Source organism: Rhinatrema bivittatum, chromosome 3, assembly GCF_901001135.1.
Source record: "Rhinatrema bivittatum chromosome 3, aRhiBiv1.1, whole genome shotgun sequence".
Taxonomy (NCBI): Eukaryota; Metazoa; Chordata; class Amphibia; order Gymnophiona; family Rhinatrematidae; genus Rhinatrema; species Rhinatrema bivittatum.
The window spans coordinates 467,508,987-467,653,165 of NC_042617.1; the positions used below are offsets into that span (position 1 = coordinate 467,508,987).

The 144,179-nt window shown below is 44.4% G+C and overlaps 1 protein-coding gene across 1 annotated transcript; it reads right to left on the reverse strand.

Annotated features, from left to right (window-relative positions):
- Nucleotides 1-8,071: 8,071 nt before the first annotated feature.
- On the reverse strand, nucleotides 8,072-92,517 carry LOC115088060 (cytosolic 5'-nucleotidase 1A-like). Its single transcript, XM_029595959.1, has 6 exons — nucleotides 92,231-92,517; nucleotides 91,977-92,144; nucleotides 66,291-66,420; nucleotides 39,449-39,571; nucleotides 30,310-30,494; nucleotides 8,072-9,647 (listed from the first exon to the last, which is right to left on the reverse strand). Exons 1-6 carry the CDS (start codon nucleotides 92,360-92,362, stop codon nucleotides 9,285-9,287), a joined length of 1,101 nt encoding a protein of 366 aa, XP_029451819.1. The 5' UTR covers nucleotides 92,363-92,517; the 3' UTR covers nucleotides 8,072-9,284.
- Between the last annotated feature and the right edge of the window lie 51,662 nt (nucleotides 92,518-144,179).

Sequence of the window (144,179 nt, forward strand, 5' to 3'; positions counted from 1 at the left end):
GGTCACAATGTCGGGCCTGGTTGGCCTAGACCAAGGCAAAGGTGTTGGGACTCAGCCTCAAGGTTGGATCCAGGTATCAGGTCTGAGCCTGGTCCGCAACCCTGGATTCCCAGGGCAGGTAAGTTGTTTTTATAGTTTCGGGGTCTCGGTCAAGGCCCCAGCATTGGGCTTGGATCTGGGCTGATATCCCGGCATTGCGTTCGGGCTAGGTTGCAGTTCGTGATTCTGGCCACAGCCTTTGCCTAGGTGAGGCCCTAACCTCGGGCCTAGGCCTAAACTGAGATTCTTGCTTTGAGTCTTGGCCTATTCCACAGGTGAAGCCCCGGCTTCAGGCTTGGGCCTAGACCTGATCGATCAATTTTGTTGTCAAAATTTCATTGGGTTTTCAATTGTTTTGCTTTGATAACGAAATGAAACAAAATAGGAATTTTCATCTAATTTCTTATTTTGTTTCTCCCAAATATCCATCCCTACAACCAAGAACTGCAGGCTATGAAAAAAAAATATATCAGGGACTACATTCAATATCCTCAACAGAAGGCATAATGGCAGAAGATAAGGTGTGTTTTTTATATCACCAGTGTGCCAAATATGATGGGTGCAATTGATTGCCCCCATATTGCTCTTATCCCTCCCAGCTGATCGAGAAATGGCATTCCACAATAGAAAGCAGTTCTACTCCTTGAATATTCAGGTGGGATGTGATGCACATTTGAAAACCTGGATTGTTGTTGCAAAGTTTCCCAGGCGCTTCCATGACTCATATCCTCTCCCTGTCAGCACTTGGTGGTAATTTCACAGAAGGGAAGACTGGTAAACGCTGGCTTCTGGTTAAGTCTAAAACAGCACAGCTGTATATTTTCAGCTCTTTGAATTCTCTGCAGGGAGAACAGTTCAGTCAACAGGGAACAGAAGCCACATGGAAGAGGGTGATACTGCACCTCGTACTTAGCAATGAGGAAAGTATTTGTGATCTCTTAGTGGTTGATCATTGGGAACGCAGTGATCATTAAATGGTTTGGTTCAGTATTAGAATGCAGATGGCAATGGTAAATTCAAAGGCAAGTTTCCTTAACTTCAGGAAAGCTGCTAAAATAGGGGAGTATCTCAAGGAGTTCTTAGCTGGATGGGAAAATCTATAGAAAGAAGAAGAGCAGTGGGCAAAACTAATAGGAGATATTGAAAAAGCAACTAACATTTTTGTTATGAAAGTAAATAAAGGTAAGAAGAAAATGAGGGCAATGTGGTTTTCTAAAGAAATAGCTGAAAACGTAAGGAGAAAAAGGTTACCGTTCATAAACTACAAGAAATCACAGAGAGAGGAACACAGTAGGGATGTGCAGGCATAACATTATGATTTGGGGGGGGGGGGTTTGTTTGTTTTGTTTATTTTTCTTATATTTTTTAGGTAGTCGTTAACATTTCATCTCTATTTGTTGTTCACCATTTTGATTGTGTGCACTAATTTTTTTTAAATGCACACTAAATACTGAATAGGAAAGAAACAAATTCACATCAGTAGAAGACAGGCAACAATATCTAGAAAAGCTAAGAAAGCTGGGAAGGTAGTCAGGAGACAAAGATACAAATAGAAGGAAAAACAATACATACTGTAAAGCGGCGGAACAAGACTTTTTTTTTAGATTCGTTAGTGATAGAAGAAAGTGCAAAACTGGCATTGTGAGACTCAGAGGTGAAGGGAAAGAATACACAGAGACTGACAAGGGAAAAAATGGAATTGCTTATTAAATATTTCTACTTGGTGTTCAGTGAGGAAGAGCAAAGAATAGAACCATAGAAAATGGACACAAATAGGATTGGAAGTAAGGTAAACCTCAAATGGTTTTCAGAAGACTGTGTTTTTTAGGCATTAGCTAAACTCAAAGTAGATAAAGTGATGAGGCCAGATGGGATTCATCCATTGGTATTAAGAAAATTTAGAGAAGTTTTAGCATTTCCACTGGTTGACCTTTTCAATGCATCTGTAACCCCAAATTGGAATTTATAAAATGAGTGTCTCTGATGCTAGTTTAGGAGCTACTTAGCAGGAACTGTGGGTTCCACAATTACAAAAATGGTCAAACAGATGCTGTAATGAACCTGGCTAGGAGGTAATGGCTTTATTGTCTCTTTCTGGATAGGGGAAATACTCCTTGTACCTCTGTGAATCATCTGCCTGCACCCCGATAGCCACAAGTCCTTCCCTCTTCTCTTCTTTTGACTGATAGGGCTGGATTTGCACCTATAGGAAGAGAGCCATATCAACACTCCTTTGAAGCTCTGCCAGCACATAGCCCTAAGTCAAGCAAGAGCAGCTTCCTTTTTGGCCTGGCTATTTGGTGCCCTAAGCCGGGGTAGGCAAATCCGGTCCTTGAAGGCCGAAAACCAGTTTGGTTTTCAGAATATCCCTAATGCACATGCATGAGAGAGATTTACATGCACTCTGCTCAGTTGTATGCAAATCTATTTCATGCATGTGCATCAGGGATATCCTGAAAACCCGACTGGTTTGCAATCCTCGAGGACTGGAATTGCCCATCTCTGTCCTAGGCAGTTGCCAATTTTGCCTATGCCCAAAACCGGGCCTGTTGTCAAACTCATATTTATGATCCCATGCCCTGGGATCAAGTAAGCAGTTTCACTCAAAAGGGTATCTTCAAAACAATATACACTTTTATTTTCATTTCTGGAGTTTCCAGCAGTCAATAGAATGTTAAATTAAAAAAAACCCCTACAGCAATAGATGAATTCACAGGAATCTCATAGCAAAGGTAAGAGGAACAGCAGTACCTCTCCCCCCTTCCCCCTGCCAGCACTTTGTAGTTTTTTCTGGTAAAGATTCTAGAAGCTTAGTTCCTAATGAGGGGGGTGGCACAATCATGGGGGGGGGGAGGGGAGGGGGGCGCGACTGGGTGGGGGCGACGTGACAAGGGGGAGGGGGTGGGCGCAAGGCAGAAGGTCCTAGGGCACTTAATCCTCTTGCACCGGCCCTGGAAATGTCAAACCATAAATGTGAAGATAGATATATAGAGAGAGAGAGAGATAGATATAGCTATAATTTTATTTAAAAGGCCTCCGTTGCTACAAATAAGACTGTCAGATTAACTTGTAAATTCCTGTTTTAGGTTCTGCCACATTTTGACCTAACTGAGATAGAATTTCCAAGTGTTCTGGCAGCCTGGACCCTCTGCTCTTGTTTATGTACACTGTTGACCTTATCATTTGTGAATCATTCCTTAAATATTCAAAATATGCATTCCTAGAGCCCCAGATCATAAAATCATGTTGCAAGCGGTATCATGGTACATTCTTTAAAAGTCAATGTTATGTTTATTTTTCCCTACTAATATAGCAACTCTTTTGTTTTGGAAGAACAGGGGTGCTGTATGTTGTTAATGAGTGTATATGCTGAAGCTAGGCTTAATGGATGCATGCAAATCGAAACAAAACAGTTTTCAGAAGCTGTGTGTCTTGGCCTCTTCTCTGTGGGGATAGTATAGTTATTTCCTTTTCCTTCTTTTCTTTGTAAATCCCAGGAGTAGAAAATAAACATTTGTGAAATCAGCAGTGTTACTCAGCACTTGCAATGCATTGAGCCACTTCAGTAGAAACCTCAGTACCAAAAGTATATTCGTATGATATTCTGGTTTTAGGCTTCAGAAGGGCAATTTTTAAAGCCATTTCCATTGGTAAAATAGTGCTTTACCTGCAGAAATGGGGCTTTTCTAAAATTGCCCTCTTTATGTGCGGGTAAAATTTCGAGCTCAGTGCCATTACGGATCGAATTTTACCGGCGGTGAATGGAGGCAATCTCAGGAGCGGGCATTGGGGAGGGGCTTATAAGCTTGCGCATACTGTTACATTTTCAAAATCAGGCATTCAACTTATCTTGGGAAACAGGTAGGCAGAAAGCTGTGCAGGTACTTTTTCTTTCGCAAATTTCGAAGGGAAAGCTGGTGCAAAGTCAGTTGGTAAAAAGCATCTCCTAAATGCACATCTGGGGGCAGTTTGAAAATTGCCCTCAAGATGTATCATTCCCTCTCATGTTCTCCCTATCTCTTTAAAGGAAAGGGTAATGGAGACCTGTGAAACACACGGAAATAATTTTAACACACAGGTATCTATCAAAATCTATAACTATTTCTGTTTTGGTAATGCCCCCATGCATTGGCTTATGTAAGCACCACCAAGAGAGTGCTGGCTGGACCTGCAGCATTGTGGGGAATCTGATGCACTCTGTGATTGATCCTGGCTCTTGTGTCATTCAGAGAAGAACAACACAGGCCACTACAAACATGAAAAAAAGAAATAATCCTTTGTTAAGCATTTCTGGAAAGATGGACCACAGAAGAAAAGAAGGGCCACTTTCAATAACAGCTGCACTCTGAATTTGCAACAGAGAAGAAGAGAAGGGTAATGTTTGTGGTGAATGTGACATGGTCCTAACATGTTAAGCATTGACACGGGCATGAACACTATAATTGTTGAAAATAATAAAGTAAGTATACCACCTATAACATCTCTAGATTGATGTGAACTAAAAAAACAACCTCTTATCATTATGCAGATGCATAATGGAAATGATAAAACAGACCATGCCCTCCACAAAACATTGCTTTGATTTGCCCAGAATAGGTTGGCTGGATGCATTCATAGCTGAGGGAAGACTTGCAGGTGTTTCACAAGATGAAGCATCACTGGAGGCATCCAACTAGGACTGCAATAAGGCCAGTGTAGACTAGCAAGGCAGACTTTAGTAAGTCATTTTATTTCCACATCATCATATTTACTGTATTAAAGATGAAAATGGCATCATATGTTAATTCTGAAATCTTTATTTTTCTGGTAGGTCTTGTTAAGAGTTTAGTAGTAGTGATGAGCGAGCAGGGGGAGAAGAGTTTACAAAGGCTCTCTTACTTTTTTCAGTTATATCTGTCTACTTACCCTTAATCTGTACCATCAAACTGCAGTCACCCAAAAAGGACCAAATCGTTACAGAGAAAATGACAGCAAACGGAAGTCTCATCTTATCTGCCCATTCCTGATGCAATACAGCAGAGCCCACCCAGTCTCACACCTAAGTATCCCAGTGCTTTATCACCTGCTTTCTTGAATTCTGTTAGTTTTTGCCTCCAGTCCACCACTATTCTATTTATCAACCACTTTTTCTGTGAAGAAATATTGCCAGGTTACTTTAGCTGAGATAGCCAAGTAAATTTATCTGGATAGCCAAGTAGAGTTACCTGGCTAAGTTGAAACCCTTCCCCTGGAACGCTTCTGTGCCACTGTTTTTATCCAGGTAAGTTTTAGCCAGGTAGTGATTTACCCAGGTAAAACTTATTCACTACAAGGGGTGTGAAATATTATTCTGAGTCCACCCTCTTTAATTTTATATCATGACTGCCTAGAACTTAATTTACTATTTATTTATTCTACTGCTGCTACTATTTATCATTTATAAAGTACTACTAGACATAAGCTGCACTGATAAGATACAAATAAGCGAGAATCCCTGCGTTATGGAGTTTGCAATCTAGTCAAGAAAACATCCCTTTGATTCTTGTTCATCATGAATGTGTATTTATTGTAGACACATGGGTAGGGATTAAAAGCAACCTCAAAAATATGAAATTTTAGACTGCATTGGAGTGTGGTAAGAGAGGGAGCATGATGCATTGACTCAGGGGTGGAGGGAGCAATATTCAGTGAATGGTGGAGGTTTCAAATTTCCCCTGCCCTGAAAGTCTCTGAGTTATCCAGCTAAGCAGTTAGCTACCTACATTTAGCCAGATAGATAATCCAGAGGAAGCACCACTTATCCAGCTAAGAGGGTCATTTATCAAATCGCATTAGGGCATTATCACCCACAATAAATACTGCATTGGAAATGCAAATTTTTCATTTGTATTTAAGTGGGAGGAGTTTGTGCCGAGTAAATGGAAATGAGGTTCAGTTAGCATAGCGTGCAATAGAGTAATACAAGAAAAACTACACCTTTTTCCTGTGCATTGTGCCTGCGTTAGCGGCTGAAAACATTTTTATCGTGGAGAGGGAGGGAGGGAGAGAGAGAGAGAAAGAGAGAGAGTCTCTGTGGAGGCACATTTATATCTGAACTTTTTATACTACTGTAAGAGGGGGCATTATGAACTTGGGGTGAGGTTTGTGGGGAGAGTTGAGTTTTGGGGGGCAGTTTTACATGTAGTCATACGTAGAACAGCAGTTACTATCAGTGTAGATTTTATGTGGTTTGAAGGGATGAAAGGTAAAAGAAGAGTAGATCTGTGCCATGTTCTCTCTACCTAGCTCGATGAACTCTCTACCTAGCTGCAATCAAGCTAGGTAGAGAGAACATGGAACAAATCTATTCTTGCACCTTTCATCACTCCAAATCACATTAAATCTTCACTGATGGTAAATGTGTTGTTCATACCTATGACTTTGCATGTAAAACTGCCCACAAAACCCAACTCATCCCGAGTTACTAGTGTCCCCTCTTACCGTGGTAAATAGTGAACTTTTTTGTGAGTTTCTGTAGAGGTGCTTGTTTCTCTCTCTCTCTCTCTTTCCAGTAGCAATGCAGCATGCAATGGAATTTTTAGCTTCCAATGTGAAAATAATGCAGGTGCAATAAATTTAATACATGTCCAGGCCTAAGTTAGCTGGTAAATAAATGCCACTATTCAGCATTAGCTGGCTAATTCTAGCCTGCCTTTATGTCTAATTTCCCAATAGCTGGCTTCAACCAGACACCGCAGGGATATGGTGCAGCAAAGTAGAAAGCACAGAGTTAGGAATTAGTGGTGGTGGAGAAGGGCACTTGCTCAGTGAACAGAATATCCCAAAAGTGAAGATAATGAGCAGTGACAGAGTAAATGCATTTAGAAGTGAATAAGAGAAGTGTGCATCTGAAAAGGTTTGCTTCGTGTGCATTAGTTCTGGCCTTTTGTCATTTTCCTCTATCATACATCTCCTCCACCTCTGTTTTCCTATATACTTAGTCCTTATGCTTCATTTACAGGACTTATCAAGACACAATTGTTTTACCAAGTGTGTGAAAACCATTGCACAAAAATAATCTGCCATGTAATCTTTATTATTGGGCTGTCAAAAAAATCTACAACATAAAAGAATACAGGAAATGGGGCACTACTGTTAAAGCACTGGACTGTGATCCAGGAATAATTTTGGGACATGAGTTAAAGACTCTTCTCTTTCCACTGACTCTCTGTGTGGCTTTCAAAAAGTCAGTTTATCAACCTATGCCTCTAGAACCCACTTTTGAAAAAGTGCTATAATATATGCTATTGAATTGTCCATAGGATTTACCTGTGTAAGTGCACTTTATAGGGTCGATTTTAAAAGACGCGCCAATTTGATAACATGCTCATGCTGCCGCACGCATGTTATAAAATACGATATCTACGCATGCATGTGCGGTTGGGTGTCAATCACGCGCGCAACGGGGTGGGGGATTTTTTAAAAATATGCACGGCAACGCAGGTAGGCCTTTCCCAGTTCCCTCCCAGTCCGCTCCAATTAAGGAGTGGACTGGGAGGGAACTTCCCTAACCCTAATCCTAACCCTATCCTTCCTTCCTCTTCCCCTCTCCTCTCCGACCCCTAAACTATCACTGTCCTTTTTTTTTTTTTGCTACTTACTGCTCCTCCAGAGCAGACGTAATCTCTGCGCGCCGGCCTGCTGCCAGCGTGCGCTTCCCCGAGACAGTGTTGAATGGCGCTGTCTTGGCCCGCCCCTTTCTTTGGGCCCGGCACTTTGGCGCGTAACAGGGGTTATGTGCATGGCCGGGCCCTTTGTAAAATGTGCACGGTGCACACAAGGCCCGACCACGTGCATAACCCCCCAATTTTATGCGCGCTGGGTTTTAAAATTTGGGCGTATGCTTTTGAAAATTGCTATGATAGTATGTTACATTTACATGCCTAAGTGCTGTGAAACCTATGTTTTTTCTTAATCTGATTTCCAAATCAGCAAATTGATCAAATAAAAGTTACCAATTTCCATAAGCTACACTGGTTACAAACATTCTAAATAAAAGCACCACAAAACAAAATTGATTTGCAAATTCTTTTATTTAGGTGGGAATATAGTTTAGAAAAATACTTTCCTAGGCAAGTATTTCTGTTGAAGATAAACACAAAGTCATATAAAACTAAAAAAAGAAATGTCCCTGAAGTAGCTCTTTGCTTCACACTAGTCATACAGTTCTTAAGAAACCACTTAAAATGGATCCCAATCCTATAAACTATACTATAGCACAGTGTTGGTATTCTGAAAATGGCTTGTAAACCTTTTTTTTAATACAGCACAACTTATTATAAATATCCATTTTATAAACCTTTCAAAGACATTTATTAGACATATTTCCAAAATATGGTATAGAAAACATAAGAAAAAGTAAACATAGAAGAAAGCCCACTAAAAAAGCATTTTTGTGTTTTAAAAAAATTGCTTATGCAACTGAAGTCAAACCTTAAATATGATCCTTTTAAAAGCTAAGAGTGACCACTCCTAACTGACACAATAGACTGATTCTATAACTCTATGAGCTGCAGCACAGTATGAGCCTGTTGTGGGTTTTTAAACTGCTCCAGTACTCCAAGGTCCTGATTTCTGGAGCAAAGATGTGCAGTCCGACCTACTTAATCAATATCGACTTGATTCAAACCTTAAGGGCCAGTTATCTCATGCCTAGAAAGGATTCATACATCATAAAAGGTTAAATGGATAGGGTGAGCTAGCCTTTTTTCAAAACCAGTTTACAAATCCACTCCATGTGGGATACCTGCTGCTTAAAACCTAGTCCAGGGATGGCCAGCTTTGGTCCTTGACAGATTCTTGTAGGTCTCCTTTCAGGATATCCACAATGAATATTCATGAGATATATTTGCATGCAACAACTATAGTTTCTGAGTAAATTACACATTTTGGTTATCCTGAAAGCCAACCCTGCCTGTGGCACATGAGTACCAAAGTTCAGTATATCAGGTTTAGTCATATGCACTTGTAGACTGCATTTTTATCTGGTTAATACCATTAAGACTATTGCATACTAAAAACTAGATACCTCTTTGGTAGTATTGTTTGACTTATCCACATAGTATGCATTTTCATGCCACTGGCTACACAAATCATGGATTAACCAAGACTGACCATTACTACTGAAAAGCTGGTACTGACCAAATCTGCTTTAGTGAGGTTGAACCCATGAAATCTGCTACAGCTAATGCAGTGGTAGGCTGGCCACTAAAAATGGGAAAGCAAGTTTATTTTGGCTGTGCATTTTCTTTAAGTGAGGATTTGCTGTGCTTCTGGGCTATCCCATAAGGCACATGAGCTGCAATGGTGCCCAGTTCCTGTGCACCTTCTATGTGAAACATCTGATCATCAAAGAAAATATGAGGGCGTATTTTCTGCAGCACTGGCCCTTTAGGTGCTCCTGCAAGAAAAAGTGCTTCATCAATCTCTAAACCCCAGCTGCGCAGTGTCTTCAGTGCTCGGGCTCCGGAACTTGCTGCACTTCTGGCCGTGACAAGGTAGGTCCTTATAGGACAATTTAAACGTTCATTCTTAGCATAGAATTTCCTCTGGAGTTTTCCGAGCGCTTCCAGAAAACATTTCAGTGGACCCTGTGGGTGAAGTGTAAGAGAAAATACTTAAAAATTCTTATAACTGTCAAAGCTTTCTTAACATGACACTCCAAAAACAAAGCAGCAAAAATTAGTTACTAAAATCAGAGCTAATTTGTCAAAGGTTTTAAGTTTTGCAGCTAATATTAACATGTTCACATTTCTGGATTAACATTTCACATTTTTAGATTAACAACATAATTCCATTTGGCACTGGATATAACTGTTGTGTTCTGCCATTAATCAGCTACATCTCAGTATTTCAAATCAATAGGAACTCTGCTAAAACATGTTACAAACCCAACAGATTTTCTAGGAAATAATAGAAACAACCACTCTGCTGTCATACAGCGTACAACTTGACCAATATTGTCTTGGGTCTTGTTTTGAAAAACTCCTTTTTAAATGTACATTGATGGTAGTCATTGATTGGAGAACTTATTTCATACTGCTGTGAATCAGAATGGTGTTCACTTTACATTGAAACTTGGTTGTTCAAAGTATTCATCCAACCTGTCAGCCCATCTTGTTTGACAAGAACAGAAAGCTTTTGTCCTCTGAGGAAAACAAACAACCTTCTGTGGTTTTCAACCATTTGACAACTGCACTTTGGTGAGCAATTTTACAGAGATCCTATCGGCCTCTGCCTGCCTCTCCCAGCAGGGTAAGAAAATTTCACTCAAACAAAAGTTTTTAAGGGTACTTGACAAGCAATGCTCAACACAGCAGAAACCTATTAAAGACATAACCTTGTGGCAGGCATAAAACAGTCAAGCATGCTTTATGAGACATATGGGTTTTATACAGGTTAAAATAGGATCCCTTTGATATCAACTCCTGCAATAGTCAAGGCCAATGGGCACTGGCACTTAGGGAGTGAAACAGACCAACCACAGCAAAACAGGAAGTCACATGAATTCCTCTTTAGAATCCTCATTGTTATCATTTTTCTATCTGAAAACTGGCTTAACATATTTTATACAATATACTGTATAGGTCATAAAGACTTAACCTATATTTTTCCTTCCTACTGGGTAACATAGCACCTTCTTAGATATCCTACTAAGAGAACCTGCTGGTCCTGAATGTTAGAGAGATCACAGAAAAGGAAGTGGATGTTACGAAAACACTTATTCTGTTACCCTCTTACAATCAGTACTAATGGGATATAGTAAGCAGAACCATATAGGGATTACCAGCAGCCCAGAGAACACAACAGAAAAGTCACATCTGCTGAAATCCACTTATCCACACTTTAGTACTTTGGAAAGAATGACTTGACCACTGCAGTGTGTGTTTCTTCTAGGGAAACATAGCCTCCACTGCATAAGACAGAGACTGCTTTAATGTAATGTTCTCTGAGAAGAGCAGGAGGAGTCTTAATGACCTTTTTGCTGGGCTCAGCAACCCAAAATGAATCTATTTGAAATAGATATAGTTGAAGTTGGTAACCTTTCAAGCTCATATAAACAAATTGTGTTGACTTTCTGAAAAAACTTTGTCTTTTCCATATCAAGCTTCAAAGCAATTTTAAGATCCAAAGAGTGTAGCTAAACCTTTTTTGGATGAGAGGAATTTGGTCATGGCAGGGGAAGAGCAACCTCTTGATTAATGGGAAAAGTGGAATTAACTTTTGGAACAAAACTAGGAAGTGTTCTCAGTAAAACCTTATCTAGAGAATACTATGAAGAAAGGTAACATGTAGGACAGTAATTTCAATTTGTTTTTAATTCTAGCTGAGCAACTGAAACCGCGAAAACCACATTAATGGTTACAAACTAAAATTGACTTAAAAGGTTCTAAAAGTGGCCTCAGTAAGACCTTTAGCTCCAAATTCAGACTCAAAGAAGGCAATGAATTAGAGATCTTAAAACATTTTCTCTTTCCCTTTCTTGTTTTTTGTTTATTGTTCTCTTTTCAGTTGTATAGGCTTTTATTTTTCTTGTATTGTTTTCTTTCACATTTGTACTGTATAGTAATATGATGCTCTCAAATGTATCTATTGTGCAATTTTCTCAATAAAGTTTCTGAATTAGAAATAAAAAATAAAAACAATTTTCTCTCAGAATTAAACAAGAAAGATGTGCCAGCAATTATACCTCTGATACTGCAGACATCAGTAACCTGTGCTCTCAGCATATTCATGCTCAAGCCTCAATATAGGCCTTGATAGAAAAATTAATACATGGTTGATGGAAGCCTTTGTTGCTTGTGTTTACTCTTACATCAGTGAGCAGAACGTTTCCAAATGTTATAGTAGGTCTCCTTAGTGAAAGCTTTCTTTGCACCTAACAGGCATGAAATCACTCAATCAGAATAACCCTTAGTCTTCATGGTTTTCATCTCAACTTTCAAGTCATCAGTTTCAGAGACTGGAAGTTTGGGTTATGAGATGTATCTGTCAGATCTGGCAAACTGAACAGTTATGTCACATGCAAATCTAAAAAATCTGGAAACCTCGACTTTCTTGGTCTTCAATTGCTTACTCAGACTTTTGTTAGTACTTGCCTTAGAATGATCCCTGGAAGAATATAATAGAATCATGATTATTTTATAAACTTGGAAGAGAGTACCCATGGCTATCACATGATTATTTCTAAAGCAATTAAAATATTGTGGGAGCTTTGGGGGTACTTGTTATGGGAGCTATTGGGGTTTTGCACAGTAGAGATTAATATGCAGGATACTATCTCTGTGTTTGAACATAGTAAGATTCCTGGATTTTGTATAGGGGGGCACCCTAGGTTGGGGGGGGAGGGGTGCTCTTTAGGTAGAGAGCAAGATCTGCATGATGCCTCTGCGGTACCTTGGTACTGCCTAACAAAAAAGGTCTATGTATCGTGTCTTGGAATGTATTTTGGCTTTCTTCACCTATTAAACAGCAAACAATTTTGAGAGTACTGAAGAGGCATCAGGTTGACATAGCTCTGGTTCAGGAAACATATCTTAATGATATTAAACAAAGTAAACTACATAAATGGTGGGTGGGTGAAGTATTTTGGGCTTCTTCAGGTTCTCATAAAGCAGGAGTGGCCATTTTATTGCACAAATCGCTGTCTTTTCAATACAGCGCTATGATTAGCAATCCCGGAGGTCACTATTTGATTCTTAAAGGGTCTTTACAAGGGAAACCAATCACTATGTGTAATGTTTATGCTCTGAACCAGTATGATCCCACATTTCTTCTCTCCCTTTGTAAGTTGTTAGGGGAAGCTTCCTCTGTTTCTTTGGTTTTGGGAGATGATTTTAATGGGGTCAATGATCCCCATTGGATAAGTCACACCCAGGTCTGACAGAAGTGGCCTTGAAACACAAACACATTCTCATGTTGTATAAAGAATTGGATTTATTAGATGTTTGGTGGGCAGACTGGGATTACACCCATGTTTCCCAAGCGCATACTTCTCAGTCTCGCCTAGATTATCTTCTGCTAGCGCCAACTATATTTCCTCAAGTGACGGCTGCAGAGATTGGTCCTCTGATGATTTCTGATCATGCCATGATCTGGGTGGACTTGCATTGGGGGAATCGTGGGCAGGGGCAGCGACCTTGGCGTTTTCCAGCATTTTTAGCCAAAGATAAATGTTTTCAAGAATTTTTGCAACAGCGCTGAGATGAGTTTCAGGAGTATAATAAGGAGCATATCATCACGCCCGCCCTGTTTTGGGAAAAGTAAAGCGGTGCTCCGGGGTGAGATTATAGCCTATATAGCCCATAGACATAAGGCTTTTGATGTCCAGTTATTAAAACTGGAAAGACAGGTGCATCGTGACCGGCAGCACCTGGGGGTGGACGCTCTGAACTAGCTAGGACAAATTATTTAACCTCTCTAACTGCCTTGAATTCCTTGCTTCAGCAGCACATGGTTAAATCTATGCTTTATTACAAATGTCAACTTTTTCAATATGGCAGTAAAATGGGGAAATTGTTAGCCAATCTGGTAAAATGTAAATTGGGGGCCAGATATATTGTGGCACTTTGGGATAAAACCTATAAAATTGTTAACTCGCAAGATGGGCTTTGTGGAATCTTTCTTGAATATTTTCAACAGCTTTATGCTCAGCAGCCGGGGGATGTGGCAGCCAGGTCCTGTTTCTTTCAAAGACTTTCCCTCCTGCAACTGAATTTATTTGAAATACTTATTTGGCCCCAATGGTTATATATCTTGCAAACCATTCCCTTATTGCTTCAGAAGAGAGATATTAAGCTACTTTATATGATGCTGTCTTGTTTTCTTTGGCATGGGAAATAGGTGCAGATTTCTATGGCTCATCTGGTGGGACCGTCCACCAGGGAGGAATGAGGGTCCCTGATTTAGAGGAATATGATATGGACTGTTTACACAGACATGTGAAAGACTGGCTATTTCATTCCTTGCACTTTACCCCACTGACCTGGAAAAAGAATTGATTAAGCTATTGCATCCCTCATATGTACACCATGCTTGGACGGCCTGTTTACCTTCCTCTATTTGTAGTAACTTAACTTTGGTATCATTGTGCAAGGCGTGGGCATATCTCTGTTCTAAATTGGGTCAGAACCTGCAGGAATCCATCTACTATCATATAAGGGGTAACTTAGATTTTCTTCCAGGCATGCAGTTCTTGTTTTTCTCTCAATGGGAGGAAAAGGGCATATGGGGCAGATTTTAAAAGTTACGTGCATGGCCTACATTTGTGCGCGATACCCGGCGCGCACAAATGTAGGCCCAATTTTATAACATGTGCGCACAGTCGCGCGCATGTTATAAAATCAGGGGTCGGCATGCGCAAGGGGGTGTACACTAGTGCACCTTGTGCGCGGCGAGCCCTCGGGAAGACCAGCTCGCTTTCCCCGTTCCCTCCGAGGCCGCTCTGATTTCGTCCCCCCACCTTCCCCTCCCTTCCCCTACCTGTCCCCCCCCCCCCCCCACCCCCGTACCTTTGTTGTGGAAGTTACGCCTGCCAGAGGCGATCCCCCGGCACAGCAGCAAAGGGCTGCTGTGCTGGAGTCCTCAGCCACGCCTCCCGGACCACCCAGCCATGCCCCCGGACCGTCGGCCCCACCCCGTCCCGCCCCCCTGTCCACCCATTCAGAAAAGCCCTGGGACATACGCGCATCCCGGGGCTTTATGCGTGCTGCCGAGCCTTTTGAAAATAGGCCCAGCGTGCGTAGGGCTTTGAAAATCTGCCCCATAGTCTCCTTATCCATGTGGTGGACCCAGGGGTGCCATGTTGCCTTACCAAGATTTGTCCATGTGATTTGCTCTTTCCTCTAAGTTCTTTTTTGCCTACCTTCAACTACGTCATTATGTACAATCTTTGCAGAAATCTCATTTCTGAGATGTTCTAATGGACTGGCTGGAGGAGTTTTTTTTAAAGTAGACAGACGGGATCAGATGGGGATTTCTCGTATTCAGAAATCCTTCCTTAGTTTAAAACCTGAGGTTTCAGGTGTAGCATTACATGATGTGAAAGGCAGAAATGTATTCCTTGTCTGATTTCCCCCTCCTTCATGCCATAAAGTGTATACCTGAGCTGACGGAGGATGCAACTTTATGGGAGATGCAATATAAATTTTTGTGTAGGGCATATTTACTTCCCTCCTGGCTGCATAGGGTGGACTATGTGAACTCTGAGCTGTGCAGTAAGTGCCATCCAGACAGGGACACCTTAGGACATTGTTTCTGGGCTTGTACTGTTATTCAAACTTTCTGGGGTAAGGTTCGAAGGTATCTATCTCTTTTGGTCGGTCAACCCGTGGTTTTTGCTTCTGAGACTGTTCTTTTCGATGTAGCCTTGTCTTTTCAGATATGGGGAAGGGATAAGTGTATTGATTTGGAAGGCATGTCCAATCGCAAAGAAGGTCATTTTGTCGCACTGGTGTGAGCAAGACCCTCCAAGTTTTTGACTATGGATGAATAAATTACATGCGCTAATGCAAATGGAAAATCAGACTACCACAGGTTTGTTTAAATGTAAATGTATGTTTATCAGTATTTGTCATCCTTATCTACAAAGATTATCCCCTAGGGCTAGAAGTGAGCTAATCAATTACCCCTGAATGTGTTGGTTTTGCTTAAAAGAAATCTTATCCTGCTTCTTTGCTTTTTTTTGTTCTATTCAGCAGATGGGATAGGGGGAGGGGGGGATGGGAGATGAGGATGGGGGATGGGGTGGTTTCCTGGGGAGGAATTTCTATATAAAAACTATATACTTGAACACATGACTGTACTCTGGTCTTTGTTTGACATACTTCAGAGTCATGTATGTCAAATGTTTGTGATGTTTTTACTTTTCAATAAACAGTTTCATATAAAATATTGTGGGAACTTTGTGCTGCAAGCTGTGGCCATCTGATCCATAACCGAGTTCCTCATTGTGAAAAACATCTGTTATTAACTTCCCTGGTTTCAGGGTTACTGTGTTTGAACTGTTTGTTTATATATTCAAGTATCCTGAAATTATATATTCAAGCATCTTTTCACTCTTTTTTGTGACAAAGATAACTGAAGCCCTGGTGTTGCATCAGCTTAATGAGTTTGCTGAGGAACATCATATTTTGGACCAATTTCAGAATGGTTTTCGAAAATCTTTGAGTACAGAGCTCCTTCTGTTTTTATCTATTGATACTTTTAGAAGAGACTTAGATGATGATCATGAATATCTGCTGGTGCTGCTTGATATCACAGTAGCTTTTGACACCTTGGATTATCAGATTCTCCTGAACCGACTGAGGGAAGTTGGTATTTCTGGTTCTGTCCTGAAATGGTTTAGATCTTATTTAGCAGGAAGATCTCAGCAAGTTCAGGTTCACTCTCACTGTTCTAGATGGCATAATATTCTTCAGGGGTGTCATAGGGCTCTGTTCTATCTCCCTTCCTTTTAATATTTATCTTGCTCCCATCTGCAAATTACTATCTGGTATTTGCAATGAGTACATATTGATGAAGACAACATACAATTTTTTATTAAACTATCGTCTTCCTGGGCTGAGTTCAGTGGAGGAGGACCGGAAGGCTCATCTGCATACTGCTCCCAGCATCCCCCAGGAGATGAGTCCAGAAGTCACCGCAAGCGATCCAGGGATTGACATCCACAGCCCCAGCTTCCAGAGGCCCCGCACCCTTTGCAGTAGAGGAGGACCGGAAGGCTCATTTGCATACTGCTCCCAGCATCCCCCGGGAGACGAGTCCAGAAGTCACTGCAAGCAATCCAGGGACTGACGTCCACAGCCCCAGCTTCCAGAGGCCCGCACCCTTTGCAGTAGAGGAGGACCGGAAGGCTCATCTGCATACTGCTCCCAGCATCCCCCGGGAGACGAGTCCAGAAGTCACTGCAAGCGATCCAGGGATTGACGTCCACAGCCCCAGCTTCCAGAGGCCCTGTATCCTCAAACTGAGTGAAGATTAATTTAACGGTGGTTAAAGAGGATTGGTAAGTATAGCTTTCAGAAATTTTTGGGCTTATAAAATTTTGGTGAAAGGTGAAATTAAGGGGATATATTCTTTAGAGTTTGTGTGTGCTGAGGAAATGAGCAAGCCAGAGATAGTTAATTCTACTGTCTGTCTTTCGCACCCACTCAACCCTTGATTTTTAGGCACGAGACACTTTCTCATTAAAAATCAATCAGGATCTTATCTAAATCATACTATTGTACCAGCCCTTATTGAAAGTTTAATCATTCCCTTGTAGGACATTAGCTGATTAATTAGTAAATTCACCTGTAAATTTAAACTACTCTCATTCCAACGTCCTTAATATCCTAAACTTAACTAGGAACTCAATAAAACTAAGATGAAGACAGCAGTCCAGCAGCAAGAGGGGAGCTTTCCAGTCTTTTGCATTGAATGTCACATGTATGATTTTTTACCCGCTGGTGAGAGATTGTATGTGTGCACTCGGTGCAAACAGCTTCTGGCTCTCAGAGAACGAATCCAATCTCTGGAGGCTAAAGTAGCAGACTTGGAGGAGCTGAGGGAGACAGAGAGGTACATTGATGAGACCTTCAGGGACATAGTAGCCAAGTCCCAAATCCAGTCTGGCAGACCCAGTGCTGCCTTGGATCAGAAAGGTCTCAGAGTAGGAGAACATCACCCTGGTGTAGCAGGAAGTGATCCTGTAACCTGATCTCCAGGTGATGTATTGTTCTCTTGCACTGAGGACAAGTCTCCCAGGGCTACTGCCCAGGAGGGAAGGGTTAGGCCGGCCATCATAGCTGGTGATTCGATTATTAGAAATGTAGATAGCAGGGTGGCTGGTGGATGTGAGGACTGCCTGGTAACTTGCCTGCCTGGTGCGAAGGTGGCAGACCTCACGCGTCACCTAGATAGGATTATAGACAGTGCTGGGGAGGAGCTGGCTGTCGTGGTACATGTGGGCACCAACGACATAGGAAAATGTGGGAGAGAGGTTCTGGAAGCCAAATTTAGGATTTTAGGTAGGAAGCTAAAATCCAGAATCTCCAGGGTGGCATTCTCTGAAATGCTTCCTGTTCCATGTGCAGGTCCCCAGAGGCAGGCAGAGCTCCAGAGTTTCAATGCGTGGATGAGACGATGGTGCAGGGAAGAGGGATTCAGCTTTATAAGGAACTGGGGAAACTTTTGGGGAAAGGGGAGACTTTTCCGAAGGATGGGCTCCACCTTAACCAGAGTGGAACCAAGCTATTGGCACTAAATTTCAAAAAGGAGATAGAGCAGCTTTTAAACTAGAACAAGGGGGAAAGCCGACAGTCACTCAGCAGTGCAAGGTTCGGAGAAATGTATCCTTGAAGGATACTAATGAAACAGGAAAGTTAGGGCATCCCAAGAGAGGTTCCATTAAAAGCAAACATAGTCCATATGCCTATATGTAAAAAATCACCAAAGCTAATGATTTCCGAATTATCCCAAACAACTGAAAAGCAGGTTGTTAAAACAAACAAAAAACACACTTTGAAATGTCTGTATGCCAATGCCAGAAGTCTAAGAAGTAAGATGGGAGAGTTAGAGTGTATGGCAGCAAATGATGAGATTGACATAATTGGCATCACAGAACCTTGGTGGAAGGAGGATAACCAATGGGACAGTGCTATATCAGGGTACAAATTATATCACAATGATAGGGAGGATCAACTTGGCGGGGGTGTGGCACTTTATGTCTGGGAGGGTATAGAGTCTAGAGGTGTGAATCGTGTAATCGATCGTCTTAACGATCGATTTTGGCTGGGGGGGAGGGAAATCTGATCGTAGAGTTTTTTTTTTTTCTAAAAATCATTAAAAATCGTAAATCGGGGGAGGGCGGGAAAACCGGCACACCAAAAAAACCCTAAAACCCACCCGAACCTTTAAAACAAATCTCCCACCCTCTAGAACCCCCCCAAAATGTTTTAAATTACCTGGGGTCCAGTGGTGGGGGGGGGGTCCCGATGTGATCTCCTCCCGCTCTCTGGCCACTGCTGCATTGACATAGTGAGGGCAAAGGTAGCGCCGGCGCCATTTTGAAGATTGGCAATACGGCCCGCGTGCAGGAGGTCGCTCCCGGACCCCCACTGGACTTTTGGCAAGTCTTGTGGGGGTCAGGAGGCCCCCCCAAGCTGGCCAAGAGTCCCTGGGGGTCCAGCAGGGGTCCGGGGGCGATCTCCCGCACGCGTGACGTCGGGAGCCAGGAAACAAAATGGCGCCGGCGCTACCTTTGCCCTGTCACATGATAAGGGCAAAGGGCCACCGGCGCCATTTCTCAACGCAGCGGTGGCCAGAGAGTGGGAGGAGATTGCGTCGGGACCCCCCCACTGGACCCCAGGTAATTTAAAACATTTTGGGGGGGTTCGGGAGGGTGGGGGATTTGTTTTAAAGGTTCAGGTGGGTTTTAGGGTTTTTTTGGTGTGCCTGTTTTCCCGCGCCCTATTTAACGATACAATACAAATGCCCCTGACGATAAATCGGGGGCATTTGTATTGTATCACGTATCTAATGATTTTGGACGATTTTAAAATTATCTGACGATAATTTTAATCGTTCAAAAACGATTCACATCTCTAATAGAGTCCAACAGGATAAAGATCATACAAGAGACTAAATGCTCAGTAGAATCTATGGGGTAGATTTTCAGAGCCCTGCTCGCCTAAATCCGCCCAAAACCGGGCGGATTTAGGCGAGCAGGGCCCTGCGCGCCGGGAAGCCTATTTTACATAGGCCTCCCGGCGCGCGCAGAGCCCCGGGACTCGCGTAAGTCCCGGGGTTCTCGGAGGGGGGCGTGTCGGGGGCGTGTCGGGGGGCGGGCCCGGTCGTCGCGGCGTTCCGGGGGCGTGTCGGCAGCGTTTTGGGGGCGGGTACGGGGCGTGGCTACGGCCCGGGGGCGTGGCCGCGCCCTCCGTACCCGCCCCCAGGTCGCGGCCCGGCGCGCAGCAGGCCCGCTGGCGCGCGGGGATTTACGTCTCCCTCCGGGAGGCGTAAATCCCCCGACAAAGGTAAGGGGGGGGTGTAGACAGGGCCGGGCGGGTGGGTTAGGTAGGGGAAGGGAGGGGAAGGTGAGGGGAGGGCAAAGGAAAGTTCCCTCCAAGGCCGCTCCGATTTCGGAGCGGCCTTGGAGGGAACGGGGGGAGGCAGTGCGGCTCGGCGCGCGCAGGCTATACAAAATCGATAGCCTTGCGCGCGCCGATCCAGGATTTTAGTGGATACGCGCGGCTCCGCGCGTATCTACTAAAATCCAGCGTACTTTTGCTTGAGTCTGATGCGCAAGCAAAAGTAGGCTGATCGCGCTTCTTTTAAAATCTACCCCTATATGGGTAGAAATCCCATGTGTGTTGGGTAAGAGTATAGTGATAGGAGTATACTACCGTCCACCTGGACAAAATGGTCAGACAGATGATGAAATGCTAAGAGAAATCAGGGAAGCTAACCAATTTGGCAGTGCAATAATAATGGGAGATTTCAATTACCCCAGTATTGACTGGGTAAATGTAACATCAGGACTTGCTAGAGACATAAAGTTCCTGGATGTAATAAATGATTGCTTCATGGAGCAATTGGTTCAGGAGCCAACAAGAGAGGGCACTATTTTAGGTTTAATTCTTAGTGGAATGCAGGATTTGGTGAGAGAGGTAATGGTGGTGGGGCCTCTTGGCAACAGTGATCATAACATGATCAAATTTAAACTAATAACTGGAAGGGGGACAATAAGTAAATCTGCAGCTCTAACACTAAACTTTCAAAAGGGAAACTTTGATAAAATGAGGAAAAGAGAAAAAAACTGAAAGGTGCGGCTGCAAAGGTTAAAAGTGTTCAACAGGCTTGGACATTGTTTAAAAATACAATCCTAGAAGCGCAGTCCATACATATTCCACACATTAAGAAAGGTGGAAGGAAGGCAAAACGATTACCGTCATGGTTAAAAGGTGAGGTGAAAGAGGCAATTTTAGCCAAAAAAAATCCTTCAGAAATTGGAAGAAGGATCCATCTGAAGAAAATAGGATAAAACATAAGCATTGTCAAGTTAAGTGTAAAACATTGATAAGACAGGCGAAGAGAGAATTTGAAATGAAGTTGGCCATAGAGGCAAAAACTCATAATAAAAACTTTTTAAAATATATCCAAAGCAAGAAACGTATGAGGGAGTCGGTTGGACCATTAGATGACCGAGGGATTAAAGGGGCTCTTAGGGAAGATAAGGCCATTGCAGAAAGACTAAATTAATTCTTTGCTTCCGTGTTTACTAATGAGGATGTTGGGAAGATACCAGTTCCGGAGATGGTTTTCAGGGGTGATGAGTCAGAAGAACTGAACAAAATCACTGTGAACCTGGAAGATGTAGCAGGCTAGATTGACAAACTAAAGAGTAGCAAATCACCTGGACTGGATGGTATGCATCCTAGGGTACTGAAGGAACTAAAAAATGAAATTAGTTAATATTTGTAACCTATCATTAAATTCATCTATTGTACTGAAGACCAGAGGGTGGCCAATGTAACCCCAATATTTAAAAAAGGATCCAGGGGCGATCCGGATAACTATAGACCAGTGAGCCTAACTTCAGTGCTGGGAAAAATAGTGGAAACTATTCTGAAGATCAAAATCATAGAGCATATAGAAAGACATGATTTAATGGAACCCAGTCAACACGGATTTACCCAAGGGAAGTCTTGTGTAACAAATCTGCTTCATTTTTTTGAAGGGGTTAATAAACATGCGGATAAAGGTGAACTGGTAGATGTAGTGTATTTGGATTTTCAGAAAGCGTTTGACAAAGTCCCTCATGAGAGGCTTCTATGAAAACTAAAAAGTCATGGGATAGGAGGCGATGTCCTTTCGTGGATTACAAATTGGTTAAAAGACAGGAAACAGACAGTAGGATTAAATGGTCAATTTTCTCAGTGGAAAAGGGTAAACAGTGGAGTGCCTCAGGGATCTGTACTTGGACCGGTGCTTTTCAATATATATATAAATGATCTGGAAAGGAATACGACGAGTGAGGTTATCAAATTTGCGGATGATACAAAATTATTCAGAGTAGTTAAATCACAAGCAGACTGTGATACATTACAGGAGGATCTTGCAAGACTGGAAGACTGGGCATGCAAATGGCAGATGAAATTTAATGTGGACAAGTGCAAGGTGTTACATATAGGGAAAAATAACCCTTGCTGTAGTTACACGATGTTAGGTTCCATATTAGGAAAAAGATCTAGGCATCATAGTGGATAATACTTTAAAATCATCGACTCAGTGTGCTGCAGCAGTCAAAAAAGCAAACAGAATGTTAGGAATTATTAGGAAGGGAATGGTTAATAAAACGGAAAATGTCATAATGCCTCTATATCACTCCATGGTGAGACCACACCTTGAATACTGTGTACAATTCTGGTCGCCGCATCTCAGAAAAGATATATGGAAACCGACTTGATTTGATATTTGTATCGAGAATGTCGGTATATAAAAATCCTAAATAAATAAATAAATATAGTTGCGTTGGAGAAGGTACAGAGAAGGGCAACCAAAATGATAAAGGGGATGGAACAGCTCCCCTATGAGGAAAGGCTGAAGAGGTTAGGGCTGTTCAGCTTGGAGAATAGACGGCTGAGGGGGGATATGATAGAGGTCTTTAAGATCATGAGAGGTCTCGAAAGAGTAGATGTGACTCGGTTATTTACACTTTCGAATAATAGAAGGACTAGGGGGTATTCCATGAAGTTAGCAAGTAGCACATTTAAGACTAATCGGAGAAAATTATTTTTCACTCAACGCACAATAGAGCTCTGGAATTTGTTGCCAGAGGATGTGGTTAGTGCAGTTAGTGTAGCTGGGTTCAAAAAAGGTTTGGATAAGTTCTTGGAGGAGAAGTCCATTAACAGCTATTAATCAAGTTTACTTAGGGAATAGCCACTGCTATTAATTGCATCAGTAGCATGGGATCTTCTTAGTGTTGGATAATTGCCAGGTTCTTGTGGCCTGGTTTAGCCTCTGTTGGAAACAGGATGCTGGGCTTGATGGACCCTTGGTCTGACCCAGCATGGCAATTTCTTATGTTCTTAATCAGTTTCAATTTGTATGAATGCTATTAAAGCATAGATGTCTCACAACAAACTGGCTCTCACTGTTTCCAAAACAGAATTGATTGTTTTGTCCAGAAAATCTAATATTTCTTACCAGCCATCTATGTTCATTGAAGGTGCTACACTTCCTGTAGCCCTCATGTGTGAAGAGTTTGTGGATTCTTATTGATGCCAACTTATCTTTTAACTCTCAAAATAATTCTGTTTTATGTGGATTAAAGCTTCTATTAGAGTCCTCCAATTTTTGGACAGTTGTTCAGGCCTTTTATCCTTCCATTATTGGATTACTGTAAATCTCTGTATAATGGTTTGCCTGACTATGCTTTAAAGTCTCTGCAAACATTGCAGAATGCTGCTGCATGCCTTATCTCTGGAAGAAATATTCAAGACCATATTTCTCTAGTTTTGGCAGAATTGCACTGGCTTCTATTTCCTATAGTGTAAAATATAAAATAGCCATGCTACTAAACAAACTGATTTCTCTGTCTTTCCTCCCATGGGTAAACGGGATGTTGCACTTGTATAACCCTCCACCTGCTTTGCACTCCTATAAAAGAGGCCTTCTTGATATACCTTCATTGCATGCTGCTTGAGTGGTGGAAACTCAGGAAAGAGCTTTTTCAGTTGTAGCCCCAATTTTTTAGAACACATTACCAGATAATCTGTGCTTTACTACCTGTACTAAGATGCTCAAAACAATGTTGAAAACATATCTATTTCGGCTGGCATTTTTCTAGCTGACAGTTTTAATTATGCTGCTGGTGCTGCAATTCTTGTTTTATGTTGTTCTAGTTGTCTGTTAATCTTTGATTTTATTTTAAGGGTATTTATTATTTTGTGGTATGTTGTTTTATGAACTTAATTCTTATGCTTTTATTTCAAGGGTTTTTATTTCCAAGCATTGTTGTTATTTACGGATTATATACGTATTTTAGGAAAGTTGCCTAGAGTCTGGCACTAGGAGACTAATAAATAAATATGTAAATAAAAATGTGAATTGCTGAGAGAATGACTAAGCTGGCCTGTGCTCAGGCCAATACCTTGAAAGTTTCTTGCAATATTTTGGTACTCTTTGTGCCCCTCCCTGTTCAAGTATCCAACTGTCTCCAGATTGTTTGACCTGAATCTCACAAGATTTTTTCAGATTAGGTCTTAGATTGCTGATAAGCCCAGGAACATGGCTCTCATTTCCAACAAGTTCTTGTGTAGGTATCTTTTCCTGGGACTAGGGTCCCTATGTACATTGATGTAGTTGTAGGGTAGCTCCTGAATTTATCAAATTGCATTCATAATAATTTATATCCACTGAGGAATAATCAGATTTTTTCCGTTTTCCACATTTTCTTTACATAATCACCAAATAGATTTTCTGATACTGCTGGGCAAAATAACCGGTAGCTATTTATAAAGTTTAGAAACAGTCCGACTGTGAGGGAGTTTATAGAAAACTCACTCAGACTACCTTAAAGGACCAGACACAGCAGTCTCACCCAGTCCTCCTTAAGCTCAAGACCTGCACCGATTCCTGGGTGGAGAAGCCTTGATTTATTAAGGCTTTTCTTCTTTTCTATGTCTATGAGAAAAGACCGTGATGAATCAGGCCTTAAACTGTGATACTGTACAGTGGTTAAATGACATATATGAAGTAGAAACCTTCTTCTTTAAGAAGAAACTCCCTGGGTTTCTGACAAGTGCACAAAAAAGCCCAGATCTATAACAAACATTGCCTTACTTCAATGGTGGAAAAACTGATGGCGACTTTTCTGAAGAAAAGGATAGTGGACTATGTAAGAACATAAGAACATAAGAAAATGCCATCTGGGTCAGACCAAGGGTCCATCAAGCCCAGCATCCTGTTTCCAAAAGTGGCCAATCCAGGCCATAAGAACCTGGCAAGTACCCAAAAACTAAGTCTATTCCATGTTACCATTGCTAATGGCAGTGGCTATTCTCTAAGTGAACTTAATAGCAGGTAATGGACTTCTCCTCCAAGAACTTATCCAATCTTTTTTTAAACACAGCTATACTAACTGCACTAACCACATCCTCTGGCAACAAATTCCAGAGTTTAATTGTGCGTTGAGTAAAAAAAGAACTTTCTCCAATTAGTTTTAAATGTGCCCCATGCTAACTTCATGGATTGCAGGATTCAAGGCATCATACTTTTACTACAGGCAGATGGTGTCAGACGAATCTCATTGATTTCTTTGGGTGACTAGAGAATTATATTAAGGACATGTGCTGGAAATGGTTTACTTGGATTTCAGCAAAGTTTTGGAAACTGTCCCACTTAGGAGGCTCATTAATAATCTGAGTAGCATGGGGGGTGGATACCAAGGTAATGACCTGGATTAGAAACTGATTTTGTGATAGATGACATAACATAATGATAAATGGGATTCACTCTGAGGAGAGAAAGGTGATAAGTGGAATGCCTCAGGGATCGTTCTTACAGCCAGTTCTCTTCGATATCTCTGTTAGCTATATTGCGAAGAAGTTGGAGGAAAACTTTTTCCTTTTCTTTAGATCAGCGGTCTCAACCGGTGTGTTGCGACACCCTAGTGTGTCGCCAAGCACCGGCTGCTGTGTCACGTCCTCGGGGTCTCTCCCGCTGCTCTTTCTTCCCTGCTGCCGTTGCCGCTGGGCTATCAACACGTTCAAGCCCAGTGGGAACGGCAGCAGTGCTAAAAAAAGCTGTGGCACTTGTGGCTGGGCCTTTTCTTCTTCCCGCACCTGCTCCCCCACCCCCCGTGACGCGGAACAGGAAGTGAAACGCGGTGCGTGGGAAGGAGAAAGAGCCGTGCCGCGTGATAAAGTAGCAGCGGCGGCTGCAGCATCGGCCCCCGAGCTATTGAAGCAGACGGTAATCGGGAAAGGAGAGAGCAGCATGAGCCTCCCGCGGCCGATGGGATTCTTCTTTCTTGGCTTGCGGGGGCTGGAGGAGGAGGCTGCTGCAGCTACCATTTGTGCTCGGGGAGGGGCGGGGAAGAGGAAGTGAGTGACAGAAAGAAGCAGCCAGCCTCCGTGTGATTGAGAGCATGTGTGTGAGTGAGAGAAACTGGTCAGAGAGCTGTTGTGTGTGTGTATATGTGAGAGACAATGAAAGTGACTGCTCAAGGAGATGACTGATGTGTATGTGAGAGTGTGAGACATTAGTCAGGGAGGTGACTGATGTGTGTGTGAGAGAGAGAAAAAGCATTGAAGTGGGTATGTGAGAAAGCATGGGTGTAAGAAGCCTGCTGTTGGGGGGGGGGATGTGTGTGAAAGAAAGCATGGGAGTGAGAAGCCTGATTATGTGAGAGAGCATTGGAGTGGAAGTCTGTTTGTGTGTGCATGCATGAGAGAGAGAGAGACTGGTTGGTAAGGTGACGGTGTGTGTGTGAGAGAAAGAGACTGGTGTGTGTGAATGTAAGAGAAAGAATGTGATTCAGGGAATGAGAAGCCTGTGCACGTGGAGAGCGAGCATGGAAATGAGAGAGAGACTGGTGTGTGTGTGTGTAACAGAGAAAGTGATTATGGGGATGAGAAGCCTGTGCATGTGAAGAGAGTGAGCATGGGAGTGAGAAATCTGGGTGTGTGTGAGACACAGCATGGGAGGGAGAAGCCTGATTATGTGAGAGAGAGAGCGTGGGAGTGAGAAGCCTGTGTGTGTGTGCATGCATGAGAGCAAGAGACTGGTTGGTAAGGTGACGGTGTGTATGAGAGAAAGAGACTGGTGTGTGTGAATATGAGAGAAAGAATGTGATTCAGGAAATGAGAAGCCTGTGCAGTGGAGAGCGAGCATGGAAATGAGAGAGAGACTGGTGTGTGTGTGTGTGTATGTATGTGTGTGTAACAGAGAGAAAGTGATTATGGGAATGAGAAGCCTGTGCATGTGAAGAGAGTGAGGATGGGAGTGAGAACCTGGGTGTGTGTGAGACACAGCATGGGAGGGAGAAGCCCATGGAAGTGGGAAGCCTGTGTATGTATGCATGAGAGAGATCAGGTGACTGGTGTGTGTGTGTGTGTGTGTGTGAGAAAGAAAGTGATTATGGGAATGAGAAGCCTGTGCATGTGGAGAGAACAAGCATGGGAGTGAGAGACTGGTGAGTGTGTGTGAGACAGAGAAAGTGATTATGAGAGTGAGAAGCCCGTATATGTAAGTAGAACACGGGAGTGGGAAGCCTGTGTGTGTGTATGGCATGAGAGAAACTGTTCAGGAAGGTGACTGGTGTGTGTGTCAAAGACTGTTTGGGAGATGATTGGTGTGTGAGAGACAGAAACTGGTCATGGCGGCATGACTGGTATGGTGTGTGTGTGTGAGAGACATGGGCATTAAGGAAGAGGACCATGAGTATAGAGCTTAGCCTCTACTGCTGCTTCTGCTGTGTGCTACGGCCTGCATGGAAGAGGAGTAGGAGAGCTGCTGGAGGGGGGTAAGAAAGGTGGCTTTTTAAGTTTATTTTTCTTGATTGACTGCCATTTTAATTATTTATTATGTGATGTGTCTGCTTTTTTTGAAATATTTTATTGGTGTTTGGAGAATTTTTAATAGTTTTTATGAGTTTTTAATTGTTGGATGTTATTCTGTTCATAGCTGTTTAGAACATTTATTCTGCTTATTAGTATAGTTTTACAATTATTTCTGTGTGGGGATCTATAGCTGCTTGCTAGCTCTGTTTTCCTAATAACCTAATAAGAGGTGTATTGGTTTTTAGGGCCTGATTTAATATTTATAGTGTTGCCATTTCATAGATAGGGGTGCTCCTGTTTGAGTGTATTCCATTATACAGGTGTAACTGTGTGCGGATTAGTTTATGTGCATTACTACAGATCCTGGGAGTATGTTAGGTCGGTTCTGTGTCTGTTACCGAGATGAGATATTTTACTAGCATGTAAGAGTTTTATCAGTCTTATTTGTTGTGTTTTCTCAAGAGGACATGCATTGGTGGTAAGCTGCTGTCTTTTCATAAGTAGGGCTATTGAGCCTGGAAGTAGAAGGAGTTTGAGTTGCTGTTACTGAGATGACACCAGAACCAGAATATCTTTTTTGTAGGGTGAATTGTATGGGGAATGTCATAATTCTGCTTTACATCCATTATTGTGGGTCGAGGGGTTCCCGTGGATGCAAACTGTACTTTTACATCTAGCCCCGTGACAATCATGGGTCAGTGTGTCACACATGTGAGAACCATCTGTCAGGTGTGTCCCGACAGAAAAAAGGTTGAGAACCACTGCTTTAGATAATACTAATACTAGCAACAGAGTAGACATCCCTAAAGGAGTAGATAGAATGAAAAGCGATCTAAGAAAGCTTGAGGTAGTCTAATACTTGGCAGTTAAGATTCAATGCCAAAAAGAGCAGAGTTATGCAGAAATCAACAGGAGCGATATGCAGGAGGTGGTGAAGAGCTGATGTTCAACGACCAGGAGAGGAACCTTGGCGCAATAATGTCTGATGATCTCAAGGTAAGAAAACAGTGCAATAAAGTGGTAGCTAACGCAAGGAGGTTTTAGATGAGCTGATATGCTCTTTGGGTAGCCAGTTTAGAAGGATCTTAAATAGATGTATTATGTAAATGTCCCTTATCATCCGGAAGACCCAACTGTTCAAAATTATAATGGGCCAACAGTTTGTGAAAAATCTCAACACCCTCTCCTCTCCAGGAGATCCTCTGGAATAGTAAGGAACACTTTCTATTTTTCTCTAGATCCAGTCAAAACCTCAACCCTGGTGCTGCCTGGTTGGCAGTTTGGAGCTTTGAGCATGTTTGGTCTCACTGGAGAGATACTATATTGTGCTGTCTCAGGTAACAGGACCTGTGGTAATGACTAGAGAACTAAGAGAAGAAAATGAATAAAGATTCTGGCCAAGGCCAGAAGGAAATAAATAGCATAAATACTGAAGAAAGTCAAGGAGCCTCCTGGAAACACCCTTAACTAGTACAGCAGGAGTGAGAGAAACTGTGGTGCTGTTGCAGTATTGAAAGACTTGCACATGCTCAGTAAAGTCTTTTTGAGGCCTATTGTCAAAGTGATTTATGCGGGTAAAAGGTATTTTACTTGCATAAATCAGCTGTTTGAAAACCGCCCACATTCACTGCGGTTAAGACTGGGTGTTTCTCTGCAGCATGCGTAATTTTATAACCGCATAAAGAGGATGCATTCCCAGGGACAAGTTTAGGACTAGGGAGGGAAAGTAAGCAAAATTCTACTCATACAGGAGGTGCAAGTTATCCATGTACATTGCCTTACTTATGTATGAATGCATTTAAATGTGATAAAAATATTAACTCTTATCTATGAGAACTGAATAGGGATGTGCACACAAAAAAAGTTCAGTTTGGTTTGCCCATTAGTTTTTGCCTTTCTTTTATCATTAGCTTATGTTATATTAGTAAATTATGTTTTATATGCATAAAATTCATTTTAATGCACATGAAAATCTTAAGTGCATAAACTACCAAAACAAATAAAAATGAATGCATATGTCCTAAACCTGGGTAATGCGTATTCAGGATTTATGATCAACTGGGAATAGGCATATTGTAAATACAGCTGAATAATTAACTATCTTAAGGCTAGTGGATCAATAGAGGAGTACATTTTTCTGCTATAATAAGATTATGAACATGTATTGCAAGATCTGGTATTAGCTAAACCGTGTTGCAATTAAGTTAGCATCCCTGGTTAAAATTCTGTCACCTATACCACACAAACTTAGGGGGTCATTTATCAAAGGCTTATTGCACGCGATATCATGCAAATTAGGGGGAGGGGAGGAGTCAGGGCGGGGAGGGGCGGAGTTGGTGGTGTCTTCGCTGCCGGCAATAATGTTACTAACATTATCGTCGGTAGTAGCGCGCCGAATAGCACCACCTTTCACGGTGGTGCTATTCGGTGCGAAAGCCAGCAGCCGGTGCTCTGCCGTGGTGCGAAGGCTGTGGGCTTTTGCAGGCCTGCCCCCCTTTCGTCCCCCCCCCCCGCCCCCCATTTTCGCAGGATTCATCATTCTGCGAAGAATGATGAATCCTGGCCTTAGATGTCTGTGTGGACCTCATATATCCTGGGAAATAGCAGAGTTTTCACTTGCTTGGCTATATTGAACTTCAGTATAGTAATGCAAATGCATATATAAATTCCTTTAGAATGTATTACATTGCAAGAACTTTGTTACCTGTGCAAGTGGCTTGTTCTCATACTTTTTCTCATGCTCAAAAAATTTATCTAAGCCATGCTGCTTTACAATTATCTCCGACTCATCCGAAAAAAGAACAGCATCACCATCAAATGCCACCCTTAGCTGCTGCTCAGAGAAATGGATCTCCTCTTTTGATGTAAACATGGTGGCAGCTGCAATTCCTGTAAACATATAAGCTCAGTTAGCTGGTTCTAATAGTCTCTAATTTTTCCCCTGACATACAGACCGATTCAGAAAGGATCGACGGAGAATGGGCGCTCCATGTTGAGCGTCCGCCCTCCCAACACATGCCCAGCCACCTCTCCTGGGTACGCAATCCTATATTTAAATGAGGGATCACACTAAAAGGAAGCGCTAGGGATGATTACGCACCCCTAGCGCCTCCTTGGCCCAGGAGAGATGGCTCTGTCAGCAGGTTCAGGAAATCAACACTCAGTTTTACAAGCGTCAGTTTTCCTGAACCCGCTGACAGCGATTGGTTAGGAAAATGGACGCCGGTAAAATTGAGCATCCGTTCTCCTAACTGGATCGGCCGGCACATTTAAATTTTTTTTTTTTTTTTTTACATTTTTGGTTCCTCTGACTTAATATTGCTAGGATATTAAGTCGGAAAGTGTACAGAAAAGCAGTATTTTCTGCTTTTCTGTACACTTTTTCAGCTGCTCATAAATTAACACCCGCACATTTTACTTTCAGAATCCCGGGTAACTAACTAATAGCCTCATCAACATGCATTTGCATGTGATGAGCGCTATTAGTTTTCAGGGGGTTTGGCTGCACGTTTTCGAGGTGCTAAATCCCTCTTAGTAAAAGGGGTAATAGACGTGCATTGAAAACACGCGGCCAAACCCATGTTAAACAGTGCACACAGCCGAGCGCACTTTACAGAATCGGCCCGTTTGTGTTAAAGAATATGTTTTAAATGTTCATGTTTATCTTGCTGAACAAATTTAAAAAATTAGATACAGAAACTTTATCTATTTTTGTTTGTAGTTAAATATTTCCCACTAAGTTACATAACATGCTTTTAATTATAGTACTTGATTTAAACATTTCTGGAAATGCAGTTGTATCCTATAAACTGCAACATTTTTAGATGCTCCTCTGCTAACTATACATGTGCATTACCATATGTCAAACGATAATGTCCCAAAATCAGCATCTCATGCCAGTGAAATATTTAGAAGGGGAATCTTCTAAAGGAACATTATTTAAAAATGTAACCTCAAAATATGACATTTTCTACAATCTAGAGAATACCATTTGAAGAATGTATCACAAAATCTCATAAGACATTTGGATGTCCAAAAGCCATTGGAGTAATTTTTAATGGAAAATGTAAATATAAATGCACTATAAGATTATAGCAATTTTCAAAAGCCCATTTTGAAAATTGCTACAATATATACTATTGAATTGTCAATAGGTTTTATAGAAACATATAGAAATGACGGCAGAAGAAGACCAAACGGTCCATCCAGTCTGCTCAGCAAGCTTTCACACTTTTTTTTTTCATATTTTTCTGTTACCTCTTGTTCCTTTAAATAATTTTTTGGTTCTATTTCCCTTCCACCCCCGCCATCGTAGATAGCAGTGCTGGAGCTGCATCTAAATGAAGTATCCAGCTAATTGGTTTGGGGAAGTAACCGCCGTAATAAGCAAGCTACTCCCACGCTTGTTTACCCAGCCTGTGCAATTCAGTCCTTGTTGGTTGTTTGAATATAAATCCTCTTTTCTTCATCCCCCCTGCCGTTGAAGCAGTGAGCTGTGCTGGATATGTATTCTAAGTGAAGTATCAGGCTTGATTTGGGGTAGTAACTGCCATAACAAGCAAGCTACACCCATGCTTATTTGTTTTACCCAGACTATGTAATTCAGTCCTAGTTGGTAGATGTCTGAATATAAAACATCTTTTCTTCATTCCCCCTGCCGTCGAAGCATAGAGCTATGCTGGATATGCATTGAAAGTGAAGTATCAGGCATTTTTGGTTTGGGGTAGTAACCGCAGTAACAAGCAAGCTACTCCCCTGCTTTTATGTGGATGCAAATCCTTTTTTCCACATTTCCTCTTGCCGTTTAAGCATAGAGCAATGTTGGAGTCGCATTAACTGTGTGTATGTTCATTGAATAAGGATATTCATCTCCAGGTAGTAGCCATCATTCCCACAAGCCACCCCATGCCTCGTCTCTTCATTCACTTCCTCTAGACTTTATGGATCAACAGTATTTATCCCATGCCCCTTTGAAATCCTTCACAGTTTTGGTCTTCACCACTTTCTCCGGAAGGGCGTTCCAGGCATCCACCACCCTCTCCATGAAGAAATACTTCCTGACATTGGTTCTGAGTCTTCCTCCCTGGAGTTTTAAATCGTGACCCCTGGTTCTGCTGATTTTTTTGCAATGGAAAAGGTTTGTCGTTGTCTTTGGATCGTTAAAACCTTTCAAGTATCTGAAAGTCTTTATCATATCACTCCTGCTGCTCCTTTCCTCCAGGCTGTACATATTTAGATTCTTCAATTTCTCCTCGTAAGTCATTTGATGAAGACCCTCCACCTTTTTGGTCGCCCTTCTCTGGACCGCCTCCATCCTGTCTCTGTCCCTTTGGAGATACGATCTCCAGAACTGAACACAGTACTCTGCATTATCTGCATTAAAAGGTGAGAAGAGATGCATGCACACAAAATAGCAAATGCACATGCAAACAGGTGCATTTTCAAAGGAGTTACTTGTGTAAATGTACATATTATCATAGCAATTTTCAAAAGCCTTTTACATGGATAAAGTAAATATTATGGACAATTCAATGGCATATATTGTAGCAATTTTCAAAAGCTCATTTAAATGGGCAAAGTGCATTCATACATGTAAATGCTTTTAAAAATCAGGCCTATATTGTGCATATTCGCAAAAGTACTATTTTATAAATCTTACACATACACACACAAGTACGGATGCACAAATAAATTTACTTGTGTAAAGAAAAGGGTCGGCTGGGGTGAGTCAGGAGCGTTTTGGGGCGGGGCCAGCATTTCCGTGCATAAGTTGTGATTTTATAAACTGCGAACACTGCACATATTCACTTCTGCTATAAGTCAGAATAAAACTCTTTATATTCAAATATTGACTGGATGAAGGGCCAGGGTAAACTGGGGGAAGTGCAGGCTGAATAACCAGAGGGATCTTGATGACCTAGAGATAGACTGGGCAAACTAGTGGACTAATTGGTAGCACTGGTTATCTTTCATGTGCACATGTTATAAAAGGTGCTGACTTGTGTGTGTAAACCTGAAAAGTGTTAAGGAAAATACTCGAATATCATTTCCTCATGCAAATGCTTAAAATTAGGAGTACACATATGTGCGAATAGGAATATTTTATATAATGTTTGCGCAATTGCGCGGACAATATAAAATTCATGTGCATGTGTGCTCCTGCCCACATGTGTACGTATATGGGCATGTACACGCTTGTTTTAAAATGACTCTCTAAAAGGTGAATTTTAAAAGTCCAGCGCACGCCAAAATCGAGAATTTATGTGCAGAAGTTGGGCCAGTGTGTGTTGAGTGGATTTTAAAAAACGCCCAGATACGTGCGTACATGCTGCTGCGCACCAATGAAAAGCTCAAAAAAGGGGCAAGGAGTGGGCATGGTCTAGGTGGGGCATGGGCATTCCTGATTTTAACTTGAAATTAGCATGTGAATTCTTACGCACACAGGCGCGCACCGTGATCCCCTGCCATAAATGTTGATTGTAAACCGGCATGTTATGTCCTATGAATGTCGGTATATTTTAAAAGCATTTAAATAAATAAATAAATAAATAAATAAATAAATAAATAAATAAAAATAAAAAATTATAGGCAGGTCAGCAGTGTTTTAAAGGTCAGGGCTAACAGGGGAGAAGGGAAGCTATTGAACTAGGGGATTTGGAAGTCCTAGTCCTTAACTGGGCGAACTGAGAAAACAGGTAATAGCGTTGGCGAGCTTGTCTTTTAATATCCTCCCACTTATGCGGTAAAAGTGCCATTTGCGTGCATAGGCATGCATCCACTTATAATTGCACACACGTGCATGCGGTCAGGCTATTTGATATAATGCACACGTATACGCGCGTGTTATAAAATTGACGCAACCCTGGGTGGGAGTTGACAAATATGCTTATTTCTTTCCTTTTTCAGTTTCACTATTTCTTCATTCTGTTTCCATTCTTGGTAACCTTATCTCATTTTAACTCACATTTGTTTCTTGCGGTTTGCGCAGTTTCCCTCAAGCTTTCTGGATGGCATATTTTATTTTGAGGACTCTCTCAATCTTGTGTATTTTAAAATACTGTAAATTTCTTGAAAAGTTATGCCACAAAAAAAAGTGTCATAAAAATGAGTGCTTTTATTGTAATGCAAAGAATACACAGATTTTTTTTTCTTAGTTATAATATAATTTGGCATCCTATTAGGAGGATTTAGAAATACTATAAAATGTAATCTTAACCTACAGTCACCATTTAACAGTCCAAATTTGTTACCACATGTAGAATTACTGTATATATAGAGAGGTTGATTTTCAAAATGTTATATGCAGGTATGTCCAGTCACTACCTTCAATTTACCAGGGCTAAAACTGAATTTCTTTTCTTTTCTCCAAACCGTCTTTCCTGTTTCCCTCTTTTTTGCCTCTGTGGATGGTTCTCTCATCCTCCCAGTTTCCTCGGCCCCTAAACTTGAGGTCATTTTTCATGCTTCCTTCTTCTTCTGTATACATATCCAAAACATTGGTAAAACTTGTCATTTGTTCCTCTATAATATTATTAAAATTTGTCCCTTCTGTATTGATGAAACCCAGACCACTTTTTGGGTTACTAATAGGTTCTGTAAAAGCCTACTGCCGTTAGGGAAATAATTTGGGGAGTAGCCATTCATGGACAGCCTTCCCACTGGCGGAGCTGTAATGGGTACCTTTGGTCCTGAGGTTTTATAGCAAAGCTTTGCAATAGACTCTGGGGGGGGCAATATTATTTGGAAGTCAGAGAGAGAGATTGTATTTTCCTAGGTTGTATTTTGGGCCTACCTGGAACCTTAGAAATCCTCCAAGACCCATCCAGCATAAGCCATATTTCTCCCCATGAGGTGCACACCTGGAGCCTCAGAAACTCTCCAAGATCCCTCCAGGATACTGCTGTATTCTCCCCACAAGGTGCACAGTGGCTGCTCTGGGACTATTTTGGGATTTTGAGCCTTGTTTGAGAGGAGCCCTTCTAGACCCTGGGCCTTTCCAAAGCCAGGGATTGGGGAACCCTGAGCTGAAGACACCAAGGGGCGGATTTTCAGACTCCGCGAATAGGCCTACTTTTGTTTGCGCTCCAGCCGCAAACAAAAGTAAGCTGGATTTTAGTAGATACGGGCGGAGCCGCGCGTATCTGCTAAAAACCTGGATCGGCGCGCGCAAGGCTATCGATTTTGTATAGCCGGCGTGCGCCGAGCCGCGCAGCCTACCCCCGTTCCCTCCAAGGCCGCTCCGAAATCGGAGCGGCCTTGGAGGGAATCCTCTAACGCCCTCCCCTCACCTTCCCCTCTCTTCCTCTACCTAACCCACCCGCCCGGCCCTGTCTACACCCCCCCTTACCTTTCTCCGGGGATTTACGCCTCCTGGAGGGAGAAGTAAATCCCCGCGCGCGAGCGGGCCTCTTGCGTGCCGGGCCGCGACCTGGGGGCGGGTACGGAGGGCGCGGCCACGCCCCCGGACCGCCCCCAAAACGCTGCCGACACGCCCCCGAAACGCCGCGACGACCGGGCCCGCCCCCGACACGCCCCCCTCGGAGAACCCCGGGACTTACGCGAGTCCCAGGGCTCTGCTCGCGCCGGTAGGCCTATGTAAAATAGGCTCACCGGCGCGCAGGGCCCTGCTCGCCTAAATCCGCCCAGTTTTGGGCGGATTTAGGCGAGCAGGGCTCTGAAAATCCGCCCCCAAGTGTTTAGGGAAAAACTGCCAAACAAAGGTGGGGAACTGTTGCTGCACAATTGTTTTCCAACATCTGGGAAGAAGTGTTTTCTGCCCATCTTCCTGCCCATCAAGGGGTCTGGCATTCCTACTACTAGATATTTCATCAGAAGATAAATCTCCTAACTGTGAGTAAAAGATCTACATTCAAGACAGGACACCCATCCAGCATCTACCAAAGCCCTGAGGGATAACAACATTAAAACTATGTGCCAAGATAGATTTGTATGCCATTGGGAGGGGTTTCCCAACCATCCAAGAGGGCCTAGCCCAGAGGGACCACTGAAGAATCTAATCCAGACGTGTGGATGGATTCCTGGTCTAATAACTAATGCACAGATAGAGGAGAAAAGATCTGTAATTCTGAGAGAAACTGCAGAGACTGTGGTGTGTGATTTACCATATTTAATTGTGCCATTCAACGAAACTATGACTCATACCTTAAGGAGGGGTTACATTGAGTATGCTACCAAAATGCTCATCCACTCTCTTAGGGGCCGATGCAATAAAGGGGCTTAGAAAGCGGGCGCTGAACAGTCAGCGCCCGCTCTCTTAACACGCACATGGTGCCCTAAAGGGGGGGGGTTGCGGCTGCCTATCTGCCAGTAATGAAAACAGCCCCCAAGTTTATCAGCAGCCATTTTCATTACTGGGAGACGGCTGGCTATGAAAACCGACGCCGAGTTTACCGGCGTCGGCCTTCATAACTTGGCGGTCTGCCGAGTTATTTTATTTTTTTTACTTTAAAAAAGAAGTACAGAAAAGCTGTATTTTCTGCTTTTCTGTACTTCTTTTCAATGTGTTCAGCTATTAACGCCTGCTCCAGGCAGGCATTAATATCTGTGCGATAAATAGGCATCTGAGACACACATTTATCTTTTTGCATTGGGAGTGAGTAAGTAATAGGCTCATTCACTCCGCATTAGTTGCGCACTAAATAGGCGCAATTCCCCTTACTGCATTAGGGTTGATTAGCACCTGGCTATTTTACCTACTTCTAATTGCTCGTTAAGAGTGCGCTTGGCAAATTGCATCGGCCCCTTTGTACCTCCCACTTTGAGTACTGAAAAGTTCTTCATGGGCCTCACACTGAATAATCTTTCTCCACTGCAATCTATTCACAATTTGGTTTCATGACTTATTTTCCTTCAACATTGCTATGACCATGTAGCCCTCATCTTCTCAAGTCACTACATTGGCTCCCCATCTGGTTCTGCAAACATTTAAAGCTCCTCTTACTCAAATTTATTCGCTCTGCAGATCCTCATTACCTATCTTCTCTTCTCTCTCCCAACACCTTTCCTCATAAATTCTGTTCAAACAATCGCAAGACTTAGTGAGATGTCTTTTTGCAAGAGGATATCCCTATAGGCTTATAAAAAAGTTGTACAAAAGTGTTTCTAATGCCCATGGGTCCCCACTGTTGGGAGGCAGAGCAGACCAGGAGATGGAGGTCGACTGGATCTTTGCCAATACCAGCCCTTGGGTGCCGGAGCCGGCTGGTCTTAAGCGAGCCTCCAGCAGATAACTCCCGGTGGATGTTGTAGCAGGTAGCCAGGAACCAGCAAAGGGGTCGGTTGGACCGAGGCAGGTCCAGACAAGGCAGGGATCCAGAGGCCCAGGGGGCAAGGACGGGCCAGGAACAAGAATAGGTGACACCCGGCAGCAGAAGGCTGAAGTCTGACAAGGCCAAGTCCAAGGAGATTCAAAGGCGTGGTCTGGAACAGGCTGCAGTTGGGGCAGGCGGCAGAACTGAGCGAGGTACAGCGAAGCAAGGGTCAAAGCCAATAATCAGTCCTGAGCATAATCCAACAGAGCAAGGGTCAAAGCCAGTAATCAGTCAGAGCGTAGTCCAACGAATCAAGGGTCAAAGCCAGTAATCGATCCTGAGTGTAGTCCAATGAAGCAAGGGTCAGAGCCAGTAATAAATCCTGAGCGTAGTTCCAACGAAGCAAGGATCAAAGCCAGTAGTCAGTCCTGAGCATGGTCCAGAAGTAGCGAGGGTCAAAGCCAGTAACAGTCCAAGGCAAGGCTAGGTAGGAACCAGGAATGGAGTCAGGAACAGAAACCAGGAACGAAGTCAAGAACAGGAACCAAGAATGAGGACGAGTAATGAAGCACACGACTAGCGTGGAGACCTGTTGCCAAGGCAAGGAACGAGTGGCGGGCCCTGCCTTAAGTAGCAGGGCCCGATGACATCATCATCCGGGGCCGCAGGCTAGCTTCCCACTGCGGCCCCTTTAAAGGCCGGCAAGGTGCACGCGCACGTGCCTAGAGAGAGGCAGGATGCTGGACGGCAGCATCTCCCCGCAGCACACATGGGGAGATCTGCCGGGAGCTGGAGAGGTCCGCAGAGGAGCCAGGAACTCCCGAGGAGGCAACGAAGGTGCGGGAGCGCAGGCGGCTGCACCCCAGCCACAAGTGAGGACGGGCCAGGTCCGGGAGCTGGGCGCCGGAGGTGAGTAGGCCCGGTCGTGGGCCTGCTGTGGGCGGGACACGCAACAAGAAGGACTAGGGAGCACGCCATGAAGTTAGCAGTTAGCTCATTTAAAACAAATCAAAGAAAATTCTTTTTCACTCATCACATAGTTAAGCTCTGGAATTCCTTGAAGATGACGTGGTTGCAGAAGTTAGTGTAAATGGGTTTAAAAAAGGTTTGGATAAGTTCCTAGAGGAAAAATCCATAAACTGCTATTAATTAATAATCAATAGTAGCCTGAGATTTATTTAATGTTTGGGTACTTGCCAGGTACTTGTGACTTGGATTGGCCACTATTGGAAACAGAATACTGGGCTTGATGGACCCTTGGTCTGACCCAGTATGGCAATTTTTATGTTCTGCTCTTATGTCAATAGGTTTTATCTATGTTAAGTGCTACAATAGTCCATTAAATATACATGCTTAACTGCTTTGAAAGTTCACCTGAAAGAATGCATATTTAAAAAAAATATTTCTATTGCAGGAGGTATATAAATGTGAAATAGTTAGTAATGTAATGTAACACTGTCATTTGCAGACCTGTATGGATTGATCTAATGTTTTGTAACAGCAAAAGTATGTCTACTGTAAATTTCTTAAATATATTTAGAAGATAGTAATGAAGGCTGAGACAGTCCTTACCTGATTCTATTGCTTCCTGTACTTTTTCTGAATCCGCAGAGAGGTACAAGTTGGTTAGATAGGCTTTAAGATAGCCGATAGGGCTTTTGCCTCCAGTCATACAGAAGCGTTCAATATTTAAACCTGAATCAGAGAAGAAAACTCAGTTATAGCAATATACTGAATATATTTCTAGGATAATATAATATAAAACAAGGGGGCCAATGCAAAAAAATGCGCCGAAAGTGGGCACTGAGTGTTCAGCACCCACTTTCCTAACGCGAACCCAGGAACCTCTCCCAGAGGCGGCCATGCAATATTTAAATTAGGGCTCGCACTGCCAAAGAGGCGCTAGGGTCAATTGCATGCACCTTGCACTTCCTTGCAGGTGTCCAGGAGAGGTCAGCTGCCCATGGTTTAAGAAAACTGATGCTGAATTTATCAGCATCCATTTTCTTAACCGACGCACAGCCATGGGTTAGGGAAACAGATGCTGGTTAATTAGGAATCTGTTTCCCTAACCTGACTGCCGGCACTCTTTTTTTTCCCCAAACATTTTTTAAAAATCTTTTAAGCTTTTCGTTCCTTTGACTTAATATCGCCATGATATTAAGTTGGAGGATGTACAAAAAAGCAGTATTTTCTGCTTTTCTGTACAACTTTTTGGGGTGCTCAGAAATTAACGCCTGCCCAGAGCAGCCATTAATTTCAGAGCGTAAAAATGTGCAGACTGGACGCACTTTTTTTTGCATGTGGGGTGACTAAGTAATAGCCTCATGAACATGCATTTACATGTGCTGAGTGTATTAATTTTGCGGCACGTTGGACGCACGTTGTGGATGCGCTAATCCCCTTATAGCATAACGGCCTGTGGACTTGTGTCCAAAACGCACGTCCGACCGCGGGTTAAATAGTGCGCTTGGCTGAGTGCACTGTTTTGCATTGGCTCCAAGATGTTTACTCTTATATAAAGTTAGTTTTGCATCAATCAAACTAACAGGGTACAGAATTTCATTTCTGTTGTAATGCAATCTAATGGTCAGTATGTGGCATAAAATTGGGTGTCACCTGTACCTTATGGCTCTCAACCATATGAAAATGTGACAGATATTATTCCAGTAATATCAGAAAAATATCCATGGAATAGTAATAGAGATTTCTGAAGGGCTTCTATTAAAAAATATCATTCATATGAATTGGCTCGTGACAGTACCCTATAAAAGACCTAGGTTTGATTCTTGGGCTCTGCTTCTGCTCACTTGGTCAGCCAGGACTGGGGATCCTGCAGAGGCAATCTCTGATGTAAGGAGTTTCAGCCACCACACAATAATCACTATCACTGCAATGGCTGGAGCAGGTGGGGGCTTACAAAATTCAGAAAAGATCCCAGATAGTTGAGAGAGAAAAACTCATGGTGCCGTAGCCAACTAAAGACCAGTTCCAAGTGAGCTGGAAGATATGGTTCATCTCAGCCACTTCTTTTCACAGACTGTAGGCCTCCTTCCTATTAATTGCAAAATATAATTAATAGGGAGTTGGGGAGAGAGATGGGAAGTATACAAATCACTGCTGATGTGTTTTAATAACAAAGATTTTATATATGGATATAGTAGCTCCATTAAAACCCTGTACTATTGGAACTAAATATTCTGCTCCCTGGTTTACTACAGATATATAGGCATTGAAAAAAGAGAAACGTTAGGAGGAAGACCTACCATGCTCCCCTGTGCTTCCTGGATTACCACTGCACCAGAGGCCCCCAGCTGTGAATGACCCCATGGGAGGAGCTAACTCTGTGCATAAGAAGCGGCACCCCTACAGCTGGTGTGGAGGAGGGGGACCTACCATTCTACCTTGCGATTCCTGGATTACTGCTGCACCAGAGGCCCCCAGCCGTGAGCAACGCTTGTGGGAGGAGCCAACTCCGGGTATAGGAAGCGGCGCCTGCAGCACACTGCACACCAAAGGAGCGCACCCCTGGGCGCTACTTTCTTTTTCTTTTGCATTTTCGCATGGTATTTGTATTTTCACACTTCAGTGAAGCTCTGCACTGTTCTCCTCTTCGGAATTCTGGTCAAGAGAAGAGGCCGGGTCATTATTCAGGCCCAGGGCCTAGCTTTGCCCAGTTAACTATTCCTTATGTTTTTTCTACTATGGAGCAGCCTCAGTCGGGTGTGTCACTCATTGTAGACTCAGCACCTGGTCAGCCTGAGCTGGAAACCACCTTGAGTCCCGTTGATCGTCCACCACCTCCTTTATTGTCAGCTATGAGGAATAGCGATGGTTCTACATCTGATGTTGGAGTTAGTTCTCAGTCCTTGATGTCTTCTCAACAGCATCCTGAGGATTCCTGGAAATCTTGTTTTATAAAACTTGCCGTAATAACTCTTGAGGATGAATGGAAAACGATCACATTTTTAGAGAAAACTGTAAAAAGACTGGATGACTTTAACATTTCTGCTGACTTCGTTAAAGGTCAACTTGCAGTTGTTCAATTTACTACTATTGAGCATGATGTTAAAACTGAAGCTTTGGAGCTTCAGAATTCATATTTTCAGGATTGTAAAATTACTGTTGTTAAAGTTAGTGCTTTGATTCATAGGCATTTGAAATGTTTGAGGATAGATCTTGGATACTTAATCTGCATATTCTTAATTTTTCTCAGACTCCCCTTATCTCTCCCACTGAGCTGATGAAGAAATATTTAAAGGAAGGGTTTGTTCTCTCTGAGGACTCTTTTCCATCTTTCCTTAAAGCTTATTATTTACTCTTCAGGGCAAAGGATGACTCTGGAAGAAGAGAATCTCTCTCTCTTCTATTAATAGTCTTAACATTACAAATTTTTTGGAACAGTCCTCTGAAGAGATTAAGGAAAGGGCTACCTTACCGGTGTTATGTTCTTCTGAACTGTAAAACAATTTAATTTTTTGGTTATTTTTTTAGCAATCATAATTATTTCTTTATGGGCCATTAAGTATGGATCTTCTCTGATGTATGCAAGCAAACTCAAGCTAGAAGGAAAGTGTTTCTTCAATTCAGAGTTATTATTCTAAAGTTGGAGGGTTCTTTTTCTCTTTGATATCCAGCTAATGCAAAGTTCTTCTTTGTGGTCAAAATTATATCTTTTATGAACCTTGCCAGTTGAAAGATGTTAGATAATAGAACTGTATACCCTCCTACTTCTACTCCCTGAGCTATTTGGTTAGTAGATGAATTTTAAACTGATAGTAGCTTTTTTGTTGCGCAGGAGGTGGACCCTTGGGCAGAGGTGGGGTTGATGCTATCCGTAGGGGAGGCCCTACGGGTCTCCACCATAGGTAGGTGGAGCTGGCTGACTGACAGAGGCTGGCTGGAGCTTCGCCAATACCAGCCCTCGTTCCCCGCGGGTTGAGCCCTTGGGTGCCGGGGCTGGCTGGAGTTAGGTGGGCCTCCATCCGAGGTCTTTTGGGAGATGATAAGGAAGTCAGCTAGGGGCCAGCAATAGTGGAAATCGAGAATCTGTACTGGACGAGGCGGAGTCCCGGAGACCCGGGCACCAAAAGAAACGAGAGTCAGACAGGGGGCGCTCGGGTAAAAGCAGGCTGAAGCCTGAAAGGCCATGTCCAGGGTTGAGACTGTAGAGGCGTTGTAGAACAGGCTGAAGTCAGGGCAGGCGGCAAGCAAGGAGCAGTGGCAAGGCAAGGCAGAGGTCTGGTCCAGGAGATTATCAGTAGCGTGGTCAGGCAAAGAAGAGGTCAGGACTAGGAGATGATCAGTAGCATAGTCAGGCAAAGCAGAGGTCAGAACTAGGAGATGATCAGTAGCATAGTCAGGCAAAGCAGAGGTCAGGACTAGGAGATGATCAGTAGCGTGGTCAGGCAAAGGAAAGGTCGGGTCCAGGAGAAGATGAATGACGAGGTCAGGCAAAGCAGAGGTCGGGTCCAGGAGAAGATGAATGGCATGGTCAGACAAAGCAGAGGTCGGGTCCAGGAGAAGATGAATGGCGTGGTCAGGCAAAGCAGAGGTCGGGTCCAGCAGAAGATCAGTCCGTAAATCTAGTAGAGTAAGACAAAGCACAGGAACTAGTAGTAAACGAAACCAGGATCAGGAACAAGGAAGGAACAGGAACCAGGAACACGAGGCAACGAAGTACACATCCAGGGTGGAGACCTGTTGCAAAGGCGACTAACAGGAGCTGGGCCCGGCCTTATATACCAGAGCCCAGTTACATCATCATCCGGGGCCGCAGGTTGGATTCCCGCCGTGGCTCCTTTAAAAGGAAAAGAGATGCGTGCGCGCCTAGGGAGGAGTGCGGGACGGCGGCGTCTCTCCGTGGACCACACAGGGAGGCCTGCCGCGGAACACAGATGTCTGCCGTGGAGACAGGAGCACTGGGGATGGCTCAAGGTCGGAGATGGTGGCCCACCGCCACGAGGGACGTGGAGCCAGACGCTGGAACAGGCAGAAGAGGGTAAGAGGTCCTGGCTGTGGGCTTGCCATGGCCAGCACACGCAACATTTTTGAACTGTGTTTTCTTGTTTTATTCTTTTCGTTTGTATTTGCCTTTTGGTCCTCCTTCGACTTAATTTGTGAATTTATGCTGTATAATTTCCAAATGTTGCTTTCCATTACAATAATGTGTCAGACAGTAATCACATATTTTCTGTAAAGCATGAACGCTTGGATTTCAATTTTGGAAAATTATAAATAATGAGTTAAAAAAAATAAAAGAAGGGAAAGGTTGACTTGAAAGGAAATGCCAGAATACACAATTGGAATCAGATAAAGTATTGTATAAGGTGTATTTGAAAATATAATATGAGGAAATTCTAACAGCTAAAAAGGCATATTATTCTAATAGGATATTTCATGCTTCAAATTTGTCATGAGAATTGTTTAAAATTGTTAATAGCTTTTTTGATATCATCTTTGGAAACTAAAAGCTTAACAGGAACTATAACTGTGAGAAACATTTTTTTTAACGGAAAAATTGGTTGCTATTAAATCTAAGATTGTTACCACACTGGAAGGAGATCTGAAAGCAGTATCAGATTCCGCACAAATTAGGTTATGAAGTGAATTTCAATTTGTGTCTGAGGAAGACTTGAGAACTGTTTTACAAGGTTTAAATCCTACTGCTTCAAATTTTGATCCATGTCCATCACACTTGATTAAAGGATTAGGAGTAGAAGTGGCGAGTTGGTTGACATTGATTGTGAATACTTCCCTAAGGGCTAATGTTATGCTGGTTAGGATGAAGGAAACTGTAATAAGGCCATTACTGAACACATCTTTGTTGGATTTGGAGGATTTGACTAATTATAGACCAATATCAAATCTTCCATTTTTATTCAAAGTGATTGTGTTTGTGGACTCTGTATATTATTTAGACCACTATTAAGCAGGTTTTAGACATAATCATAATACTGAGATAGTAATAATGGCTTTTATGAATGATATGTGAAAACAATTAGATGGGCGTTTGTTGGCATTATTAATTTTATTATACCTTGGTGCAACATTTGACACAGTTGATTACAGCATCCTGTTAGAAAGGTTAGGAGACCTGAGACTAATAAGTACAGTTCTTAAGTAATATAATTCATTTTTAGAAGAACAGTCGGAGAGTTATTTTAGGGGAGTTTATGTCATCACCATGTAAAATTGATTGTGGTGTCCCACAAGGATCCAGCTTATCTCCATTGCTATTTATTCTATATATGAAACCATTTGCTGATTTATTGAATTTATGTTTTTAATTTTTACATTTATGAGGATGACATTCAACTTTTTATCCCACTAAATCTGGAGGTAAATGATCAAGAAAACTGGATTAACAAGGGTTTAGATTTGATCCATTGCAGGATGTCATAAAGGCCTAGATTATTCATTTTGCAATATTACATCACAAGAAGGTTTGTGGGGTGGGGTGGGTTCTGGGAGGCAATTTTAAATGAACAGTCATACATACAAAGTCAAGCTAGGTAGAGAGAACAAGGTACAAATCTACTCTTCTTTCACCCTTCATCCCTCCAAATCACATTAAATCTTCACTGATGGTAACTGTGCTGTTTGTATGTATGACTGTGCATGTTAAACTGCCCCCTAAGACCCAACTCACCCCACAAACCTCACCCCAAGGTTATAATGCCCCCTTTCTCAGTGGCATAAAAAGTTCAAAAATCAGTGGGCCTCCATGAGCGCTCTCTTTCTCTCTATCCCCCTCTCAAAATGGGATTTGCAATAAATCCTGTTTTGGCCGTAACGCACAGCTATTGCAGGCATAATGCCCTGAATAAAAGGTGTAGTTATTTCTGATGTTAAATCCCGCGATAGTGTGTGTTATGTTATTACACGCAATGTTAACCAGACCTCATTTCCATTTACTCCTCCCACTTGATAAAATTTTCAAATTTGCATACGCAAATGCGTTATGGCATTATCGTGAGCGTTAGGGCCCTAACACCTGCGATAATATAGTAACATAGTAATGACGGCAGAAAAAGACCAAAATGGTCCATCCAGTCTGCCCAGCAAGCTTCCAAGGCAGTAAATGCCACTCTGTGCAAATTACCCTGACGTTTCTGTTAAGGGTAATAACTGCCATTCTGTGCAGGTTACTCCCATGATTGTGTTAAGGGTAGTAACTGCCACTCCGTGCAGGCTACCCCCAAGCTTTTTCATTCATTCTGTCCTCTAGCCTTTAGGGATCCACAGTGCTTATGCCATGCCCCTTGGAATCCTTCACAGTATTAGTCTTCACCACTTCCTCCAGAAGGGCATTCCATAACTGGAATATAGTTATACTGGGCTACAAATTATTGAGGATCTACTATCTTCCTGGTAAAGAAATCATCAAACAACAAGAAGAACGGGATAACACTGTATTTGATAATCTTACAGACTTCTTGGAGAAATCCTTTGAGGCTAAGATTGAAGCTAGAGCAACTTTGTTTGTGACTTTTATTCAGGCCTCCGACAAGGATAATATATTAAGATTATCCTTCAGAAAACAACAACATTTGTTTTATGGTTTTCAGGTGAGAGTGTTTCTTGACATTACTAAAAAGACACAAGAAAAAAGGAAACTTTTTCTTCTAATGAAAAATGAGATGCTCTCTCATGGAGCCAAATTTTTCTTGAGATTTCCCTGTAGATGCGTTCTGATACATCAAAATGATAGATATATTTTTTCAGATCCTCAACAACTACGTCTATACCTGGACTTACACTCTTAATTGTCCCCATGAGGCGCTGGGCAATGGAATAAATTGTTGCACGACAAGATGAAACTGCCAATTCTTTTTTTTGTTTTCTTATGAACCGCTTTTTATATGGTTCTCCCCTTATTCCTATAATATGTAACTAATCATGTTTTTCCTATGCCTAGATTTGGAGATAATACTACTCTTGTTCCATTTGAACTAATTTAATTTGTTATGTTTAGATTTGGAGAAAATATTACTCCGTTTATGTATTTCTAGTTTTTTTCCTCATAAATACTGTTGTCATTGTATTGATAATGAAAATCTAATAAAAATAAAATTAAAAAAAAAATTATTGAGGAAGAGCTGGGTAGGAAGGAAGGGAGAAGGTGTGGCATTATATATAAAAAACAATATTAAAGTAATAGCATTGCTGGGCTTATGAGGTAAAGAGGAGGCACTGTGGGTTAATCTGGAAAAAGGGAATGGAACATTTATTTATATTGGTATAATATATAGATCTCCATCACAGATAGAAGAAATGAATAGAGATTTAATGGAGGATATTCACAAAATTGCTATGAAAGGGGAGGTGCTATTACTAGGTGATTTCAATCTGCTGAATACTAATTAGGATATCCCAGTTACAATGTCTTCTAGAAGGAGGGAGATTCAGGTTTTTCTTCAAGGAAAACTGTTCTGTCAGTTAGTAACAGAACTGACAGAGGAGGGGTTATACTGGACCTACTATTTACCAGCAGGGACAGTATCTCTCATGTTGTAGTGGATGATCATCTGGGATCCAGTGAACACTGGATGATGTGGCCAGGGCAGTCGAAAGCACTAGGCGAGTTAGGCCTGGGTGCCGACTATTAGTGGACGCCGCTGCCATTGCCGCTCGTGAACTAATGAGGCAGGGTAAGGCAGCTGCTTCAGGCAAAAAGTGCCCCTTCAAAATTCTGCCCAGCCTCTACCTCACCCTGCCTTCTCCCCATTGCGCCACCCTCCCGACCTCCCCAAGACTCATGAAAAACCCTGGTGGGGCTTTTTGTAAAGCATTTTGATAAATGACCCCCAAAATTTGCTTTTCTTAAAACCCTGTAATTTTTGATGAGGAATTGTCGATGATTGCTTAAAAATGAGTCAGAGATATGAAAGGGGATGTATAATAATCCTTCCAGCACTTTGAAGGATTCACCCATTTCTATCTAGAGTTGCTTTAGAATTAGTTATGCAAGCATTCATTATATCTAGAATTAACTACTATAATAGATTTTTGTTAGGCTTCCCTAAGAACCAAATAAATTCTGCCATATATTTCAGCTTGTTCAAAAGACTGTAGTTTGGGTTATTAAGGGAGTGAGGAAATTTGTATCTAGAACCCGTTTTGAGGGACTTGTCATAGTTACCTGTCCAGATGAGCATTCAATTTAAGGTATTAATTTTATTTTTTTCACATTTTACATAATCTTGCCCCTAAATAGTTGAGATCTTAAATATCAAAATATGTGCCAAATCATCATCTATGCTCTGGACTGGAGGGTGTATTTGCAGTGTACTCAGTAAAGAGGGCCCAATTGACTCGTACAAGGAATAGTGTCTTTTTTTTTAGGGGCCAACTTTATGGAAAGAACTTCCAAGAGAATTACATTTTGCTTTGACTCTTGGTTTAAACAACTATTAAAACTTACTTGTTTTTACAAGTTTATTCAGTTTAAATTTAGTATGAGATTTCTAGTGACACTGTACTTAAAAGAAGGGAAGTTAGGTGTTGTGGGTGGATGTGGTATTATGCTTTTGTTTTTATCTGGGGATTTGATTTAGGTTTTTTAATTAATGATGGGATGGGTGGGGAATTGTTTTTATTGTAAGGTTTCTTTGGAAACTATTTTTTTGTAAGTCACCTCAGATGTAATTTATGGTAAAGAGGTGGATAAATAAATATGAAGATGATATATTAACTGACAAAATAGCAGGGGGCAGGCAACAGCATCTCATGTTTACCATCAGCATTTTCTCAATCATCTATTGGGGCTTGAGTCACTCTGAAGCAAGGGACTCAGTGCGTGTTGGAAACTGGCTCTAAGGCTGTCAGACTCACTTGAGATTCAAACTTTTGGTGCCATATATTGTTCGAGGTGGTTATATGCTGATTATCTGGCTATAGCTATGCCCCATCCCAGAGAGACTCGACTACATGGTAAGAACAAGATCAGTAAGCTTCTTTATTATTTCCCAGGATGCCCTCTGCTGCCCCATAACCTTAAAAAACAACTTTAATAACATGCCTTTAACTGAATTTTATACATTCAACATTGTACACATATCATAAATTGTAAATAACATTATTAATTTCAACAGTACCTTTCAATCAAAGAAAATCTCAACTTTACAATTCTTGCACTTTGGTAACATGGGCATATACAGTCACTTGTGAGTGAATGGCCATACTCATGGGCATTTGCTTTCATTGCATGACAAATTATAATGGGTAGTGAGCAGAAAAAGCTAAGTTGTTATCCCTACTCATTTACAGTTGGGTAAGCAGAGCAGCAGAGGGAATACTGAGAGCAAGGGTAAGTAAGTCCAGATTTTTATTTCTGAGCTCTAAGGACGAGGCTGCTTTTCATCTCAACTGAAAGTGTCCAGTTAGTGAGAAATCTGTGTGTGTACAAATTAGGCTTTCAAATTGCCTGTGGTATGTACATCTGTACTGTGTCATCCTACTTAAACTGCTTTAAATGCTCCTTTCATCTTCTGAGTGAAAATGGAATGCAGAGCTCTGGGTGTGTTCTCTCTGAAGCTGATGTCATCAGGAAATTATTACTGGGCCATGACTTCTCTATTGTCCCATAGCATCCAGAAGGAGCATATCCTGAGCTTCAGATTCCATTTCTTCTGTATAGTAACTGAGCATGTACAACATAATTGTTTCCAGTAGACGGAGCAGTTAAGAGTTGACAGTGACAGAGCCTTTGGGAGCTACTGGGATGCTGTTGCTGGTTTTGGTCTTAATAGCAAGTTGGCTGGAAAGAGTTACTTGAGTTCTCTCTGAATCTCCTTTCTGTGTATATCTTCTTGGAAGGTATGTGCTTTTATGGGAATTTTATTGACTTTTTTTTTTTCATCTTGGTCCTCACATACCTTTCCCTAACACAAGTTTGAAATGCATTTCATTTAAAATCTAAAGTCAACAGAATAGATCAGTTTGAAACCCTAAGGAGATGCAGAATGTATGTATTGCACTAGAATTTTACCACACTATTGTTCTATGCCTTAAGAATGCCACAAGGTAAAAATCCTGAATATCTTGATTATGGTATATTATATTGTAGGGATGTGAATCGTGTCCTCGATCGTCTTAACGATCGATTTCGGCTGGGAGGGGGAGGGAATCGTATTGTTGCCGTTTTGGGGGGGTAAAATATCGTGAAAAATCGTGAAAAATCGTGAAAAATCGAAAAATCGCAAAACCGGCACATTAAAACCCCCTAAAACCCACCCCCGACCCTTTAAATTAAATCCCCCACCCTCCCGAACCCCCCCCAAATGACTTAAATAACCTGCGGGTCCAGCGGCGGTCCGGAACGGCAGCGGTCCGGAACGGGCTCCTGCTCCTGAATCTTGTTGTCTTCAGCCGGCGCCATTTTCCAAAATGGCGCCGAAAAATGGCGGCGGCCATAGACGAACACGATTGGACGGCAGGAGGTCCTTCCGGACCCCCGCTGGACTTTTGGCAAGTCTCGTGGGGGTCAGGAGGCCCCCCACAAGCTGGCCAAAAGTTCCTGGAGGTCCAGCGGGGGTCAGGGAGCGATTTCCCGCCGCGAATCGTTTTCGTACGGAAAATGGCGCCGGCCATACGCGTATGGCCGCCGCCATTTTTCGGCGCCATTTTGGAAAATGGCGCCGGCTGAAGACAACAAGATTCAGGAGCAGGAGCCCGTTCCGGACCGCTGCCGTTCCGGACCGCCGCTGGACCCGCAGGTTATTTAAGTCATTTGGGGGGGGTTCGGGAGGGTGGGGGATTTAATTTAAAGGGTCGGGGGTGGGTTTTAGGGGGTTTTAGTGTGCCAGCTCACGATTCTAACGATTTATAACGATAAATCGTTAGAATCTCTATTGTATTGTGTTCCATAACGGTTTAAGACGATATTAAAATTATCGGACGATAATTTTAATCGTCCTAAAACGATTCACATCCCTATTATATTGTACTCAATAAAATCTTTGCATGATTACATTTCCTGGGGTGAGAAGTTTGTATTCTAGGCTTTCCTTTTTCCATGTCCTGAGCAAAACTCATCTGTAGCTGTGTGAATTTTTTTTTGATGAGTGTGAGTAGTGGCATGTAAAGCCAGCATAGTGAGCATGGGTTAGGATGTGATAATGGGGTACATTTTAAAAAACAGCGCGCGCACGTACTTTTGTTCACGCACCAGGCACAAACAAAAGTACGCTGGATTTTATAAGATACGTGCGTAGCCGTGCGTATCTTATAAAATCCGGGGTCGGCGCACGCAAGGGGGTGCATATTTGTGCAACTTGCGCACTGCCTGTTCCCTCCGGCCCGCGTTCCCTCCGGCCCGCGATCCCTCCGGCCGCGATCCCGGGCACAGCAGCAAATGGCCGCTGTGCCTGGAGGCTCCGGCCACACCCCACCCTGCCCCCAGACCTCCCACGCCCCACCCCTTTTTTAGAGCCCCGGGATATACATGCATCCCGGGGCTTGTGCGCGTCGCCAGGCCTATGCAAAATAGGCTCGGCGCACGCAGGAGCGGGTTTTCGCGGTTACGCACGTAATATACGCCTGTAACCCTTTTAAAATCCGCCCCTAAGTGCACTTTACTTGAGTAAATGGCTTTTGAAAATTGTTACGATAGTATGTTACATTTATGCATGTAACTCCTTTGAAAATTTCCTCCTTAGGATTTAGGGTAGCCCAGGCTTCTCAGTTTTTCCCTGGACAGGTTTGTGTAAGATGAGAGACAGCAGTGATTTGTAGTGCATCAGGGTGAAGTTGACCAGTGAATGTCTTGAAAGAAGTCCCAGTCCAGATGAAAATGCTTAAAAGTTTTGCAGCTTTGCCAAGGAAATTGGAGGAAACCCCCAGTAAATCTGAAAGCTGCAGGTTTCCCTATGAATATCACTTCCCACGGTGTCACTCAGCAGGAAACTAATTCCTGGATACAACATGTTAGGCCACAGAAGAGGAAGTAATGTTCTAGTAAGGAAGCTAATTTGAAGTACTTGTGCAGTACTTCAAATTACAGAAAAGACAGAAACACACAGGCCAATATTCAAAGCCACTTAGCTGGATAACTCACATAGTTAAATGGCAAAATTTAAATATCCATTGCTCATTATCTGGCTAAAGTTTAGCTTACTAAGTAAGGGGTATTTTGGGGGCATTCTATGGCAAGGTTGAGCTAGTAGAATAACTAAACTTATTCAGCTAACTCAAGAAGTGGATGATAGCAAGTTTAAAGTTATTTAGCTACGTGTGGCCAGATAATATTAGCCTTATCTGGCTATATTCCAAAAAATATAGCTGATTAAGGCTATATTCAAAACAATATAGCTGGTTAAGTGGTGCTGCTGATTTAAAAATTAAAATAAAAAGCTCACAGGCCAAGTGACCCAGTCACTGCCCCCCGCCCAAGCTCAAAAGCATGGGCCATGCTGGCTCGAGCCTTCAGCACCCCACCCAATCTCCTCTAATACAACTTAAACTTCCAAAAGTTGGATAGAACAAGGATCGGCCTCCCCCCTCGTACCCTGGTTCACTATAAATTAAATAAAATATAATCTACCTTATAAATGGGCTCTGACCGACGGCCCACAAATGCGCAGTAGAGAGCAGGTCTACCGCGCATGCGCGGGCGAGCACATCGGTCAGAACGGAGCGTGCCCGAAAAAAAAAATGGCGATGGGTACTTAGGAGCAGGAGCGGCGGCGGCTAGGAGCAGGAGCGGGAGGAGCAGTAGCGGTGGCGGCGGCGATTCGCGCGAGGGAGGGAGGGACACCCCCCGTCTTAACGGCTAGTATAAATATAAATTAAAAGAAAATATCCCTACAGGACAATTTCTTAGATTAAGAAAGTTATGCTCCTCAACTACAGAACACATGTTGAAAGCTGCGCGCGCATGTTAGAAAATCTGGCGTAGATTTGTGCGCGCGCAAGGGGTGCACACTTGTGCACCTTGTGTGCGCCGAGACCTAGGGGAGCCCCAATGGCTTTCCCCATTCCCTTCGCTCCCACCTTCCCCTTCCTTCCCCTATCTATCCCGCCCCCTAGCCCTACCTAAATCCCCCCTACCTTTGTTGTCTTAGTTATGCCTGCCTCTGGCTGGCGTAACTTGCGCACGCCAGCCAGCTGCCGGCGTGTGATTCTCTGGCATGGCCACCGTGCCAGAGGCCTCAGTCCCGCCCCCGGACCAGCGCCCAGCCCACGCCCCGCCCCTTTTTCAAAGATGTTAGAAAATCTGGCCCAGAATGTCTGGGTGCATAACTAAGAAAACATTTGGTGACTGAGTTAAGTCTCACAAGTCTGGCTTGCCAAAACCTTTTACTCTCATTGGTATAAAAATTGTGGTGTGCTAGAAATTTTTGTTTGGTGAGCTCTGAGTATTTTTGTATAAGAAAAAGAAGGCCAGAAACACACAGTAACCTTCATTAGCAGGAAGCTAATGCCCAGAGAGAGATGGTAGTCCATGATCGATAAATAGACCTTAGCATTAAGTGGGTGTTAGAGGCTTTTCAATATTACCTTCTGGAGCATAGAGCTATGCATTCAGGAGAAACAAAATATGAAATAACAACACAATTTCCTATTTTGATTCATTTCATTCTCAAAATGAAACAATTGAAAATCCAATGAAATTTTATTGGTTTTCATGTTTTGTTTTGAAAACAAACAAAAAAATCATCGTTGGGCCTAGGCCCAGGTCCGACTTAGGAGCCGCAGCCTAGGCATGAGCATGAAACCATGGCCTCGGCTGAGACTCACAAAATGTTGCTGGCGCCGGGAAATTTCCTGCTTCCATTTGCCTGATCCTTTGGGGATCCAATGTCATAGCCCAGATGCAGGCTGGAAGCAGGCGTAACTTTGCGCGCACCGGTCCGGCTGCCGCGCTCCATGTTCCGGTCCGGGGGCTGGTCCAGGGGCTGCTGTCATGCCCCTGGGCCGGAACCACACCCCCGGACACGCCCCCGAAATGCCACGTCACTCCCGGGATGCCCCCCGACACGCCCCTCCATGCAAGCCCCGGTATCTTACGCGTGTACCCCTTTGAAAATCTACCCCAAAGCTATCACCACACAATTTGACCAAACATTTACTAGGGAATCTTAACATGAAACTTGTACCCAGAAAGTCCCTCCTTCTCTCTTGGGTGGCTCAAGAGAAATCAGGGCAAATCTGAACTCCAGAACCTATGAAAAGAACATTAATATTTTTAAAGAAACTTTTCATAATGAAACTGAGATTGGATTTCAAAAAGAAAGAAACCAATAAAGTAGCTCTTTCAGAAATTTCTAAATTTGAAGTCTCTAAGAAAGTGGTAAGATCTAAAATCTCCCAGAAGGCAAGAAATAGATTTTATTTAAAGCTGGAACTGTTTCTGAAGAAATCTTCAAAACTTCCAAGAAGTACACCTTAAAGTTACTCTAGTGGGTTCACTAACCACCCTAGGAAAATTGAGAAATCTTAAGTTTAAATGATGTGATCTATTCTCCAAGAATTTCACCCTCCTCTGGAAACTACCTCGCTCTTTAATTATCACAGTCTGAACAGATTTTAAGGAGGACACATCTTGCTCTAATGAGAAAAATCTCTGCTGGGAGAAATTTTACAAAGTTTCACAAGCAGTAATTTGTGTCTCTAGGCAATTAGAAACAACATCAACTTTTGTGGAACAGTTAACACAAGCCAGACCATAAGGTCATTGTAATCAATGGAGGCTTGGGAGGAATCAAAATTGCCATGGAGGGTCAAACAAGACTCACTACCAAACTCCTCAGATGACTCAGGCAGAACCATAGATGACAAACAATGACAACCATAACAGACCTGGCAGCTCCCTTCAATCTAGCGTTCACTATGACATCTTCAGCTAGTGGCACTGCCACCTCCTGGGTAAGGTCACACTGTGTTAGCAGTAGACAAACTTTGAGGAGGTTGAGGGAAACCTTTTCTCCAGCTGAATGTAGCTCTCCTCCACTAGAACTGTCAATGGGGATTCCCCCTTCCAAGATCACAGGAGCCTTGAACTCAGGAATGAAACACTGTTCAGAAGGCAAAGCATGCTCCAAAGGGTAAGCCCAAACTTTGCTCTTCTATTTAGGAGGCATAATGTAAAAGGAAATCTTTCAAGCAGACAAAGGTAACCAACAGCTGGTCCGTGGTTGATTCATGCCACCATCTTGTCCCCTATATGATTGTCAACTAGGGGTGTGCATTCGTTGCCTACGAATTGGGAATCCGCAAAGTATAGGGCCCTATTTGTTGTATTTGTGGGGAAGCAAAACGTATCGCGATTCCCCACGAATACAATGAATCTTTGCCAAATTATTCAGCCGCCTAAAGGAGCCAATTTAAACAAACCCCCCACCCTCCTGACCCCCCAAGACTTACCAAAACTCCCTGGTGGTCCAGCGGGGGGTCCGGGAGACATCCCCTGCACTCACACTGTCAGCTGCCGGTTTCAAAATGGCGCTGATAGCCTTTGACCTACTATGTCACAGGGGCTACCGGTGCCATTGGTCAGCCCCTGTCACATGGCCATCGGCGCCATCTTGTGCTCCAACCATGTGACAGGGGCTGACCAATGGCACCGGTAGCCCCTGTGACATAGTAAGGGCAAAGGATATCGGCGCCATTTTGATTACTGGCAGCCGACGGGCCGAGTGCAGGAGATCGCTCCTGGACCCCTGCTGGACCACCAGGGAGTTTTGGTAAGGCTTGGGGGGGTCAGGAAAGTGGGGGGTTGTAGATAATTTAATTTTAGTGGGGAAATGAATGGGAATTAATGTATAAACGTATCGGGGGGCCCCCTTGCCGAATGCAACGTATCTGCCCCCCGACGAATACGAATCCTGAATGCAACGTATGGCGTCCCTCTGCACATCCCTATTGTCAACTTTACATTCTAATCCCTCAGCAGTATCACTCACAAAGATATTGAAAAGAACCGGTCCAGAGCCAATTCTTGAGGAACAACAGTTATCACTCTTCACTCTTCAGTGTAGGTTCCAGTTACCATTGCTTGCTGATTTCTGAGGCCTAAACTTGTTGTATCCAGGATGAGGTGGGGGAGGGAAGGTTACAATGGATGGCTAATGTGGGCTAACTTATAGTAATCAAGGAAGTAAGAAGGGGAGGTGGAGGCTGGTCCCATAACCCTTCAACTTTAGGTATCTAAATTGTGTTAGAGGAGTTGGTTGGGGGGGGGGGGGGGGCTGAAAGCTCATCTGGTAGGTGAAGGTATGATAACAGAGACAAGGATGAGATGCATTCAGGGAGAGTGAAGATGGCTGGATAAGAGGAAGAAAATTTTGAAGCTCAAGAGAAGTGGGCAGAGAAGAAAGCAGAATGGCAGGTGAGGGAAAGAATGAAGAACATGTGTGTGGGATTGTGAGCTTAGCTCCTGAAACAGCATGTCAGGGGTTAACTCTAACTTCCCTTTTCCCGGGCATACCCTGGAAGCAGCAGGATTGTGTAAGCTTCAGCCTGCCACTAACTGAGACAGGAAATCTGTCTGACAAAACACTTGCATCAGACATGCCTGCACCAGGAATAGATCTCAAACTGTAGCAGCCCCGAAACTGCTCTCTGCCTACTTCCTCTTGCACTAAGTCAGCTAGTTCAACACATCTTAAACTGCTTCAATGTCCAGTCTTATAACTTTTCCCCTCCCGGCCTGCCAGCTTACGCGTAGTCAGCATAAAGGCCAGGAAGGACATTTATGGTATGACGCTGTAACTTCCAATGAATGATGTATGTATTTGCAAGGACCCAATGATGTTGTGACAAATCTTCATGCCATGCTATGCTATGGAATTACGTACAATAAAAGGGGCCCCAGGGAAGGAGGAGGAGAGGTGACCTTCCCGGGGACACGCTTCACCACGAATCCTGTCTGATGTGTCTTCCTTGATGCAACACATGTGTTGCGGTCTCCACCACTTCCCCCTTGCTAGCTGTGTTCAGGGCTCACCTCCGAGGCCGGGAACGCCGCCTCCGTGGCTCTGCTGAGCATTCAGGGCGCCCGCCATTGCTGGGCCGTCTCGCTGCCGCCCCGCGTGCACGCGAGGACGCGCGTTATGGACGTATGCGCACCGGAAGCCTGACCCCGCCTGAGCCAGTCACGCCACGCCCCAAGCCCGATATAACCGGCGTCCCTCAGTCCTCTCATTGCCTTGCAACGAGGGTCGCTACAGTGTGTAGTTCTTAGTTGCACTTCCATTGTTCTGCCTCAGCTACCGACCTCTGCTTGTTCCTGACTGCTTCTACCTGCCGCCAGCCACCGACCTCTGCTTGTTCCTGACTCTGCTTCTGCCTGCCACCAGCCACCGACCCCTGCTCGTTCCTGACTCGACCGCTGCCTGCCTCAGTCCACGGCTTCTCTGCCGCAGCTGCTACGCTCCTGTCCTCCGGACAGTGCCTCCTGCAGGCCTGGACTGGAACTACTGCTAGACTGTCTTGGGTCCTGATACCTTCTACTTCCTGCCAGGCTCTGGCCTACTCGCTGCTGGCTCCCATCTTGCACCCTGCAAGTTCCAGTCAAGACATTACTGACTCTGATCCTGCTTCCGCTTGCTCTGTGCTCCCTGGCCTATTGGCTCTTGCTACTGGACTCTGTGCTTTCCCTTGCCCGGGCCTTCCTAGAGAGACTATCACTGTGCAGAAGTCCCAAGGGACAGGGACCCTACGGGCTCCTCCTGGGGGGTCCTGGTTCCCGGGTGAAGAGCTTAGCTGCACTCCCAAGTCCCAAGGTTCTGGGACCCTACGGGCTCCTCCTGGGGGGTTCCCAGTTCCCGGGTGAAGACCCCTACGTGTGTCTCCTAAGTCCCAAGGCTCCAGGACCCTACGGGCTCCTCCTGGGGGGTTCCTGGTTCCTGGGCGAAGACCTGTGCTTGTGGCTCCGCCTCCCAAGCTACTCTACCCAGGGTGGTTCGGCTCAAGGGTTCACTCTCGAACCGCAGTTCCCAGACTGCAACAGATTGCAAGGCCATGGACTCGGCGGAGTCCCCCAGCTTGCAGGCGATCCCTGGGATGGCGCACCACCTGCAACAGCAGCAACTCTGCATTGACACACTTGCTGCCACCGTGGATCAACTGGCCTCCCGCCTAGAGGCTTCTACTCGCCAAAGGTCACCTGTATCTGGCACCGCACCCAATACCCAGTTGCCAGCTCCCAGCAGGTATGCGGGAGACAGTAAGACCTGCCGCGGGTTCCTGAACCAATGCCAAGTACGGTTCACCTTGTTACCCCACCAGTTTCCCACAGAGGCAAGTAAAGTGGCATACATTTTTTCTCTACTGGATGGCAGGGCCCTAGAATGGCATCACCTTTGTGGGAACGCTCAGACCCTCTGCTACAGGACCTCCAGGAGTTCCTCCTCCAGTTCCGTCTGGCGTTCGATGACCCTGCGCGGCGGTCTACAGCCACCTCCGAGCTTCTGCATCTCTGACAGGGCACACGCCCTGTGGCTGAGTACATCATCCACTTCAGGACTTTGGCTATGGAGCTGGATTGGCAAGATGACTGTTTAAAAGGAATTTTTCTTGAGGGTCTGGCTGGCCGGATTAAAGATGAACTGGCGGGGCGAGAGATTCCTAAGGAGTTAAACGACCTAATGGATATTGCAGGCAAGGTCGACCGCCGGCTCCAACAGCGTGATAGAGACTCGGTCTAGTAGCAGGAGTCAGTCATGTGTCTCCTGCAGGCCTTCTCAGCAGAGGCGTTCCCCTGCAGTTAACTCAACCCCCGAGCCCATGCAGCTGGGCAGGTCACCACTTACTTCAGACGAAAGGAGCCGTCGACGCTCGTTAGGCCTCTGCCAATACTGCGGTGGTAAAGGACACTACCTGTCGTCTTGCACCGAGCGTCCGGGAAACGGTCGTGCCTAGGTTATACCGAGGAGCTACACCTAGGCGCTACCGGTTCCGCTCCTCTTTGCACTCTGCCAGTAACCCTCAAGTACCCCGGTGGGGAGGTCCAGATCCGGGCCTTTATTGATTCAGGGGCCGAGGGGAACTTCATTGTGGCAGACCTGGTGAGCCAATTGGGTTTGCCCACCGAGCGTAAGAACCCCCCCTTACGCATTTCCTCTATACGAGGGACTTTGTTAGCTGGACATATCTCCTGCTCTACGAAGCCCGTAACCCTACAGATGGGGCTATTCCACACTGAGGAGATTTCTCTACTCGTCCTGGAGAGAGCCGTGCATCCCTTAGTGTTGGGACTGCCCTGGCTTCGCCAACACTCACCCGTCATCAAATGGGATGACTTCCAGTTAGTTAGTTGGGGTCCTGCCTGCTTTGACCGGTGCTTGAAACTTCCTCATCCTCCCAGCACTCTGCATCTCTGCTCCACGCCCCTTTTGCCCAAAGCCTATCAAGGATATCAGGACGTCTTTTCCAAAGAGATGGCAGAGATTCTTTCGGAACATAGGCCCTTCGACTGTCCCATTGATCTGGTTCCTGGCTCTACGCCGCCTCGCGGCCGGGTATATCCCCTCTCTCTCCCAGAGACCTAAGCGATGTCACAATACATCTCGGAGAACCTAGCCAAAGGATTCATTCGTCCGTCCCGCTCCCCGGCAGGAGCGGGGTTCTTCTTTGTGGGCAAGAAGGATGGGTCACTACGACCATGCATTGACTACCGTGGTCTCAACGCTATTACTAAGCGGAACCGCTACCCGCTGCGACTCATCCCTGAACTATTGGACCGTCTTCAAGGTGCCCGCATCTTTACCAAGCTGGACCTGAGAGGGGCTTATAACCTCGTACGCATCCAACCGGGAGACGAATGGAAGATGGCGTTCAACACACGTGATGGGCATTACGAATATCTCGTAATGCCCTTTGGACTTTGTAATGCCCCCGCCGTCTTCCAGCACCTCATGAATGAGGTCCTCCGAGAGATGCTTCACTCCCATGTGATTGTCTATTTGGACGACGTCCTTATTTTCTGTAAAGATTTGAACTCCCACTGTCAACATGTCTGTCAGGTCCTTCAGGCGCTTCGAGAGAATCACCTATTCGCTAAGCTGGAGAAGTGTGTGTTTGAGGCGGACTCTCTACCCTTCTTGGGATATATTATATCTGCTACCGGTTTTCGCATGGACCCGGAGAAGGTAGCCGCCATTACTAAATGGCCTCAACCCTCAGGTCTTAAAGCCCTCCAGCGCTTCCTGGGGTTTGCGAACTTTTACAGACATTTTATTCCCAGATACTCTCACCGTGTGGCTCCCCTTACCGCCTTGACCCGGAAAGGGGCGGATGTCAAGTATTGGCCTGAGACGGCCATCAAGGCCTTCTCTGATCTCAAGGAAGCCTTTCTCTCAGAGGTCTGTCTCCGCCACCCAGATCCGGCGCGGCCATTCATCGTGGAGGTCGATGCGTCCAGCATCGCTGTAGGAGCTGTTCTCAGCCAGCACTCTGACTCTGGGCAACTCGTTCCGTGCTCATATAACTCCCGGAAGTTCTCACCCGCAGAGATCAATTATTCCATAGGGGATAAGGAGCTGCTGGCAATCAAGCTCGCCCTCGAAGAATGGCGGCAGTGGCTCGAGGGCTCCTTACATACAACCACCGTTTACACGGATCATAAAACCCTGGAGTTTCTGACTCAGGCTCAATGACTGAACCCCCGTCAGGCACGATGGGCCCTGTTTTTCAGTCGATTTGATTTCATCGTGCAATATTGTCCAGCGGCTAAGAACATCCGGGCTGACGCCCTGTCTCGGGCCACCTGTGCCGAAGAGGAGGTTGACTCTCCGCAGTTCATACTGGATCCCTCCAAGATTCGGCTCTCTGCTCTGACCACCGTCTCGCAGGACCGCACAGCGCTCTCTCGCCGGGACCGGCTGACAGCACTACGATGGGCCCATGATTCCTTGTTTGGAGGACATGCCGGACGTGACAGGACGTTGGAACTGATTAACCGGTACTACTGGTGGCCTACCATTCGGCGTGATGTCGCCTCTTATGTGGCTTCTTGCCCCACCTGCGCTCGCCAGAAGCCCAGCCCTGGTTCTCCTTTTGGCCTGTTACACCCGCTTCCGGTCCCGACCGAGCCGTGGACCCATATAGCCACGGACTTTATCGTGGACCTGCCTCCCTCTCAAGGACATACGGTTGTATGGGTCACGGTTGACCGTTTTTCCAAGATGGTCCACATGGTTCCGCTACCCAAGCTTCCCACTGCACCAGAATTGGCCCTCCTGTTCACCCAACACATGTTCAGGCTCCATGGCCTTCCACAGGACATAGTTTCTGACAGAGGTTCACAATTTGTGGCTCGCTACTGGAGAGCCCTCTGCAAGTGTTTCCAAGTGAAGCTTAGCTTTTCTACGGCATTCCATCCACAAAGCAACGGACAGACTGAAAGAATGAACCGGACACTTAAGGCTTATCTAAGGGCCTTCATTAATGAAAGACAGGATAACTGGGCCGAGCTTATCCCCTGGGCTGAATTTGCCTATAACAACCAAGTTCATGCTGCCACGGGCAAATCTCCATTCCATCTCGTATATGGAAAACCCCTACGACCACAACTTCCGCTAGAGGCCCCCAGTGCCTCTCCCGCTGCTCAGGTTACAGCCCAGCAACTCCAGGCCTTGTGGCATGCAACCCGAAAACAGATCCTACAGGCCAATGCCAGGGCCAAATGGACGGCCGATCGCCATCGTCGACCCGCACCAGTATTCCAGCCAGGAGACAAAGTCTGGCTCAGCACCCGAAACTTGCACCTCCGTCTACCTTCACGACGATTCGCACCGAAGTTCTGCGGTCCCGAGTGGCTGAGCGAATTGGGCTGGTATCTTACCGACTTCGGTTACCCTCTTCGTTTAAGGTACACAATGTCTTCCATGCCTCCTTACTCAAACCAGTGGTTCTTTCCCGGTATCATCCTGCACCTCCGGATCCTGTTACCACCACCTCCGGATCCTGTTACCACCACCAACGTACCAGGTACGGGACGTCTTGGACATTCGATTTCATAATCGCCGATGGGAGTACTTGCTAGCATGCGAAGGATGTGGTGACGAGGATAACACCTGGGAACCCAGCCGGAATATCTTGAATAAGGATCTCCTGCGTCAGTTTCACCAAGATCATCCTGAAAAACCCGGTCCTCTCAAGAGGGGCCGTAAAGGGGGGGGTACTGTTGCGGTCTCCACCGCTTCCCCCTTGCTAGCTGTGTTCAGGGCTCACCTCCGAGGCCGGGAACGCCACCTCTGCGGCTCTGCTGAGCATTCAGGGCACCCGCCATTGCTGGGCCATCTCGCTGCCGCCCCGCGCGCACGCGGGGACGCGCGTTATGGACGTACGCGCACCGGAAGCCTGACCCCGCCTGAGCCAGTCACGCCACGCCCCAAGCCCGATATAACCGGCGTCCCTCAGTCCTCTCATTGCCTTGCAACGAGGGTCGCTACAGTGTGTAGTTCTTAGTTGCACTTCCGTTGTTCTGCCTCAGCTACCGACCTCTGCTTGTTCCTGACTCTGCTTCTGCCTGCCGCCAGCCACCGACCTCTGCTCGTTCCTGACTCTGCTTCTGCCTGCCGCCAGCCACCGACCTCTGCTCGTTCCTGACTCTGCTTCTGCCTGCCGCCAGCCACCGACCCCTGCTCGTTCCTGACTCGACTGCTGCCTGCCTCAGTCCACGGCTTCTCTGCCGCAGCTGCTACGCTCCTGTCCTCCGGACAGTGCCTCCTGCAGGCCTGGACTGGAACTACTGCCAGACTGTCTTGGGTCCTGATACCTTCTACTTCCTGCCAGGCTCTGGCCTACTTGCTGCTGGCTCCCATCTTGCACCCTGCAAGTTCCAGTCAAGACATTACTGACTCTGATCCTGCTTCCGCTTGCACTGTGCTCCCTGGCCTATTGGCTCTTGCTACTGGACTCTGTGCTTTCCCTTGCCCGGGCCTTCCTAGAGAGACTATCACTGTGCAGAAGTCCCAAGGGACTGGGACCCTACGGGCTCCTCCTGGGGGGTCCTGGTTCCCGGGTGAAGAGCTTAGCTGCACTCCCAAGTCCCAAGGTTCTGGGACCCTACGGGCTCCTCCTGGGGTGTTCCCAGTTCCCGGGTGAAGACCCCTATGTGTGTCTCCTAAGTCCCAAGGCTCCAGGACCCTACGGGCTCCTCCTGGGGGGTTCCTGGTTCCTGGGTGAAGACCTGTGCTTGTGGCTCCGCCTCCCGAGCTACTCTGCCCAGGGTTGTTCGGCTCAAGGGTCCACTCTCGAACCGCAGCTCCCAGACTGCAACAACATGTGGACAGTAGACTTGATATTAGTAGAAGGAATGGCCTCCAGAACTGAACACAGTATTCAGGATGGGATCTTACTAGCAAACTATATAATTTATTTATTTTATTTATTTTGAATTCTTATATACCGACATTCCTGTAAAGTATACAGATCATACCGGTTTACAGTGTAACAGAACTGTCGCGGGGGCGATTACATGGAACATAAAACATTAGAACATCGGAAAACATTGAACGTAGCACATTAGAGTATCAGAACATTAGGAACATTTGGAACAGCTGAAAACATTATAAACTGAATGCAGGCTAGACTATAAGACATCCATGCCGTAAGATAGAGTAAAAGACATTAGACTAGATGCTTGGATTCAGGGGAGTAGCAGGGGGAGTAAAGGGAAGTGACAGTAGAGTGAGGGATAAGTCGGGCGGCAATGATCAAAAGGTGGGAATGAGTGGGTGGCAGTAGCAGAGGAAAAAGGCATCCCGATGAGGCCTAGGGGACTGTGTCGAGAGTGAGGTGTGATCACTTTATCCTCGCACCTTGGACCATGTCGTTCGAGAGGCATCAAAGTGAGCTTGAGTTTCGGGGAAAGCCTGCATGAAGAGCCACGTCTTTAGGTATTTCTTGAAGGTTTGGTGACTAGGTTCTTGCCGTAGATCTGGCGGAAGCGTATTCCATAGGGTAGGCCCTGCTGTTGATAGTGCACGTTTTCTTAGTGATGATTTGGCAGGGGGGGGCATACAGGGAGCCTTTGTAAGCTTTCCTGACTGGTCTGTCTGAAGTGTGTAAACGGAATTGATTACTGAGCTTGAGAGGGGCGATATTGTGGATGTCCTTGTGGATCATCATGAGAACTTTGAAGGAAATCCTGAATTTGACAGGTAACCAGTGAAGTGACTGAAGTATGGGAGTGATATGGTTTCTTTTATTTGAGTTGGTGAGAATCCTGGCGGATTCTCACCAACTCAATATTACATCTTTTCTCCTGCAGACGATAACTCTACTTATGCATCCAAGCATACTGTTAGCTTTCCACAAGTTGTTTTATTACATTGACTGCTCACCTTCAGGTTATTTGAGGTGATTACTGTAGAACTCTTTCATGTTTAATAGTTTCCAATTCTTGATCTAATTGATAGCTAATGGATTTTTGCATCCTAAATGCATGATTTTATACATGAAGATGGTTTTTCAAACCCTTGACCATACTTTCCAGTTTTCTCAAGATGCTTTTCATTTTTTTCACCCCTTCTTGCATGTCTACTCTGTTACAGTTTTTTGTATCGCCTGCTGAAAAGCATGTTTCCCTCAAAGATATTGAAAAGAGCCGGTCCAAGCATTTAACCCTATGGTACCTCACAGGTTATTTTGCTTTCACCATAGTGAACTCCATTTACCACCACTCTCTGTGCCTTGCCACAAATATGTTTCTTACTCAATTTACAGCTTTTGGCCTACTCCCACATGAGATATACATTTTTTAGGAAAATTGCCCCCTATAAATTGTTTCCTCATTTCCATAAAATTTCCATACATTTCCTTTAGAACATTTTAATATGAAAATGTTCTTGATGCTCTAAATATATTTGTGATCTAATTGGGTATGCTATTTGACCTATATTTTTATAAAACAGCCACATTATATTAAGTTCCCAAGCTGTATCTTCAAGGTTTTCAAGTAGCCAAGTAATTGAACTTAAATATTTCATTAGGGAAGAAAATCAATAAAGACATTGCACATAAGTTAGCTGGCAAATACATACATACGTTACACCAGTTTTCAAAGCAGTCCGCTTTGAAAAATATCCCAGCAAAACTACATGCACACAATTACACCTGCTATTTATTGTGCATAGTTTTGCAAAAAGAATTTACCTGCATATATTTTAAAAAGTATGCATATAAGATCTAACTCCACCCTGACTCCACCCTCTGGAATGCTTCTCCCTTGTGGGTGTAAAAGTATGCACATTTAGGAGGTAATTTTCAAATGGATTTATGCAAGTAAATAGACTTTACCTGTGTAAATGAACTTTTGAAAATCGCTACATTTACATGCAACTCCTTTGAAAATTCACTTTGCAGTGCGCATGCATATAGTTTTATGCATATCAGTCGTGCAATTTTCTAAAGGGCCATTTCGGTGAGTAAAACAATATTTAACTACTTAAGTCCCTTTAAAAATTACCCTCCCTATGTATTTCAAGTTCTTTAAAAAGTCTCAACATATTGCCTGATGGGCTAGCGATACACACAGCCACTCAAGGTCCCAATATTTGGTCTGTTGGTAATCCACTTACAAATACTTAGTTAAGATGTTTCTAGCATTTTTCCATATATTAATAAAAGTTGATGCCAAAGACTAAGGGGAGAATTTATCAAACTTTTGTCCAGTTGCTCTGGTTTTTCATTCACATTTTCCCAATAAAATATGCTGGAATATTTACATTGATAAAGTATTCTTTGGTGCAAAATGTAATAAATCTGGCCTTAAGGGTTGTAAGGCAGCAAAAAAAAAGAAGCATAAAACATGTCTACAAAATGTTGTACTTTTACTGACCCAATGCACAGATAATTTTGGTAACCTTGAAGAACAAAAAAAATGGCAGCCCTATTTCAAAAGAACCAAGAGTGAGGCAACTGTGATGAAAGCCTTACAGAAGACCACCCTAGGATAGACTGGAATGCTACAATCTCCCCCTCCCTACTCCCCGACAGCTGACCTCCAACATTCAAGCAAATCTTTTATTCATAATGTTTACAGAACTTTTTTCCCTAATAACTTTAACATGTTTAATTGGCAAGAGAGGTTTTTGATCATTTCTCACGTGCTGAGAACACTGCACATAATCCTTCCATTAGACAGGCCTGTGATGAGAAGTTTAAAGAAGTGGGGGAAAATAGACATTTTCAAGATCCTTGCCTAAAATGCAAGATTCACACTTGACAAGTTAAGGCTACAGCTTTGTGACCAATTCTGTTTCAGAAGTTAGTTAAAAGTTTGAAAAAATGTGTGCCGTCGCCCTTGCTCTGACATTAGCAAATAAACATTTTCTGTATGAGAGCAGTTGTCGGCATCAAAGAAGCTGGATTAACAGAGTCAAAAGAGAATAAAGGAGTTTGGGGAGGCATCTTTGCACCATAGCAGCAAATCTGCACACAACGTATTATTTATTTCACTTACCATAGTGATTGATGGTGTTTATTAGACGTACACCGACCTGAGCATGGTTATTAGTCATCAGCACAATGTCAAATAGTTCTTCACTGTCAGGGTACAGATTGCGTAGCTTGGAATTGACCTCTTCTATAGCCTGCAAGTTACAGGTACAAACATGCATCAACAAACTGTGCTTCTTTAAGGGACAGGAAAAGACAATCGTATTTATTTATTTATTTTTATTTTCTGCCTTTCAAGCTCTTCATAATGGATTACATTCAGGTACTGTAAGTATTTCCCTGTCCCCAGAGAACTTTACTATCAAATACTGTGCAGCAGACCCAAGCCATGAACAAAAAGTATTGCTTACTTCTAACAAGTGTTTTCTGAAGAAAGCAGTGTGTCAGTCACATAAGTGAGGCACATGACTATGCGTGGTGCCGAACGAACAGAATCTCTCTCTGGAAAGGAAAAAGTCTAATTACTAAGCTTTGAAAGAGATGTAATAATGTCCAAAGGGGAAGGTAGATGAATCTGTGTGAGTGGTGAACTGCTGTCCTCAAAGAAATACCTATTACAGGTAAGCAACTTCACTTTCTCTGAAGACAAGCAGGTTCACCAAGTAATACAAGTGAGACTATCTAGCTAAGGGTTGTTTTCAGCAAAAAAAAGAAAGAAAGAAAGAAAAAGGCCAACAAGAAATTACCAACAGTTGGCATCTATTTTTGTTCGGAAAACACCTTTTTAGTTTTTAAGTGTAGTCGGAGCCCGGTTGGCTGCACTCGGGTATTACGTTGCTGGGGTTCATCTGGCAGCGGGAGAAACTTAACTTCCTGGGCCCTTGAAGTAAACATGGTCCGTGGTCACTAACAGCCCTTCTGCTCTCACTGTGCTTCTGAATTGGTGGCAAAGGTGATGCTGGAGGGGCCGAAAGAATAATAAAAAATAATAAACACCCAAACACTCTCTGTCCTTTCTTACTGATCCTATGTCTAAGAGTAAAAGAAAATCTTTGAATCCAACTGGGTGTTCAAAACAAAATTTTACTTCAGTTTATAAAGCAAAATCCAAACTAGGATGGTGAATATCAAAAATAGCATGAGGAAAATAAGTGTCAAAAACACCATAATCCCTGTATCTATGCCTCTCTTTCTTGTAGCTCTTTGCTCCCTTGCACCATCATCCATATCAAGTAGTTCTTCTGCTCTTATAGTAGGATATCCCTGTTGTAACTCCAACATCAAACTGGAGAAAATCCCCTAAATCCAAAAATTTCTCAGATATCAAGACCACTCTAGCCACTCCTTATGGAATGTACAAAAATCTCAGCTTTCTTCACCTCTTGCTTTAGTCCTTCAGCAGAGGCAGCAAAATATCCACATCCAGTGCATCCAGATACCAGGGGGAATTCCTTCTGTAGAAATTGGTTCCAACATAAGTCTCAAAATAGCAATCATCTTCTAAAATCCAAATCTGTTCCTTTTGTCTCCTCTACAACCAAGCAGAGAAATCTTCTCTACTCCTGGTGAGTCCACCTGGGGATGGCAAAAGACCCAAATCACATGCTAGAAGGAAATTTATAGTCCCCTTAACTCCTCCTACAAAAAGGTGGGGAATAGCGCAAAGGAAGATCCCCAAAAATTGTCCACCCCCTACTATGCTAGAAAAATTAGAGCAATAGCTTGCTTAGTGACAGGCAAAGTCAGGTCATATAAGCAAGGAAGATAACCCAAAATCTAAGAGGGGTGATAGTGGTAGGCTCTCATTGGTATCCCTCAATGAGACCATGGTAAATGGACAGTCCAAACCTACTACCCTGCTATGAAGCCATATCCAAACAGTAATGGGATATGAATATGTGGACTGAACTACATATCAAAGGCTTGCAAATCTTTTCAATAATGGTAAACCTTAGATGGAAGACTGATGCCATCATGATTCTAATATTATAGGTCTTGACATACCCTTTAAAGTTTAGGCCTGCCTGGGCATAACAGAAAAAGATGCAATTTGCTACCCAATTATAAATGGCACACTTTGTCAGCACATTCCAGGGCTTATTGGAATCTGAAAAGAAATGTTGAGTGGACTTTCTATAGGCTTCAGTGCAATCTAGGTAGGAGACACTTCTCTTGCAATTCAGAGAATAAGGAGCCTTTCCACTTTTATGGCAATGTGGCTCAGGCAAAAACGTTGGCAGGGCAATTCACTGACAAAGGTAGAAGAAACTTAGTATATGTACAAGGCACCACTCTATTATGGTGAAATCTAGTATATGATGGATAAGTCACTAAAACCTACAGTTCACTGATTATGCAGGCTGAAAGTGACTATCACCAAAAATGTGGGGAAATGTGGAAAATGTGGAAAAGAGGATTTGCATTCAGACAGCAACCAACAAGGACTGAACTACACAGTCTGGGTAAACAAATAAGCGTGGGGGTAGCTTGCTTATTGCGGTGGTTACTACCCTAAACCAATTAAGCCTGATACTTCACTTTGAATGCATATACAGCGTTGCTCTCTGCTTCAACGGCAGAGAGAAATGTGGAAAAAAAAGATTTACATTCAGACAACATCCAACAAGGCATTGATCTGTGCAGTCTAGGTAAACAAGCATCGGGGTAACTTGCCTGATGCGGCGGTTACTACCCTTAACCATTAAGCCTTATGCTCACCTTTGATGTAACTCCAACATTACTCTCTGCATCAATGGCAGGGGGTGGCAGGAAATTTGAATCAAACAGTTACCAACAAGGGCCCTGAACTTGGTGGTCAGTGAAACAGCTAAGTATGGGAAAATAAGTGTGGGAGCTTGCTGGGCAGACTGGATAGGCCGATTGGTTTTTTTCTGCTGTCATTTCTATGTTTCTATGTTTCCAGATCAGGTACATGAGCTCACAAGAGTGAAGTGGCACGAAGGAGTCTTTCATTAGCTGAGTGACAACCAAATTGATATTCACATAACAATGCAGGAATACTGGTGGAGGCTTCCACTGAATCAAGATCTGCATGACTCAGCTAGAGACTGTACAGAAATAGGGTTCCCTTCTACATTATGGGGATATGCACCTATTGCAGAGGTGAATTCTAATGCAGCTGGTTTTGAGGCTAGAAAGATATTGCAGAAGATAATCAAGCAGTTTGTAGGACAAGACAAAAATTCTGACTCTCAACAGATGGCAAACCCCCTCCATTTAAAACCATAAGACTGCTTGGTGAACTCATTTCAAGAATTAGACACCTTCAAGAAAAACCAAGGGATCATATCACATGTTCTTCAACCTCTATACTATGAGGGTATGAAACTGAATATTGGGTGTGGAGCAGTGCTTCCTGGTTCTGCATGATCAGAGCTGAAGAAGTCCCCAACTTGACTCGTTTCATCATAGATAATCCCAAAATTGTAGAAATAAAATCTGCTTCAGTCAAAGGAAAGATATAAGGATCATAGTTCCCTGGTCCATTCTGAGTTTTATAAAGGTCTTGGCCTCATTAATATGGAAATATAAATGTACAGTTGATATGTTCCTCATTGAAGGCTTGTTGTCGAGACATGCAATGCACAACTAGAGGTGCCTCAATCCGCTGTCTCGTAATAGAACTAGGATGTTTTCCATCATCCTCGTTCTCAAAACCCTTCTGGTTTTTCCAACATAAATAGGAGGATAAGTGCACTAGAAAATATAAACCACCAAGTAATCACTGCTAGTGGTGTTGTTGATATTTTATGGTGCACTTGCTATTTCGGGGAAAACCAGAAGGCTTTTGAGAACGAGGACGATAGAACATTGTAGTTCTATTACGAGAGAGTGGATTGAGGCACCTCTAGTTGTGCATTGCATGACTCGACAAAATTCATTTGCTAATTTCAGTATTCATCAATGAAATGAGACAGTATTATCTACTGGTTTGCCTTGTGATTTCCTGCTGTAGCAGAAGACTTATGCGTACGTGTTCTGTGCAACTGCAAACAGGTTCAACTTGGATGTGCTTCACGTAAGGAAGATCCTGTTTGCCAAATCCCATTCCAAACACCAGTTGTAAGGGTCCAGATGGTCACTGAGTCTGTCCTTTTCTTGCTAAATGACCCAGGTTCACATCTTGAGAGTTTCCCAAAAGAGGACAGAACCTGTTTCTCTCTGCTTGTTCAGGTAGAACATAACCACCTGTGTGTTTAGGCAACTGTGCTGGCCATGGGTTTCCTGAGAGTTTTAAGAGTGTTCAGAAATGCCCATAGGAGAGTGATGAGAGGGGCCCTGAAGCCTTACTGGGGTACTGACTGCCGTATTAGGCCCCAACAGAGGTGTTCCGGTTTCGCCCCTGTGTGATGTCATCAGTCAGCGACTTCTAAAGTGAGCTTTAAAGCGGACCTTTAGCGGTGCGTGCTGCCGGTGCATCGCCAAAGCCGTGCACGCCTAAGGGGCATGCGGCTTTGTTTTAACTTTTTCTTGCACAGACTTAATGGATGGACTCTCCTTTAAATAATATATTTTGAGCTACACTCCCTTATCTTTCATTCTCCATGATAAGAAAAATCCAAGTAATTGAGTAGACCCACTGTTAAAGATTTAGGGTCCTAAGTTTCCTTTTAAAAGTTGTATTTCAATAATTGTAATGCCTCACACAGCCAGGAAAAGATGGCAAAAGAACATGCTTGCTCTGGAGCCATTCTAGATCCCATTTTGACTGGCCCAATGGACTCTCATGTTATTAGAGCTGGGCAACAATCGGTGCTTGAGCCACATGGGGGAGGTACTCTTGCCTCTGAGCAGAGTCTCTCCCCGGGCACTGACATCTTACTCTCACCAATATTGAGGGAAGTGCCGGCAAATCCAGCATCGTAGAGAAGCCCAGAGGAGGAAGTGGCCACATTGTCTACTGAAGTTGCAGACAAAGGGTATGGTCAGCCAGGGAACACAACCCCGAGAGATCCCATCGATGTCACCGCTCAAAAGAGTAGTGGTGAAAGTGCAGGCAGCATAGCCTTGGGAGAGCATGGGTTATCCATGCAAAAGATTTCTACTCCTATAAAAACAGTTTCTGACTTTCAAATGATTAAACCTAATAATGTAACATTAGATTCACTTTGAGAGGCCATAGAGGGATTGGGAAAGTATATTTTAGGGCAAATTGCCCCTTACTCTGAGAAATTACAAGATCATGAAGATCGTATTCAAACTTTGGAAAAAACAACAACTAGCTTGACTCATCAGAATCTTGAAAATAAGAATTATGTGGAGTCTAGTAAAATATACAAGATATTTAGTTAAAGATAATCTGAATTTATAGGTTAAATTAGAGAATATAGAAAACACCTTAAAAGGGAGAAATTTGCGTTTTGTAAATTTCCCACAATTACCTCTTATATCCCCCAAGGAGATGTATAAAAGATATTTAAGAGAAATTTTGAAAGTACCAGAAGAGAATATTCCACCAGTTACTAGGGTATTTTATATACCTTATAAAGATCAGAAAAATGGTAAAGTTAGAGATGTGAGCGGAGAGGTTAAGGGAGATCAAGGAGAAACAGTTTCAGGTTAAACATCTCTGAAATGCTTGAGACATCTGATTCAATGTTGACTAAACCAGCGACCATGATAGTTATGTTTACATTAGAGCCTGACAGGGATTGGGTCCTAAATTTATTCTTTAAAAATAGAATGCAGAATAAGGATTTTTCTCGATGTCTCAAAGACCACCCAAAAGAAAAGAAAGCAATTTCTACTTCTTAGGCCCTTAGCTTTACAACTGGGGGTAACATTTCAATTAAAATTTCCTTGTTGGTGCTTGGTCTCCTATAAAGATACCAAATTTTTGTTCTTTATACCCTCTCAACTAGCCCAATTCTTAGATAAAAAGAAAGAAGAAAAAGAATAGGATAGTGATAAAAGAGATATCTAGAGTTTGGTATATAAACACCTCCATTACAAGGTATGTTTCCCCCTAGATTAAAGAAGGCTTAGCCAATAGTAAATTAATAATCTCTAAATACTATACTATATTACATTATATAATTTAATTTGGATTTTCCTTTTCTTTTAGGACTTAATTTGAAATTGTTGATCTGTTTTTCTTATTATGTTAAGATAAGTTGTATAATTCCTCTTTATTGTGATCACAGATTTCAAATTTCTAAATCAAGTGAAGATTTTCTTGATTGTAAAATTGAATAATGAATAAATAAAAAATTAAAAAAAAAGAAATGCCCATAACTCCAGAAGTTTGATGTGCAACCTCTTTTAATGGAGGTACCAGGTGTCCTGGATGCAAAACTAAGTACGTGGGCTCTCCAATCTAGGTTAGAAGCATGTGTTGTTAAGACAATTTGGTGAGGAGGGATTTGGAAGGGTAAACACCAGGTCAAAATGGAGTGGGAGAGTCACCAAATAAGAGTCTCTGAGGTCTTCTGTGACACAAATGCTTTCTTGAAGACCCTGAGTGACTTGGTTCCACTGGGACTTTATGGTCCACCGGGTTTGTCTCATGTGGAGACATGCTATGGGAGTAATATAAACTACAGAAACCATAAAGCTCAACATTCTCAGCATGGACTAAGTTAATGTCTGCTGAATCTGAATTACTCCTTCCACTGTGGCCACTATATTGTTGGAGAGAAGATTGAGTCATGTCTACAAATTCCTACTTAGAAGTCAGAGTTTGATTGGATTTCAGGTAACTGATGATGAAACCTAGTCACTGCGGCACGTGGATGGTGCTCTGCATGTATTTGTTGATTCCTGCCTGAGAAGTATTTTAACCAGCCAATTGTGACAAATACAGATATACATGAACTCCTCAGTTTGTAGAGAAATGCCACAATGACAATAAAAATAATTTTGTACTATGCACAGTGCTAAGGCTAGGCCAAAAAGTGATATGTGATATCGAAGGTAATGTTTCCCTACCCTAAATCTGAGATACTTTCTGTGACTGAGATATATCTCTATGAAGTGTATGCCTTATTTAGGTCTGGAAAACATAGCCAGTCTTGTTTAAAAGGGGAGTTATGTTGTCAAGGGTAACCATCTTGAACCTTTCCCTCTTTAGGAGTTTCTTCAAGGCCCTTAAGTCTAATATGGAATGGAATCTTTCTGTATTTTTGGGGACTGGGAAATAGTTAAAATCTCTGCCTTCTCTCCTGTGGTAGTAGATTTACAACTTGAGTAGGACCTGGTACTGAGTAAGCTTTAATGCTCTTTTGGATAGGTCATTTATGGGTATTCCCACTAGATGTAATCTATAGCCTCCCTTCTCAAACCAGCCACCCAGCTGTCTGAAATTACAATGAGACAATAGTTTGCAGAAAACAACTTCCCTCTCTCATAAGAGTCTTCCAGAATAGAGACCGGGATTCTGGCTGTCTCCTCAGAATCTAATTAAAAACCCATCCCTGTGGCTGAATTGTAGTGTGGGGTTTGGAGCTCCTTTGGTTGTGATGGAGAGGCCTTGAGAAATGTTCAAGATGAAAAGGTCCTAGAAAGAGTTTTGAGGGGAAAGAATGCTGTTTAGGCTGTCCACTGTGAAACTTTCAAGGTGCGGAGGATAGCTCAAAGATGGCAATAAATAGGGTTTGAAGCATAGTCTTTCATGAGCTTCACAGCATTCTTGACCTTATCATTGAAGAAATTTCAATCCCTGCAAAGCTGATCTGCAATCAAGTCCTGATCATCATCATCAGGCTTGTAACATGAGCATCTGTAGGCATGAATAGCCACGGAAAAGTCTTTTAATGTTGTTTTGAAATCATGATAGGCCATTCAGACTTTTCACTCTCTTAACCTGTTTCTATCAGGTGATGGATCTCTGTCAATTTCTCTTGAAGGAGAAACTTGAAGAATTCAAGGATCTCTCCTAGGATTCCATACATGTACTACATCAAGTAGATTCAGTAAGAAGCTATCCAGGACTGGAGGAGTATAGCGCTCTGTTGATGCTATCCTCCAAAGAGGTCCTGAGTCTGAGACTCATGTGCAGTTGACACCAAAGTGTGGGTTTTGATGACTTGGTTCTTTTTAGGACAAATATGAATACCACACTCTGGTGTGGTAACTGGGGCTAGTCAAATTCATCAGCTGCCTGTAGATGATCCTTTAAGTCCACCATTTTAGCAATGGGAAGCACAGTATGAAGTTTCTCCCACATCCTATTCCATACAACCTGGAAGAGAGGGTGGTTGAATATCGACACCAATTATTTAAGGGAATCCAAGCATTTGAGAAGTTCAAAAAGTAAAATGTGGGTTCATTTGAAGAAAGTCAATGTAGGAAAGGTCTTCAGATGGGCATTTATTTCTGGCCTGTGGCAGAAAACATCCTGAAAGCAGGTTAGTTGAGTACTCCTCTGATAGGTATCCAATGTCCTAAGATTCCTCAGAGTCCAACTTAAGAGAACTTTAGTGTATTCAGGCTGGCAGCAGCTTCAGGGACAGTCAAGGAACACAAGAATGATTGACTAACTTAATGCTTGTGCAATTATTTATTTCCAGTGCTTCACAGTTACATATATCAAAATAATAGCTCACACTGCATCTAGCATAAAGCTCAAGTAGACATACTATTTACAGATGTGCCACGAGTTCCTACCAGCTCCCTTGGGGCTTCTTCAAGCTCTTTAGGCCTGGGCTCTTATGTTCTCTACACAAAGGTAAAAAAAAAGAGAGCATCTCAAAGGACCTATTTCTGGATTGTTCCAGTCTCTATGGATTCCCCTTTTTTTGTTTGGGCTGGGGGTCAACGCTTCAGAGCATTATTTTTAAGTTTGTGCACGTCCACCTCTGGCATTGGCTCCATCACCAGGCAAATGTCCATATGTTCACTTTGGCCATAACGATAGTCCTTTGCCAAGTTTCCTTTCTCTCCACAGTTAAAATATGTGGATGAGATTGGTGACTGGAAACTGAGTATGGAAGCTGAGACCCCTGTCTTGGAGTTTCATTACTGAGGTCTTCTATCCTCTGTATCATGCCACAGCATTGCTATGGGTTGTCTTTCTAAGTCCCTTATGCTAGCAGGCATTTACTGTGCCAGGTGGAAGGCTTCCACCACTTCAGGGCTCTCTCCAGTGTGAGCCTGGTGTGTTGGTAGACCCAATTCCACATGGGCCAGTCCAGCCCATCTAGAAACTGCTCCAAGAGTATTTAGTGAGCCACTTCCAGTCCTGACCTCTCCTCCAGCTGAAGCCATTTCCATCTGATAGCTTTCAAACAATGGAAGAGGTTTGTGTGGTTCTCCATGTATTGTAGGGCTGCTCATCGGAACTGCTGCTGGTTGTATTCTGGGGAGTATTTAGCTCTCTGTAGTACAGTAGTCTTTATGTGCTCGTAGGAAGTCCTCCCATCTGGATTGCCTGCCTGGAATGCCACTTGACACCTGCAGGTGAGCAAATTAGCCAAGTAAGTTGTCCAGCTGGTTTCTGGCCAGGCCAACAGATGGGCAGTCTGTTCAAAGTTTTTCAGGAAAAACTCTAGGTCCTCTCCTCCATTCATCTTAAACAGAACATGCAAAGGTGAAGGTGCCTGAGGTATTCTGGACATAGCCGCTTGCAGGGTCTCAACTAGCTGAATTAAGACTGCACTTTGTTGGATTCATTGGTTTTGTAGCTGCTGCTGCTTATCTATTTGGGTTTGTATAAAATTTTGCTGCTGTTGCTGTCCTGTGGCCAGGACCTGTACTACTTGCTCCATTTTATTTCCCTTTGGGGCAAGCTCCCCAAACAGATATCTCACACGAGGCAGAGAAAACAAAAAAAACACCTGCTAGCCTGTCAGGCCCTAACTTACTACTTGACCCCTAATGGCCCAGGCATGGATAGCCCCCTTGGCCTGATGTAGTAGAATTTCAGAAGACCCTAGGAAAAACTCTTCAAGCAGTATTTTTGTCTCTGGGAGGCTGTGGATTTTTACTTGTGCTTCCCGCTTAAGCAAAAAAAAAAAAAAAAAATCCCCAAACTGACACCATGTGAGGCATATTCAGGGTGGCAGCGACTTCAGGATAGTCAAGGAACACTACAAGGATTAACTAACTTAATGCTAGTGCAATTATTTATGTATAGTGCTTCAAAGGTTCATAAATCAAAATAATAGCTGACCTTGCGTCAGGCATAAATCTCAAGCAATTCAAAATTAAAGGGCTACTATCCTCACTCAATACAATCATACATACACACTATATGAGGATTAATTATTACTTAACATTTCATCTGTTTATTTTTTCTTTTCAAACATTATAATGTTAAACATAAGACGCTCCTCACAACGGGACTTACTCGTTTTACTATCCGTTGCCGGTTCCTTCCCCACAACACAAAACTTTCGGCGCACTTGCGCTCAATATGTATTCATCACCAAAACCTCCCCCCATTTTCAACATCTTCACTATTCCCATTTCAAAAAAATTTTTTTCAAACATTATAATGTTAAACATAAGACGCTCATCACAACGGGACTTACTCGTTTTACTGTCCGTGACCGGTTCCTTCCCCACAGCACAAAACTTTCGGCGCACATGTGCTCAGTGTGTGTTCACCACCACTTCCTGGTTTTTAAACCTCCCCCTGTCTTCAGCGTCTCACCAATCAGAGAAAGCTTTCAAAATTCAACCAATTAGAAAGTTTTTTTGAAGAGCCTCTTTGAGCGCCAGTGCGCCGATCACAAGAGATTGGTTGAATTTTGAAAGCTTTCTCTGATTGGTGAGACGCTGAAGACAGGGGGAGGTTTAAAAACCAGGAAGTGGTGGTGAACACACACTGAGCGCATGTGCGCCGAATGTTTTGTGCTGTGGGGAAGGAACCGGTCACGGACAGTAAAACGAGTAAGTCCCGTTGTGATGAGCATCTTATGTTTAACATTATAATGTTTGAAAAAAAAAAATAAACTGATGAAATGTTAAGTAATAATTAATCCTAATATAGTGTGTATGTATAAATCTCAAGCAGACATACTACTTATGGATGTACTGCGAGGTCCTACCAGCTTCCCTGGGGCCTCCTCAAGGTCTCTAGGCCTGGGCTCTTATGGCAGGGTGAAGTTCCCCTTCACCCAGAATCCCTTGCGACCTTCTGCCTTAAGGAAACCTGGTTAAATATCTGAACCAGACTCCTTAAGGAACAATGAGGGAGTTGTCGATATATTCTGTCACAAGAATATTGGTTCATTAGTAGCCTGAAAACACATTGATCCTGGGGCCAAAGATCACATTAGCCTACCACTTGTCTCCTTGGACTTCAAGACGGAGAGTGGTTAAGGGATAGGTGAGGCTTCCCCGTGTCAGCATCAAAGGGAATCCATCAATAGGAAGTGTTCCAAATTTTAACATTCTGGTAATTTATCATGTGTATAACAACTATTATATACAGACATAACACTATTAATATGATCATATACCAGTCTTTTTTGTGATTTTCTTGTACAGTTAAAAAATTAATTTTTCAGATAGCTCATCATAAATACTGTTCAAAAGACTTCCAGTCATGCTCTGAGGAAGCAAGCAGCACCTCTATCGAGGTGCCAACTGACCTGAGCTGCTTATTATAATCCTGCATGAAATATTATGCTGCCATTTATAAGATGTCACAATCTAAAGAAGGTTCAAAGCATTCTATACCATCTCTCTTTTAGACCATGCAAATAAAGCTAAAAAAAAACTCAGTAAGAAGACCAGCGGTAACATATCGGTCTCCTCTGTCTCAGAAGAGGAGACAAGGAACAAAGAGCTTGATACTATCAATAATTTAAATTCTATACACTAGCTGATGGACATGTTTGCTGACAAAATAACTAAAAAGCTTGACACATGGCTTGGTATTATCGTGGAGAAACTGGCTCAACTCGTTACAACAGTGGAAGAGAACACTGCGCTGCTTGAGGAGCAGGAATCCAGATCTTGCAACTTCTAGTAGTCCTAAGATGGAAAAACTTGAATATAACTGTGGTTCAATTCTTGAGAAGATTGACAACTTTGAAAATAGGTCACATCACTGCAATATAAGGGTACTGACTGGGTTCCTGAAAAAGTGGAAGGCAGTGACATAGTGAAATTCTCTTCAAAATGTCTGCTGGACATTTTGAACATTAGCTGAACTAAAGACATACTCAAAGTAGATTGAGCACAAAGAGCTCTCGCATCTGACCCAAAACAGGGTGGATGACCTCGAGCAATTATAATAAAGCTTCACAATTTTAGCGATAAACAAAAAATTTTGAATGCTGCATGGGTGTTGAAAGAGAAACAGATAAGTATGAGAGAAAAAATGTGTGAAGCTTGCTGGGCAGACTGGATGGGCCATTTGGTCTTCTTCTGCCGTCATTTCTATGTTTCTATGTTTCTATGTTTCTGTGAAAGACATATACTTCCAAGGCTTTTTCAGCAGATTTGCAACAGTTAGATGATGACTCCCTTCCCTTTTATGGACAGATTTAATGGATATTGGGAACACTTTTTTTTATCTGTAGTGAGCCCTGCAGCATTTAAATGGACTGAATAGTGATATGGATGCTATGGTCAAAGACATATCTATTATATACTGGGGTATCTTGCTGTCAAAATATGGGGATAGTACGCCACATACTATAATAGATAAGTGGAATGAAGACCTGGGATGTAACCTAGGTGCAATCAAGTGGAAGGGAATATGGAAGGCAGCCCATAAGGTTTCCATCTGTGATAAATGGGTAGAACTGATGGTCAAATTATTACATAGAACTTATCGCATTACTGTTTTCTTATCTAAAATGTTCCCTACACTGGACACGGATTGCTGGAGAAGATGTGGAGAACAGGGTACATACATACACTTGTGGTGGCATTGTCAGGGGGTTCTTCATTTGTGGAGGGAAGTGACCCAAGAGATTTCAGATATTAGTGACTCACCAGTTCACATGATACTGCTGCTGGGGTTGCTCAGTAGATGGGATGGATCTTTGGTCTCACCTAGTCATAAGTTGCTGGTCATTCAACTACTTCTGACTGCATGATTTGCAATAGCTACTTTCTGGAGGTCTAACTTTTGTTTAGATTACTGGAGCACTCAATGTAAAAATATTGCTGATATTGAGAAGTTACATTATGTATTAAAGAGGGAAAGTTTCAGGTTTGATTGTATATGGGGATGTTTCAAACATTTTATGGTTTACACTGGCTTAGTGGAATAAGTCTTGGGGCACTTCCTGTGTTTTTAGTGCCCTCTTGATATTTGTAAGTGCTTTTACAAATAGTCAAGTTGTGTTTGTATGATAATGTCAGAGCATGAATTGTACCGATGATATTTGCACATGACTGTGTTATTTCTACTAAATTTTATAAAGAGATTTAAAAAACTGTACATACTTTACATAATAAACTCATTCTTTAAGCAGCTTATCAAACATGTAGTTCAAAACTAATGTCAACTTTCAAAAAAGCTCCCAAGGTAGGACACATAAAGCAATAGGCACTTTACATCATCGGTAGTGTATAACGGTGAGGGTCACTTAGCTTAAAGGCTTCTAGCTGACTCATGGACTTTCTTCTGCCACATTATAACAAAGCAAAATCAAATGAAGAAGTTTTCCTCTTGATAGGAGACAGTCCAAAGAGATGAAAAATTTGTCAGGGCAGCATCGAGGCAATAGCTTCATCAAAGAAAAGCAAACCAGTTCAGAGAAAAATAAAATCAAACTATGACAAAATCGAGATATGGTGGGTTGACAGAAAAGACAGAATAAGACAATTTGTCTTCAGATGCATTATAGGGAATCAGCACTAGAAAGACATGTCCAACAAAGAAGAACTAAGGGGAGTTGAAAAGCTGTTGCAATGCAGGAACTATCACACATGAACAAAGGCTTTTGCTTTTCTGGAAAGTTCTGGAAGATTCTGTTCATTTGGTACTGAGCACAGTCACACAATCCACTTATATGACTCAGTGAATCTGCTTGTCTGAAGAGAAAATCAACTATGTATGCATTGAATTAGTTAAACCTACTGAGTTAATAATTATTTTTGTTGGCTTCCAACAGTTACCAAGTCTGCTGCAACATGCTGTGTATGGAATGCAGAATTGAAGAATTAATATTTTATTTTCACAAGCAAACTTCATATTGCACTGTCACTAATAGTTTTAATGTGATACATAGGACAGTATTTTCCAATCCCAACCTGAAGGTACACCTAACTATACTGAATTTGCACAAAATATATTTGCACATATTGGAAATCCAATGAATGCAGATCTATCTCATGCATATTCATTGTGGCTATCCAGAAAGCCAAACTGGTTAGGTATGCCTCTAAGACTGGGTTGGAAAACACTAATCTATGGAATGCTGATACCAAAGAGTTATATACGGCCTTATCTAGATAAATAGGAGGTCACATTATTCAACTTTTGAAAAATAATATAATGTTTGAGCTTGGCTAGTAAAATATGATAGAAGGTCTATAGTTAACCACATGTCTGGGGAAGAAGCATACTTCTGAGCTAACTCTAATCCATTACAGACATGTTGAATCCGTCCTAGTTCTTAAGGGATTTGTAGTCCTGCATATTGTATTAAGAAAGTAGAATGTTGTTATAATTCTATCAGATGACAGCTGAAAAACCAAAGCTGGCTCAAAATGTTCCTAATGGATCTAGAGTGTGAGAAGAAGAATGAGTTGTGGGAAACTATAGAGGGAAACATCGATGGGTATATTATAAATTGACTGTCAAAACAGCTATGTATAAAAAAAATAAAACCAATACAAATACAACTAACTACGACACCTAACTAGTAAGAGGCATAAAGTGACTGCCAAAGTTGGTGGTGCAATCAAACCAAAACATACCCAGAATAGGGCAATTTATTTATTGGTGGTGCAACCAAACCAAAACATACCCAGAATAGGTCAATTTATTTATTTTGGGGGATTATCAAAGGGCCCTGAGGTCTTCCCCAAGCCCCAGGAACTGTTTCTGGGGGGAAGCCTTGGAGAAGCACTGGGAAAGCCCGAAGGAAGCCTTGGGTCAGATTCTGGGAATCCCTAAGGAAGCCTCTCGTTGGGTCAAGAGAAGCTTCAGGTAAGCCCCATGTTGGGCACCAGGGAGGTTAGTGATGCACAGAACACATCTTTTCTTAATTTTTGGTGGTTGTGCACTACTATGCACAATAGATGGTACACCCCTCAACTAGTAAATATTTTAACAGGAGAAATATCCACATTTCAAAGTACATAATTAAAACGTATACAACAGTATGAATATATGGCTACCAGGAACTACTCAGGTGTTATTTATTTATTTATATACCGGTTTTTATATACAGTCATTCAGGGTCACCATCACATTATAGTGGCAATAGGGGAATTTATTATTGGGCTTCTAATTCTGTTCAATCTTGTTTAGTTTTTCAGGTTTCTTGTGCCACTTGGTACTTAAGAGAGGTCACAGTCAGTACCAAAAGTCATGCAACTGTCTAGTGCACAGTACAAAAAGGGTTAGGCTAGTACAGTGCATTCTTTGTAATGAACAGATTGCCAGAAGTCTTGACTGCTGTTTGAACTCTTACTTGCTACAACTACTGTACTGCTATTTATCATTCCTATAGCTCTACTAGATACATGCACTGTACATACTGCAAGACACAGATTCTTCCTAATGGAGCTTAAAATTTAGTCAGGACACATAGGCAAGCAAGTAAGAAGTTTCAGGAAATGTATTATAGTAAACATAGTTAAAATTGGCAAGGCTGTGGTACATGAAAAATACAAGACCTTAAGACAACATAGGGAAGTACAATTAACTAACTAAAGAATTTAAGGATATCAGAACAGCTCTAACAATGAACAGATATAAGGGGAGACAGGACTGGCATGTGAAAGGCCTTGCTGAAATTCAAGTGCAGTATGTCTAGCGCTCTCCCTGAATCCAACTCTCTAGTTGTATGAGAAAAATAGTTGTAAACGTACAGAATCTGCAAACACAAGATCCATTCTTATCAATAACAAAATGCTGGTAATTTAGTGATGTGGTACTGCTGAATAGCAATATCTCAAGTGACACAAACAATGACAGAGAAAGCATTACTTCTCAGTTTATCAAAAACATAACTTGCATTTTACCTCTGAGTTTATCTTGAATCCCTAGGGGCCTAATGATGTAACAACATTAAAGGAAAATTCTTGTGCTTAAAAATCAAGGTAGCTTACTACATAGCAAACTAAATATAGCCCCACTGGCTGAACAATACATTTTTCAGCAGAGGTAAATCTTGTCAGATGAATCTGATAATTTCTTTGATTGAACGACTAGAAAGTTGGATTCAGGGAGAGCGCTAGACGTACTGCACTTGAATTTCAGCAAGGCCTTTCACATGGTTCCACATATCAGACTCTGATATGGATTCTAGAGTGACTGAATAGGTTAGAAACTAGCTGAGTGGGAGGCGACAAAGGGTAGTGGTAAATAGAGTTTATCTGAGGTTGTTACTAGTGGTGTGCCTAAGGGATTGGTCCTTGGACTGGTTCTTTTCAACAATTTTGTGAGCACCATAATGGAAGGGTTGTCTTGGAAAGGTTTTTCTTTTTGCCGATGATACCAAAATCTGTAACAGAGTGGACAGACAGGAGAGATCTAATGAAGCTCAAGGAATAGTCTTTGCTCTGGCAGCTAAGATTTTCTCAGGTCAATCCAGTAACGAGTGGTAGGGAGAGCTGCGTTAGTGCCCGGCGCACCCGCGGTTGCCGCACGCACAGTCCAGCTAACCTAACGCTCGATCCTGTATGTAAATAGCTTGCAAATACAAGCTGCGTCTAAGAAGCGTCCGTGAAGCGTTAGGCCCGTGCAACCCATTTTACTGTATAGAACACTATACAGCACCTATACAGTAACCTGGGTGCGTGGGCCTAACGCTTCACGGACACGCTGGTATCTGTCATTTCAAATGGCATTTCAAATGGCATTTGAAATGACAGGTACCAGGAAGTGGACAGTTCTCCTACGCTCACCTGCCCTGGCCGCGTCAATGGATGCTGGTCTCCGGGGCAGTCCCAGTCCTCTCCCCCCTCCTCCCGAAGCAACGAAAGCGGAAAAAATCTAAAAAGCGAAAAGCGAAAGAAAAAAAAAAAAGTAGCAACGAAGTGGACGGTCGGGCTTGCCAGTCCTCTCTCCCCTCCTCCCGAAGCAAGGCTGCTTTACTTTACTTTACTGGATTGACCTGACACGCTTTGAAGCTTTCCCGTATTTTTTCTTCCCCTCCCTCCACTTTCTTCCAGCACTTTGCCTGTTTTCTTTTGAGGGACTCTCGTTTTCACCACATCAATTCCCTGCTCCCCCCAGCAGCTAAGGCCTCCTCCCTCCTCACAGTCCCATGTGTAAAGCAACGACTAACTTTTTTTTTCGCAGCCGCTCGAGATTGCCCATAGCATCCATCTTCGCCTCCGGGAGGCAGGGGAGCCGCTGTCCGTCTTTGGAGGAGGGCTGCGAAAAAGTCAGTCGTTGCTTTACACTGCCAGTCCTCTCTCCCCTCCTCCCGAAGCAAGGCTGCTTTTCGCGCCTTGCTCCGGGAGGAGGGGAGAGAGGACTGGCAATCTCGAGTGGCTGCGAAAAAAAAAGTTAGTCGTTGCTTTACACATGGGACTGTGAGGAGGGAGGAGGCCTTAGCTGCTGGGGGGAGCAGGGAACTGATGTGGTGAAAACGAGAGTCCCCCAAAAGAAAACAGGCAAAGTGCTGGAAGAAAGTGGAGGGAGGGGAAGAAAAAATACGGGAAAGCTTCAAAGCATGTCAGGTCAATCCAGTAAAGTAAAGTAAAGCAGCCTTGCTTCGGGAGGAGGGGAGAGAGGACTGGCAAGCCCGACCGTCCACTTCGTTGCTACTTTTTTTTTTTTTCGCTTTTCACTTTTTAGATTTTTTCCGCTTTCATTGCTTTGGGAGGAGGGGGGAGAGGACTGGGGCTGCCCCGGAGACCAGCATCCATTGACCTGGCCAGGGCAGGTGAGCGGGGGCTGGGGGAAAGTTTGCCGCCTACCCTTACCCCTACCTCTAACGCAGGGGTAAGGGTAGGCGGTAAGTTAGCAGGTTAAATGCGCGGCAAAACGGCAGGGTAAAAAAGCGATAGTTGGGGCGCGCGTTACTGGATGGTAGGGAATAGCTAATTCCCGGGGATTTAAGGACGCGGTAAGAGTAGGTTAAAGGGGATTGTGAATTGCAGGAAGGGCTAACGCGACCGGAAAGTGAGTAGAAAGCGGGTTAGGAGCGGGGTAAACGCGGCCGCACTTTACTGGATTGACCTGAATGCTAGAAAATGCAGAGTAATACATTTAAGATGCAAAAACCCAAGGGAAAGGTACAGTATTGGAAGTGAAATTCTTCTTCTAAGTACAAAAGAATCTTAACAGAGATAAACACTGTGGATCCCTAAAAGGCTAGAGGATGGGAATAAATAAAAAACTAAATTGGCACGGAGCGATGCTTTCTATCCTTAGAGAAACATGGGGGTAACCTGAACGCAGCGGCAGTTACTACCTTGGGAAGCTTGCTGGGCAGACTAGATGGACCATTTTGGCCTTTTTCTGCCATCATTATTACTATGTTACTATGTTAAGGTGGGAGAGGAATGGTCAGCAGAAAAAGAGAGGTAATATTGCCTCTGTATAGGTCCCAGGTGAGGTCACTTGGAATATTGTGTACAGTTCTGGAGACCGCACCTTCAAAAGGATATAAACAGGATGGAGTCAGTCCAGAGGGTGGCTACTAAAATGGTTAGTTGTCTTCATTCTAAAGCATATGGGGATAAGCTTAAAGGTCTAAACATTTATTTTATTTTTATTTTACAGGTTCTTATATACTGCCCATATTGGGTTCCATACTGGATGATTTACAGTATCAAAATAAAAGCAAGCAATACACAAAAACAAGAACAGTTTAGCAACACAAGACAAGGCAATAAAATATAGCAACAGACAGCATGCAATGAGAAAAGCAGGAGGGTTGGCAAAACATACAAAACCAGCAGTATACCCTAGAGGAAAGACAAGATGGGAAGATATGATAGAGACATTCAAATACTGCAAAGGTTTCCATGCACAGGAGGTGAGCCTTCTTCAATGGAAAGGAGACTCTAGAACGAGGCATCATGAGATGAGGTTGATGGATGTGTAGAAGAGGTTGGTGGATGTGTAGAAGAGCCTCCTAGTAGAAGTGATGGAGCCAAAAACAGTATCTGAATTTAAGAAAGCATGGGATAAATAGAGGATCTCTAAGGAAGTGATAAGAATTATAATGCTAAATTAATTGGACGGGTGGGCAGACTGGATGGGCCATAGGGTCTTTTTCTGCTGTCATGTTTCTTAGAGATGTGATTCGATTGAACCTTTTGATTTGGCCTTCGTTATTGGCCCGCCGCAGGAAATTTCGTTTTCCCATGGTTCAGGCCAATTTTATTTCGGCTGCCCCCAAAACGAAGCACAAAATCCACCCCAACCCTTCAAATTGAATTACAACAGAGGGTAGTAAAAAAAAACAAAAAACCCCAAACCCATCCCAACCCTTCAAACTTAATTAATTGCAAGACCCCCCCACCCTCCAGACACCCCCAAAACTTGCTGAAATTCCCTGATGGTCCAGTAGGGATCCCAGGAGCGACCTCCAGCTCTCGGGCCATCGGCTGCCAGTAATCAAAATGGCACCGATGGCCCTTTGCCCTTACCATGTGACAGGGGCTATCGGTGTCATTGGCTGGCCTCTGTCACATGGTAGGAGCAATGGACGGCAGGCGCCATCTTAAAAAATGTTGCGAGGCATCCATTGCTCCTACCATGTGACAGGGGCCAACCAATGGCACCGATAGCCCCTGTCACATGGTAAGGGCAAAGGGCCATCGGCGCCATTTTGATTACTGGCAGCTGACAGCCCGAGAGGAGGAGATCGCTTCCGGGACCCCCACTGGACCACCAGGGAATTTTGGCAAGTTTTGGGGGGTTGCAATTAATTAAATTTGAAGGGTTGGGGTGGGTTTAGGGGTTTGTTTTTTTAATGTGCCCTTTCTCCCCCCCAAAAAACAATAAGAAAACCACCACATGAAATGTCGTGGGTTTTCTTATCGTTTTGTCGCCCCCCCCCCAAAACGCAACGAAATAGGAAATATCATCTCTATTCCCTATTTTGTCGCAAATGAATGCACATCCCTAATGTTTCTATGTTACTCTTTAACTTATTTTTTTGCATTCACAGTACTCTGTACCCTGTCAACATATGAGTAATAGCAAAACCAAAACACTGGATACCCCCTTCCCTCTAGCAGTTCATGTTATTACTGCTTTTCCCATGGCATCTCACAAGTCTTGGCTGGGCCAGAAACAAGGTTAAAGGGTTATTGTTTGGTATCTTTAGTGGCGATTATGAATAATGGGCAAAAGGAAAGAAAAAGGGAGGAAGGAAAGAGATGGGGGGGGGGGTGGGGACAGGAGATCAATGCAGTTTGAAACTGGTTTTATAGTAAAATGAAGGAGCAGGTCTTAGCTTATTTTTAGGCAATCTGTGATCCACTGCTATATCTCTGAACTAACCTCCTCTCTTACCTGTAATAAAAAAAGGCTGCAAGTTGTATTCACTGATGCTAAATAAACTGATTCATACAAGGAGGGGTGACACAGCTTTCTTGCACAACACTTTATTACCTATATGCCTTTTGAACTTCAGAATTATTATGGAATGTGGTAGATTGCAGTACATGTACTTCACGCATATCCAGCATAGCTCTCTGCTTCAATGGCAGGGGAGAAGAAAAACTGATACTTCACGCATATCCAGCATAGCGCTCTGCTTCAACGGCAGGAGAGAAGAAAAACTGATACTTCACGCATATCCAGCATAGCTCCCTGCTTCAACGGCAGGGGAGAAGAAAAACAACCAATAAGGGCTGTATAACATAGTCTGGGTAAAACAAATAAGCATGGGTGTAGCTTGCTTATTGCGGCGGTTACTACCCCTACTACCCCTAACTAATCAAGCTTGATATTTCACTTGGATGCAGCTCCATCACTGCTCTCTACATTAATGGTGGGGCTGGAAGGGAAATAGAACCAAGAGCTAAGAGAAACAGATAAGTATGAGAGAAAAAATGTGTGAAGCTTGCTGGGCAGACTGGATGGGCCGTTTGGTCTTCTTCTGCCGTCATTTCTATGTTTCTATGTTTCTATGTTTCTCCTCAAGGAGTGCCACAAGTAGTAAAACTGAATGCTATATAAAAAGTGACAAAAACAAAAATGCTAATTTATCCAAAATAATATGTCTCTGCATTGGGTTCATATACTTTATATGGCACACATTGTTCCAAAGGCTGGAAAGATGATCGTTTCATGAAGAGTTTTCTCATCCTTGACGTGCTAGCTTTACCCCTTATACAGTAAGGGGTAATAGCATGTCGAAAACGCGTGGCCAACCCCCCGAAACTAATACTACCTGCAACATGCAAATGCATGTTGATGGGCCTATTAGACATTCCCACGCAATACAGAAAGCAAAATGTGCAGCGAAGCCGCACATTTTAATTTCAAAAATTAACGCCTGCCCAAAGGCAGGTGCTATTTTCGGCCGGCACCAGGGAAGTGTACAGAAAAGCAGAAAAAACTGCTTTTCTGTACACCCTCTGACTTAATATCATAGCGATATTAAGTCGGAGGCCCCAAAAATAAAAATAATTTAAAATCTGCCTGGAGCCTGTGGGTCGGAAGACAGATGCTCAATTATGCCAGCGTCCGTTTTTCGAACTCGTGGATGTCAGCGGGCTCGAGAACCGACACCGGAAAAATTGGGCATCGGCTGTCAAACTCGCTGATAGCCGCCGCTTCTGGCCCTCATTTGAATATTTTTTTTACTAAATTGCGTGCCCAGAAGAGTGGCCTGTGTGCGTGTCGGGAGAGCGGGCGCTTGCCCGCTCGCCCGCTCTCCTTTCTGTATCGGCCTGACAGATTGTAAGCCCTCCGGGGATAGGGAAATACCTACAGTACCTGAATGTAATCCACTTTGAAGCGCTGAACAAAAGTGTGAAAAGTGGAATATATAAATAAATAAATAAATAGATAAACCACTAAGCATTCAAAAAGAGAGAAAGCCATTTTTTTTTTATCAATCCATCCAAAGGAAGAGACCTAAAAGGAAAAGGTAATAATAAAGCTTACTGGTGAAAGTGGGGTTGGGTAGGAGGGGATTGGCTAAAATCTTAAACAATTTCTTTTGCTCAGCATATACAGTATGAGGAAAATGTGGTGTGCCTAAGTCATGAGATAGAAGAATGATGATGAAAGGATCACAAACCCATTTACAGAGGAGGATGTACTTAAAGTACTTACACATAAGAATACAAGAACATAAGATATGCCATACTGGGTCAGACCAAGGGTCAATCAAACCCAGTATCCTGTCTCTAACAGTGGCCAATCCAGGCCATAGGAACCTGGCAAGTACCCAAACATTAGACAGATCACAAGCTACTATCGCTTTTTAATTACTGTCATAGCAGTTTATGGATTTTTCCTCCAGGAACTTATCCAAACCTTTTTGAAACCCAGTTACACTAACTGCTGAAAGCAGAAGAGAACATGGGACCCCCAAAATGCTGAAAGAGCTCAACCCACACAGTTCTGTTCAACTTATCTTTGTGGATGGGAAAAGGCCCACGGAACTAGAAAAGAGTGGATGTAGTCTTGCTACACAAGTGGGAACCAAGAACAGAGTCGGGCAGCTACAGACTTGTCAATTGTTATATATTGTTCTTGTTCTCTTGATATTTTTCCATACAAGATGTTTTCTTGTTATTGTTAAACCATAGAACCTAGTCTTTCAATGTGCTACCAGTTCCTAAGAGAGAAAATAATGGGAAATGTGTTCCTGCAGATAAAAAAAAAAGCATTAAAAGTAATTATAAGTTACAGGAAAGTAGTTTTCAGAATTTCACAAATAATAACTCAGAAATGAAATGCTTACTTGAACAAGGGTGGATATTATTCCTAGACCCATGGATATATATTTTTTTTTTTTTTACTTTAGAGGGTGCATAATGGATAGAGTTTTCACCAAGTTTCCAAAATTCTTTGCTTCACTGTACAATTTTGTGCTTTGTATATTATTTTCTTACAACACGGAGCTTATAAAAAAGTCTATTTTGATACCACTATATAATGTAAAAATAAGAAGCATAATTCTTATTGGAACTGCATTACACTGTAAACCGATGTGATATGCCAGATTCAACAGTGGTTTATAAAAACAAATAAATAAAAATAAAAAAATATATCATTACCTATATGGTTTTTAAATTTAGAAAACTTAAAGGATTCCTAATAAGAGAGTTATTCCATTTCAATTTGGGTAAATAGAAGTTGCAGAGTGTTGGATTTTTCTCCCCGTGTGGGGGACTGCAGAGGTGGAGCCCCCAGACTATAAAACCCAATGCTACCATTTCAAGGTGTGGATTTTGAGTTAGCCTTTTTAAGCAACAGGAGTGGAGGAGTAGAATAGTGGTTAGAGCAGTGGGCTATGAACCAGACGACCAAGGTTTGAGACCTGCTGTTGCTCCTTGGGCAAGTCATTTTACCCTCCATTGCCTCAGGTACAAACTTAGGGCCTTATTTTCCAAACCTATCGCACGCGGTAAGGGACGTTTCGCATGCGAAATGTCCCTTTTCGCGTGCGATACCAAAATGGGGGCGGAGTCGGCCCCGGAAGAGGAGGAGTCGGGGCGTCATCGGGGCCGACTCCGCGATGACAGCGCGCACAGCGAAAAGGTAAGTGCCTTTTCGCTGCCTATTTCGCTCCCAATAGCTACACCTCCTATGGTGGCACTATTGGGTGTGAAACCGGCAGCGATCCCTTAGACTGTAGGCCCTTAGACTGTAAGCCCTCTGGGGATAGGGAAATACCTACAGTACCTGAATGTAAACCACTTTGAAGCGCTGAAAAAGTGTGAAAAGCAGAATATATATATAAAAAAAATCTAAATCTGTGGCTGCTCCTGTTTGTGGTAGTTTTCTGGGGGAAAGGATTCTTGGGCTTCTAGGATTGAAGCCTGGGGATGCCTTTTTCCCTTTTTCAAGATTGTCATTGTTGCCCTTTTGAGTTTGGGTGAAGGAAGTTTTCCACCCTTCCCTCCTTCCCATTGGGTTTTCCTGTTTTCAAGACTTTTATTTTTGCTACCTACCTGAGTGCCCTAGATACCAGGGACTCAGGGTAGTAACATTCTGTGAAGTTAGGAGTCCCTCACAGCAAGATTTCCTATAGGGAAATGAATCTTCATTCCTGGGGGGAAAGGAGACATAAGGAGTGCAGAGAAGACAAGTGGTACTAATCTGCTGATTAGCCAAGAGCATATCATCAAGATATTGAAGAAAGGTGCATGGAGGTACCCTCCCATGTACCAACTGGGAAGTAAGGAGAAGGAATAAGAACGTTTAACAAACTAACCCTTTAATTGGAAAGGATCAGAAACTAAAGAAGAAAAGCTGTACATGGACTCTAAAGAGTAAGAACTTGTAACTGAACATTTTCATCAATTTTCCATCTTTAATCAGTACACTTTAAGTTGGAAACCATTGCTTTCAGTATGATTATTAGTGCTGGGCACACAAGAAACTTTAATATTGAATTAATTATGGAACAATGCTTAGGCCCAGGAAATAATATACCCCCAACCCCCAACAAGGAATCTTGCACTTTCAGAGACGCTTAACACCAGGAGAGGAAAGTTACACACTTAAGCCCATAATTTTTAATTGTGTAAAATAAATTTAAGGATGTATTGATTTATATTTTATTGTTTTAATTCTGTTTTGTAACATAAATTACTTTGAGAATTTTGTTGTAATCCACCTAGAATGCATTTTCATTATAGGCAGAATATAAATAGTTTTAATAAATAATAAAATAGATTTGAGGTGTAGTCTTTGGGGTCCTGTATGCTAGGTCAGGGGTTAGATAAATATAATATTGGCAAAGCATGAGATAAATCACATGCTTACAATATAAGGTGCATCTGTCCCCAGAAGTTTACAATTTAGGTTTCAACATCAGTGGTGAAGAAATAAACATGTGACCTGTTTGACAGCTCTGTGCCTACTCTAACGTGTTGTCTTATAATGCCAGAAATGAAAACACTTGTAGATTTTTCCAGAATGAAATGCAAACTTGCTAATCACTTGCTTATGGCAAGCCTAGTATAACCCACACCCAGATCCAAGTTGCTTGTGGAATTCTGCATCACCATACTACCCTACCTAGCTCATTAAAATAAAGGTTTCAAATTTCAGTACCTAATAGGGCAAAAATGAGGAGATGCCTTTGTCACAATGCCATAAACACACAGCTCCCACAGCACCACTCCCTGAAATAACATTTCCTGGGGCCGGATAGTGTCACGGAGGCTCCTCCCTTTGGCTTTCAGAGACTGAACTTCAACTTCAGCAGACGCTGGAGGGTGCGCCCCCTTGGTATGAGGGGCATCCCAGTCAGAAAAGGGGGGGGGGGGGGGAGGAAAGACACCTCCCTGCCATCCCGAAGGATGCCGCACTGCCCGATCCTCGCCTCCGGGTCTGAGCCAAAGGGGGGAAAGCGCGTCAGCGCACCCTTCCCCTCCGCGCCCCATCATTCTCGCTGTTGCAAGGGAAGCGTCCTGTCAGTCATGAAGGCGAAGGGCGAAACCACCCATGTTAAGGGCCCAGAAAGTACCCGGGAAACCCCTGGCGTCCCCTCCTTTTTTTTACCTTCACGAAATGGAAAGCCGGCCCGGGCTTGAAGGGCTCGCTCTCGTGCTGCTCCTGGTACTTCACGTACTCCTCCACACCCTTCTCCTCGTACAGCCGCCGCTCCTCCACCATGTTAAAGAGCGCACGCGAGGACACGGCGATGGTCACGGCGTTCTGCGGCTTGGGCTGCAAAACACAGACACGCACATGTACTCAGTGCTGTACGGCACCTCCGCGCTTTCCTCTGCGCTCTCGCTAGATTAAACACTCACGGGTCGGGGTCTGGTGGTGCAGCCCAGGCTGTCGTAGAGGGCTTTGGCTTCCTGCCAGGTGATCTCGGCCTCCTCGGCGTGTAGCTTGCTGGCGGAGCCCGGGCAGTGCAACGACTCCTGGCTGCTGTACATCGTGACGGCGCCGCCGGTGCCCTGGCAGAGAGAGGAGGCAGAGGGAGAGGGTGTCAGTGCCTGCCGCTGCGCGCACTCGCCTTGGGATGTGCTGCTCTGTCACCCTCTCGTTTACGGAAGCGGCAGGAGATCTGTACACACTACAGGGCGGTGCTGGGGCTGCACCCACAACGCTGCCAGGAGAAGCTCTTCTTGCTAACGCTTCCCTCACCCCCACGCCCAGGTACAGAAACCGAAAGGGACGCGCAGCAGAGACCCAAGTCTGGCCTGAGCGACCTGCTGTACCCACAGTGCCTGGCATTTCTTTGCTGGTCCCTCGGTTGTCTCCCTGTAACCGTGAACACCTATGCCTTGGCACATCCTCATTCCTCCATTGATTGCTTTCTAATGCACATGATCCATCAATCGATTTTTAGATATGAGTTTAAAATGTACTGGGAGGTTAGCGCACTGCAAGATCATTCTACTTTTGAAATCAGTTGGGGCAAAAGATGAACAGAGTGGTTTCTGTTTTGCAATTTTCGCAACAGCTTACAGCCCCGTTGTCTAATTGTACCTCCTAGATTAGGGAGATTTCCAAAGTTTGCTAGTTAATTTCCGGAGTGGAGGCCTGACCTCCCATGAGCCCAGAAGGCAAATTTGAAACTGTAAGATTTTCCTGCTCTTACTGTAGCTATAAATTAAAGGCTTTTACAATTTTCAAGTTCTTGCACATCGATGTTGAAAGACACCCAGTCAACACGTTATAAAATCAGGTTCTTCAAGGGTTGCCTATGTGAAGCAGAGTGATGAAAAGCTGATTTTAAACATCAATTTGCATGAACTTGTAAATAGTCTATAATATTTAAAGATGCATTTAATGGACTCACTGGGAACATTTGAAAACTTTGATAGATATTTTATGGAGGCATGCTACATAAATTATATGTAATAGAACTAACAATGAAGAAGTGAGCTACAGTGCATATATATATATATTTTTTTTTTTATTTGCAAACTTAACATGCATATAATATTTTAGGTGACCCTACTTATAGTTCTTAAGTCATGGGCACAAAGACTCCTATCATCCATGCACTTTTTATTATACAAAGAATGAAAAAAATGTAAGCAACTAAACAGTACATAAGAGCAGTTTCTGTGCAGAAATAAAGAAAGGATCAAATCCCAGAGCATTAATGGAGTAAACTGAATTACTGTACTCCAAGGACTCAAATGCAAAACTCAGCTTTCTGCAGCAGCCCTAGAAGAGATTCTGTAGTCAGGCTTCAGAATAATGTGCCAAAATTCTAAAGTCATGTGGCAGATCTGTGGTTTGTTTTTCTAATTAAATACTGAAAAAGGTATTATTGAAGTTTTTTGTTGATAATCTTATCACTGAGAGCTTGACTCATCCAAAATAAATATGGCTTTTGGAGGACAAATAAACAGACTATATTTTCTTGTGCAAAATTTCAATGGTTGTAAAACCAGATTTTCAGTTAACATTTGTGGGTTTAAAAAAATGCATCTGTGCATCAAGAAAAGAAATTCATCCCACTAATGCTCTCGCCTCCACCCATGGGCCTGTCTCCTAAGAGTGATTTATGGAGATATACACACCATTTATTTGCTTCTGGGCACCCTCAAACAGGTATAACTCCAGCTCAGACAGCTGCCACTCCCATACATTTCAATAAGCACTTTTTTAACATATTGAAAATGTTTTTTTTTGTTTTGTGAAAACAATATATTAAAACATGATGTGAAAAATCTATCGAAAAGTTAGAATTCTAAAAAAAAATGAATTCAGTTCTCTAATTTTAACAAGTTTTGAAAGCTTGGTATAGAAAGCTCACAGGGCCATTGCTGCTTTTCCATAGTTGGTTAATGGCATTCACCTTTTAGAAAGTGCTTGTACTCAATCCTAAAAGGGTTGTCCTCTATTTCTCTATTTACAATATCTTTCTCTGATATTTCTGTCTTGTCCTTTATACAAATCCCAGGCTCTGTGTAACAATGTATTATTTATACCACAATCACTGACTCAACATACTTTATAATTTGATACAATTGGATATTACTGCACTTACATCTGGCATACTTGATTGCAGTAGATATTGTCATGGAACTATGTAATTTTACTGCTGCTGTAATCTGCATTCTTGCTCTTATTTAGGATACTCAGACAAACTGTAACTATTTGGTTAATGCAACCTTACACACATCATATTATCCATAGATGTCATGACACATGATGCATCTGTTTAAGCTCTTATTCACACCACTCTCATGTATACTACTGCATACTTTCATTAAGCTGTACACACCTTTTTATAGGTTGGCCCCAAAGAAATGAAAACCATGCACATATATTACAAAATATTTATTTACAGTCAACTGACTTTTTAATTGCTACACTAAGGTACAAATCTGTGGAATGTTCAAACTATCTGTTTCATGCAGTCCCAGTTGTAGCAATTATGGGCATACCCTCTCTAGCACCCCATACTGTAATGGATGGGATGTTAAAAGGCCTTTCCTCCAGAGGAGCAATATACTGTGTGGCTGAAAAGAAAAAAATCATTATTACAACAATGTCCTTAAGCTGTACAATTTTGAGTATTCTTCTCACAGAGCAAAACTACCTGCAAGAATATGCAATAATTTATTTATTTATTTATTAACTTTTTATTTACCGACATTCGTGAAACACATCATGCCGGTTTACAAAGAACTCAGATGGGAAATACAATAAAACAATATAACATTAATAACAGAAACAAAACAAAATACAAAATGAACCAAAGGAGCAATAACAAAAGGGGGAGGGAGAGGTGGGGGAGGATAGGCAGGGGGGGCAGGGCATGGGGAGGGAGGGAGGGTAGGGGTAGGGGGTGTGTGGGAAAGGGGGGATGGGGAGCGGGAGGGGAAAAGGCATAGCTAGATGAAGTATAAAACAAAGATAAAATAGAATAGAGGGAGACTATGTACAGTTGAGGTATGTACAGGTACTATTAACTTAAGTAGTACTACGGAAGTGTTGGAAAACCGGCCGTATTAATTGGGCGACGGTATTCACTAGGATATAGTTTATTTAATGGGAAACTGGAGGTGTAAAGGGGAAAGAGGAGTACTAGGGGAGATGGTGGCGGCCGGGTGGCCCAGGGATCTAAGGATGGCTAATAATGACATGTGCATGCTCAATGTAGGATGTATGATTTTAAAAAGCACATCAACAGATAAACTTCATAAACAGAGGCCAGTCAACTATGCACAGACTGTAAAAAAAAAAAAAAAAAAATTACAAACAGTCCAATGCTTAAATCTAAACAAAATTCAAAATAGGGAGATCACTTCTAAAGAAAACACATAGATACCATAATCTGTAATTTGAAAAAAGTGCACTATATTGCACTTCAAAACACAGTTCAATACACACAATATGTTCTAACAAACATTAATCAAAACATGACTTAGACAACAAAATAAGAATTAGTCTAGGGAAAGGAATGAAATTGCTAATACAGTTTAGATAGCACAATCAAAGTACATACGGCAAAATTCTCCTGGTGTGGAGATAGCAACTATTCCAACACACAAGCACATGCAGAGAGATAGACAAACACACACACACACACAGAGTCATGCAAGCACTCTCCAGGAGCAAGGCTATGTAAAAAAAAAACAAGTTCTGACTGTGTATGTGGCTAACAAAAATGGAATCTGCTGCAAGGCTGCATGGGAGTTGGCATCTTTCTCTGCAATGTCTGCATAAGAAAAATGCTTTATACACAGAAGAACAATGAAGGCCTGTGTACCTGCAAAACCAGAACATGCTAGGCATCTATGTGATAGGTTTTTTGCCTAGCTCCCCAAACCTACCAATCAGTGTTTGTGAATTTATCAGACAGATGTTTGCTTCAAAAGTCTGGCCTAGCATAACACAGACCTGCTATTTTGGAGAAAAACAAACAAAATACTGGCAGTGTTGAACCAATCAGATTGTCTATCTGGAAATTAATTACTCTGCAGTAATGAATTAAGAAATGCAGATGAATCCCTATTTAAATAGGAAAGGTAAGACTAGTTTTGCTTTGGCCACATGTAACATCTTCAAGGACCCTCACATCTCCTCTGAATTCCTAGACTCTATTAGCGTGAAATGCTGCAGTTCTTTGAAGAGAGCTACAGTCAGTCCCCCTTAAGTGCTAGGCTGACATCGAATGCAGAGCTGGCTAATCCAGCTACCTTGACAGACATGACAGAGCACAGCAGACAAAACTTTCTCAGCAGCCTTATGAGCCAAACATAAGGTGGATATTTATGTTCCTGTAGGTTTAGTCAAAATAACATTGGTAACCTTTAAGTGCAAGCTACAGTTGATTTGAAATGAAAGTGCCTCACTGGTTTTATAACAAAATAGTTTCTATTTGTAATACTTTCCGAATCTGTGATCCTTGTAACATCTGATAAGTAATAAGTTTATAGCAGTGGCCCCTAGATTCATCAAAATGCTATATCAGAAATAGCACTCACAATAAAAAATGGTGTGGTTAGGTAAATAGCATACGCAGCATTGTGTCACTGCACACGGTGTTGCATCAATGTGTCATATGTTGTGTCACTGCATGGCACTTTGCATCAGCTGTGGCGCATCATTTTACATGGCTAGTGTAAATTAGTGCATGGTGCATTATTTTTTTCAGTTTATATATCCAAGCTTCCTGTAGCTGCTTCTTTGAAGGTGTGTCAGGAGTTTAGAGAGAGGAGGTAGGTAGGAGTTGGTGGCTAGTTGGAGGTTCTTTATAGTGATTACTGAGTGAATTGTCTTGCTTTCTGTTGCCATCTGTTTCTGTTTGCCTTGGCTTTTGTCTTTTTGTTGGAGTGAAAGTTTTTGTTTGTCCAATTTGTCTTTTGGTGTTGAGGAGTGGTGTTGGAGGAGTGAGGAAGAGTGGAGGAGGAGGGGAGGTATGGTGGAGGAGAGGTGGTGGATAAGTGTAGAGGAGTATGTGTGGAGGAGTGAGGAGGAGGGGATATGTGGTGTGGAAGAGTGTGGAGGAGTGTTGGATGAGTGCTATTTGTGGTGAACAGGAGTGAGGAGGATGGAGCGTGAGAGGTAGGAGAGAGGAGAGCAGAGGCAAGAGGAGGGGAGGAGGGAGGAGAGTAGGTGGGACGACAAGAGCAGGAGTGCTAGGAGAAGGAGGACTAGGAGTAGGGACAGGAGTAGACATAGGAAGGAGGGAAGGGACAGGAGGAGGCAGGAGGGGGAAGGGGCTAGGTAGGCAAGGATGGAAGGGGGAGGACGGCAGGCTGGCGATAGAGAGTGCAAAGAAGAAGGAAGTTGGCAGGGAAGGGACAGGAGGGGGAGGAAGGGAGTGGAGAGGGGAGGGGACTAAGAGTGAATAAAGGGAGGACACCTTTCTGGAAGGGGAATTGACACCCTCTTCTGGCAGCTGGGCAGCAAGATGTCCTCATCCCAGGGCTATCAAGTTCAGCATCCAGGATAATGACTTGGTCATTGCAGGGGTCCTGGAGCATTATGCCATGCTGTTTGGCAACTGGGCGGGCAAGACCTCAAAGGCAGCTGAGGGCCAGATCTGGTACAACATAGTCCAGGGAATCTCCAGGCACAGCGGAGTCCAATGAATGGGGAGCAGGTGGCCCAGAGGTACCAGGACATCAAGGCGCAGCTGAAAGACAAGGTGGCGACCAGAAATTATAAGGTGAACCAGAGGAGGAGCTCTTGTCCCATTATCCTGACCCCCATGGAGGAGCACCTCATGCAAAGGCTGGGACCAGATGTCTTCAAGGGCATGGCTGAACGGTTGGACACCATGTGAGCCAGAGCCGGTAAGTTCACCTCACCTGTAAATCAGCAGGCAGCAAAGGGTGAACACATTGTTCGGCATAAGATGCTCACACTGCTAAGAATTAAAGTGCACCTCTGATTCTAAATGAAAAAAGGATACTAGCTGCCATTGGTACTTATGTCTTATGTTTTGTTTCCACAGCTCTCACCCACAAAGCAGCCAATCCCAGCCAGCAAGCCCCAGGGACCAGCAGTGCAGCACCCCTTTTGCACAGGCCCTTCCTCATGGAAACTAGGGATGTGCATTTGTTTTGAACATATGCGCAATCCGCAACAGATACGTCCCTTTTTGTTGCATTTGTGGGTCCACAAAATGAATGGCGAACCCCTACGAATGCAACATATCATTACTGAATTTTTTGTGCATCTTAGGGACCGAATATAAAAAAAACTAACTAAAACCCTCACCCTCCTGACCCCCCAAGACTTGCCAAAAGTCCCTGGTGGTCCAGCGGGGGTCCGGGAGCGATCTCCTGCACTTGGGCCGTCGGCTGCCAGTATTCAAATGGCGCCGATAGACTTTGACCTTACTATGTCACAGGGGCTACCATGCCATTGGTCGGCCCCTGTCACATGGTAGGCACAATAGACTGCCCACGATGGCGCCTGCCAAACACTTAGCTAACTCCTATTTATATGGGCCTGTATGTAAGATGGACAGCTGCCCAACACAGTATATTGTGTATATGTAGAGCTTTGTGGTATTAAGGGGAAGTTAGAGTCATCATCACACAAGACTTGGTCCCTTCACTTGTATCATGACTCAAAAGCTATCTGTACCCAACCATTTGTACCTTTCACAGTAAATCAGATATGATGTCTACTTGCTGATAGTTGGAACAGAGTGTCAGCTGCTGTGTGACAACTAGGGAGGAGGAGTGAGGAATTAGTGTCTTATCGAGAATGTCCACAGGCAAAAAGCAGAGGGCCTAGAGGGCTGCAGCCAGGGCTGGTGGAAACACTAGGCAAACTAGGCCTGGGCCTAGGGCACTGACCATTAGGGGGCATGAACCATCTGGGTCCGTGAGCAACGGCGCCAAAGAGAAGTGGAGATTCGGCAATCTCCAATCCTCTTTGCCACTGCGGCACCCATACACCTGTCCCCACATGGCTCACTCCCCCTAATGGGGGTGGAGGTTTGACTGGGGGGGGGGGAGCCGTAACTGGGTGGGGGCAGCAAGATGAGGGATGGGGTGGGCACAAGGCAGAAGGTGTCTAGGGCGCCTAATCCCCTTGCACTGGGCTCTGGCTGCAGCTACCTGTTTGGGACCAGGCAGCATTCCACAGATTGGTTGGCACCCCTTTACTGGCATGGCTTAGGAATTTGAATAAATCATGTAAGGTAAGGATGACCTTACAGGTAGTATCCAGATCCCAAAGGCAGCTCACTACTGAGATGGCAGTCAGTCTGTGGAAGTCTGCCTGGTCCCAAACAGCAGCTGTAGCCTTCTGGATCCTCTGCTCGTCACGTGTGGACATTCTCAATAAGAAACTACTCCCTCAATCCTTCTCCCTAGTTGTCACACAGCAGCTAACACTCTGTTCCAACAGTCACCAAGTACACAGCAGTGTCAAAGGGAAAGGTTGGTTAGTGTATAAGTGAAGTGCCGAAAGTGCTAAGCAAAACCTGTCCCTAGGTTCTACAGCAGATATGGGCACACCACCTCTGTGTATGTACAGGAAAGCTATAGACCTACATATGGTAGAAAGAAGGAAGCCTTACCCTGCCAGCTTATACAGAGGACAGACTGAATGTCCAATGATGCAGCCTGGGGTGGCAGCTTCTATGTCTACTGTGTATGATATGATCAACAGAGAGGAACCTAAGAAGACCATATATTTATAAATGATCTGGAAAGAAATACGACGAGTGAGATAATCAAATTTGCAGATGACACAAAATTGTTCAGAGTAGTTAAATCACAAGCAGATTGTGATAAATTGCAGGAAGACCTTGTGAGACTGGAAAATTGGGCATCCAAATGGCAGATGAAATTTAATGTGGATAAGTGCAAGTTGATGCATATAGGGAAAAATAACCCATGCTATAACAATGTTGGGTTCCATATTAGGTGCTACAACCCAAGAAAGAGATCTAGGTGTCATAGTGGATAACACATTGAAATCATCGGTACAGTGTGCTGCGGCAGTCAAAAAAGCAAACAGAATGTTGGGAATTATTAGAAAGGGAATGGTGAATAAAACGGAAAATGTCATAATGCCTCTGTATCGCTCCATGGTGAGACCGCACCTTGAATACTGTGTACAATTCTGGTCGTCGCATTTCAAAAAAGATATAATTGCGATGGACAAGGTACAGAGAAGGGCTACCAAAATGATAAGGGGAATGGAACAGCTCCCCTATGAGGAAAGACTAAAGAGGTTAGGACTGTTCAGCTTGGAGAAGAGACGGCTGAGGGGGGGATATGATAGAGGTGTTTAAAATCATGAGAGGTCTAGAACGGGTAGATGTGAATCGGTTATTTACTCTTTCGGATAATAGAAAGACTAGGGGGCACTCCATGAAGTTAGCATGGGGCACATTTAAAACTAATCGGAGAAAGTTCTTTTTTACTCAACGCACAATTAAACTCTGGAATTTGTTGCCAGAGGATGTGGTTAGTGCAGTTAGTATAGCTGTGTTTAAAAAAGGATTGGATAAGTTCTTGAAGGAGAAGTCCATTACCTGCTATTAAGTTCACTTAGAGAATAGCCACTGCCATTAGCAATGGTAACATGGACTAGACTTAGTTTTTGGGTAATTGCCAGGTTCTTATGGCCTGGATTGGCCACTGTTGGAAACAGGATGCTGGGCTTGCTGGACCCTTGGTCTGACCCAGTATGGCATTTTCTTATGTTCTTATGTTCTTACCAGTGACTGGAAAAATAGATTCTCAATTAGGACTGCTGCCAGGACTTGGGCACCTGCTTACCAAACCAACCAACCCCCCCCCCCCCCCCCCACCACCACCACCACACACACACAGACACACACAGACACACACACTCACCCCCTACACCGGGCATCTCACTACATGCTGCCCCTAAATCCTCATCCAAACCATTCATCTGAATCAGTCCAACATTGATGCCATTAGGTGGTCCTTGCCACGCCACGTTCCTGCCTTCCCAGCATACCCACATTCAGTGGAGAGCTTCTTAACATCCACTTCTTCCCTCCCTAAAGTGGGGAGCCTCCGTGACAGCTTAAGCTCTGGGTAACCTGCTCACCCCCAAATAACTGGACTATTAGGCCCACTCCAAGTACTAGGTGGAGAAGCCTCCATGGCAGGGGTTGCATGGTGTGCCTTACAGGCAAATGTAAACTAATAGGCACACTTGTAAGACTACATATTTGATATGTTACACTGTCAAGTTTCACATCTCCACCCCCTTTCAATGCTAGATATAAACAGTGAGCAGACTAGGGGAAATTGTTTAGTACAAGGCCTGAGGCCATGCATACTTTAGCCCATACGGTGTGGAAGCACTCAATACCTGCTGCTCAAAAGCAGGGTGTACAAAATTAATGCACAAACACTGCCTGATCTGGGGTATGGATTACTGTGGTAAGGAAGGGACCTCCTAGTGCAATAGCACCCTCAGAGACATAGATTGACAGAGGGTAACACAGCAAATCACTTACCGAGTCGCACATTGACACACTTATCTTTTGAGTACGGACTACCTGCAACACTTTGTGCCCCTACACATGGGCAATGCAAATGTTCCAGGAATGCTGGTCATCAAACAACATTGATATGTGTGGCAGCTTGTCCATAACTGCTAATGAGGTATTGCTGGTCCTTCCTCAGCAATGATTATTTATACCTGGCCATATATAACACATCTGTCAGAGGCATATATGACACCTACTTTGTCTGAGATACTGACATGGGCCCCTAGGTGGCACTAAATGTGTGTTTGGCAAGAGCACAATACAGAAAGTCCATCAGTCATCATGCCAACCATGAGACCTCTGGGAGCAGTAGGCCTAAACATTCAGCACTGTGTACCGTGTACTATGGAGGCAGCTTCTGGGCTCATGAAGTCATCAGCTGACAACAGTTTCTCTAGCTTTAATGCTTTACACAGAGCAGATCATTGAGAGTGTAGGAGCACTCCTACCCTGCTCACCACTAACTGTAAAAGTAACTTACACTACATGAGGCACAACGTAAAGGACAGCAGCTCTTCCTTATTCCCCACATGTCATGACAGGCATGTGGATGATCAAGGGCCTGAAAACATTAAACCACGGAAACGTATGGAATGACGTTGCAAACTGAACTATATGCAAGCTGTCTGGCGCAGGAGTACTCATCCTATGTGCTTTAAGGGTGGTAACAGACTGCACCAGGACTGTAAGAGATACTAGCTATTGCTCAAAGCAAAATACTCTGCATATTTTCTGGGTACATACATATGTACATACAGCTGTACCACATGCCTATCAGTGAGCCATAACGGTCAAGGACCTTACAGCGCCCAGACATTTCGATATCTCTGTAAGGCTAGCTGTGATGGTTGCTTTGAAGGCAAGAGGTTCAAACACACCTAACTGGTAGCCTCTATGAGGTCAATCTTTGCTCAGGAGAGATGGGTATGCTCTTAGAGTCATTAGAAACTATATGGTGACGGTTACATCTCTGAGCTCATAGGAAAGTACAAGTGAAAGCAGGACACCATCTGATTTCCAATCCTGCTGTCACAGAACTGGATGTGCATTCTGGTGTAGGCTCATCGAAAAGCTAACCAAACCTACATGACAACACAATGGCCAAGGCCCTCACCTTCTTCACATTATGATTTACAAATTGCATAGGTAGGTGTAGTATGGTGCATGTGTGTCAGGGTGCATGCAACCACTAAGAGGTATGCTAATTTGGAAGGACCTGTGCACATTGTGAAAATAGCACCAGGTAGCACAGGCCCGTTACCCAAGGCTGTAAGAGAAGGCATGTTACTAGAGCACTCTGATGTCAGCAGTAGGTTTGCCAACTGGCTCCAATTTTAAGGACAGATAAATCCTGTCCTGGTTTGGAACACATTACATGCAGGGATTTCATCTGATTTCCCTATAGCTTTTCTGATCAAAACCAAGACTATCAATACCTGCATGCATGGGATTAAGACCAGGATTGGATCAACATATCTAGGAAATCTGGATCCAATTGGAAAACCAAGTCAGCAATGGCTCTGAACTGGTGACGCAGCTGTGTCTTGGCATGCATATCTGACAATAAGCCGATCCAGAACATGTGTATACATTCAAATAGGGATGTGAATCGGTGCTGGAATTGGTTCCGATTTCGGTTTCATGGACCATCGGGAAATTCTGTTTCCCCGCGTTCCGAATGTTTTTTTTTTTTTATCGGCTGCGCCCGAGGCGAAAAACAAAAAACCCACCCCGACCCTTTAAATCAAATTCTTTAGAATCCCCCACCCTCCTGACTCCCCCAAAACTTTTCTAAGGTACCTGGGGGTCCAGCGGGGGTCCCGGGAGTGATCTCCTGCTCTCGGGCCATCGGCTGCCACTAATCAAAATGGCACTGATGGCCCTTTGCCCTTACCACGTGACAGGGGCTATCGGAGCCATTGGCTGGCTGCTGTCACATGGTAGGAGCAATGGGCAGCCGGCGCCATCTTTAAAAATGGTGCGGGCCATCCATTGCTCCTACCATGTGACAGGGGCCAGCCAATGGCACCAATAGCCCCTGTCACGTGGTAAGGGCAAAGGGCCATCAGTGCCATTTTGTTTACTGGCAGCCGATGGCCCAAGAGCGGGAGATTGCTCCCGGGACCCCCGCTGGACCACCAGGTACTTTAGAAAAGGTTTTGGGGGATCAGAAGGGTGGGGGATTCTAAATAATGAGATTTACAGGGTCAGGGTGGGTTTGGAGGTTGTTTTTGTGTACCCTTTCTTCCCGCCCCCCCCCCCCCAAAACGATGAGAACCCCATGAAAATTTCGTGGGGTTTTCCTATCGCTTTTGGGGACCCCCCGATATTTTAAATCATCAGAAAAACTATTCACATCCCTACATTCAAATGCACATGTTTGTCAGCTACGGAATGAGGCAGTAAAATTGGAACTTTGTCACTGAATCCTTTAACTGTCTACCTGTGCCTTTAGGATGCACCTTTAAGCTTCAGAGATTTTTGATATTTACAGCATTTCTAGAGCTGTAGCTCCCCATGCTCGAGGATCAGCTGGGGTGGCATCATATTTGTGGCACTATCTCATCCACATGTGAGTGCTAGGATGGGGTCTGGCAAGCCAGTTGGTGCTAGCTAGGCCAAACTATGAACTCTGTGTTGGCAGCCATTCACCAACTCACGTGCCACACAATCCTCTTTTAGCGTCACTATGAGGCAAAACACATTATGGCAGCCACATATATTTTATGTCATCTTTACTTTCACAACTGTTTTGCCAATATACAGTACGGTTCCATTGTCAAGATGAATCCAGAGTAGGCATACCTGTTTTCTGTTACACAGTGACCCAGACAGAGAAGCAATGAAAGAAAGATGATAGTGAGGAGAGCAGCAGCTAAAAGTCTACTGGCCTCTCTTCCCTGGAAGGGGATGTAGTAAGTGAGGCCTATCAGGCAAAGTAGCGTTGTATAAGGTTTTGGTGAAGCTGACTGCCACTCAGCGTGGTGTCCTCGGCTCATGTGGGGACATATGGGGGATCCAGGGGGAGATCCGGAACTATATCCATTGGTAATCAATGGCTTAGAGCAATATTATGGAAGACACAGCAGAACAGCACTATATCTCTAACTTTAGGTATGCACACATTAAAGCTCCACCCGTCTTGTCCAAACAGTGAAATTGACTTTTGAGAACTCCGAAGGTGCGTTCAATGGCACAGCACATAAGGCCTCATTGTACCTTATCTCTGCCAACATGTTGGGAATGGCAATGGGGGTGAGAAGCCAGGTCCTGCAACCGTACCCAGAATCTCCTTTGGCAAAAATAGATTTAAGCCATCAATCATAGCATTGTCATGTGCAGATCTGGCTTGCAAACCACATCATCCTATATGACTGTATAAGGTAGTCTGTACCTTTCCCTGAGCCTTAAAGGCTGATTTGCCTAGCCTAAGTTCATGTCACATTGTTCTGGGCCAGTATATGTGCAGTATAGCAGTAGCCCAAAGTAGCTCTGCTCTTCCGGACTACTAAATCACATCTGGATATTAAAACTATTGTGTGCCAGGCCCTCACAACTCATCTAAGGCTACTGGTGTGTGTGTAGCAGACTTCCAACCCTGAAGCAATACATAAGAATTGCCACACCTGTGTAGGCTGAAAAATGGTACCTCACAATGTGATTGTAAATGTTCCTGCTGGCTCTGCAGTATGTCCTCCATATAAACCTAGTGTAGCTGGGTTTAAAAAAGGATTGGATAAGTTCTTGGACAAGAAGTCCATGACCTGCTATTAATTAAGCTGACTTAGAAAATAGCCACTACTATTACTAGCAACAGTAACATGGGATAGACTTAGTTTTTGGGTACTTGCCAGGTTCTTATGGCCTGGATTGGCCACTGTTGGAGACAGGATGCTGGACTTGATGGACTCTTAGTCTGAACCAGTATTGCATGTTCTTATGTTAGGCCCAAAACGGGGAATATGCCAGGCCACCAACAAGCACAGGACACCTCTTCTGGTTCAGCTATGTGAGGGTCAAGACAAACAGTGACCAACACTCTGGATGACGCTTCCCTAACCGGCCACACATAATCATTAGGGATGTGAATCGTTTTTTGAGGATTTAAAATATTGTCCGATATATTTTAAATCGTCAAAAATCGTTAGAGGCGATATATAATAGGAATTCCCCCGATTTATCGTCAAAAATTGTAAATCGGGGGAAGGGGGAGGGCGGGAAAACCGGCACACTAAAACAACCCTAAAACCCACCCCGACCCTTTAAAATAAATCCCCCACCCTCCCGAACCCCCCCAAAATGTCTTAAATTGCCTGGGGTCCAGTGGGGGGGGGGGGTCCCGGTGTGATCTTCCACTCTTGGGCCATGGGTGTGTTGATAGAAATAGCGCCGGCGCCATTTTGGTTCCTGTCCCCCGACATCACGAGCGTAGGAGATCGCTCCCGGACCCCCGCTGGACCCCCAGGGACTTTTGGCCAGCTTGGGGGGGCCTCCTGACCCCCACAAGACTTGCCAAAAATCCAGCGGGGGTCCGGGAATGACCTCCTGCACTCGAATCGTGTTGCCGTATTGCAAAATGGCGCCAGCCATACGGCCGGCGCCATTTTGCAATACAGCAATATGGCCATACGGCCGGCGCCATTTTGCAATACTCGGGCCGTATTGCAAAATGGCGCCGGCTGTATGGCCGTATGGCCAGCGCCATTTTGCAATACGGCAACACGATTCGAGTGCAGGAGGTCGTTCCCGGACCCCCGCTGGACTTTTGGCAAGTCTTGTGGGGGTCAGGAGGCCCCCCCAAGCTGGCCAAAAGTCCCTGGGGGTCCAGCGGGGGTCCGGGAGCGATCTCCTACGCTCGTGACGTCGGGGGACAGGAACCAAAATGGTGCCGGCGCTACCTTTGCCCTGTTATATGACAGGGCAAAGGTAGCGCCGGCGCCATTTCTATCAATGCTCCCATGGCCCGAGACTGGAAGATCACACCGGGACCCCCCCACTGGACCCCAGGTAATTTAAGACATTTGGGGGGGGGGGGGGTTCGGGAGGGCGGGGGATTTATTTTAAAGGGTCGGGGTGGGTTTTAGGGTTGTTTTAGTGTGCCGGTTTTCCCGCCCTCCCCCGATTTACGATTTACACGATATTTAAAAAAACAAAACCGTGACGATCCGATTCCCTCCCCCCCCCCCCCCAGCCAAAATCGATCGTTAAGACGATCGATCACACGATTCACATCTCTAATAATCATGCAGTACCAGCAGTGTGGACACTTCAAGCTTGTCATTAACCATTGAGTTTGAAATAGCTGTCAATGGGAGGATAGGAACAGGGCCATTACAAAATTTAACACATAGAAAGTATATAGTGCCTACTCACACACCAAGCTTTAGGGCCGGTACATTGTTTGCCATCACAAAATTAGCAGACTTCTGCAGCATGGGGAAAGAAACCAGGCCCTGGGACAATGGCCTGCAGATGTAACTGTACAAGCCACTTGTCATGGCAGCAATGCTTTTCCTCCCCCTCAGCCACCCCCCATGTCCATGTCTTTTGCCACAAACACATAGCCAGCGATAGAATATAGAAATAAGTGTCTCTCTTACCTATGAGCTAACCATCACCATATAGGCCATCCTCAAAATTTTCACACGGCTCGATTGCCTAAGTGTAAAAAATTGTGCGTAGCTCCCAGGTACCTGGCCACCACATCAAGGATGCACATTCAAGCATCACAGACCACTTGCACTTTCATGGAGTGGAAAAGCTTTCTGTTGCATTACATCTCCTCCCTATCACAGGGTGGAATGATGGCCACATGAGTGCAGTCGATAGCTCCCAGAACATTTGAGAAAGTTTGTTAAGGCATAAAAGCCTTGCTTCGAGTCTATCAAGTCCTGCCTGTCCCGAGGAAATGCTATGTAGTGATTAATGCAGTCAGAGACTGCTGTGATTACCTGGTCCAGACAGCAGGAAAAAGGTGGTTTGGGACATTCCCCCCACAACCCCTACTGTCATTTGGAAGGAGCCGGTTGCCATCTATCAGGGTGGCCAACAATTTGGTAAGGCCAGGCACAGCGTGGGACCTTTTGGTGACCAGATCTAATTCCCCTTGGATTTCTTCATATAATTCCAGGATAGCTTGAGAGCTGAGGCGATACCTGCAAACCACATAGACCTCTGGCATGCCCAGCAAGAATGTTTGTGGAGGAAAGATGCACTCCCATTATCTCTTCCACCATAGCCATCTGCATGCCAAGCACTGCTGGGCCCCTGCCTCTGGTGCAGGGACTACCCTAGGAGGGCTTGGAACTTACCTTACCTTTTCTTGACATTGTTGTTGTTCCGCTTGTTGTCTGCGGCGAGCCTCCCGAAGCTTCCAGTATCCCCCAACAATTAAACTTGCCACAAACATTATGGCTTTAGGAAGCCAAACCAGATAAGAACATGTGTTTTTATTGGTGCAGAAAAGATTGGTAGGTGTGTCCGTTATCATCCCTCTTTTTATCATGCACGATTATCGCTGAGATAATACCCATGATCCGCAATATTGGCTGTGGGAGAGCGATAAATCATTTTTTCACCGTAAAGCAAAAAAAAAAGGTATAGTTATTTCCTATGCTAAATCCCATGATAGTGTGTGTTACTCTATTGCACACCATTTACTCCACCCAAACTCCTCCCACTTGCATAGCAAATGTCACATTTGCATACTAATGCATGGTGCATTATTTATCGCACCATGTATTAGTATGCTCTAACGTGAAATGATAAACGATCCTGCAAGCTCATTGTGTTATCCCTAATAAAATATCCATATTGTAAGACAAACAATATCATATTTTTTGATAAACTCGGAACAGTCATAAAGGTACAGTTTATATAAGTTATTATATGCAATTGCTTTACAACTCAAAATGTATAAAATATAAATATTTGCATTTCAGCTTTACAGAACCTTGACCTCTTCCCCAAAGTACAAATCAGTGCATTCTTAATCCATCAGGACACCTTCCCATTTAGTTAGTAATGTATCTATAAATGTATGTTATTTTAATTTAATTGGTCACAATATTTATTTATTTATTTATTTATTTGTTTGTTTGGGCATTTTATATACCTCATCCCATGTAATGATCACAACAGTGTTACGCGCCCCGTCCGCGCCCGGCCCGTGCATGGGCCTGCTCATCTCATTGGCTCCTCTGCAGGTCACGGGTCAGCCTCCCTAGTGGCAGCTGCGAGCTCCTCCAGGCCTCGACGTCCCGTGGTGGTGGTCGCCGGGCCTTCCACTATGCATCAGGCCTCACGCCAGAGTTCGGCGTCTCCAGTGGCATTGGCCACACCCCTATGCACGTGCGCCTGCTCGCTCCATTCAGTCTCTTGTAGGGCTAGGGGTGGGTCCTAGCTCCATGGCGCATCCTGATTGATAGCCCAATATAAGGAAGTTCCTACCTGCACTTCTTTGCCTTGGCAATTGGGTCAACACTGTTTGTGTGCTAGTTTGCCTCCGCATTCACAGTCTTGTTCCAGTCTTATTCCAGCCTTGTTCCAGTCTCGTTCCAGTCTTGTTCCAGCCTTGTTCCAGCATCCTACTGTTCCAGCCTTGTCCCAGCATCCTTCCATTCCAGTGTCCGTCTGTCTTGCCTCCCCAGGTAGTACCCTCGGACTGTCTCTCTGGTACTGACCTCAACCTGTTCCTCAACCATTCTGCCTGCTGCCTGGATCCTGATCTTTGCCTGCCTTGTGACCTCGTCTGACCTCTGAAACCTGACCCTTGCCTCGTTGACTATTCCTCGGACTGATCCTCGGATACTGACCTTGGCTGCCTTTGACCACGCCTCTGATTCTGGCTCTGTCCCTTGCCTTGTCATCACCTACATTGTTCTAGTCTTCCTTGCTCCATCAGACCTACAGCCGCAAGACTGACTGTGCTCCCTTGTTGTCCGTGAGCATGCCTGTCTACTACCTCTCCAGGAGACCCTGCGAGGCCCACCTAATTCCAAGTGGCCTGGGTCCCTACGGGCTCCACCCGGGGGGACCGCGGGCTTCCAGTTGTGAAGCTTATCCTAGCCTCTGTCTCCTCCAGTGCTCCGCCCCCCTGGGGGCAGGTGCTTCCTGGTCCCTACAGGGAGCAGTTCTCCACCTCCCCAGGACAAGGGTCCACCCCCGAGCACAACAAACAGTTTATAATAATGACATTTATAGGTATAAATCAGCAAATAATGACAAATTACATAGGAAGTATTCATTACCAGGCAGTAACATCTATCAAATGAATTGTTTAAATACATATTAATTAAAGATCAGGGACATAAGACATGAACTACAAAATAAAATAAAATTAATTTCACATATTATTCTGTATTTGGTATTGAGATTCTTACAATCTCTTGTTACTTTACTATTTCATGCATCAATTAGTATCTCTTGTCCTTCTTTTGATAGTAGATTTATTTATTTATTTATTTATTTATTTGTTTGTTTTTCTATACTGATGTTCAATTAGACATATCACACTGGTTTATAGAGTAACAGATGAATCTATTAACATAGACTTCTTATTTTACATTGAAACTTTGTAACATGAGTAACAATTGGACTGTGGCGAATCATTATAAATTATAACAAATGTAGAGAAGAACATTAAAACTTTGTAACACGTGTAACAAGAGAACTAGGGTCATTGGGGTTGACCAGAATATATGACTGTGGAGAGTCATTATAAATTATAACAAATTTAGGGGGTCATTTTTCAAAATGCGATTAAGGCGTTTTTGCATGCGAAAAGCCCTGTTAACGCATGCCAAAATGTGTTTACTGTGATGCAAATAGGAGGAGAGTGGGCTGGGTTAGCCTGAGAGAGAGAGAGAGAGAGAGAGAGAGAGAGAGAGAGAGAGAGAGAGAGAGAGAGAGAGAGAGAGAGAGAGACTGGCCATAATATCATGGCCCATAGGCAGGTATTTGTATCCCTATGGTAGGCCCACCTAGTAACTTGAGGTGGGGATTAGGTAAGAGTGTAGGGGGTTAGAGGCCACTTTGACATTCTACGTGACACCTACGAACAGAAGAGTGGTCTCTTGTGAAGATTTGCTGGCCTTCGGAGTGAGGAAACTCACTCCAAGATGAGATTTGGGCAAGGTTCTCTCAACCTAGCTTGATGGACTCTCTACCTGGCTAACATCTCTCTCTCTCTCTCTCTCAATGGTCCCCCCAGTGGTTGAATGCAGGAAATAGAACAGGTCTGGCACTTATCACAGAATCTGAAATGGTATCACAATGTATGCTAACTTAGCTCTTCACACAGGTAATAAATACTATATTAGCATAAAACACACCCCTTTTGCTACAACATGCGGTACTTACCGCATTTTGATAAATCCACCCTAGTGAAAAACATCAAAACATATTTGTAATATGTATAACAAGAGAACTAGAGTTGTTGGGGTTGACCACAATATAAGATTATGCGGTTCTATGAGGGGTGATGTGTGTGCTGGTGGAGGAGGAGGGCTCATCTTAGTGTGGTTGGTAGTGGGTGATGGGTGGTTGTTGGATATGCTTTTTTGAAGAGCCATGTTTTAAGGTTCTTTTTGAATGATTGGGTTGTGGGGTCAAGCCTCAGTTGAGGTGGTAGACTGTTCCAGAGTGTTGGACCTGCCACTGTTAGATCTCTACATTCTGATGTTTTACGTTAGGTTGTATGCAATTTTGAATAGTAAAGATAGCGGTTTGTGTAAGAAGCCCTTTATTGAAATTTGCCCGACTCTGGCTGAGTTTCGCTCTTTGGTCGAGAGCTGCCTCAGGAGCAACTAAAAACAAATATATAAAATATTAAAAAAATGAATAAACACATATAAAAAAGGATAAAATTAATAAACAACATACATAGATGTACAAACTTCAAAAGTAATACAAATCATAACATGTATGTGTGTTGACAACACAATGGAATACAGAAACAATGCAGAAAAAGAACGCAGGACACAGTTTGTGTGCAGATATCATTAAATACAAACAATAGTTGTGGAAACAGGTGAAAATGTACTGGAGAGGATTAACTAATGTGATCGCCTTTCCTGGATCCAGATTTTCAGGACAAGTTGAACCTGTCCTGGTTTCATCCCATTGCATGCTGGGATTTATACTGATTTTCTTGTTGCATTCCCTAAGAAAAGCAAGACTATAAGTTCCTGCATCAGGTGAGTAAGATCAGGACTGGATCAACCTGTCCTTAAAATCTGGAGCCAGTTGGCAATTGTAAATATCACCATTTTTACCTAATCCCTGGCTCACTGTAAAATTCAGCTGATGCATTTTGGATTATGTAGGATAAATTGATTACACTTATGTTTGTTGTATCTGGATTAATGATATTCATTGTGATAATAGCAGCAATAGGAGTATTTGTCCCTGTCCTTTGGTCTGACAAACAAAACATGGGAAACATGTCCATCACCATGTTAAGGTATTCAGGTTATGTGTGTATGTTATGGAGTGCTAGGAGAGCGATCCCACTCCTGGGTGTTGTGTGTCCTTGGGCCATGGCTCGACCCCAGAGGACTCTGAAGAAGTGCCGCGGGAGGCGTGGCATGCCCGAGCATGGGCTGGATGAAAGCAAGACTGGAGTGATGACCCAGAGACAGGCCCTCCTCCGGACCTGCACGCTTCGGAAGACCCAACAACGCAATGATGGTCTTGTGAACAGTCCTCCGACCGTTCCCAGCCCTTTGGGACCTGCTGCAGGGTACGGCACGAAGCGGCAGGCCGGATGGAGGCCAGGACAGCGATGACTGGAACATAGATTCAGACGAGACTCCGGAACATGATACTGGACGTGCAGACGTAGACTCAGAGACAAGGTACTGGACGTGCTGACGTAGACTCAGGCATAGACGTGGACTTCAGGAATGAGGTGCAGGATGCAAAGACGTGGACAGGCACAGACGTGGACTCAGGAATGAGGTGCAGTATACATAGACGTGGACTTAGGCACACACGTGGACTCAGGACGAGATACTGGATGCACAGAGGTGGACTCAAGAACGATGTAGACTCAGGCATAGACGTGGACTCAGGAATGAAGTGCAGGATGCATAGACGTAGACTTAGGCACAGACGTGGACTCAGGAATGAGGTACAGGATGCATAGACGTAGACAGGCACAGACGTGGACTCAGGACGAGGTGCAGGATGCATAGACGTAGACAGGCACAGACGTGGACTCAGGACGAGGTACAGGATGCACCAAGGTGGACTCAGGAACGACGTAGACTCAGGCATAGATGTGGACTCCGGAATGAGGTGCGAAGGAAGATATGGGTACCGTCCCTCAGGGCGCCCTACTCAGACCACCCGCGGGACTGAGTCGCGGACCACCCTGGAAGCGGGAGAGCACAGGGAAGAAACAGGTTGCTGTACTCCTGGCAGCTCAAGGCAAGGATATGCTGCACTCCTGGCAGCTCAAGGCAAGGATAAAACATCAGGAACAGGAACAAGGATTAAGACAGTCCTCAGGGCTGGAACAAGGACATCTGGAACAGCAGGAACATCAGGACTGGAACACGGATACTGGAACAGGAGTCACACCTCAGGGCTGGAACATGGACATCTGGAACAGCAGAAACATCAGGACTGGAACAACTGAAGACATCAGGACTGGAACACTGGACAGGAAGCTTCAACGGAAAACATGGAACACTGAACCTTGCAGAAGGCTGGCCCACAAGGCAGCTCCTGGAACAAGGATCTCAGGAGTGACCAACTCCTTGCGAAGGCAAAGACAGACTGAAAGCTGAGCCCTTTAGTAGAGCTGAGGTGGACAACGCCCAGGGAGGGGTCAGCAGGGGGCCATACCTGGCTGGCCCTTGAAGAGGAGCAGAGAGGCGCGCGCCCGCACCCTAGGGAGCTGGAGAGAAGAGCTGGAAGCTGGTGGCATCCTCAGCCTCGTGGAAGGCCAGGGAAGCAGTGGAGCAGCCCTGGGCTGGAGCTGGGTGAAGGCAGGTCAGTGGAGCAGCTCCCAGCTGCAAGGACAGAAGCAGGAAGAAGCAGAGAGAGGTAAGGCTGGCTGCAGGCACCGGCAGAGAGAACAGAGAGCTGCAAGGACTGAAGCAGGAGAAGGGCTGACTGCAGGAACGGCTCCATGCCATGAAGACAGCCCCAGGAGGAGAGGTAAGACTGCGGGCAGAGTAGAAAGCTGTAGCAGGCTGCAGGCACTGGCAGGGACGGCTTCCCAGCCAGGCAAGGACCCGGGCTGTAGCAGGCACCAGCAGAGACGGCCTGCTGACTGAAGGGCCCGGGATCGCAGCAGCACGTCGGGAGAAGGCAGGAACAGAGGAGCCGACCGCATGGCAACAGCTGTGGGGACAGCCCCAGCTGATTCAGGGAGAAAGAAGCAGCAGCGTCAGCAGCCAGACTGGCTGTGAGAAGGTAAGAGCCTGCCCACGCTCCTCGCGGGCAGGATCACAACAGTGTAATGCATTATAAATTTAAGATCTGTTAATTTCTAGGATTTTTCTCTTATTTGTCTGAGATTTTATGTGGTAATCAGACAGGAAAGAAAAAGTAGCTTAGCTGTTACAGGTGCTCTCCAGGGACAGCAGGATGTAAGTTCTTATAGCTTGGTGACATCATCTAACAGTTTGGGTCAGTGAAGTTTATTTCACAGTTTCTTGAAACTTTTGGCTCACTCTACTGTGCATGTGCATGCCATCTTGTGTCACAGATGTCATATGGGGCCCCCTTCAGTTATTTTTATTCACAACAAATAAGAACCAACTCCAAGGAGAGACAAGTGGGTACTGTGAGGACTTACATCTCACTATCCTTGGAGGGCATATGTTATAGGTAAACAACTTTCACTTTCTTTGATGACAAGCAGGATTTGAAGTCTTAACCTCTGCAGAATCCCTAGCTACAGGCTATCTTTAATGAAAAAAGGGGAAATACAGAAAAAAATAGCTCCAATGGGCAAAATATTTTTGATGACAACAAACCATTTTAGTAATTTTGCATTTTTTTAAGGCAACCTGGAAATAATAAAATAACTGCTTTGGGGGAGATGGGTTTGGATTCTAAACCTCAAATAGACCGTGCAGGACAGATTGACTAAACCTACTGTTGTGTCAGGATTGGAATCTGTATCTAAATAACAGTGTGCGGATCTGAACTCTGTATCACAATTTTGCACATCTCTTCCTTGGCAGCTGATCTCAGGTGGGCCTTTGATGCCTCCATGGATCTATCACTATGAGCCCTGACATGACCATCCAGAGTCAGTCCCAGGGCCGGCGGAACCACTAGGCGAGCTAGGCCTGTGCCTAGGGCGCCGCGACTTAGGGGGCGCCGCGGCAGGCAGCAGAATTTTGAAAGGGCAAAAAGTGCCCTTTCAAAATTCTGCCAGCCTTCGACTCGCCTAGATGGAGACCAAGCGTTGAGATTTAGGGGGCGCCGCGGCAGGCAGCCAGCTCCCGACTCGCCCTGCCAGTGACACCCTCCCGACACACCCTAGTGGTCCAGCAGAGGTACCGGGAACGATCTGCCGCTCCCGGGTCCTCCGTTGCTACTAAGCAAAATGGCGCCGGTGACCTTTAGCCCCTACCATGTGACAGGGGCTGAGGGCCACCGGCGCCATTTTGCTTAGTGGCAGCGGAGGTCCCGGGAGCGGCAGATCACTCCCGGGCTGTCCGCTGGACCACCAGGGGGGGTGTCGGGAGGGTGGCACTGGGGGGGAGGCAGGGAGAGTCGGGGGCTGGCTGCCTGCCGCGGCGCCCCTTAAGTCTCGGCGGCTGGTCTCCGGCTGCACCGATCTTGGTCTTCCTTTCTTCGGCCACGTGATCAGCTAGACCGGCACCGATCTTCTTTCGTATATGTAAGAAAGTAATGGAGCTTCTATGTGTGTGTGTGTGTGTATGTGATGTGTATGTGAGAAAGGAATCTGCCAGTTTAAAAAAATGAAGTGTGATAATACATATACCTCAACTTTTGTGCTGATTTTGTTGAAAAGTTGGATGAAAGATGAAATTACTAAATTTTAAGAATCCCTCTGCTGGAAAATAAAATTTAACAAAGTGGGTAGAGACAAATACTAAAGTGGGTAGAGACAAATACTAAACTAAAAAAAATAAAATTAAAGTATTTAAAATGTTCATCTCTGCAAAATCACAGATTTAAGATACTGATGCCAGGTGGTTTTTTTTTTTTTCAGCATAATTTAAGCATGAAGACTAGAATAGTTCCAATCTGAAACAGTTTTGCTTTTTTTTTTTTTTAAAGCCTTTAGAAAATGTATATTTTTAAACGGCTAAGACTGGAGAAGCTGACTAAGGATGTCTTTCTGTTCCATATCTCCCACATGAATAATCATACGACTGATAGTTTGAAGAAACACACTTGCTTTATTGCCTGAAAGCATAAAACAAGTGAAGGTGTAGGTGGCTGTCCCTTGGGAGGACAGAACCTGAAGGAAGGGTGTCATTTCGCCTTCTGATAGGAATGTGGTTTTCTTATTTAATGGTTGGGAGCATCACTTTCACTTTTAGTAAAAGTGAAAAATGCTGTAAGTCTGAAAGCAAGGTGCTTCTGTGAGTGTAATGTGTATGTGAGATAGGGAGAGTGCTTCTGTATGTGTGTGGTGTATATGTGAGTCAGGGAGGGTGCTTGTGTGTGTCAGTGTGTGTGTGCGAGAGAGATGGAGCATGTTTTTGGCTGGCTTGTGGCTGTGAGAGAGGATATGTGTGTGATTGAGCCTGTTTGTAAGTGAGATAGAACGTGTGTGATTGAGAGCTTGTGTATAAGTGAAATAGAGAGAGCATGTGTGTGATTGAAAGCCTGTGTGTTAGTAAGAGAGAGCGAGAGCATTGTGTGATTGAGAGAGACTGGCCAGAGAGGTGACTGGTATGTGTGTGTGTGTGTGTGTGTGTGTGTGAGAGAGAGAGAGAGAGACTGGTTGGGGAGATGAGTGATGTGTGAGAGACAGAAACTGGTCCTGAGGGTGTGACTTGTGTGTGAGAGAGAGAGAGAAGAGACTGGTTGTGGTCCCTAAGGAAGAGGACTGTGAGGACAGCTTCAGCAGCTACTGCTGCTTCTGGTATGGCCTGCAAGGGAAAGGAGTAGGAGAACACTGGAGAGGGTAAGTAAAGGTGGCTTTTTAAGTTCATTTTTCTTGATTGACTACCATTTTAATTATTGGGTAGTATGTGATGTGTCTGCTGTTTGAAATGTTTTATTGGTGTTTGGTAAAGCTTTCAAAATTTGCATTAATCTTTAATTATTGGATATTCTATTCATCAGCTGTTTTGAAATTATCTTATTTGTATGGTTTTATAATTATGTTTAATGATTTATATATCTTTATATTATTGATTTGTTTCACAAGGAATGGTGACATTTTTGTTTTTCCATTGTGACACTGTATAGAGTCTAGCGTGATGCGTTTTACAGTTCAGTTTTTGTCTGCACATTTCTGTTTATACTTTATGTGGCTTTATTCTGTATTTGATGAGAGGTCTGTCTCTGCTCTGTATGTGTGACCATGATGAGGTTATTGTTGTTTGAGTCCTTGGTGTTATTACTGTTATGTTACGATGGGATTGCAGTATAGATTTTGTGTGTCTTTTTTGCGGGGTTTTGTGTTAGTTCACAATGTGCCTGGCAGTGGAAGGTGTTTGTGCTGCTGTTACTGTGAGGTGACACCAGAATTTGAAAATATCTTTTAGTATGATGAGCTGTAAGGGAAACATCCAAGCTCCATTGTTTGGGGGAATTTCAGTGGATGCACAGAGTTAGAGAACTGGAGGTGCAGGATTTATGTTGACATTCTGTTCCTTCCTATATATTCCTGACTTCACTCTCATAGCCCTATAGAATTAGTTGAATGAGGCTATCAAATAATTTTATAGTGTGAAACTGGCCAGCTTTTTAAAATTACCCAGAAGAGCCTTTGGACTTTTTTATTAACACTTTTTTTTAATAACCAATTTGAAAGCACGATCCATGCTATAGAGGTGGGTGAGATGAAGAAATGTCATTTTGGCTCCCCCCCCCCCCCCCCAAATTCTTCTGTCTAGTGATACCACAGATTTTCTGTGACCTTAAGCATTAGTACAAGAAGGATTAAGGGGACGTTGCTGGAGAGGCACACAAATGCATTGGCCCCTGGGTGCCGGAGATCCTTGGGGCACCACTGTGTGCGAGTCATATGGGGCCGCAAGTGGTGGCAAAGAGGAGTGGAGATTTGGCGGGCCGCGAGCAGTGCCCAACCTGCTTGTGACCGGAAAGCCACTCAGTCAATGGGCGTGATCGAGAATGAGGTAGGAATTGGGGCCGAGACCAGGGGGTAGCAGCGCAACGGGGGGGGGGGGGGGGGGGGGGGCACAAGGGAGAAGGCTCGCCTAGGGCGCCAAATCCCCTTGCACCAGCCCTGGTCAGTCCTGCTTGGTCATAGCAAAAAGAGATACAATCTGCTATCCAATTAGAAAGGGTGTGCTTGCAATTCCAGGTTTGTTGGTATCAAAAGAAACAAAAAACTGGGTGGACTTTCTGAGGGCTTCAGTCCACTCCAGAGGGAAGGCTAAGACTGTTTCAGTCCTGCCTGTGCAAGGCTTGTTCACCTTTCTGGACATATGGCTTGGGGAAAAATGCAGAAGTATGATTGGTTAAGGTGGTTAGGATGTGTGTACAGATCCACCCTATTATCAAAAAACTTAGTATAAATCAAATGTCACTATTGCCTGTAGTTCTTTGACTGCGTGTTAAAGTAAGCGCCTCTAAAAATATGACCTTATAGGTCAAGTACTTCAGCTGACAGAAGTCCAATAGCTCAAAAGGAACTTTCATCAGCTGGGTGAGTGCCACACTGAGACCCCCAGACAAAGTGGGAGTCTTCAATTGAAGCAAGCTGGATGAATTTGACAATTAAGTGCTGCACAGAGATGGGTTTACCTTTTATATGGTGGTGATGAGCACTAGTTGCACTGAGGTGAGGCCTAACAGTTCGTTATCAGATCATATTCTTAAATATGTAGAAGATATTCAAGCAGTTTTTGTTTGGAACAGAAGAAAGAGTCTAGGGTCTTTCCCTCGCACCTTATGGAAAACCTCTTCCATTTAAAACAATATAAATTCCTTGTGGAATTCTTCCCAGAAGACTGAAGTGTTTGATTGAGACACATCCTCAGATAGATTAAGGGAAATCAACAATGCTATCCTCTCAACATCCAGGCTGTGAAAACCAGGAATATGACATGGGGATGACTCACTGTTCGCTGATGCTGAATGATGACTGGGAATTTCTCAACTGAACTGGTTCCCTGACAGACAATGCCCACAGGAATAGAAACCACATCTTTCTTAGCTGATAGGGGGCTACAAGATTCTTGGTCTCCCTGGTCTCTTCTGAGTTTTAGCAAACATTTTGCCACTAGAAGAACTGAAGGATATTCACAAGATTGCTGTGAAAGGGGATTTCAATTTTCCAGATATTGATTGGGATAGCCCAGCTGCAATATATTCTAGAAACAAGGAGATCCTGGATTTTCTGCAGGGAGAACTGTTCTGTCAAATGGTAAAGGAACTCACACAGGAGTGGGTGATAATGGATAGGGATGTGAATCGTTTTAGGACGATTAAAATTATCGTCCGATAATTTTAATATCGTCTTAAACCGTTATGGAACACAATACAATAGAGATTCTAACGATTTATCATTATAAATCGTTAGAATCGTGAGCCGGCACACTAAAACCCCCTAAAACCCACCCCCGACCCTTTAAATTAAATCCCCCACCCTCCCGAACCCCCCCCCAAATGACTTAAATAACCTGCGGGTCCAGCGGCGGTCCGGAACGGCAGCGGTCCGGAACGGGCTCCTGCTACTGAATCTTGTTGTCTTCGGCCGGCGCCATTTTCCAAAATGGCGCCGAAAAATGGCGGCGGCCATAGACGAACACGATTGGATGGCAGGAGGTCCTTCCGGATCCCCGCTGGACTTTTGGCAAGTCTTGTGGGGGTCAGGAGGCCCCCCCCAAGCTGGCCAAAAGTTCCTGGAGGTCCAGCGGGGGTCAGGGAGCGATTTCCCGCCGCGAATCGTTTTCGTACGGAAAATGGCGCCGGCAGGAGATCGACTGCAGGAGGTCATTCAGCGAGGGTTCCGGCGCCTCGCTGAACGACCTCCTGCAGTCGATCTCCTGCCGGCGCCATTTTCTGTACGAAAACGATTCGCGGCGGGAAATCGCTCCCTGACCCCCGCTGGACCTCCAGGAACTTTTGGCCAGCTTGGGGGGGGCCTCCTGACCCCCACAAGACTTGCCAAAAGTCCAGCGGGGGTCCGGAAGGACCTCCTGCCGTCCAATCGTGTTCATCTATGGCCGCCGCCATTTTTCGGCGCCATTTTGGAAAATGGCGCCGGCTGAAGACAACAAGATTCAGTAGCAGGAGCCTGTTCCGGACCACTGCCGTTCCGGACCGCCGCTGGACCCGCAGGTTATTTAAGTCATTTGGGGGGGGGGGTTCGGGAGGGTGGGGGATTTAATTTAAAGGGTCGGGGGTGGGTTTTAGGGGGTTTTAATGTGCCGGTTTTGCGATTTTACGTTTTTTCGATTTTTTACGATTTTTCACGATTTTTCACGATATTTTACCCCCCCAAACGGCAACAATACGATTCCCTCCCCCTCCCAGCCGAAATCGATCGTTAAGACGATTGAGGACACGATTCACATCTCTAATAATGGACCTTGTGCTTACCAATAGGTACAGTATTTCTGATGTTGTAGTGGATGATCATCTGGGAGCCAGTGAACACTGGATGGTGTGGTTCAATATTAGAATGCAAGAGATGAAGGTTCATTCTAAGGTGAGGATCCTAGACTTCAGGAAAACTGACTTTCTCAAAATGGAAGAGTACCTCAAGAAGTCATTAGCTGGATGGGAAAATCTAGGGGAAGAAGAAGGGCAGTGGGCAAAACTAAAAGGAGATATCTTAAGGGAAACTAATCTTTGATTAGGAAAGTAAATAAAGGGGAGAGGAAAAAGAGGTCATTATGGTTTTCTAAATTAGTAGCAGAAATGGTAAGGGAGAAAAGGTTAGCATTTATAAACTTCAAGAAATGGCAGAAAGAGAACGACAGCCATCAATAGTTGGACAAATTAAGAAAAGCTGGGAAAGTAGTCAGGAATGCAAAACTTCAAATAGAATAAAAATAGCAAATATGGCAAAACAGGGGGAAAGATCTTTTTGTAGATATGTTTGTGATAGAAGGAAGGGCAAAAGTGGTATTGTGAGACTCAAAGGTGAAGGGAAGGAATATGTAGAGGCTGATGAAGAAAAGCATGATAGTTTAACAAATATTTCTGTTCGGTGTTCACTGTGGAAGGTTCTGGAGCAGGACCACATAAAACAAATATAAGATCGGAAGTGAGATAAACCTCAATTGATTTTCAGAACAGTTTGTTCGTGAGGAGCTAAGGGAGTCATGCATGAAAGCACGTTACGGCGTTTTCGCATGCGATAACGCATTATCGCATGCAAAAAATGCTATAGTGCACAGTGCGAATGCAAATTTTTTGGGGGGGGGCAGGATCGGGGAGGAGTATTGGGCAGGAATTAGTAAAATTAAGGGCCATATCACACGGGTTTAACCCTTTGAACCCTAGAATCCTATGGCTATAAACCCGTCAACCCTAATTTCCTTGGGAAAACCAATAATTTTTGTCAATGTGCTATTTTTAAATTTAGCATTGGTTATTCAGTATGTGATTATACCAGTTTACCGGGATAACGGTTGTTGATATTGATTTAGGCCGTCCCTGAATTCAGGGACAATGGGTTCAAAGGGTTAATGCTGGAAATAACTACACCTTTTTCAGTGGCGTTAAGCTGTGCAATACATTTTTGGAATTGTATTTTGGCCATTTCTGGGCTTGGGGAAGGGAGAGAGGGAGGGGGAGAGGGAGGGGGAGAGGGAGTGGAGTGGAATAGAGTGGAGTAGAGAGAGTCTCTGGGGAGGGCCTCACTGTGTTCACCTATTTATATCACTATAGGCGGGACACCTGATAGGTCGAGATGAAGTATTAGTGGTGGTTTAGGATTTAGGGACCAGTTTCACATGTAGAGTTAGATGTATGAACAGCACAGTATACCCTGGTGAAGATTTGATGTCATTTGGAGTGAGGAAAGTCTCAAAAAGATTCAATTTTGTACTATGTTCTCTCTCACCCTAGCTTGATGGTACCCTATTATAGAGTCCATCAAGCCCCCTTTTTTTTTTTATAATGCATGCATTATCAGTGCGTTATTGATGAATCTAGGCCTTAAGAACATAAGGTGATGGGACCAGAAGGGATAAATGTGAGGATGCTAAGATAACTTAGAAATGTCCTGGCTGTTCCACTGGCTGACCTTTTCAATGCTTTTTAGAGTCTGGAGTAGAGTGAGAGGACTGGAAATGGGTGGATGTGGTTCCTATTCATAAAAGTGGAAGTGAAGAGGCTGGAAAGTACAAGCCAGTTAGTTTGATCTCTGTGGTAAACAAACTAATTGAATCACTGCTAAAACAGAGGATAGTGCAATTTTTGGAATCCAATGCATTGTAGGGATGTGCAGCCAGAAAGTATTTGTTGGATTCGGGATACGTATTCATCGGGGCAAAGATACAGTGCATTCATTCAATGGCGCCCCGATGCAGCCTATTTTTGGCTGCAAAATTGGGGTTTTACTATCAATTTTGATGAAACTTCTGGGGAACAATCATCAGAACAACAAAACAGCTCCAAGGTACTTAGACTGTGGCAAAGTGGCACCAAAGTGGCATGAATAGTCTAAGGTACTTTAAAGGGGCAAAGGGGTACCAGGAGTGGCAAGCAGAGTGCTTTAATAGAGGCACAAAGCAGCAGCAAGAGTGTCAAAAACACACCACAGCTTCAAAAGAGAGCACCGATAACAGATGCATGAACCCTCGAAGGCAGCACGACAGGCAAAGCGGCAAGACAAGTGGCATCGACATCCTACAGCACAATGAAGGAGGAACATAGCAAGCAGAAAGACTAGCACCAACACACTGAGGAACCATGATAGTGGCCAGAACACCACAAGGAGTCATCTGGTGTATGGCAGCAAGGCACAGAGGCAGAGGGTAGATACAGGCTGGCTACATCCGTGTAGAGTTCCCTTTCCTTTGTGCAGGAAAGGGCTCCCTAGAATGGGTTCACCCCTAGAGTGGGGTGTTTCCGTTGGCATCTAGTGAGCTCTCACTGGTCTTTTAAAATCTGGTAGAGTTAGCAGATATACAAATGAGAATTTTCAAGGCCGAGGCAAAGGAGGTTACCATGTAAACAGCTGTTCAACATGAGTCAGAGGGTAGATACAGGCTGGCTACACCCAGGGAGAATTCCCTTTCCTTTGAGCCGGGAAGGGCTCCCCAGAATGGGTTGGCCCCTAGAGTGGAGCACGAGCCTTCAAAGCATGGCGACCTGGAGCAGGGTTTCACTGTGAGCCTGGTCTCACTGTGTTGTGTTTGCCACAGTCTAAGTACCTTGGAGATATTTTCTTGTTCTGAACATGGGTCAACAGGTATTAAGAAATAGGTTGCAACAACAGGGAGAGTTCCCGTTCCTTTGAGCAGGAAAGGGCTCCCTGGAATGGGTTGGCCCATAGAGTGTAAAATGATACAAATTGTTAGGATTTAAGCATTTACAAACAGAACATGACTTCATAAGCAAGACGGAGGAAGTTCTCTTCTCTGCCATGAAACTAAAGAAAACTGTTTGTTTTATTTACGGATCCATGTTGTGAAGGATTACTAGTTTGAATTGCCAGAGACGTTAGGACTGGACATAAGGCCTTGACGAACAGGCACAGCAGTCGAGGACAGAGGTGAATCCCATCTAGGGACATAAGGCCTGGACGGACAGGCACAGCAGTCGAGGACAGAGTCAATCCCAAATAGGGACATAAGGCCTGGACGGACAGGCACAGCAGTCGAGGTCAGAGGTCAAACCCTTGTAGGGTCATAAGGCCTGGACGAACAGGCACAGCAGTCGAGGACAGAGGTCAAACCCTTGTAGGGACATAAGGCCTGGACAAACAGGCAAAGCAATCAAAGTCAAACCCGTGTAGGGACATAAGGCCTGGATGAAAAGGCACAGCAGTTGAGGACAGAGGTCAAGCCCACGTAGGGACATAAGGCCTGGACGGACAGGCACAGCAATACAGGACAGAGTCAATCCTACCTAGGGACAAAATGCGGATGACGTCACCTCAGGGGGACGCCCCTGAGGTTCGCGCCCTTGCTGGTACGTCAATCAGAGCACGCGTGCGTGCACGCCCTAGGTCATCAGGCAACATAGCGGATCTGCAACGTCGAGCCGGTCCGGGGACACCGAAGGGAGATGGCATGGAGATGCCGCGGCAGCCAGCCGTCCATCAGTCCCGGAGGGAGTCGCCACAGAGGTAAAGAGGGCGGAGTGAGAGCGTCGAGCAGTGACGGATGCAACAGTTTCCACCTCTCTTTCATGCCTAATCTGTCTCTGCCTATGGCACTCCTGTTCATGGACTTTTGCTAACAGCAGGTCCTTCACCAATAAGAGACAATCGTACTGTAGGGCGAGTTTCCCTTTCATACAGGGATCACAGACTGTGGCGAGCATATATGTGTTCTGTTCTGTTAAAGGCCTTAATCTCGCTTCCACCTGCTGCTGCAAAACATCCAGACAATGCAGCACCTCAACTGTCATCCCCTCTTCCTGTTTAAAGGCCTCCAAATGTTCATCCAGGAGATTAACTATAGGGATGATGTCAGCAAAGGTGGCACAATGGAACTCAGCTCCTCTGTGGCATCCTTGAAGGGCTGCAGGATTTTTACCAGCTGACTCAATACTAACCAATAATGATGCCCTAGGGGATTCTGCACACCTATGTCCATTGTACCAGAAAGTTCATGAAGGGGTGTCTGCAGCTCCACTAACCTCTCGAGCATCATTAAAGTGGAATTCCACCTGGTGGCAATGTCTTGAATGAAACGCTTGTAAGGGCATCTCCAAATCAGTCTGCTTTTGTCGGAGAACCTGCCCCGCCTTCACACATCTGTGGAAGTGCGCTGCTATGTTCCTGCACTTCTGTATTAACATATGCAGGTATTCATTCTCTTTGTCATTGGAATCCAACCCCAGAGCTGACTTCACTGCCAGGTGCAGAGTGTGTGCAAAACATCGGATGTTCTAAAAGTGTCCATCATTTATTGCCTTAACCATGTTTGCACCATTGTCTGTGACAAAGAACACTGCCTGAGGAATCCTGTCTCATTGGTGTAGTTGCTAGCCCTCCAGCTTCTGTCTGATGCATGCTAGAATATTGGCTGCAGTAAGGGCCTGGTCCGTCAGGTGGGTGTGCAGTAAAGCCCACCTCCACCCTGATACTTGTTCAGTAATAGAGCTGCTGCCTGCCCCTGCCTCAGTCAGGTCCCACCAGTGTGCTGTCAGGGAGAGGTAAGAGTGTGCAGCATTCATGGCGGTCCAGATATCGCAGGTAAAATGCACTCTACCCTTTGCCTTAGCTAGCAGCGCTTGCATGCGACTGCGACACTGCTTGTACATGCTGGGGATGACCTTTCTGCTAAATGTGGTTCTGGAGGGGACTTTGTAATTTGGAACTATGACCTTCAGAAAACGCTTGAAACCCACATTCTCCACTAACTGCAAGGGCTGGTCATCAAGGGCAATCATTTCCCCAATGCTCCTGGTTACAACTTTTGAGGCTGCCTGCCTCCTACCCCAGGATAGCGTTACCGCACTCCACCCCATTTCCTCCATGGTGGGTTGTTGCTTCTGCCACATGTCAGGGGGTTGCTGGCCTGCCACCTGACTGCTAGAAGGGGATGAGGGTGTGGGTTGACTCTGCTGCTTTTGAATCACTTTATGCTGCTTGGAAGGGGTCCCTTGACTGGTACTGCCACCATCCCCAGATGGCAGTTGAGTGTTGCCTCTTCATATGATGCGTCATGCCAAAATTAGATAGATGTCCCATTTGCTTGCCTCTGCTAATATCCCTGCCACAGTAATTACACTGAGCAAAACGTGGGTCATCCGTCACTTTAAAGTGGCTCCAGATTGCAGATGTCTTTTGTGATCCTCCCTTCTCTAAAGCCTTGGGGGTGGATGCTGGCACTGGAGCTGAAGTAGTGGGTGCACCCTGAGAAGCAATGTCAGGGGCCTCAGTCACCCTCTGTGCCTGCGCTGACTGCTCTTCCTCCTCATCATCATCAGTTTCATCTCTCCCCTGCTGCACTGAAGTGGAGGCTAAAACAGGACTAACTGATCCTCCTAAACCTTCATCAGCGATTACTTCTTCCGTTTCTGATGAGAATCCCACACAAGATGATTCTTCATCTGAATCAGAAGCAAACAGTGACTGCACTCATTGTCAACGCTAAGTGTTAGTCGAGACTTCTGTCCTCCTGCTGCTTTTGGGTGTCGACATTTTGTCTGGCATGACTCAGTCTCCCCTTCCCTCACCTCCAAAACTACAGGGTCAGAAACAGGTGGTGGCGATGGTGATGCATCATGGTCCAATTTCATTTTTTCTGGATGGAACTTCCTGCCCCTCCAAAGAGTTTAGATTGTGACAGGTCCCTTTTTAACTTTAATGGGGGAGTGGCACTAGTGCCTTTTGAAGTGCCTCCTCTGCCAGGCCCAATCACTCGACTACATCTAGCTTTCCCTGACATTATGGATTTAATGTCACTGCCTAGTGCCTACTGGCTGCCCAGTGTCACAGTGCCTTGCTATGCACTAATGCAACGTGTGTGGTGTGCACACACACAGAGCTTGCTTGTAAGCACAAAAGAGGCAGACTGGGGATTTCACTGCACAGTCTGTCCCAATAATAAAGTTCAGTCTGCTAAACTGCCAGCCCACTGAAGCCCAGTGCACAGAGAGACTGAGTGAGTTGAATTAAACAAACTCAGTTTAAAAAAGCTGGAATTGTTGGCACAGCAGGAAAATCAATAAAATATATTTTCCAATGGATATTCTAGCAAAATTGAATATATCTCTCCCAGCCACAACACCCATATGGTGCTTGCTTGCAGCCTAGCCAGAGGGTGAATGAAACAAAATGGCACTGCTAGCAGTTTCTCTCCCTGGCACAGAGAGACCATCTCAGATCACCTAAATAAACTGCTTAAAAAACAAACAGGGCTAGCTGGCACAGGCACTGCAGCCAAATAAAGAATACATAGTTTTTTCCCCCTAATAACTAGCCTAGCTAGCAATTCAATAGAGATTTCCCAGGGACCTTTCCTGGACCTTTTGTGACCACATTATTTCGAAAAGACACGGACCGAAATACGTTGTTGTCATACCACAGTTGTCACCCGAAGGCTTTACGGGATAATATTCCAACCGGCCAGTTTTTAAGACTCCGCCGGCTGTGTTCATCTCGGTCTGATTTTTTAACTCAAGCTCAGGTGATGACGGCTCGATTCACGGAAAGGGGTTATCCGGCACGAGTGATTAAGAGGGCGTTTAAACGAGCCCTGTACACCAATCGTGACAGGCTTTTTCTTCCCCCATCGGCGTCAGATGAGGGATGTAATAATTGTATTCTCCCATTCTCTACCCTGAGCAAACCAATTGCGGATATGATCCGGAGACACAGGCATGCGTTATCATTATCAAATTTATTTCAGGGTCCCCTGCGGTTCACGTTTCGGAGGGGCAGAAATTTGCGTGATCAGTTAGTTCACACTGTGTTTCCTAGAAGTGTCACAACACCACGTTCAGGAGGGACACATAGACCTTGTGGACACTGTACAACGTGCATCCATACAGATACGGTTGCATCATTTGAACACCCCACTACTAGACGTATCTTTCAACTACGTTGTGATTCAGACTGCACTACTAAAGGTGTTGTATATGCGGTGAGATGTCCATGCTCCCTCTTGTACGTGGGTAAGACTATTAGGATGGTGAAAACACGTATGATTGAGCACTGTTCCAATATTGAAAATCAGAGAGAGGACAAACCCTTGGTAGCCCATTGGTCTCAAAAAGGGCATTCCATCTCTGATCTCTTCTTCTTTGTATTGGAGGTAGTCGCCCGCCCACCTCGGAAGGGGGGGGGGGTGATTTTACCGAAATGCTGGGTCGAAGGAACAGAGATGGATACACACCCTTGATACTGTCTGTCCAAAAGGTTTGAACAAAGAGATTGAGTGGTATCTGTTTGTCTGACTGAGTGAATAGCCTTGTGCTCTGTTGTGATTGGTCAACACACATCTCGTGATAGATTCCTGTTTTCGTGCCTTTCTTCCTCTTTAAATGCCTGTCACTTTTGAGGGCGCTTGCGCTCCAGTGAATGTTACAAAAGGTACGTGTCTATATAATTGTTTGAAATACAGTAGCTTCCTTTTTGTTCCACTATCTATATGTATATATATTTCCTTCCAGATTACATTGAAATTCTGGGTCCCTTCCGATGCAGCCACAGCGAAACACGGGACCATATCGGGGGACTTTGATAAGCTATTTGTTGTTATAAGTGGAGTTGCCAGTTCAACACTCTGAAATAAACATACATTGTTTGAAATATTTGGTGGAACTTAGATTTGTACCTGCACTATTGTTCTCTAGATTTCAAATACCCCAATATTGACTGGGTAAATGTAGCATCAGGACTTGCTAGAGACATAAAGTTCCTGGATGTAATAAATGATTGCTTCATGGAGCAATTGGTTCAGGAACCAACAAGAGAGGGAGCTATTTTGGATTTAATTCTTAGTGGAATGCAGGATTTGGTGAGAGTGGTAACAGTGGTGGGGTCACTTGGCAACAGTGATCATAACATGATCAAATTTAAACTAATAACTGGAAGGGGGACAACAAGTAAATCTTAGCTCTAACACTAAATTTTGAAAAGGGAAACTTTGATAAAATGAGGAAAATAGTTAGAAAAAAACTGAAAGGTGCGGATGCAAAGGTTAAAAGTGTTCAATAGGCATGGACATTGCTTAAAAGTACAATCCTAGAGGTGCAGTCCATATGTATTCCACACATTAAGAAAGGTGGAAGGAAGGCAAAACGATTACCGTCATGGTTAAAAGGTGAGGTGAAAGAGGCTATTTTAGCCAAAAAAAATCCTTCAAAAATTGGAAGAAAAATCCATCTGAAGAAAATAGGATAAAACATAAGCATTGTCAAGTTAAGTGTAAAATATTGATAAGACAGGCGAAGAGAGAATTTGAAATAAAGTTGGCCATAGAGGCAAAAACTCATAATAAAACTTTATTAAATATATCTGAAGCAAGAAACCTGTGAGGGAGTCGGTTGTACCATTAGATGACCGAGGGGTTAAAGGGGGTCTTAGGGAAGATAAGGCCATTGCAGAAAGACTAAATTAATTCTTTGCTTCCGTGTTTACTAATGAGGATGTTGGGGAGATATCAGTTCCAGAGATGGTTTTCAGGGGTGATGAGTCAGATGAACTGAATGAAATCACTGTGAACCTGGAAGATATAGTAGGCCAGATTGACAAACTAAAGAGTAGCAAATCGCCTGGACTGGATGGTATGCATCCTAGGGTATTGAAGGAACTAAAAAATGAAATTTCTGATCTATTAGTTAAAATTTGTAACCTATCATTAAAATCATCCATTGTATCTGAAGGCTGGAGGGTGGCCAGTGTAACCCCAATATTTAAAAAAGGCTCTAGGGGAGATCTGGGTAACTATAGACCAGTGAGCCTGACTTCAGCGCCGGGAAAAATAGTGGAAACTATTCTCAAGATCAAAATCGTAGAGCATATAGAAAGACATTTATTTATTTATTTATTTATTTATTTATTTATCACTTTTATATACCGATATTCATGTAACAAGTTACAAATCAATTCAGTTTACATTATAACGATAACCAGCGCATAAGAATGCATTACATTAAACAAGGATGAACAAACTTGGTTTAATGGTTTAATAGAACACAGTCAACATGGATTTACCCAAGGGAAGACTTGCCTAACAAATCTGCTTCATTTTTTGAAGGTGTTAATAAACATGTGGATAAAGGTGAACCAGCAGATGTAGTGTATTTGGATTTTCAGAAGGCATTTGACAAAGTCCCTCATGAGAGGCATCTAAGAAAACTAAAAAGTCATGGGATAGGAGGCGATGTCCTTTCGTGGATTACAAAGTGGTTAAAAGACAGGAAACAGAGAGTAGGATTAAATGGTCAATTTTCTCAGTGGAAAAGGGTAAACAGTGGAGTGCCTCAGGGATCTGTACTTGGACCGGTGCTTTTCAAAATATATATAAATGATCTGGAAAGGAATACGATGAGTGAGGTTATCAAATTTGCGGATGATACAAAATTATTCGGAGTAGTTAAGTCACAAGCGGATTGTGATACAATACAGGAGGACCTTGCAAGACTGGAAGATTGGGCATCCAAATGGCAGATGAAATTGAATGTGGACAAGTGCAAGGTGTTGTATATAGGGAAAAATAACCCTTGCTGTAGTTTCACGATGTTAGGTTCCATATTAGGAGCTACCACCCAGGAAAAAGATCTAAGCATCATAGTGGATAATACTTTAAAATCGTCAGCTCAGTGTGCTGCAGCAGTCAAAAAAGCAAACTGAAGTTAGGAATTATTAGGAAGGGAATGGTTAATAAAACGGAAAATGTCGTAATGCCTCTATATCGCTACATGGGGAGACCGTGCCTTGAATACTGTGTACAATTCTGGTCGCCGCATCTCAAAAAAGATATAGTTGCGATGCAGAAGGTACAGAGAAGGACAACAAAAATGATAAAGGGGATGGAACAAATCCCCTATGAGGAAAGGCTGAAGAGGTTAGGGCTGGTCATCTTGGAGAAGAGATGGCTGAGGGGCGATATGATAGAGGTCTTTAAGATCATGAGAGGTCTTGAACGAGTAGATGTGAATCGGTTATTTACACTTTCGAATAATAGAAGGACTAGGGGGCACTCTATGAAGTTAGCAAGTAGCACATTTAAGACTAATCGGAGAAAATTCTTTTTCACTCAACGCACAATAAAGCTCTGGAATTTGTTGCCAGAGGATGTGGTTAGTGCAGTTAGTGTAGCTGGATTCAAAAAAGGTTGGATAAGTTCTTGGAGGAGAAGTCCATAAATGGCTATTAATCAAGTTTACTTAGGGAATAGCCACTGCTATTAATTGCATCAGTAGCATGGGATCTTCTTAGTGTTTGGGTAATTGCCAGGTTCTTGTGGCCTGGTTTGGCCTTTGTTGGAAATAGGATGCTGGGCTTGATGGACCCTTGGTCTGACCCAGCATGGCAATTTCTTATGTTCTTAAAGAAGTGCTTGCTTTACAAAGCTGAAAATTAGGAGAGCTCTTTGATTTTAATCCACTTTCTCTTTACAGATATATAGTGACTTTGACAAAGTGTAACCTTATCCAGTGCTGATTTTAAAATCATATTCCATGACATATAGTGGGAATCCAAAGTTAAGTCTATGAAAATCAGATGAAAATGTGCTCAGTTCTAGGGTTAATTCTTATAAATGTACATTATGTGGGTATAAACATTATTTAAATCCAGGGAGCATAGCGAGTCCCAATTTTCCAGGGAAACCATCTTGAACTTTTCCTTTACCAGGAATCTGTTCATAGCCCTTAGGTCTAGGATGCGACAGAGCCCCCCTGTTTTCTTTTGGATCAGCAAGTACTTGTAGTAAAAACCCCATCCTCTTTCATGTGGTGAAACAGATTTGACAGCATTGGCTGCTAAAAAGGAGGAGAGGAAAGAGTTTTGCAGCAGTTCATGATTCTGAGAAGCAAACCAAGAGCTTCTTGTAAAGCAATTTGGCAGGATTTCTGAAAGATGTAACCTGTATTTGTTTCTGATTATGCTGAGAACCCAAGTGTGAAGTTATCCTGGGTCAATGATTTTGTAAAACTTCAGCCTTCCCCCAACATGAAGGTTATCTGGCCTTGATACTAGGATTTAGGGATGTGAATCGTTTTTTGACGATTTAAAATATCGTCTGATATATTTTAAATCGTCAAAAATCGTTAGGGCCACGATACAATACCAATTCCCCCGATTTATCGTCAAAAAATCGTAAATCGGGGGAAGGGGGAGGGCAGGAAAACCGGCACACTAAAACACTCTAAAACCCACCCCCGACCCTTTAAATTAAATCCCCCACCCTCCCGAACCCCCCCCCCCCCAAATGCCTTAAATTACCTGGGGGTCCAGCGGCACACTAAAACATGGCACACTAAAACCCCCTAAAACCCACCCCGACCCTTTAAATTAAATCCCCCACCCTCCCGAACCCCCCCCCCCAAATGCCTTAAATTACCTGGGGGTCCGTAGCCTTAAATTACCTCCGTAGCGGCGGTCCGTAGCTAAATCGGGGGAAGGGGGAGAGCAGGAAAAGCAGCACACTAAATCGTGTAGTCTTCAGCCAGCGCCATTTTGCAAAATGGCCACCGCAAAATGGTGGCGGCCATAGACCAAAACGATTCGACGCAGGAGGTCGTTCTGGACCCCCGCTGGACTTTTGGCAAGTCTTGTGGGGGTCAGGAGGCCCCCCCAAGCTGGCCAAAAGTTCCTGGGGGTCCAGCGGGGGTCCGGGAGCGATTTCCTGCCGCGAATCGTTTTCCGTACGGAAAATGGCGCCGGCAGGAGATCGACTGCAGGAGGTCGTTCAGCGAGGGTTCCGGACCCCCGCTGAATGACCTCCTGCAGTCGATCTCCTGCCGGCGCCATTTTCCATATGGAAAACGATTCGCGGCAGGAAATCGCTCCCGGACCCCCGCTGGACCCCCAGGAACTTTTGGCCAGCTTGGGGGGGCCTCCTGACCCCCACAATACTTGCCAAAAGTCCAGCGGGGGTCCGGAACGACCTCCTGCGTCGAATCGTTTTGGTCTATGGCCGCCGCCATTTTGCGGCGGCCATTTTGCAAAATGGCGCCGGCTGAAGACTACATGATTTAGTGTGCCGGTTTTCCTGCTCTCCCCCTTCCCCCGATTTAGCTACGGACCGCCGCTATGGAGGTAATTTAAGGCTACGGACCCCCAGGTAATTTAAGGCATTTGGGGGGGGGGTTCGGGAGGGTGGGGGATTTAATTTAAAGGGTCGGGGTGGGTTTTAATGTGCCGTGTTTTAGTGTGCCGCTGGACCCCCAGGTAATTTAAGGTATTTGGGGGGGGGGGGATTCGGGAGGGTGGGGGATTTAATTTAAAGGGTCGGGGGTGGGTTTTAGGGGGTTTTAGTGTGCCGGCTCACGATTTTAACGATTTTCACGATACTTTACACATCCAAACGGCAACAATACGATTCCCTCCCCCTCCCAGCCGAAATCGATCGTTAAGATGATCGAGGACACGATTCACATCTCTACTAGGATTATGGATCTACCTTCCTAGATGCAGTCAAAACCCAACCCCAGTTTTGGCTGGGGTGCAGACTGTGGCTTTTGGACCCTTTGCTGTCTGGGATGAAAGTGAGTTCCCTATTACTGACAGGGATGAGGGGGCAGAGGATTATACCTCCTCAGAGGAAATACCTTCTAGATGAGGAGGGCAGGTCTGGAACAGAAAAGTAGAGGTTTTAAGTATAGCACAATACTCTTTAATTTGAGCCACCACTTTTTTACCTTACATCCAAAGAGATTCTCTCTATATATTGTAGGGTATGTCAGTGAGTCTTTCCTGTACATCTTGTCTAAGATCAGAGACCCCCCACCTTTCTAGTCTTTGGGTGACAATACCTCCTGTGGACACTTTTGATGCTTTTTCAAAACCTTTGCAGATTGATCTGATCATATGTTTTCCTGAGGAATTTGTTTTGATGAACCCTTTACTTCTCTTAGAATGTTTTGCATCTATTGGCCCATGATGAACTGCTAGGAAGTTATGCAGGCATTGAGCAAAGTACCCTTCACAGTCTCACCCAGAGCTCCTTGCCGTGTCTGACCTCGTCTCCCGATAGTGTGGGCCTATGGGGCTCCTCCCCACAGGTGGTAACAACTCATACCTCGAGCCAAGGGTCCACATACCCACAAACCATAACAGATTTCCAAGTCTATGGATCTGACAGAGATCTCGGCCCTCCAGGCCATTCCTGGCCTGGCACAAAGGATCAGCGAACAACAGAAATTCTTGGAGTCTCTGGCAGCTGCCATAGACAACCTGAGCTCTCGTCTAGATGCTACTGTGACAGCTACTACGATGTCTATCAAGCTCAATACCTCCAGCTCTGCACCGTCTCTTGGCTGAAGGTGTTGGCTGCCAGTGAGAGAGCAGAAGTTCCCTACTTTGCGGTTGTGAATTGATGCAAAGAGATCTATGTGAGGGTAACCCCAATGTTGGAATATTGAGTTTGCTACCATGATGTTGAGGGACCACTCGTGTGGTTGAAAAGTGCGACTCAGCTTGTCTGCCAACACATTGTCCACTCCCGGCAAGTAGGTGGCCTTCAGGTACATCGAGTAGGAAAGGGCTTCCACCCATATCTGTGTAGCTTCCTGACATAGGAGGTAGGAGCCCGTTCCCCCTTGCTTGTTGATGTACCACATGGCCACTTGGTTGTCTGTTTGAATCAGGATGACCTGGTTGGAAAGGTGATCCTGAAAAGCCCTGAGAGCATATCTGATTGCACGAAGCTCCAGGAAATTTATTTGGTGTTTGGCTTCCTCTGGAGACCAAATGCCCTGAGTTTGCAGGTTTGCAACAATTGCACCCCAGCCGAGGTTGGAAGCATCTGTTGTCAAGGTTATTTGAGGTTCTGGAGCCTGAAAAGGAAGGCCTTGAAAAAGATTGGATTGGTTTATCCACCAAGCCAGTGATAAGCGGAGCTGATTGGTGATGTGGACAATGATGGACATTGGCTGAGAAGACTGAATCCACTGCGACTTTAGAGTCCACTGAATTACTCCCATGGCAAGGCGAGCCATGGGAGTGGCATGCACCTAGGAGGCCATATGACCCAGTAAGATCAGAAAGTCACGTGTAGCTGAGTGTTCTCGAGATTGCAGTCGATGGGCCAGAATAGCGAGAGTGAGAGCTTGATCCTGAGGTAGGAAGGCTTTCACTTTTAGAGTGTCCAAGTTGGCCCCTATGAACGATAGGGTTTGAGAGGGAACAAGCCTGGATTTTGGATGGTTTATGAGAAACCATAGGGAGATCAGGGTATGCCACGTGAGACATAGGGATGTCAGTGCAGTTTGCTGAATGGGAGCTCTGATCAACCAATCGTTGAGATGGGGTAGACATGGACACTTTGACTCCTGAGAAAGGCAGCTACCACTATGAGGCACTTGGTGAAGACTCATAGGGCAGATGCTAGACCTGTAATCACACTATCTAACTAAACATCATGTAAACAGATGTGATACCCTCAGGTGAATATTGGTATATAAAAACAGACAAATAAATAAATAAATAAATAAAAGTAAGGACATCATGGTCGGACCCCAAACACATCACACAGACCGTGTGAGGGTCAGTGATGGACATCGTTCGAGTGCAGTCAGGGCGCTGACGGAAACCTGATGCCATGGCCTCGACAAAATTTAGCCGTGGTGCGGTCGATGGCTGGTAGGTAACGAGGGAAAAACTCGACGGGGAACCCTGTGGGGTAAAATTTATTTTAAAGTTTTGATGAAGTTCCGTGAGGAATAATTCCTGTCAGGAATCTCTGAAGAGCTCCTTAACCCACGTGGCTCCTGCTGCATGGAAAAAAGAAGACTGAAGGGGGACCCTGCTGGATGCAGGGTTGGTGCTATGCTGGGCATGCCCAGTAGGTGCCAGTCAAAGTTCTAGAAACTTTGACAAAAGTGTTCTGTGTTTGGGCTCCATCCTGATGATGTCACCCATATGCGAGGACTACCATCCTGCTTGACTTGTGAGAAGGCAAGTTGCAAGACTTAAGAAATGTGTAGATAATATTGAACAGGACAGAATTCATTTCCATGCTAGAAACCAAAATCAGTTTAGCAACAAATTATTGGATCAGAATGTTCTTTCCATTTACTTTTATTTTTCCTAAAACAGTGGTTTTCAAAATGGGATGTTAGGTGGGGGTTTAGAGGAGGCAGAGAGGCCATGGACACCTAATGGGAGGAAGGCGGGTGCAAGACATCCAGCATTAACTTGGTTCCAGCACTGCAGGAAGCAGAGCATTGTCTGCCTCCTTTCTGCTGCCTGCATGCCAAAGCAGAAAGAAGCTGGGAACAAGAAGACGATCTGCTGCTCCTCCTTCCTATCCACCTGATGAAGCTGAGAAGAGCCAAAGATGAGTGGGGCCTGATTCTACCTCTTCACCCTCTCATCCATAAAGTAGAGAAGATCAAGAGAGCAGAGGAGCCAGAGAAAGCAGAGTTGCTTACCAGTAACAGGTATTCTCATAGGACAGCAGGGTGTTAGTCCTCACATGTAGGTGACATCATCTGATGGAGTCTATCATGGAATACTTTTGTCAAAGTTTCTAGAACTTTGACTGGCACCTACTGGACATGCCCAGTATGGCAATAACCCTGCATCCAGAGGTGGCAGTAGTGAGCTGATGTGCCCAGCATGGCTGAAGTCCCTCAGATCCTGGAACTGCAATCTCCGAATTAGCTGAGCTGTAGAGAGAGACTCATAGATAGTGAGTAGACAGGGTACGGTGGATACATAACCAGAGGTAGATGATACACTCACATTGATATAATAAAGCTCAGCTGCTGGAGAGAGTTAGGCCCTCGAGGAGTGAGTACCTGGTTCCAGGAACAGCTCTGAGAGAGCGATGGTGACTCACAGTAATTATCTCTGTAATGGTTTCTAGGCAATCTGTAATAAGAACTCACAATATTTGTATATGAAATAGAAGTGAGTCTTCGTAAGGTTTTAGGAATATAGGCCCTCGAGGAGCGAGTACCGGTTCCTATCTGCAATCTGTAATAACTCACGATCTCTGTACCTGCAATAGCATCTTAGACAGAAGAGAGTCTTCAGTTCTAGGAACATGGGCCCTCAAGGAGTGAGTACTGGTTCCTGTATGCGACTGGAAAGGAAACTCACAATGTTCACGTCTGTGATCGCTTCCTGGCAGTAGGGAGTCTTCTGAGCGTTCAGGGACGTAGGCCCTCGAGGAGCGAGTACCGGATCCCATCTTAGCAATCTGAAAACAAGAGGAGAGAGTGGGGCCCCCGAGAAGTGAGTACCACTGGTAAGTTTGAAGAGACAGAGCAGCTGAGGCTGAAGCGGGTCGGAATGATCCCCGCAATCAAACCCCCTTGCTAACTCGATACGTAAGCGTAAGCACAAACCTTTTATGTTGGAAGTAGATGACGTCACTACGGGGGGATGCCCCCGAGGTTCACGCCCTTGCTGGTACAAACTTTGGAGCACGTGTGCACGCCCTATGTTATCTGGAACATGGCGGACCCGCAGCATCAGGCCAGCCCGGAGACTCCAGGAAGAAATGGCGAGGAGAAGCCGCAGCAGCATCTGTCCATCAGACCCGAAGGGAGTCGCCTCAGAGGTAGAGAGGGTAGAACGAGGGCAAGAACAGGCACGAACGCAACAGTACCCCCCCCCCCCTTCAAAGGGCGGTCTCCTCTTTGGGTACTAGTTTAAGGATTCGCAAGGTGGAACTGTAGAAGCATCTTTATCCAAGAGTAGGTCATCTCTGTCCGAACATCCAGAATCTAAAATCTTGAGATCAAATTGTAGATTATACATGATGACAGAAGGATGTTGAAATTTTAGAAGAGTGTATGATGACATCAGCAGCAATGGGATGAGCTGCTGTGGACGTCACTGAAGTTCAGTGGAAGTGGTGATGAAGAAAAATGTCCAAAGTCCACTTCTGAATACTTCTTCCGCAGAAAGCTGGAAGGGAGATGATGGCAATACCAGCAAAACGATCAGGCTGATGGATGGAGATATCTTCATCCTCAGAATCAACAGTGCCATAGGCTTCAGGGCACGACTTCTGAGTGAGCCAATCATAAAAGCTGGTGGCTAGAGATATCTTCTCCTTTGGAACTGATGGTAGCACCAGCCTGGTAAGTAGAGATATCTTCTTTTTCTTTGGAATCAACAGTGCTGAAGTCCTTCAGCACGACTTCCAAGTAAATTGGTTGTAGCAGATATCTCAAAATAGAAGTCCAAGAAGATAGTGAAGATGTAGAGCGCAATCTAGCTGTGGCGAACATAGCAACCACTATGAATAGCAGCAGGTAATTGTAGAGCTGCTGTGGATGTTGATAAGATCCTCAAAAGAAGTGGTGGTGTAAAGAATCTTCCAAAGCCCACTTCAAATTGTGATGCAATAATGGATCTTCAAATTTGCTGAATGGACTCCTCAGGTCTTCCACCAGACGACTGAAAGTAAAGTTGCCTCCTGTCCCTGAGTCCTTCAGAGCAGGGGTCTGAAGCATCACTGGTTCAGGGGTCACAAAAGCTGGATGAGAGAGTGGAGGAGATATCACTGTAGAGTCCAAGAACAGTCCTCCCGTGGGACTTAGGCTTGTCCGTTTCCCAGACAAATCGGGTAAACAGAAACATCATGACCTGGCTGACCATAGTATATGCACAGGCCGTTCTTCCTCCAAAATCTTCTCTCTTTAGAGGTCAAATGACCATGACCAGATTCCTTTGGTTCAATTTTCTCCACAACAGGAAGTGCTGGGCCCATTCGTAGTACAGGAGCACTGGTCTGTTTCTACCCTGGTAACACCTTATGCCGGAGTTCTTTCACCATGTCTCGGAGTCGCCAGTCAATCCGAGTAGCTAAGGCTATCAATTCTTCCAGTGAATCAGGTGTCTGACGAGCAGCCAGCTCGTCCTTTATGCGGGTTAGGGGTGTACATTCGGTCCCTACGTATTGGCAATCCGCAACGGATGTGCCAATATTCGTTTTATTCGTGGAGAAGTGAAACGTATCGCAATTCCCCACGGAAACAACAAATTTTCGCCGAATTATTCGGCCGCCAATTTAAACAACCCCCCCACCCTCCTGAACCCACCCAAGACTTACCAAAACTCCCTGGTGGTCCATCAGGGGGGTCCGGGAGCCATCCCATGCACTCTACACCCTCGGTACCAGTTCAAAATGGCACCGATAGCCTTTGACCTGCTATGTCACAGGGGCTACCGGTGCCATTGGTCAGCCCCTGTCACATGGCCATCGGCACCATCTTGTGCTCCTACCATGTGACAGGGGCTGACCAATGGCACCGGTAGCCCCTGTGACATAGTAAGGGCAAGGCTATCGGCGCCATTTTGGTTCCTGGCACCCGACAGCACGAGTGCAGGAGATTGCTCCCGGACCCCCGCTGGACCCCCAGGGACTTTTGGCCAGCTTGGGGAGGCCTCCTGACCCCCACAAGACTTGCCAAAAGTCCAGCGGAGGTCCGGGAGCAACCTCCTGCACTCGGGCCGTATTGCCAGTACTCAAAATGGTGCCGGCGCTAGCCTTTGCCATCTCTATGTCACAGGGTCGGCCTCTGTGACATAGAGAGGGCAAAGGCTAGCGCCGGTGCCATTTTGAGTACTGGCAGCTGCTAGCCTTTTCCCTCACTATGTCACCGACCGTCAGCCCCTGTGACATAGTGAGGGCAAAGGTAGCGCCGGCGCCATTTTGAATACTGGCAATACGGCCCGAGTGCAGGAGGTCACTCCTGGACTCCCGCTGGACTTTTGGCAAGTCTTGTGGGGGTCAGGAGGCCCCTCCAAGCTGGCCAAAACTCCCTGGGGGTCCAGCGGGGGTCCAGGAGCGATCTCCTGCACTCGTGCCGTCGGGTGCCAGGAACAAAAATGGTGCCGATAGCCTTGCCCTTACTATGTCACAGGGGCTATCAGTGCCATTGGTCAGCCCCTGTCACATGGCAGGAGCACAAGATGGCGCCAATGGCCATGTGACAGGGGCTGACCAATGGCACCGGTAGCCCCTGTGACATAGTAGGGCAAAGGCTATCGGCGCCATTTTGAACTGGTACCAAGGGTGTGAGAGTGCTCCCGGACCCCCGGTGGACCACCAGGGAGTTTTGGTAAGTCTTGGGGTGGTCAGGAGGGTGGGGGATTGTAGTAAATTTAATTTTAGCTGGGTAACGAATAGAATTCGACGTATAACCGTATCGGGACACCATACGGACGTATGCAACGTATCTGCCCCCCCCCCCGACAAATATGTATCCCGAATGCAATGTATGGTGTCCCTCTGCACATTCCTAACGCGGGTGTCCAGGCCTCTGCAAAAGAGTGTCTTCAGACATCTGGGGTCACAGCAAAGTTCCACTGCAAAATTTTTAAATTCTATGGCAAATTCAGCCAGGGATCTGTTGCCTTGTATCTTCTGGGTATGAAGCTGATGAAAGGCTGCAGTAAGTTTATCCAGGGTTTCTTGCTGTTCTGTGATGCGTTGAGCTAGGCCTGGAATAGCCTGCAAGGCAGAAAGGTGAGCCGGGTCCATGTGCTAGTGACATCCAATACTTAGCTGGGTTCCCAGGAGTGCTGCATCTCCAAATTTCTTTTCTTTCAGCCAAATTCACTAAAGTTAACTTCACCAGAGGAAATGGCTTCCCATACCTTTGAGCCAGATTCACTCGTTAACTTCACTGGAGGAAATGGCTTCCCAAACTTTTAAGCTGGGTTGACTGGAGTTAGCAATCTATTAGCGATCAACCTGCCAAGGAGGCAGAGTTAGCAATCTGTTGTCAGTCTACTCCTCCAGAGGGGAGGAGTTAGCTATCTGTTAGCTATTTCCCTGCCAGGAGGGCGAAGTAGCAATCTGTTGTAATCTGACTCCTGTAGAAGAGAGGGATTAGCAGTCTGTTATGGCTTACCCCGCCAGGAGGCGGAATGATCAATCTGTTAGTGTCTGCTAGGAGTTAACAGTCTATTATAGGTTAGGACTGCTGCGTAGCAATCTGTAGTAGGAGCTGCTATGGAGTTGCTCCCCAGAGAGGAGAGGTCAGCAACCATCAGGATGTGTTCTTCCAGCGAGGAGGAAATAGTATCTGTTATGAATCTCCGTACAGAGTGGCAACCTGATATATGAGAGTCTCCCTGGAGGGAGGTGTAGGCCCTCTGTATGGTTCCTGCTAAGAAGTAGCAAATGGTTATGATACAGTTCATTAAAAAGAAGATGTTAGCAACAGTTGAGGGTAGACTGTAAGGTAGCAGTTTATTATACTCAGCTCTTGACGTGTGAGAGATGAACACTCTAATGTAGAATGGTGAATCCTTGGGTCGATGGCAGATGACAGGGCCCTCAAGAGGATGTCAAGAGAGGGACTACTGACTAGGCTGGAGTATGGAGACAGACACAGATAGTTATTTTATTAGCAGGTTAGTAGAACCACCAGAGGTGGCAGTAGTGAGCTGATGTGCCCAGCAGGGCTGATGTACCTCAGATCCTGGAACTGCAATCTCCGGATTAGCTGAGCTGTAGAGAGAGACTCATAGATAGTGAGTAGACAGGGTATGCTGGTTACATAACCAGAGGTAGATGATACACTCACATTGATATAATAAAGCTCAGCTGCTGGAGAGAGTTAGGCCCTCGAGGAGCGAGTACCTGGTTCCAGGAACAGCTCTGAGAGAGCAATGGTAACTTACAGTAATTATCTCTGTAATGGTTTCTAGGCAGACTGTAATTTAAAACAGCGCACCTCACCTCCACCCGCAAGCGAGCCATATCCATAGCGGACCCCTCACTTTGGAACTCCCTCCCACCCCTACTCAGAAACGAACACTCGACTCAAGTATTCAAAAAACAACTCAAAACCTGGCTGTTCAGAAAAGTCTTCCCACCAGACACCTAGCCACGCCCCTTTGCCTCATCACTGCCCCGGCCCATCTCTGACTCAGACTCATCCCCATATCGAAATTAATCCCCTAACCAAGTCTCCACCCAAGTTATCCTCCCTAAAACCCCCCCTAGCTACAATATTATATGTTCTAATTACTTAACATAAGAGACTCCCTCTGGCACCCTATACAAGTTACCATGTTACAATCTTTACTTTATGCAAGTTACCATGTTTCAAGTTACCATGTTACAATGTCTATTTTATACAAGTTACCGTGTTTCCACATTACCCTGTTATAATGTAAAAGAAGCTGTTCCGAACTTATTTGTTTAGTTATATGTAAACCGATGTGATATCTCGATCGAGTGTTGTTATATAAAAGCAATTAAATAAATAAATAAATAAATAAATAATAAGAACTCACAATATCTGTATATGAAATAGCTTCTGAAATAGAAGTGAGTCTTCGTAAGGTTTTAGGAATATAGGCCCTCGAGAAGTGAGAACCGGTTCCTATCTGCAATCTGTAATAACTCACGATCTCCGTACCTGCGATAGTGTCTTAGACAGAAGAGAGTCTTCAGTTCTAGGAACATGGGCCCTCAGGGAGCGAGTACCGGTTCCTATATGCGACTGCAAAGGAAACTCCCAATGTTCACGTCTGCGATCACTTCCAGGCAGTAGGGAGTCTTCTGAGCATTCAGGGACATAGGCCCTCAAGGAGCGAGTACCAGATCCCATCTTAGCAATCTGAGAACAAGAGGAGAGAGTGGGTCCCCCAAGGAGCGGATACCCCTGGTAAGTTCGAAGAGGCAGAGCAGCTGAGGATGAAGCAGGTCGGAATGATCCCTACAATCAAACCCCCTTGCTAACTCGACACATAAGCGTAAGCACAGACCTTTTATGTTGGAAGTAGATGATGTCACTACAGTGAGACGCCCCCAAGGTTCGCGCCCTTGCTGGTGCAAACTTCGGAGCGCGCGCACCCTACATCATCTGGAACATGGCGGATCCGCAGCATCAGGCCAGCCCGGGGTCTTCAGGAAGAAACGGTGAGGAGAAGCCGTGGCAGCATCAGACCTGAAGGGAGTCGCCTCAGAGGTAGAGTGGGTAGAGTGAGGGCAAGAACAGGCACAAATGCCACATAGGTCTAATATTGGGCGAATTCCTCTGGTCTTTTTTGGGATTAAAAAGTATCGGGAGTAGAAACTGTGTCCTCTTTGGGCAAGAGGAACGGGTTCTATGGCATTCGCTTGCAGCAGGGAGGATATCTCTTGCTGCAGTTGAAGACAGTCGTCGGAAGAGGTCCACCCCTGCCGAGGTGGAGTATCCGACGGAATGGAAAGGATATTTAGATGGTAGCCTTGAGCGATGACTGCTTGCACCCAGCGGTCGGTGGTGATGGTTAGCCACTTGGTGGAGAAGTGGCATAAGCGGCCGCCCACAGGTAACTGGGCAATGGAGGATGACCTTTGCTCTGAAGTCGGGAGTCAAAATCCCATTGTAGAAGCAGGTTGGGAAGGAGCTTGAGCTTTCTGAGCTTGAGGCTGGCGCGTGGTGGACTTCTGGAAAGGCTGGGACGGACGACCTCGAGACGCTGGTGGATAATATTTACAGGTCCGGTATGTCATCCGTTTAGTGTCACACCGGAAGGATCGTTTGGATGGAGTGCAAAGATCTGCTTGAGCTGCTGATAGCTGCTGAAGCATTTCACTATGGTCCTTCAGCTGGGCCACCATCTCTTGGATTTTATCGCTGAATAGGTTATCCTCTGTGCAGGGGAGGTCATCCAAAGGATCCTGTACTTCAGGACGGAAATCAGAGGAATTTAACTAGGCCCAGCGGTGGGAGCTGATACCAGCCGCAGATAAACAGGAGGCCACATCGAAGACATCGTATGCCGAGTGGACCTCATGTTTTCCCGCATCTGGAAGGGAATCTCCAAAAGCCTGTAGCTGTTTAAACAGGTTGTGGGTATACTGGGTCATACGTAATTGATATGACACGATGCACGAGATAAGCATGGCCCCATGAAATATCCTGCGGCCCAAAGCATTGAGGAATTTCTGTTCCTTTCCAGGTGATGCTGAAGAATGGGGTTTTGGATGCTTGGCCTTCTTTTGGGCGGACTTCACCACCACCAACTGATGAGCTAGGTGTGTCTTCTGAAATCCCGGGGAAGGCTGGACTAAGTAAATGGCATCCGTCTTACGGTTTACAGGAGGAACCGACCCAGGATGCTCCCAGTTGCGCTGCATTAGATCCTGCAGCACCTCATTAACTGGGACGGACATGATTTCCTTAGGGGGATCCAGGAATTGCAGGACTTCTAGCATCCATCTGCAATTGGAAGGGGATAGTCTCCGCCATCTCCTTTATAAAATTAATAAAGGAGAATTCTTCCAGCGGAGACTTGCGCCTTTCATCTGGAGGAGATGGCTCTGATGGAACTTCTGTTGAATCCTGGGTAGCTGTGGAATCATCCATCCAGGAATCATAGGGTTGAT

Excerpts from the sequence above, each read along its gene's own strand:
- LOC115088060 (XM_029595959.1), bottom strand. The coding sequence starts at position 92,362 with ATGTACAGCAGCCAGGAGTCGTTGCACTGCCCGGGCTCCGCCAGCAAG. Across the intron at positions 92,145-92,230 it reads GCACCACCAGACCCCGACCC|CCCAAGCCGCAGAACGCCGT; the intron begins GTGAGTGTTTAA and ends TGTGTTTTGCAG. Across the intron at positions 39,572-66,290 it reads AAACACCATCAATCACTATG|GTTTAAATATTGAACGCTTC; the intron begins GTAAGTGAAATA and ends TCTCTGATTCAG.